The following is a 130329-nucleotide window of genomic DNA, read 5'->3' as shown; positions in this document are numbered from 1 at the left end:
TAATAACTAACTGCACTATTATTCCTCTATACAGTCTGGGGGTCCATGAGGTGTAATAACTAACTGCACTATTATTCCGAAATGCGGCAAGGCGGTCAAGTTAGTTGGTGCGGGCAGCAGAGTGTTTATGCAGGAGAGTGGGATGTGAGTTCGAATCCTGCTGAAAGTAATATTTTGCCCTAACCTCTACTCATGACTTCGATTAGACTTACTATTGCAAAGATTAACATACTCTATTAAACTAAGCAAGATATTTGATACAGAATTCTATCAATCTATAGTTATATTGCAGAGAGTACGTGTCACTGTTTGCAGGACAAAAGACTTGTTAAATACACAGAGTTGAAAGTGTTTTGTGAATAATAGTTTTAAGGCACTTTTAGTAGAGACAGCATTTGCATGCAAGAGTGAGGCTTTATATAACCTCTATTCATATGAGAGAAGTACCTCTATTAATATAACTGACTCACACTACATGTAAGTGTGAGTTAGTTAAGTATAGCTAGTGTGTTAAGAATCTTTCATATCAGATTCAAGGTGCAGAGACAGACATTACAGCATAACACCTCACTGAGTAAAACCACAGAATCAATTAAATTGTATGTACATGTATATGTTTAGTTAATACATACATATAATACAGTATAATATATATAATATTGAACACTGAATATAGATAATGTTTAAACATCTTCAGCCAAATGAAGAGAATTTTTGACATAGTGATTGTCCACCAAACAAAAAGTACAGAAGCTCTAGCTATAACAGCTGATCAATGCCAAAGATGCTGTTTCTGTGATGTCATTCAACTCCTATGTATCTCTATACTGAGTCCAAGCTACCTTGTGTAAAGGACTAAAGCCACGGTCAAACTGAAAAACATCTTCTGATTTGATGAAAGGAAATGCCACCTTGTCCTTAGGACTGGAAGAATGCGTATTAGTAAGCGCCATTCGTTCCTGTTTAGTTGGAGTCGTTTTTTCGGAGGGAAAGAGCTCATTGTCAATGTCTTGAAGAGCCTGCTTGATCCGGGTAGCCAAAGTTCCCTGATAATATGGCTTCGTATCTTCTGGATCATCATGTATTTCATGATTTGCTGCCTTCCTGAAGAGAGGCTCAGACATCTCTTTGTTGTTTTCACTCAAAGTTCCTCGGAGAACATCTTCTTGAGAAGTTGTCTCAATACTCTTGGAATGATTTGTAGTAGGTAAACTTTGTAGATCATTGCCACTTCTAGATGATCCAACATGACCTACAGAGTAATCAGGACATCTATAGTTATAACTAATATTGGTCCACCATGTTTTATAAGCTGTTACTGAACATGATGTGTACCTTGTGTGTAAGATGATAACAGGTGTCAGACAGCACCTGCTTGGTGATGTCACTAGATGTATATGTTCATTTCTAGAACATTCTACTCTTGTGGCTATTTTAATGGACATTTGGAGTAATTTAAAAATTAAATGATCTATTATAGTACATCAGCTTTAAAAAACCAGACTTTGTTATAAATTTACTAATGGAGTATCTTACTATTTTCTCTTTTTCCGATTTCGTTATTAGCAGAAGAAAGTTCTGAGGCTATGTCTTCTTCTTTGGGCAGAGATAGAAGAGACAACTCTTGTGTTTCTGTGGTGACTGCAACTGGAGGTGCAGCCTCATTTTCCCATTGAACGCCATTTGAGTTTGACTTGTCAGTGATAAGTTGTAGGAGCTCTAAAACCAATACAACAAACACAATTCGAAAAAGTCTTTTGTATATAATATTATTAGCAGGTTTATCACCAAGAATGAGTCACAACTTATGACTCATGAGTATTTACCACATTAGAGAGACATTAGTTTATATTGATAGCTTATTGGTATATTATTACTAGCTGCCAAGAGAGAGTCACATTGACTACATGAGCTACAGATTTTCTTTTCTAATTTGTTTAAGTTAAGGCTGGTTTTAGACTTCCAACGTCACAAAAAATAACTAGGCATTTCATCACCCTAATACGGACAGTTGCGTGTTTGAGTGGAACAGTACTATCAAAAATTCCTGCTGTCGTGACTCACCTTGACTTTTATTTGCTGCAGTTTCAGCATTTGTGCCTTGATTATTGGTTGCTGAGACAGTAGAACTACTAGATTCTCTTTTCAAGTATTTGTTAGAGCAGCATTCTTCATTTAAGGAATCGTCTCCTCTTCTTTTAATAGACGCAGAGGATGAATCCATATGTTGCATACTGGTAATTTCACAATTTTTCTTGGAATCATTAGGGAGCTGAATTATTTTGTCTTCTGTGTTGCTCAGAGTAAATGCTCTTGTGACCATTGGTGTTGGAGGGCGTGTATCAGTAAGGGCGCGTTTTGTTTTTTTAAATGGAGGCATCTCAACAGAAGGAAAAGTTTCTTCGTCAATGTCTTCTGGAGCCTGATTGGTTTTGATAGCCAATGTTTCCTTATAGGATGATCTTTCAGCTTCTGGATTCTCATTTTTTTTACGTTTCACGACCTTCCTGAAGAGTTGCTGGAAGGGGATATCTTCATTATCAGGGGAACAAACTCTATCAATGGATTTAGGAAGAATCATCTCAACAGTCTGGAGGTGATCTCCTGCTGCATTGATTGAACCCGGTTGATCATTGTCACTTTTAGATGATCCAACATGACCTACAGAGTAATCAGCACATCTATAGCTATAACTAATATCTGTCCACCATATTTTATAAGCTGTTACTGAACATGATGGGTACATTATGTCTAAGATGATAAGAAGTGTCAGACAGCACCCGCTTGGTGATGTCACTAGATGTATATATTCATTTCTAGAACATTCTACTCTTGTTGCTACTGTAATGCTGTTTGATATAACAAAGTTAATCATTATACAATCATCCTCTTATGTTTATTAAAATGTTAGAGTTAATATCATACTTACTAGGGATGTATACTAACAGAACTGACATATACACATACGGTAGCACGAGTCTATCAATATCAGTACTATTATTTTAGATTTAATGTTACTTTTGCTCTTTTAAACCTTTGTGATAAAATGGTGTCAAAAGATGTAGTTTTTAAATGCAAACTTGCATTTTATTCAATGTTATTTTTTCACTCATCTGTAATAAACACTGCTATGTTCACTACCGCTTTTTCGTGAAGGTTTTCATAAAACGTCAACCTTTTCACCCAGTATCAAAGAACTGTTTTAGTGATTTTACTAACGATATTGTTAAATAAATTATCCTTATTATTAATGGCAGTGTTATTAGCCACATTTTTTCCTTAACAGCACATAATTGTATGAAACATTGAACAGTATAATAGTCTGAAAGCCCAACTTTCTTGTTTGTTATCTCACTTTTAGAATAATGACCTTGAGATTGACCTGTTGCTGTTAGCTTGTTGTAAGAAGGTGAAGGTGTGGAGGCTGACAGTCGTATGTCAGATGTACCAGTCGATACAGAAGATGCCTGGACTTCACGAGAAACGCTGGCTGATAACTCTTTTGATTCTGAATCGAGTTCAGCCGTCTGATCTGCTGGTTGATCTGTATTTAAAATCTTGTCTATCTCTGAGATATTTCGATTCTGCTGTATCAGAAAGTCTGCAATAGAATGTAATAGTCTCAACTGTAACAATATTAAACATTAAATATATTAAAACAGTTCCTACAAACTACGGCATGAACACTTGAAGTATTTTAAAACACTAATATTAATGTTACTAATATCAGAAGGTCTGCAATAGAATGTAATAGTCTCAACTGTAACAATATTAAACATTAAATATATTAAAACAATTCCTACAAACTACAACATGAACACTTGAAGTCTTTTAGATTATTAACATTGGCAATAAGGGTTCTACTTTAAACTTAGAACAATAATATTAACTATAAGAATTTTGTTTTGAACCATCATTCTATGAATAATTCTATGAATAATTCTATGAATATCCTACCATTTTCATTTTCTGTTTTTCTATCAGCAGAAGTAGGTTCTGGGGTGAAGTCTTCTTTTTTGAGCAGAGGTAGAGAAGACAACTGCTGTGTTTTCGTGGTGACCTCATCTAAAGGCTCAGTAGAATTAAGTATCCACTCTGTTGTTTCATCATTGGATTCAATTTCACTCGAACTTTGGTCATGGTTCTCTGACCCATCAGTGTAATCTTCTGTTAACTCTAAAAATGATAAAACTGGTTACTACATACTTACTGACAGACTTAATTTTTTTGAAGTTATTTTCTTACAAATCTATAGTATTCTTACCAGAAATTGAGTATGTTGCTGTTTGAGAAAAGACAGCATCAGCTTGGCTATCTGTACCACCTTCAAAAAACCGAGTGTTGAACCACGATGGCCTAAAATATTCTGCGACTCTTTCGGCAACCTAAAATCATAGCCACAAGCACACATTAAACATTTCTTCTCTGAAAGTTGCTAGCCATAGTTACCACTTTCTGTCTTGACTCAACTGCAAATTTTACTAGTTATTGAATACTTCAATCGCTGGGACTCTTCAAGTACAATCGTGAACTAATGGAGGTAAAAGCAAAAGTATGATAAATAGTTACTCCTTTACCTGACTAACAAAATGCTTCCCGCTATCGCTGTCCAGCCAATACTGAAGGAAGCTGTAATCTCCACGAATCATTCTGTATACAAACTCTTCAATTCTTTGAAGAAGGGTTATACATAACAGTAAATACAATTATGAGCATGTGTAATAGTATGATTTGAATACTAGTGTAGCTAGACATTCTACTCAACAATAGGATGTGCACACTCTAACAATAGACTGGTTCTTGCTTCATTCCATAGATAGTTGCAACAATGGTGAGACAACTACTCTCTGTACTCATTGTTTACTGAGTAAGCGCAAGCACCACAAGGTCAGTCGCAGGTCAACTAAGAATCTAATTGTATATCAAGAGTTATTAGCAATCTTAGCTTGTAATGTGAAATTGTATCAAGTTGAATTTAGTGCTTAAAACTCTTTCAAGTGACCAACTTGTCAGCAACCAAAGAACATGGAGTCGTGTCCAATTAGCTGCTTGGTTTACACATGAAATATATTGCTCATTTTGGTCGTCATTTATGCAAAAGAATATGTTGACAATTCCTCTCTCAGAGTAACACACTTTTGTGTAAGATTGTATTTCTTGTTAAACTTATACAAATGTTGCATACTTGATATATAAGTTTAAAGCAAGTCTTATGGTAATGATTCAGTTACAGAGTATTTAGCTGTGTTCAGTTATCTGTGTCTCCAAATGCTTTAGACACGCTGAAAATTGCTAGTCAACTAATTGGAAAATGCCTTTAGTGAACAAAGGTTGCATTCATCATATAAAAAGTATGTATATAAAACCCTAAGTTATAACACATTTGACGACATGTGAGTTATTCTCGAATCAGACAACTTTGTATTTAGATAAAAAAACTGCATGTATAATATTCTTTAGCTGCAATAACAGTCTGCTAATTTATTAATTATGTCTTGTATTGGCTGATGTTCTGACATTCATTGACATCCATAACAAAACCTTAAAGGTTGACTTACAACAAAATTCACATTACAGTTATTTGGTATCAAAAGATTCGCCATGTCTTACTATGTTGTGTAGTAGGTGCCAAATATGTGGGAATGTGATTAAAAACTCTTAAAAGCTCAAAAACGAACAGAAAATCGCAGCCACACGAGACCGCCGTAGTTTGGATTCGTTTTCCAAAACGGCTAAAATGTGACGTATGTGTGCAAAATGGTTTATGTTTACACTTTCATGCATTCTTACTCGTCGAAATATTTTCACAAATATACTTCACGCTTGCAACAAAAACCATGTCTATTATTCTTACGTGTCTATTTTATCGGCATCGTAATTCTGCAACTTTGAGCACTGATATCTCAAAACTTAGCATAAAAATATGTTTAATATTTTAAACTTAGCTTGAACGATTGCATATCACCCTCTGATAAAAATTATGAGCCTTTTGGTCTGCTACGATGGTTGAACAATGCTGTAGAAATTGTTCGCGCCATATGGCGGAAATTGTATGTCACATGATCAGATAATGTTTGTTTCAGTTCAAGATCTATCGCAAATAGCAAACACGCTTTCTCGTATTAAACTTGTTAATTAGAATTCGTCATAATGCCTAATGCGCCACATCGTGTTTGTGCAGCTGGCAAGCTGAGAAGCACTATTTTTCTTGGCCAAGAGCAGAGAAAAGACCAGACCTTCACCGGGCGTGGAGCAACTGGGTGAAGCTGGATGTGACAAACTTTATTTATTCGCCTGCTTACTCTTACCTTTGTTTTAGCCATTTCAAAGACGACATGTTTTTTAACCTGTTTGCATACTCTACATTTCACCAAAGCACGTGAGTAATTTATTTTATGAACTACTTGTATTAGTAGTAGTAACTTGGGTTATATTCTAGTATTCTCCTAATACTACTGTATTAATCTATATTTAATATAACAATATTAATGTCATTTAATTGTAATATAATATTATTAGTATTTTATCTTTTTAATTATGTGTATTATTCTTATTATAATAACAAAATTAATTCATACTGCATATCCATCTGTAAAACGTAATATATTAATCTATTATTGATAAAATAATGTTATAAGTTTCACGATTAATTTCGTCAAATTTCTTAACCCCACTCACTTATAGATATGTTATATAAAATAGTTATTATCATTTTCTGGTATCATCGTTAATAGCATATTAGTATTATTAGATGATTATTATTAGTATTAGATGATGAAGAGTTTGTGCCAACCACTGAAGACTGGGAAGAGTTTGAGCGCTATGTTGGCCAGCGTCACTCTCCAATTACATGTAAGATAGAGCTGAACTTAACCAAACTTGACAAAATATAAAGAATATCCATAGAGTTAATACTCACATTTTTATGTTTACAATATCATGGATTCTGATAAGGTTTTGTAAAATCTGTGTCATGTTTGCATGGCTATATATTTATTCTTTTTCTGATCAAGCAAATATGATATAATAACAGGAAATGATGATGTACAAATCTTATTGCAAGTCAACTATTGTGTTGTGATTTCAGACCCGAATCCTCCTTCAAAGAGGAGAAAATAATAGTAAGTGTGACAGCACTCCAGCAACTATTTCACTGTCACGCCTGCGCCCTCCCCTGCTCATTCATGATGGTGCGAGAAGGTGGATGGGTAGAGTTCAAGGTTACATGTGCCTCCTGTCACCGATCGTACACTTGGGAAACAACTGCCAGGGTGAACAGAGCTCACGTCATCAACCCCTGCTGGCAGCTACATCACTCTATTCTGGCGGATGCCTTACACAGAACCTCCAATTTCTGTCGCTTCTGAACATCGCGATACCAAGCCACAGCGTTTGCCTCTACCAACAAAGAAAATACTTACATGGTGTGAGTGTTAATATTTACCCATAAACTTGGAAAATGTGAGTAAAAGCTTGGCATACTAATTGAATAACGACATTTGGAAACAATTTTTTTCTTGAAATGAAAATATGTCATCCTTCAAGCGAAATATATTATAGTTTAAAATTCTGATTCTTCATCATAATACAACACAAAAAGGGGGAAGAGGATTCTACATTCTTAGACTAATGATAATGATACAAATTAATCTTGTATAATGAAGTTTTACAATATTTTACAGTGTATTGCTGAGCAGTACACCCTGCATAACGAGGGATTGATGGCAGCAATCGATTGGGAGCTTGATTTGGCAGGTGACGGTAGATGCGAGTCTGGGGCATTGCGCACTATATGGGTCCTACACTATGATGGATCAGAGCTGCGGTTTAATAGTCAGCAGCCATCTTGTCAAGGTAAAACTTTGACAGTTTTTACTTCACAGCCTGACAAAAACCCAAATTGTTTAGTAGTTATCAATACATAAACACGAAGTTGCTGATCTAGCTAAATAATTCAATCAAATAATGTGCAAGTGATTGTTGGTCGTAACTTTTTTACTTTGCAGTCAACGGAGACCACCAGCTCTAACGCCATGGAGCTGGAAGGTTTCAAGCGATGCCAGTCCAATCTAGTGTCCCACGGTCTGAGAGTGAGGTCTATTACAACGGATGTTGTTACAAAGGTTGTGTGCATACCACAAGCTTGTGTTTTGGCTTATGCCACAAATTCGTCGCTGAAGAGCGATGGCCTCTACCTGCCTGCTTAGTGTCTAAGATTCGGGCTCTTTTCCCACCAACGGATGATGAAGAAGAGTTTGCAGACTTGCAAACAAGATTTGCAGCATAAACCAAAACACAAGATTGCGGTGTGCACACCACCTTTTCCGAGCATTTGGCGACGGCTCTCCAAATGGGAATAGATTATCTACCAAAACAATTATTGAAAAACAATAATTGCTGATCATCAAAATTATCTCGATCTTTATATAATAAAATCACAAAACTAATACACTCTCTACTGGAGTAAGTGTACAAGCCAAATATAACAGTTCTCCTTGTGTTCCACGAGTTCAGAATATGTGTGTTCAACCGTTGCATTAAATGTGTAACACAAGAATTGTAGATAATGCTTGACACATTAGCATAGCCTTGGTGTTGTTGGCATTAAATGAAAATCCAACTCACTATGATATCGCAGGTAATTATTCCACCCCAACTCAAGGGGTGCAGGCGCCACAAGTTCGTCCACAACAGGACGCATACACAGGCATTCATGCTTCCCGCGGTCATGGAGACGATGCGCAAACTCAGCATCATGGCAAAACACACATTCAGGAAGAGATGGCATGTCTTGACAGCGCTTGCAGACACACCACTCTGTAGCCGGTGGTATTAGCTCCTAAAGAAATGAACAGTTACTGTATGTCTATGCAACCATAGTTAATACATCAGGTCGATGTTATCCAACAGTATATCAGTGCAGCACTAGATGTAAATATTAAAATTGTTAATGTTGTCATTCGAGAAAAATCTGTAATTATTTTTTATTAGTATGAAGCGATAATTATCATCACTAAAATCATATATATAATAATAATATTCGTTCTATCACTCACATGCTAAAACTATTACTACTAGCTAGCTTGGCACATAAGAGCTGGCTAGTGGCGGTGCTTACTTGCTGGGAGGTTTGATTCTGTTGAGGATCTTCTTCAGATAGAGCGTCAGGCTCGAAACGCCAGGGTCTTAACTTTTCAGAATTTGACATTTTTTATGATCGCAACTCAGACATGTTCATATGTTGAATTGTCGGACGGAATGGCAAAGCTGAAACTGTAAAGTAGCGAGCATCTATATTTGATACGGGGTCTTAGGTAAAACCCGAAGTGTTTGTCATAAACTATTGCTACGATAAGTTTCATATGAGCTTTGTATTGGCCTTTCAATTCACGCGAGAACATCACATGGCAAGAAAGTAACCAAACTCCATGGATACGTCATCGAAATCAAGAGATTCCAATCTACGGCGGTTTTTTGTTTTTGAGCTTTCAAAAGCTTTCAATCACATTTCCACATATTTGGCACCTACCACACAACAGAGTAAGACATGGCGAATCTTTTGATACCAAATAACTGTACTGTGAATTTTGTTGCAAATCAACCTTTAATGTAAATATCAGATTATGCCACAAGGAGTAAGTTCATGACAGAGATGAGTAACGTATCGTATGCAACAATATCTGAGCAGAAAATATAAAGTTGTTCAATACTTAGTGTCACTATTCCAAACTAATGCACCTGTAATAAGATTCATATAATAATAGCTCTGAAAATAGTTATGTAATGGTAAGAGGCATAGTTAATGACAGCATGGGGAAGATATAAATTTATGTGGAGAGAGTTGATGGTAGGATTTTAAGCATCCGTAGCTATTAAGTTGCTATTAAACTTTACGGTAAACATATAAAAATAAAAAAATTTTTATTTTTCAATTTCAATAGTGTATGACCCGAGTTGACTAGGGATCATAGGCTAGCTTTGAGTATGAGATTGTCTCCCTCGTCAGGAATGGTAGGAGTTTTATCGGTAAGAGAGTGAAGCTTGTGGATCTACGATTAATCCTACAGTGTTGCGTTTTTGCTAGAAGGCCTTATCCATCTTCTCCACATCAGAAAAACTGTTCGTTTAAGATTAACTTTTCGCTCTTGGTGAGGAGATAACTCCTGATTCTCTGACAAAGCAGTGGAGCTGAGCCAAAAACAAAGCTGAGCCGAAGAGTCTTGTGTGTGGCCACATCTATTCATTATAGATGAATCTATACACTGCATACGCATACCATACTCAAATACCTACTCAAGTTACACATATCAAAACTAGACCTGCACTTCTAGCGATTAGGTTTCACAACAGAGGACTTGAACTCTGAAAAAAACAATATGCGTAGCTTATGGGCACACTTCGACGACCAAGTCTAAATATTATTGAATGTTTTTACAATACTCACATTAATAAAAGTAGAATTCTGAATATTTAATTGTACTACTAAAGATTTCATTGAAATAATATGGGCAGAAAAAGAAAACAATTTGGAAGCTTTATTAAAAACAAGGCCAGCGTAAACTTGCGTGTTTGATAAAATATTCATGTTCTGTTATATGATGTAAAAACAGTTTTAAATATACAACAAATAGTAACAGTTGTGACCATTTATAATAAGGTTTTCTTCTCATTTCTTGCCTTGCAGAGTATTTTTGTGGCAGTTTTATAACCCTCAGGTAAATATATCGCTTTAAGGAGTTATTGTGATCTGTAAACACCTATAGCTTTTTCCGAGTACAGATATTCGTATTTATGCCTTTGTACAACTTTAAATGCAACATGTTCACAACAATATACATGTAATATACATGATTAGGAATATGATAAAAAAAATATTAATCTTTTTAGAGTTGTTTTCTCGCATAGCTTTTATTCTGCAACAAGCGATCCCAATTTTATTGGTTATTAACACGCATAGGCTCTTCGAAAAAGCAGCCGGTTTCTGCGCTACTTCCTACGTTACGCTATTTGCGTAATGCTTAGATAGACGCGGCGTAGCGGTAGCGATATAAAACAAGATTGCTGAGCTTGTTATTATTATGAGCAATCTTTATTATGGTAAGCAATAGTCATATTTGCAATATGTTTTCCACAAGGTGCCACAGCAAGTAAACTAGCTAAAATTGGGGAAAATTCGACGGCGACTTCATGAAGTAGGCCTAACTGTACCAAAGAGAGTAGAACCTCCAAGTCATTTTTAAATATGATATAGAAAGTTAGAATGTTTTTATTCCTTTTCTTTGACCTTTTTATTACCATCGATGCAATTCCTAAGTTGGGTAATTATAGCAATTTTGTGGTGTGGGAATTTTATCGTTATTTATTTGGATTTATTCGTTTATTTACTCTCGTTTTAATCAATTTGTTATGAGTTGAAATGTGCAAGGCTTGCAAAAAATTTTTAAGCCGAGTAAATCATATTTTTTTACTCAATTGTTCAAATCTATTTTTGTAAAAGTTAAATTTTGAGCTTATACCGTTTAAAAATTTTGAATATTGGAGTTACCAAGCTAATTTTTGTGTTTGGTTGACAATTGGAACATTTAAGGTTTATAGTAAACGTGTTACTGTTAATGCTATGAGATCAGAGTCGTTTGCTGTTCTCTCTAGAATCCTGCAGGAATCGGGTCTGGGCTCCTGCTGTTTTTGATTATTGTAAACAAAAGTTGCATCTGCTGGCTTTATACAAATGACATCCTATTAGGCATGGATATTGCAAAGTGTAGAGCTGCTAGTCTTCAAGATACCGTAACAGCACTATATGACTGGTCTGTCCAATGGGGCATGACTTTTAAACCTATTAAATGTGTTCATATAGAGGCTGGGAAAGACTTTCTCAGTTTTTCTTTAAAGCTAGATAAGACTCCTATCTCCCCAAGTTAGCAGTGTAGAATACGTAGGCGTCTTTATAGAAAATAATTTTAAAAAACATGAACACATATCCAAAGTTGCCACAAAAGGTAACAAGACTCTGGGCTTAATAAGAAAAAATCTTAACACTTTCTGTAAGACCAAGCTGATCGCTTATAAAGCAGTTGTGAGGCTAATTCTTGAATATGCCTGTCAGGTGTGGTCGCATATAATAAGTCCTCAGTCAGTATGCTGAAAACTACCCAGAGACATGCCATTTGATGGATATTCAGACTAGGGCAGTCAGAAAGTGTCACCAAGTGTATGAAAGAACTTGCTATAGATACACTTGAAGCTTGTCGACAAGAGTTAAAAAAAATTATTGAAAAGATTGAATCTGGTCAATATGACATTGACATAAATGATTGTCTTTTTTAATAAATCGTATTTTATCCGAAAAGGCACTGTCGCTCCTCATTTTTGCTTTGGCCAATTCAAGTTCTCATTTTATAATAGAATTAGAGTTTTATTAAATAGACAGGCGCAAATTTCATCATAGTGAATTGTAGATAATTCCTTGTTTCATTTTAGTGAGGTAAAAATGGGAAATTTTTTATTTAATTTTTTTTGTTTTAGTAAATATCCATTTAATGCTCATAAGCGTAATGGATCATTCTGTATATATATATATCATAAAATCTTTATTTGAACTCTATGGTGTTTTTTCAACCCTTTCCTTAGAGTGGCGCTTTAATAGTGGTAACGTTAAAATCAAGGGTGGTGTTATATTTTCAAACGCTTCATTAGGATGGTGGAAAGATAAATTTAATCCTTCCACCGGGAATCAAATGTCACCTATATTTTGCACTCTTTCTTTTGCACGCACATTCATTTTGATTGGTTTCATTTTGAGTAGTGAATAGTAAGAAGTGCAGGCTATTTTTCTTCAAGCTTCAATAGAACCAAGCTGCTTTTTATCAGAGTCATTCTAATGACGCATTGTGATTAACTGGGTAATATTGCTTATTCTGGTTACAAATACACAAGTTGAAGGTGTCTACCATACCGTTCACTTACCTATTTAGCGCTGACCATGATACCAAGTTACAACTTCTTTTTGTAGTTTAAATCATTTTTTCATGTTGAAAGTGGGTAAGGTTCATATACCATCACATTCATCATCAATAACCCTTCTCCATGTTTAGATCAGAGATAATGAAACTTGTAGTTGAGAAGAGGTAATTTTAATCAAGGATTGATGGCAAGGAACAAAAACATTTGTCATATTTAGGCGAAAACATGGCCATGTACACATTATGTGTAACTAGAGTTACTGCTTGTAAGGCGTAGATGTTTATGTTGTACATCATAAAAACTTGTATGAACCATTCAACAATTCAAAGTAGCTTTATCGTTCACTATTGGAACACGAAAAAATTTCTTATGTTGTTAACGTTATGTGTGTAATAGGTTTTTTCTCTGACAAATATTTCAAAATCCATTTGTCATTGACAGTTCGAAATGGTCAGCAGTTGCTTGATATTGTCAGCAATTAGCTTTGAACTATACGTGCTCTTTATAAAGTAGAGATTCTTGCACTGTTTTTTGTTCCATCTTTCTACATTAACCAAGAAATCGCAGAGTTCTAACACAACTTCCAGAGTTCATTGAAACCATTCAAATACTCTGAGTGGTCTTCAGTCTTTCCTGATCTAAAGACATTTGAAGCTCAGCTAAAATCAATTTGTTTATGCAGATGTCAAAGCGGTGTAAGATTCATTTTGCCTATCAGTTACGAGTTTTTCAGCTTTCTTGAATGCTCTTTACACCATGTCTAGATGTTCCACTTGCTCCTCAGTACCCTTCTTTGTATTGAAAAGTTGTTTTTAAATTCAGTTGTCTTGTTGGCGCAACAATTTCAACAATTTCCTTCCAAGCCCACCAAATTTTGCTGACAATTTTCTCTCTATTGTAATTTTTACTTTCAATTCATTATTGTCCTATTTTGTTCTTTAGAAAAGCCAGATAACAACAAAGCCAATTAAGTCTTAACTTCGCTTCTATCTGGGCCCTCTAAAAACTTGATGAGCTCCTTCAAAAGTCTTTTCATATCCTCTCCGTTGTTTTGCTCTTGGGACAGCCATCTCTCAAAACAAAAAAAATTATGCATCCAAGTTTTTATCAATATTGATGATGTTCAATAGTCAATTTCTATATATGTGACCATTATAATGTAACGGTCACATGTAGAAACATATATGTTATATATTATATTACATATAGGAAACCCAGTACAAACTCAGAAGGCTTTAACAAAAAGTTTAGGTTTAATTTTTATTTAATTGCGGCATACCACACATTGTTATGCTAGCACATGATATTCTGCATTATTTTCTTTCAAAAAGTTGATAATCTGTCGATGTCTTATTCTGACTGAAATTTTAGATAGTTGATCAGTTTGACAAGCTTGGTCATCAGATCAGAATAATGTTGTAATTTTGAGTGTAGTTCTGACTTCTGCAATATACAATGAAATGGAATAACATTTGATTTTACATCACAAAGATGCTTCAAGGAAGCCATTGTTCTTTCCTACCATAACTGAGTCCCTATCAGATATACACCAATTATCTGGTTGGCAGGAAGTTTTTTCTTCTGGAGGGCATTCTGAATGTTTTCATGAATAATAGTTTTTGCACAACGATCTCTCAAGCTTATGGCTCCTATCAAATCTCCTTAAAAGAAATGAGTAAATACACTCAGTCGGTTGCATCACGGATGCCATGGCTTTTGTTAACTGCAACTACAAAAACTTAAAAATTTTTTTACTTCTTGCTAATGGTGTTTGATAGACAATTGGATGTCTTTTTCTCATCTTGCACATGTGTCAAGAGACTGAAACATTTTTTTCCTGCTCTTGATAGCTCAGCCTTCTCAAGAAACAATGCTTTTATTAGCTGTATTAAGCAGGCTTTTAACAGCCTCCTGCTGCATTGGTATCATTGCCTTTGCCAACATACTGGCTATTTCATAACTTGCAATATTTGTTTGCTCATTTACTAACTGGAGCCATTCACTTCGAAACATATTTCCATGTTTATCAGCTTGGAATTGCAGCTTAGCTAGTTCCTGGCGGCTCTCAGCATGATGAGGGAATCGACTATTGTTGTCTAGGTGAGATGTGTTGTAGCGTTTTTCTATATTGCGTGGTTTGTTCTTTGCCAGTTGTTCGCAGCATATAAGACAAGTTGGTTTCCTATTTCTCGGGAAAGGAATTTATTTTTTAGATTGAAGTTGCATGTTCTCTTTAAAGCCATTTTAAAGGTAGGAGTAGTTCAACTTCTAGTTTGCACTGGATTTTCAATTAAAAAGCCATTCAAATACTCTCCTCGAGAGAATTTACCTTCTCAATCAAAAACAGATGATATATCAAAAATTTTACATAAGTTGAGAGGGGCTTCCTTTTGCTTGTATGTTCGGAAAAATCAACAGGTTACTACATGTGTATGTATGGGGTTTTAGTCATTTACATATAGCTTGAAACATAGAAAAACTTTGTGTGCATACAATTGAAACAAATGATCATCTAGCTAGCAGCACATACAGTCATACATATCACAAAAATCCCGTGTTCATACTTGAAACTAGGATATGGTGAAAGGTCACAAAAATAGTGCAGAAGGACATTGTGTTCCTAGAAAGGCAGATTGGTCATTTCTGGATTATATTATCAGCATTGGCAATCACCTTTTTGTCTGATGCGAGGAAGTGTCTGTCTGTTAATTATTTTTGGTTTTGCCATGTTTCACACTTTTTTTCGATTACTGCTAAATGCTGCACTTCTGACTCATTTTTCAACAACTACAACTTTGCTTTGTTTGAATCCAGCTTTTTTTATCAGCAGTTTACTGTATACAGTTTAGCTGTATCATTAATTCCTTCAAAGACTAAACACTATCATCATAGATGTGAGTAGTGACCTAACTTTAGGGCTCTGCTGTTCCCTCTTTCTATAAAATCATCTCTCTCATTGACTCTCTTTCTATCCTCAAGTACAAGTAGGCTATTTGTGGCTATATTTTTCTTTTTTTCCTAAAGTGCCTTTAGATATCATTTTTAGTTATTCACACTGCATTTGCTCAGCATCTGTATGTACATGCATATCCCGCTTCTCAAAAGATCGATTCTGTTGTTCTACATACCATTTAATAATATAATAGCTTTCCTTTGTTCTGTATCAAATTTAAATCCTGTTCCTTTATCTCTCACTTCGGTTTTCGTTACAACAATTACACTACATTTCAATGATTCCTACTCTGAACCGTTTCCGTCTTATTAATTGGATTAATTTAGTTGTACTCGTGCTTTAGTTGAAATTGGTATTCATCTACCACTACCCTACACACAAATATAACAGAATTGTAACTATCACAAAGCGTTATTGTCACTCAACTCCTGACACAGTATAGTGTATCACACTCTCAAAGCATGGATTCGTTCTCCCTTTTTTGTTACTACTTTTTGGCTCTCACTACTCTCCGATCTCCCACTATCTGCCTAATTCTCAACCTTGACCCCCATAAAATTATGACAGTGCTAGGCTACCTGCCGACCATGACTGAACACAATGAATAAGCGAGTATATTATTACTCATTTCATCACTGACAACCACCTAGCTGGCTATCTTGCAGTACATCCTTTTTAATGAGTAATTTTGCATGAGGAGATTAGACCTGACTCACATATTCTACCACATGCTTAAAAATTTAATTGAATGCTATTTTTTATGCTTTTAGAGAGGCGTATTAAAGAACCTACGTTTCATATCTAAGGCTATATTAATTGTTTACGCACATCTTTGAGCAAAAACATTTCTATACAGATTGCACGGAGGTAACAGGCTACCTAACTGCATACAACGCCTTTTTGTTGCATTACATTCTTTTTTTATTATTCATTATGAAACCATCAAGGTATATTTTGATTGACCGATTGGAATTGGTAACCAGGAGGTTTTATTGTAACTGTTGATTCTGGTCAAAGTAATGCAGTTTATGACTTTCAATGTATGATTTGCTATTTTCTGTGTCTAAACACAGTACTTTATTTTGAGGGCTTATGTATCAATGTTTTGCAAACTTTTTTGATTGCCATTTTCTATAAAAGATTACGTAGTCATGCTTTGTTAATGCTGTCATAGGATTTTTTTAGATGTGTAGTCAAAATTGAGAGCGCTGTATTACCAGGTGTAAGGCCTTATCATTATTTTTCAGTTTTTAAGGAAAGAAGTTTTTTATGCTATGCTAAGAGATACAAGTCAGTTCCATCTATGCTGCTACATATATTGCTGAGTAAAAGTGTATTGTATACAAAACACAGCGACACAGGGTTGTTGAATTGTGACCTAGTTCTTCACCATAAGGTAGCAAAAATCACACAAATCCTGTTGAATAGAGACAACATGTTTACCTGAAGCATATTTTGAGTAATATTTATTCCTGTAACTGTGAGTCAGTTAACTAGACCTATATTAACGTAGGTCACACTAGCTAGTAACTAGTGTTACTTGTTTGTGTCAAGCACCTTCCATATTATATTCAAGGTTCTGGTTCAGACATTAAAATGTGCTTTAAAATTTTAGTGTAGCGACTCACTGTGTAAAACCATAGAAGCAATTGAATTATATAGATTATACAAATTCTACAGATACAAATCATACAGATAGATGTAATATATATATATATATATTTATATAATGCATATGGACAATACTTGTTACTATATATATATATCACATATACCCATGTATAACTCGAGTTTCTGAGGGACAATTGTAAAATATAATTTTTGGGGTAGTTTTGTACATGAATAATGTTAATGGACATGTTACTGCCATGACCAATAGAATGTGAATATGGGAAAAACACATGCTATACATGCAATATACACACTGCTTCGTGAAGCATCAACAAATGCTCACAATAATTGTGCTTCATCGTATTAATGTTAAAGTTACTTAACAAAATTACAGGTATCAAATATCAGTGAACATATCGTATTTATTACCAAACAAGTTTACAATGGCACGCTCAATCATAACGTGGCAGTCACCATTGCTGTGCTGTAGTGCTCTGGCTAATTTCAATTTTAACATGCAATACATTTGGGAAGACATTGAGTGAAGTTTACACGTTGCGAATGAAGTCTAATGCATGTACTTTTGAGTAGACCATGATTTATACATAGCACTTGTCATGCGCTCAATTGTTTTTTCTGTTTACTAGTCAGGCAAAGTACAAGAACAGAGAAGTATCGAGAACAGGCAATGTTTAACTCGTGTTGCAGTGTACAGCCATTGTGCAAATAATACCAAAAGCATGTCATCCCAAACCGCGTTTAAAACATGTTCAAGAACTATTGTTGTATTGAGTAAAAAAATGTTCAATTTTAAAAGTTGTTCTCATTTTCGGAATGGTAAATTCAGTTCAGGATAAGAATATAATTATTCTAGAATATTCTGGAATAGTGCAGTTGACTTATACATGAGTAATACTTATAATAGTGCAACCTTTTGTTTTAAAATACTATTGTCGCTTCTTGACAATACTCCCCTAACAATACAATACTCCCCTATTGGCAATACCAAGTATTGTCCCTCTTTTGTATAACAGAATCGGAAGATGTATCGGTATACTAAAGGCTAAAGGAGACATTCGATTATAAGTAGTCTGGTATATATTCAGATAATGTTTATAAATAATACATGACAATGTTTGTAGATAGTAGATGATGGTACATAATAACACTATTAGTAAATGACATATATAAAAAATGCTGTTCCTAAATAATGGGATGCCTTGAAGATTAGTGCATAAACATGCATGCACAATTTAACTATAGCATATGTGTATTCCTCTTACTTTACCACATCCAAAATATATATATACAGAAAGATCTCGGTTTACTCTTTCACTTGGTATACAAAAACTTGTGTATATGTCTAACTAAAAAAATTGGCATAAAATTAATTAGTACTTTTTCTGAAAAAGGTTCTACATTTTTCGTGTTTGATAACACAATTTAAGTGAATGCAGGAGTTTCAAAAATAATTCTCTTATACCAAAATAATTGACCAATAGTCAGAAAAACTCTTTTATAGGTTGGTGGACCTGAAAAAGGCCGTTTTTGGGAAAAACGGCATGTTTTTGGCAACACTAATACTTAGCTGGTCATCCTGTCCTTTTAATGACTGCCCTACAGCGTTGAGCATACTCTTTACCTATTTCCGTAGATGGTTTTTGTCACCGCTCTGTGGTATGCTTTGATGACAAATTCGATCAACCTGACTTTGGTGGTTGGCTTTTCTTTGGATATTAAGTATCCAATCATGATTGATCAATTGCTTTATATCATGCCTGAATTGCTGACAAAATTTCCCACGACCAAACACGAGCAGAGCGATTGTTTGGGAGATTTATGATAAATGCATATGTGCACACAACTCACGAAAATTATTCATCAACACCGTCGCAAACCCTTGTACCGAAATCTCATCAACAAATTTAACAATTTTTCAATGGAGTCGTTTAAGTATAATAACAATACAAAACACATATAAACCTATTTAAATATGTTACTAAGTCTTTATTATTTGTAGACAATATCCTAAACCTTACCCATCTGATTGGATTATACACAAATAGACAGATTAATTTGGCCTAAAATCCCAATAAAACGCTTTAAAAGCTTTTTTTAATAATAATTAAGACCGGCCAATGATACGCCAATAAAGCCGTGCGACAGATAGTAGAACTATTAAGCAGGGCGCATTTCACGAGAAAAACGTGCTCATTTAGTCAGTCTATGGCATTGTTTAATTGCCGAAGGTTTCTAATATTTTTCCGTCTTTAATATCTTGTAAAAATATTCAATTATAAGAATAATTATTCGAATTTATCCGAAGGTTTCTGTAATAAACGTAGACCGTTTGAGGCGTAGACCGATTTACAGGTATGAAATTGTGGTACACAGTTTATCAGACTATGTTTTTTTTGTCCAATTACCGAAGGTTTCATTAAATTATTTAAAACGTTAGCCAAAATTCTTTACATCTTATGTATAAGCGAGGGCCGAACTACAATGCTCCTTTATGGTGAGAACATTTTTTATTTTGCTCCAGTCTGCAGAAAACTTCCAGACGCGTGAACGCTCATACTTGCTTTCTGTTCAAGATCGCTTATCAAAACCATTCTACATTCAACACAACCAACTTTCAAACTGTGTATATTACACAGCAGCTTGCCATTTTACTACTAATATTGCATTTCAGAGTTGTAACAAACATATTTTGTTATTGCTGTTGTTAAATTACATACATTACAGTAGGTTAGGCCTACAGCTTTAATTAATATTTATTTTATTGTTGTAGAACATAGGTTTGAGATAAAAGAAGATTCGGTGTGATTTTTTTACAACCTTTTGTTTTGCATAAGTGACTTTTAGAATTTAATTTCAAAACAACTTGACAACTACCATGGACATACAACTTCCCAGAACACCGCGTCGTGGCGATGCAGTGGTTGTCCACGTGTCTTTCAATTATTACAGCTCAATAGGAGGATAAATAAAAGGTCCTCACAGCAACCATCAACATCAGATGCTAATGTTCAACAACACGCTACTCAAATTAATAACAACAACTCATTTGATTCAGATAATTCTTTAGTAGATGCTGTAGGCATGTAAATGATATGGACTTGGCAGCCCCTTTGTTTCCAGATGATGATCATGATTTTATGGACATCATTGACCATGAAAATATTGCACAAAACAATATAGCTCCTCCCAATGCTGCCCTCCTTCATCACATTCCTCTTTTTCAATCTTTAGATTGTCCTGATTTTCAAGAACTGCGTAACAACTTTCTAGGCAGACTTGACAACATATCACAGCTCACATTTACTGGATGTAATGAGAAACATTTCATTACATACAATGCTCAAATACAACTATGTCATACATGCAAACAAGTTGGACCTGGCACTGTTAATAAATTCAGTGCAGCCAACAATATGGACCCAGGTCTATCTGTTGAATTTTTATTTTTTCTTACACTTATAGAACAGTTACTCATTGCTCAGGTTAATCCTACAGTGTCAATATTCCATCTTTCGCGTGGTGGCTAATTTGGGTTCAGAGGTCATGTCAGAAAATGTCATGTCAGACAGAGAACATGTTCAGAGGTCATGTCAGGTCGTGCGCTGTATGACAGAATTTCTAGTTTAACTTTGGATCAGAAATTAACATCCTCAATTCATCAAAACATAGTATAGCTAAAAAAGACCATTAAAGAACCTGACAGGAAAGGGTAACACAATGAATGGCAGGTAGGCTGCTTAACAGTATCTCTTCTTCTTCTACCAAATCATTCATTCAAAAAAGATGATACCTTAGAGAAATGATTTTACAGCGGCCCAATTAAGAGTTTTGGGTGTATCAAAGCCAAAAAGCTGTTTTATGATTTCATGAAGAACTTTGTCTCATACAAAGGTAGCTGTTTTATGCTGACTCTGCTACATCAGTGACATTAGTTTGTGGGCTTTCAAGGTCAAGTATGCAGCCTGCTAACATTATTATTACCACATCTCAACATTGTTTACAGAAAAATGGGTTAAATAGATTTTACTGTCGGTTTGTCTTCCGCACAGTTCCTCAGCTTTTTATATTGGTTTTATTTAAAGTGTTCTGTGTATATAGGAAGTTGTATTTCTTTTAATATTTCCAAGAGCACTCTGTTCTAGGCTTGCCCCCACCCACAGGCAGAGTAATAAAAACTCTGATCTGTTTTTTGTACATCATCTTACGCATTTCCACTTTGGCAGTCTCATTTTAGATTATTTTTTCTGTCTGTTTCGGATTATGATAAAATGATATAATAGTTCCCTAGCTATTTTCTATAACATCTATTTTGTTGTTATGTCAGCTTATATAATGCATGAAAATATACATTTAATAACCAGTATAGCTAAAATCTCAAGTTGTTTTTATAAAACGGATAGAGCACAGCATATTGTGCCAATGATAAAAAAAAATGAACTAGAACTCCTTGTTTGATTTGTTTAGAAAAGAATTTAAATTTTCGCCAATTTCCAGGTTTGCCACAAAATATTTGATAGAAGCAGAAATATATTGGCTACGCAAGCTACATGACTGTTCTTTCATGTAAATTGACATAAGATCTTAACGATCAAATTAAGATTACCTAGCTCCTTTTAATTTCTGTTAACTTGTCATTACAGCCTTTTAATTCAACATCCTATCACAACAAAAACATTATAACTGCATGCAAAACACTTAATTATGATCCAATTTTACCTGTAATGTTCGCTGTACTGCTTCCCCAGTCAGCCGTCGCCGTAGTCATCTTAACCCAGGGCTGAATAGCTATGTTATCATGACTAGCAGGATGTTTTTGCATTCACCAATCTAAACGTTTCCTTGGGGTCCCCTCTGCATGTTCTTCAGGACACTTATTGCCAGGAAAAATAAGTGGGCTCTCTTTATGAGGGATCTCTTCTTTAATGACAACTGTCATCCTTTCCTGAATCAAAACTCTTTCACTGAAGGGTTTGGAATCATTATGAGACTTGAAACTGCTTATTATCTGGTTTGCTATACCCTTAGGTTTACAAGTGTTTTTTTATCAGATTCGTCTAATCTAACATGTATATATGTATATATATATAAAATATTACAGGAAAAACATGTGTCCGAGTTCAAATCAATTTATTACTAAATAGTTTCATGCCTCTGCGAGGCAATCATCAGATAAAATGACTTTGCTCAATAAAAGCAGTAAATATACACAGTTTTATCAGTACTGATAAAACTTATGTAGGGCTAGCGGAAAGTCAGTTTAAGACCCGATACAACAATCATACTGCATCTTTTCGAATCGACTCAAGAAAGCTGAGCACTGAACTCAGTAAATATATTTGGCAGCTGAAAAACACTAACACCCATTACTCTATTAAGTGGAAGCTACTGAAACAAGCCAATGCATACAGCAGTGCAACTAATAAATGCAATCTATGTATATGGGAAAAGTTCTTCATATTATACAAGCCTGACATGTCATCTCTAAATAAGCGAAATGAACTTGTCTCTACATGTAGCCACTCTGTCAAATACCTGCTTAAGAACAGTAGCGTAACTTAGCTCTTACCAGCTTTTCTGCCTGATTCAGCTTTAGTTTTAATCTGTATGCTTGTGACTACACCCTGTGTATATTTACTGCTTTTATTGAGCAAAGTCATTTTATCTGATGATTGCCTCACAGAGGCATGAAACTATTTAGTAATAAATTGATTTGAACTCGGACACATGTTTTTCCTAAAATATTTTAGTTTTAGCTCTGCTTTATGCATTGAACACTCTGATTTCAGTTTCACCAGTTTACTGTTTATATATATATATATATATATGTATATATATAGAACATGTATATATATAGAACATGTATATGTATAGAACATGTATATATATAGAACATGTATATATATAGAACATGTATATATATACATAGATTAAATTGTTATAATGGTATTAATCATATTTATGAGTTGTAATAATTAATATAACATGGTAGTATTATATATATAATTATATTGTGGAGTAGCAATGTCAAGAACTAACTCTACAAGAAGTATGTGACCAGGTCGATAAGATGAACGCCGGTCTGTCACCAGAATATAACCAAATTTATTTGTGTCTCAGCAAAACATTAGGGAACCTGATCGAATAATTTTTAAAAGAATGTTGTTCCTTACTGCAGAGTACTGCATGCTTATATACAAAAACAAAAATTCTATAAATGTCCGTATGGACATGTGCATTCCACCTGAATTATGCAATCTTGAAAAATGAAGGATAAGTCATGCTGTGGTCGTGTACAGGGCATATTCAAACAAGCTGTCCAGTAGTCTCAGCAAACCATGTTGTATATCCCCAAACAACAAAACGCTGAGGTGAGCAATAATAAAACTGCATGTGTATCTACATGTTATGGAGTGCCATTTGTAAAATTTTGTGATATTCACACTATAAAAACATTTTCAGTATATCAGTTTACATGTTTAATATGTGAAGATTCAAGTTTAGTATGCTAACTTACATATTTAGTATGCCAATTTACATGTTTAGTATTTGAAGATTCGTGTTTAGTATGTCAGTTCACATGTTTTATATGGCAAGGTTCATGTTTAGTATGCTAATTTACATGTTTAGTATGTGAAGATTGTTGTTTAGTATGTCAAAATTCATGTTTGGTATGCTAACTTTAATGTTTTGTATTGCGAAACGCGCATGTTCGCTATTCCGTTGCGATCCTGTTTGATATGCCAATACACATGTTTGTTATTCAACTTTTATTTTATATGCGATCTCCTTTTTATTACATTTCGATGAAATGCTCCTAAGTCAATCGCGCCCTTTTTACACGTAACCCGCGGCCCATCGCTAAATAGTTGGCAAACTTGGAGAATTTCGATCGATGACCCTGGAGAGCGAAGACACTAGCGAGATTTCCTCACCGCGTGCATCCGAAGCTAGCTTTGCCACATTCGTTCGTTTAATAGAAAATTCTTTTAAATTCAAGTTACTTGGACTTTGAAAAAAAGGTAAGGCAAGATTCTATTAAGACTCAACTTTCTATATCTGATTTTCTTTACCTCAGCAAGTGAGTATTGTAGGTTGCTGTTCTGTTTTGTAGTAACAACGACGTGGATTTCTTCATCGGCCTTTTTATTTCTAATATATTGAGGAAGTTATCCGTCGACTTACTGAGTTACGACTACTGACTACTTACGCTAAATAGTTTGCCAACTATTTAGCGATGGGCCGCGGGCTACGTGTAAAAAGGGCGCGATTGACTTAGGAGCATTTCTTCGAAATGTAATAAAAAGGAGATCGCATATAAAATAAAAGTTGAATAACAAACATGTGTATTAGCATATCAAACAGGATCGCAACGGAATAGCGAACATGCGCGTTTCGCAATACAAAACATTAAAGTTAGCATACCAAACATGAATTTTGACATACTAAACAACAATTTTCACATACTAAACATGTAAATTAGCAAACTAAACATGAACCTTGCCATATAAAACATGTGAACTGACATACTAAACACGAATCTTCAAATACTAAACATGTAAGTTGGCATACTAAATATGTAAGTTAGCATACTAAACATGAATCTTCACATATTAAACATGTAAACTGATATACTAAAAATGTTTTTATAGTGTGAATATCACAAAATTTTACAAATGGCACTCCATAACATGTACATGTACTAGACATGAATAGCTAAGCCTATAATTTTTGACATTGTAATACAACCTCTTAGGAGAACAATTTTTTGTATACAATATTTTAGCAGGTTTATCGCTGATGTTGAGTAATGAGTATCTACCATAGTAGATTTATGTTAGTTTTCAACTGATGTAGATGTGAGTGTGTAGATGGTAGTACTTGTGGTATGCTGTTCTAAACACCCTAAAACTTTTCAGTTGAGCTCAACAAGCTAAAGGTAGGCAATTTCAGATTTCGGTGTGGCTGCGACATCATAGTATCTGTTGATTAGCATATAAAAGCTTGTAGCTCATAACATGCAACTAAGGTAACAAAAATAAGTTTGGTCTCATGATTAATTTGGTTGACACTAATACATGCATTTGATTTGCAAGAAATAATTAAAAGTTTTACTCATCTAGGGCTCTAATATTGAAAGTAAGAAAAAGGCAGTCGCATCGATTCCATAAGCTACTGAGCATTTACTCCTTTTTATTTGACTTCGATTTAGCTGCCATATTCCCACCAACCTAAGAATAACTGATGAAAGGCTATGTGGTACACAGACAGTTCGATGTTTAAGCAGAACATGACTATCAATATTCCTGCCGAAATGATCCACCTTGATTTTTCAGTGCTGCAGTTTCTGCATTTGCTCCTTGATTGTTGCTATCTGCTTAAACAGAGAAACTACTAGGTTCTAAAGTGTTTTTTGTCACAATTTTTTTCATGCAAGAAATCGTCTCCTCTTCTTATGATAGCTTCAAAGAACATATTCATATGCTGAGTTTCGGTCACCTCACAATAGTTTCTGGAATCAATATAGGCCTAAATTTGTCTAACTAATGGTTTACTGAAGGTAAATTCTCTTATGGCTTCCGGTATAAAAAGTATGTATCAGTGAAGGCGGTTGTTTGCTTTTTTTAAACATAGGCGTCTCATCCAAAGAAAAGAGCTCATCAATATTATATAGAGCCTGATTGATTCGCATAGCCAATGTTCTCTGATATGGTGCTATTTTAATATCTTGGTCTCAAGAGAGGCTGAACAGCAATTGCTTTCACACTGAGTAACTCAAATGATTAGTGTTTTGACAAATAGCTTAAGAAGACCATGTGATTTGCTGCTTTACTGTAATGTGTTTGCATCGCCTGCACATGTTAGTCATTTTTGTTTTTAGATGAGACAATGGGATCTATAAAACAGTCCACATATCTTTCACACACTGTTAATAAGCATGATGGTCACTCAACATGTGAGACAATGAGTACTTTCAGAAACCACATGCTTCGTAATGTCAGTAAAGATATATTATGCATGGTTAACCATCATGGTTTTCCCTGTGGTTACTGTTATTGTTATTTGTTCATATGCAACAAAGTTAATCTAAGTCTACATGTAATATGGATAAATGTGGATGCCATTGACAGAGACATCAGTGTATTTTCAACCATGAATCTGTAATTAAAACAGTGCTCTGAAATGCGGTAAGATAAGAGGTATGATGTAATATTTTTATGATTGTTTAAATAAGACAGCGAAAGTCTACCTCTGTAATCTGTTCTAAACAAACCACATACGAAACGGACTGTTCCTGATGGTATTAACTTGGTAGAGTAGTTTAACGTTAGTAGTAATGTAACATACAATGTATTCGGTTGGATAATAAACATGAAAAACCTGCTCCTTCGTGGAGTTGCAACTGCGCATTGAAATTTAGGTGTGCAGTTGGTGTGCTACTGCTCACTGGTGGGTGAGACTTATGAGGTTTGCCTATGACATTTACATATAGCAGTACAGATGGCAATTCTGACTGGCATTATGTGGTGTATACGGTGGACATTCCATAACTCACTGAATACACCACCTCTCCTCTTTTTCTTCTGAAGTCTTTTCTGCGGCATAACCATCTCTTGATAACTCACTAAATCCTGTCTCATTTTTTCTCTTTTATTGTTTTTTTCTTAGAATAAACTGTACTTACATACAATATTTACATTGTACAATAACTGAATACATGTTTATATAACTTTGCTTAAATATTTTAGTTTTTTCTCATTGATATGTTTTTTAACTTCCTTCACTAACTCCTGTTCCGGTTTCTATAGAAACTGACATCTCTGTGTTTTATCAGTTTTATAGAAACTGACATCTCTGTGTGTTATGCCTCTTTGGTGTTGGTTGCTCCTGTTTCCTTCTTGGCTCTTTTCTTATTGTTCTCTTGCTCATCTTTCTGCAGGAAATTCCTCTCTAACCCGTTGAGTATCTCGATCCTTCGACTGCTCTTCTCTAACCTGTTGAACATTTCTCCAATACTGGACGTCATTGGTCTTTGGCATTGGTCATTTGCTTTGCAATAGATTTTTATATTTCTTTCTAACGGCCAATCTTTTTTTCTGTTTTGGCATTTTCTTTTATTATAAGTCCTTTTTTGTTTACTTCCTGCCGAAGTTCTTCTATTGATATCCTTTTCTTATCTTCTTTCACTAATTGGCCTTCTCTCACATATTTTTCCTTAGCCTTCCTCAACTGTTTTTCGCTTGGACTACAACCTTTTCGCTTCTGTCTCTTCTCTGTTGTTCTTGAATCTCCACATTCTGTTTATCATATCTTCTTGGTTTTTGCATCAGCTAGTTAACAATTCCTTAACTCCCATTTTTGCTTTCTGATGCAAATAAAATGGTTGAAAATTCTAGAAAGGTTTCTTGTTTAACCCTGCTTGGGTACACTTCATTCTCTAGTCTGCTTTCCAAAGTATATTTTTGCAAATCCATCATTAGCTCTCCCAAGTAAACCTTGGATTATAGATGAGCTACCTTTCTGCTTTCTACTGTTGAGCTGGCAAATCTTGTTGTTCATACTGTTGACTATACCCCACTGATCTAATTTTAGGCTCTTAGGTGGATAAAAAGGGCATAGATTTACTCCCGGTGTATCACAAGCTTTTTCTATAAATGTATCTACTTTTTTTCTTTGGTTTGAATAATAGTGAACACTCGGTGTCTCATTGCTGCTGTTTTCCCTTGCATTAGAAAGTTCCTCTAATCTGTTCCTCTACTACTACTGTACTGCATCTGGCTCACTGCTACATCCCATGACTCAAATATGTTAGTGCTCAATTCTCCCATTCTCTCTAAAAGCAAATCAGCTTTCTTTTTCTCCAATTCGAATTTCTTGAGACCATTTACAGACTTCTTACTTCTCGATGGTGCTCCTTCAGTCTTGACATAGTCAAGCCAGGCACTTATAATAGCTATTTAGAATCTGTTTATATATTCTTTTCAATTTTGCCCCATTCTCCACTAGGAGCTTGTTTCAAGGTAGGAGTTTTGATGGTTTTCCTTCCAAAGTTTGCCATATTTGTTTAGTTGTCAATTAATGTGTACTTACCTTACTAAAGCTCTTGCTAAACCCTGGCTAACAAATCGAGAAGAATGAAAAGGAGACCTTTTTATAAAAATGTTTTACTGACGTAAGTCAACTTCCCTTCATTGAATTCTTCCTTCTAAATTTTTCCTTCTTTCTCAATCCCACTCTTAATAATATGTAGCACTGTTTTATTATTACTTAGCCTATTACTCACGTAATAGCATATCAAGAGATCTAAACTGTACATTTCTTTCTCTAGTTATCTCTAGTTTACAAGTGAAGTCTTTCCTGTCCAACAGCTCACATTCCTAAGTCCACTGAATACACCATTAAATCAACAATAACAAATGCTTGAGTTATCAAATAACAACAACTTGGTCGTGACAAAGTCTTAATTTCATTTATTTCAGTCTTGTAAAACTTGCCTGATGTAGCATAGTGTCTGACGCTGGATAAACCTAAAAACACTTGACATGTGATGCTCTTATTAGAAAATTGAAAAAGATGTTCACCCATTGAAAATGGCTTAGCAAGTTTAATTAATTTGGACTTCAGTTGAACCTAGAATAACTCGAGGGCTTGAAATTACTCATTAAAGGTAATTTAAAACACAGCTCTACTAAACTCCAAGTTCTACTCTAGAGTGACTAGACCTGTCACCTAATCACTCCAAATCTAGTCTCAGTCTGATTAATTGGTATATGTCATATCATTTATGATTTATACTGTACTTTACAATCAAATCAAATAGATTCATTCTAACCTGATTTTGAACTATCAGTTTTCAGCTGAAGATATTTGCTTTAAGCACCTTCCACTTCACTCTCCATTGAACACCCGTTTTATCCTGCCAACAGCAGCTTTCAGAATTGTTCTTTCTCCCTGCCATATGTTGCTCCAGCATTTGAAAATGTTGATATTAGATCGGCATGCGTCGTCCATCTTTCTAAATGAATTGGTCTCAATTACTAGATCTAAAAAAGTAATTATTGAGTTATCCTCTTATGAGCAATACATCTTTATTTTACTCCTAGCAACTTTGTAGTCATGTGAGACTGATCGATTGGAGACTTGAAAGCTGTTTGTGACAGAATAGCTGTTACACACAGCAGAGCTGTCTGATGTAGACTAGCTCCCAGAGACACTGCTTAAGGCACTGCTTAAGTTTGCGTGAGGCTAGGTGACTGTTGCAGCTGAGTATTTTTTAATGTTTCGTGCTGTCTTTACAGGAAAGCCATTGTGCAAAAGGTTTTCTCAAAAAATAACAGGGTTTGTCGACTTAAAGGCTGGTCTGATTTGTCTTTTGATTGCAATGTTGACTTGTGATTTAGTGACAGGATGGCTACTAGGTAGCTTAGTTCATCGAGAATGAGTTTCCATTTTGATCTCTCATTGGCTGAGTGAATGTGATTTAGAAGGCAGATTTTTAATGTAGGAGCTCTAAAGCCACTTTATTAACATTGCTTTGTCACTCGTTGTGTTCTGTTGGCTTTGTTGAACATCAGCTTTGAGGTTCACTACACTACACTTTAAAATACTGTTGATGAAAATTTTTTTAATTGTTGCACAGCATTTTTCCGACCCGACATGATTCAACACAGAAGCAATTGTGGTTGGATGCCTTTTTTAATACTACCAATGGTCTTTATGTGACTCGAACCACTCACCTAATGATCATAAGGCAGCACCATAACCACTGAACCACAACTCCTCCTTTCAACCTGAACTATGGCAACTTTTTTTGACCTCCCTGTAATTCCTTTTTATCTATGTCATAAAACTGCTAACCTCTAAATGGGGTTACAGTCCAGCTTTTATAGACTTCTTGAGATCTTAATTTTTAAATGTCAGTATATTTTATTTCTATTGGACTGCAATATCTTAGTAGTATATAATTTTTAGGCCATGGTAATTGTACAGGGTTAATCGCAACAACAGCAAAGCTTCTACGAGGCTATGAAGGAGAATATTACATTTCATGAATTTTTAAATAATTCTAAAATATATCAACTACAAACTGTGATATAACTTAGTGTTGTGCAGCTCCTCTAAAGGTATTTCAATAGCTGACTAACTTTAGCAAGTGTTATTCCTTTCATTAGCTATATTTTGCACAAACAATGGCTTCCACCTATCAAAAATAAGTTGTAGTCTTTTACAGAAGGTTCTATAAGCATTATATTTTTATCTGTTGCTCGCAAAGTATGTCTCCAAATTATTTTTTCTGTTTGGTGTTGAAATAATGTGACATGTTATTAGCATTGATATAATGAATTCTACAAGGATAATAAAATAGAAACAAGCTTTCAAGTGTGGAGGGAAAGGAATGAATGTATTTGTTGGAGAAACAAACTGAGAAATGAAGAAAACGAAATGAAAAGGTGGCAGGGTCCAGTCCGTAAAAGTCGATCTGTCTGTAGTTTTCTTGTCGGTCATCATCTCTTTGACAGTCATAGTAGCCTGTCTGCATGAATTTATTTGTCGTTCTTGTCATTGTTTGAGTCGTCTCGTTCCACAAGTCCAGTTGTCGAGGTCGCGTGTTCGTCGAAGAGTAAAGTTGAATTGGTCGTCTTGCTTCGAATATGTATGCATTGAAATTATTGTCATTAGCATAGTCACGGTATACTTTTATTGGACTGGGCTTTGCCACTGATGGTGGAGTAGATAAAAACGATGATGACAATGATAAAAAAGTTGAATTTGTTGTCATGTCGAGAAGATGTATGCAGCGAAATTATGGTTATTGGCGTAGTCACGATATACTTTCATTGAACTGAGCCCTGCTGCTGATGGTGGATTAAATGAAGATGATGATGACAAAGAAGGTGAAGTAGAAGCGATTGGAAGTTAATCATAACCGGTTGAGGGTTGGTTGTTATCATGAATTGTCAGTTTTTTAAGGTAACCTATCAAGAAAATTATAAAGTGTGTTGGTGCCGCTCTATGCTTTACTAGATGATTATTATTTAGCAGAACTCATGGAAACTAATACCTTAAATTTTGTTACTTTCATTTCATTTAGCTATTTTAATAGATGCATAGATTTTGTCATTGCCACATCTCTTTCTAAAATATCTATATTCTAACAGCAATATTGTAAAAGTCGGTCTGTCTGTAGTTTCATTGTTGGTCATCATCTCTTTGACAGTCATAGTAGTCTCAGTCTGCATAAATTTATTTGTCATTCTAGTAATGTTTGCCTGTGTTGTCTCATTCACAAGTCTAGTCTTCGAGGTCGAGCGTTGGTCGAGCAGTTGAGTTGAATTGGTCGTCTTGCTTCGAATATGTATGCATTGAAATTATTGTCATTGGCGTAGTCACGGTATACTTTTATTGGACTGGGCTTTGCCGCTGGTGTTGGAGTAGATAAAAACGATGATGATATTGGTAAAAAAGTTAAATTGGTTGTCATGTCGAGAAGATGTATGCAGCGAAATTATGGTTATTAGCGTAGTCATGATAAATTTTCATTGAACTGGGCCCTGCTGCTGGCGGCGGATTAGATAAAGATGACGATGACAAAGAAGGTAAAGTAGAAGTGGTTGGAAATTAATCATGACTGGTTGAAGGTTGGCGGTCATCACCTATTTTCAGTTCGTCGAGGGTTGTTGAGTTTGGTAATAACTGCTGAAGGTTGGTGGCAGTCGTTGAGTCTCATATCTTCGAGTGGACCTATCAAGAGAAGATGCATTGATGCATAGATTTTGTCATTGCCACATATCTTTTTAGCATATCTATATTCGAACAACCTTTCTAACAATCTATAAATAGATAAGGAAAAGCTCACATTAATCATCCTGGCTGCCTAATTTTATTGAAATCTAAATAAATGCCCTAATGAAAGGCTAAGTTGATTAATTACCCAATAGCAAAATTAGCAAATTGGCTAATTTGAGTAACTTAAGCTAGTAACTTGAGCTTGCTAATATTGCTAAACATGCTATAAATAAGATTCGTGAAGCCAGCTCGCGTAACTTAACTTGTCACACAATGTCATTATGCGCACTTTAAGGATGTAATAAGTATGTGTACAATTATTCAATTGTAAAAGTCGGTCTGTCTGTAGTTTCATTGTTGGTCATCTCTTTGACAGTCATGTAGTCTCAGTCTGCGTAGATTTATCTGTCATTCTAGTAATGTTTGTCTGTGTTGTCTCATTCACAAGTCTTCGAGGTCGAGTGTTAGTAGAACAGTCGAATTGAATTGGTCATCTTGCTTCGAATATGTATGCATTGAAATTGTTGTCATTAGCGTAGTCACGGTATACTTTCATTGAACTGGGCCCTGTCGCTGGTGGTGGAATAAATAAAGATGACGATGACAAAGAAGGTAAAGTAGAAGCGATTGGAAGTTAATCATAACTGGTTGAGGGTTGTTATCACTGATTCTCAGGTTTGCGAGGGACCTATCAAGATAATTTAATAGTGTGTTAGTGTTGCTCTATACTTTGCTAGGTGATTATTATTTATTGGAACTCATAGAAACTACTATAATACATGCACTTTAAATTTTGTTATAATTTTTATTTTTCTGTATACTGTGAATTGTAATTATAAAAGTATTACATGATAATTGGTAGTGATGTTAATAACAGAAAGTTTTTTGCCATGGCAGATTGGCCATGGCCAATGGCCATGCATGGTATCACGATACCACTTGCATGGTATCGTTAATGCCATGGCCATGGCATTCCAGATTAAATTAAAGTAGCATTAAAATTACTTGTGTGTTTTTATTGCTGAAGAAAAGACGGGTCAGAATACCAAGTTCACTGCATCAAAAGGAAGCATATCAGGATCCAACATTATCAGGAATTATTCCTATCGACCTTATACGAATACTACTTGAAAAATATTGTATCTTATATAAAAATAGTTGAAACTAAGCATACAAGGACTTTGTATATGTATATGTCAGCAGTACCTCACAGTAGCCAATAGTGTTTTGTTTTAAATCTAATGTGAGTTAAGACTACAACACAGTATTTTACAATAAAATAAGCTTTGCTTATTGACACTGTTAAAGCTTTGTTTTACTCTTGTTAAAGATGTGGTTGCGTCAAAAAGGTCGATTTAATGATATTAAGACAAATAAAAGTCTAAAACATCAGCTACAATTTGATGTCATTTTTGTCTTTGTAGATTAACCCTGTCCAAAGCTATATGCAATTGAATGAGGCTATCTTTTAAAAAGCTCAGATTCCAGCGGGTATACTTCATTCATGACGTAACGAGTGATACATCTGAAAAGAGTCTACGAGTGATAAATATAAGATTGCTTTATTAGCTAATCATCAGCACAAAATTTTTATATTGGTCATAATAAATGTTATCGTTCGTAAAACGCGTTGTCTGTGATCTCAAATTTACTGATTTTGCTCTATTATTAGATCACATTGATATTTACTAAATTAATTGCCATCGTTACTTTAATGAATTACTCGATCGACACATTTTATTGACGAACAACAGAATTGTAACAATGCTTTCAGTTCCTGCGAAGGTGACTGAGTTTTCTGAGCATCAAGTTGTCAACGTTTGTGGCAGACAGCTTGTACTGAGAGCTGACAGGCGTCATCAGCGTTATGCTACATAGGAAGATAGAATGGAGGTAAATTTACCTTTTTCTTTGAGTCTCCTATAGATGTAATGTTTCGTTTACATTCAGATTATATTTCTCTATTTGAGGCTACAATGTAATTTCCTGTGCAAGACTGTGCACAGTGCGTTCTTAATGTCTTCTTTTTAATCTATAGCATCTAGCAATACAATGGCTTAGATTGATGAATATATTAAAGGTAATAAATTCAGTACTCATGAATACATTCACAAATTAATAGAATTATAACTTTTTGCTATCACCAATCATCGCTTTATAGTTTTTTATCGTTTCACCTAACTTTATTTGCTTCAAATTTTCTCTGGCAGTTTTATCTAGTAAATTAGATTTATGATTAGGCTTTAGATGTTCACTTATCACTTGTAGAAAGTGTGGAAAATCGATTGATCGATGCAATTCTTTAACTTCCAGAACCAAAGCTTTGAGTCATTGGCTTGGTGTACTTATGCTTTTGTTAAACATTTATTCATTTTTAAAATTACACTGGCAATTTATCCAACTCCCAATTTGAAAGCTTTCAGTAGATACGCGTTAGAATGACATATCTATGAATGACATATATTTATCGCATTTGTTCTATTGATTACAGGATTTTAATGTGGTCACACCAGCGAAGCAGCTTTGTCAGTGGGGAAACTGCCATAAATGGGAAAGAGAGACTTGAATGTATGCTGCATAAACCATCATGTTTGTGCTGTTAGGTTTTGTGCTGTTTGGTTTTGTGTTGTCATTGCACTCCGTAGCTTACTAGTGACATAGTTTGCACGACTGTAAGATAGTTTACATTTTCATTGTAATTTAAAAACCATATTATTTTAACTTACATGAAAACCATCAAAAACTTGACGAAGCTGTATTCTTTTTACTCCTTGTCAGTATCGCTATTAACAAAGTTAAAAGTTTGTTATCCAAGACATTTCAAACAGTTTATATAGAAGAGCAACTTATCACGGATTAGAGTGTCCCGGGCTTGCAACCTCAGTTGATAAATCGAGTTGCAAGCCCAGTATTACAACCCGAGTTCACAAACTCGAGTTTGTAAATATAAGGACCAATATACTGGTATTACGGTAGCATAACCGTAGATCTGGTTGTATTAACAATGGTACACCGACAGGCATACGTTATCTAATAGAAATTAAACTATGTCTGTATGTACTGTAAAACTAGAGCTTATTTCTTTTACCAGGAACTCGAGTTTACAACACACTAGTTAGACACCAATTTTGAAGAACTCGGCTTCTGCAAACCACGGAAAATCTGCTCAAAAGCATGTTGAAAAACCTGAATTACTGTTTCCAAGTTGGCAATGATCCAACTCGCTCTAAACAACTTAATTGTTCTCATCATCTCTTTTTTAATGATTTTCTATAGCTATATTTATTATATGGATTTTTTTGAGTGCATCATTAAACGTCCTTGACATAATTTTTATGTTTGTTCGTTTCCGGTGTTCATTCAGTTTCTTGTCATGTTCTAGAGAGAGAGAGGTCTTTTTTCATTTAAAAATGAAGTGACCCGGCCCCGACATAGATTGTTTTTTTAGTTTGCTTTTTACATTCTACAATTGTTTTTTGCCTCTAAAGCCTAGAGCTAGCCCTGGCTAAGGAAGGTTCATATCACCAAATAACATAGCACCTCAATTAGGGCATAGACTGTTGATAGAATCTAGGGGGTCAAGATCTAGGGGTGTCAATAATTGAACAAGAATTTATAGTTTCATATAAGTATTCATATATATAATACTTTTAATTGTGCTGATCAGTATTAATGTGCTAATCAGTATCATTAGTGCGAAATTTTCCATATAGTATTTAATTAACACACTAGCTATTCTTACTAATACCTCAAAGATTTTAGAACACTCATGAACATGCCATGAGGCACGAATGTCGAGCGCCTCATTTGTTATTTGTATGCTAGTGGGTGATCGACTGGTAGTTACAAGCTTATTTTGAACCATTCTTGTGAATGGGAGTGATGATAGCAGTTTTCCAGGCTGTGGGCGATTTCTTTGGTTTTAATGAGACTCGATATATGTTTGAGACAACGAGCTAATAGTTCACATTTCCTAATTTTATCAGGTCTTTGGGAACTTGTTGTTTTTCAAGTCATAGATCAGTTTGGTCACACCGTCTTCATTAATAACTTTGGGTTCTGCGATTAGTAAATTGGTTACGGGTTAATCCGACGCGCCTGCTGGTGATGACATAAAGCGGATAGATATTTCACATTATTCAAACAGTTATCTCAAAATTAACATTATGCTGTCAATGATATAGAATATCGATGCAGATAATAAAACAATTATAACATTACTACTGTTAAATAAAACAATTATAACATACATGTACTACTGGTAAAAAAAGCAGCAACAACTGTATTTTTACCAGTTCATAACCTAAAAACTATTTACATTATATAGAGTTTATGTAACAAATCAAAAACTAGACATGAACACTAATAATACAACTGATGTAAGTTTTGTTAGATCATATATTTGTTCATCAGGGCAGAATTATTTATTAAAATATGTGTTAAAAATATCTGTGCACTTGTGGTCTTCAGTTGTAGTTGATCCACAAAGCGTCTTTTTTCTTACTACATACATATCTACATACATACATATGTAGATATATGTAGAATAGTTTGCTATTACCTTTCGACAGAGGTTTGCATATTTTATCATTGATGAATGTCTTTTTTAACATGCGGAATGTCTTTTTGTTGTTTCGTCTTCCTTGCTTATATTTGTTTAGGAAAAATGGATCACTCGTCTTTTTGTATTTTGTTAGGGTCTTATGCTGATTATCAATAGGTTTCTTAGCTCTTTGATTGAACCATGGAGGTTGGTTTGGTGCTGGTAAGGTAGTAGACTTTACTGGTACAGATGCATCAATTGCTTTTTGAAAAAACATTCAAATTTGAGCCACATATCTTCAACATCGTTCATATTAGACAGTTCTTTCTCTGCATTTGCCATATGTCTATCAAATTCTTTTATGTCTGCTTCTCTGTGGACTTCCATTTTTTTATTCATTTTGTTAGGTTTACTTTGAATGGGATGGTTTAGAGTTGGTACCGCTATTGCAGCTGTAACCACAGAGTGGTCTCTCAAACCTGGCGTTATAACTTTAGTAGACTTGATCAGTGATCGATCGTTAACACAGATCAGATTCAAGGTATTGCCATGAATTTGTGTTGGCTCAAAAATCATTTGTGTCAAGTTGTTTTCTGCTAAAATATGGAGAAACTATGGTGATTGTGTTTATATGCGGCCTGATTCAAAACTTGAAGACTTTTTCAATTGATACCAGGAAGGTTTAGCCAGGGCTGGCTCTAGGCTTTAATGGGTGAGAATGAGCCAGGGTCAATAAGACAAATCAGCAGGGAGAAGTGTTACACTTTGTACTGCTGCATTTTTGGTAAGGTCTAATATCTATTCTATCAGCAATGCACGAGGTCATTACATACAAGGAAACTGACAAGGAAACGAAGGAATAGCATAGTACTTACAATTTCACTGTGCGTTGGGTGAAATCTAATTTCCTTGTATGTAATGACCTTGTACATCTACTCAAGGATGTTCAACTAACATTCAACTTTACATTCTTGATCTACTCTACTTGTTTGATGACAGAAAATGATGAATATTTTATGGTTTCTCTTTTATTGATATATCACAGTAGAAGAGGCTTAGTGTATGCCACCTCTTCAAAGCAGTACAAAACAAACAAACACTAAATGTTATGTTGGTGTGTCTAAGTTTTAATTGTAATGTGTAAGTCTTACACATTACTATTAAAACTTCAACACACCAATATGTTCACAAGACTAGGTTTTAAAGCATTACGCCTTTTACTGACGATATTTCCTGCCAAAGAGAACAACGTTTCACTTGTGACACTGGTAGCACATGAAGAAAGCACATAGCGAGCCAGGCTGCTGAGTAATGGTAGCTCCTTCATGTGCCCTTCCACCACTGCAGCAGATCTATTTTTAGGTAGGCGGTGAGCTGTAGATAGAACTCAAGTTCCCGTCTAAGCATCTGTGCAAGTGTTCAAGTCTGAGGTTCAGAGTTGGCTGTATAGTTGGCCATGGTACTAGGCAAAAGAAAAGATGCGAGGCTTTTCCTCTTAGGCTTTTCGGCTTGATATTCTTGATCTTGATTCTCTTTTTCAGTTTCCTAATCCCGTGCCGCCCAGAGTTCCAAGCCTAATCTTATGATTTCTTCCTTACATCGTCAAGCTCAGGCCATGACAGCCAGTTGTCTGCAACTTCATCAGTGGCTGTTGACACGCCAAGGTACCTTGGGTCCAAAACCTCTGCAACGCGCAGAAACAGCAGTATATTGGCTTTCTCTGGTTTCTTTAGGCGCTCTCTTTTTGCTGTTTGTTCAACTGTCTCTACTACTTTCTTCACCTTCTCCGTTATGTAGGACTTAATGGTGGCTTTGATTTCCATAGCAATCACCTCCTCATCATCATCATACCTGCAAAGGGGGTGAACATGTCTTAGCAGTGGTATCGCACTTAAAACAGTAACTTCTTTGTCAACACTGAGAAAGTCTGTCAATAGTTCAAAGCCCTCAAGCGCTTTAAGTATTTGATCCAGTGTTACTGAGTCTTCGACATCAATGTGCAGGTGACGATTCTTCTTGTAATTAATGAAAATTCTATGGATGGCATTGAGCTGTTCTCTTATCCTCTTTACCATCTTGTACTTAGAACCCCGAGTTGACACATCATTGATAAGCTGTTGTTGGGGAGGAGAAGCTCCTTTTGGTGCCTGAGAAGTTCAGCTCTATAAAGGTGGCTTTTATGAAAAAGAGCAATGATTTGCCTGCATCTAACCAACATTCTCTCAACTTCTTTACTGGTGAGTGACGTTAGGACAGCGTTATGAATCAAGTGTCCAATACATGGGATCTTTCTCAACCCTAAAAAACAAATATAGGAGGTTAACAACACATATTTCAAGACATCAATGGTTTGTTGTGATATATTCTCCATCTGACACAGATTTTTAGACACCCATCGCTCCGAGCCCCAACCAGCAGAATAAAAAAAGCTGATTGCTGAATCAGATGGAAAATATCTCATATAAACTAACATGACTCAGAATTCTTCATCATTGCGCTAAAATACAGTTCAAGCTTTAACTAACCCCATTTTACGCAAAACATGACAACTGATCCAGCAACTATCAACAAACTTACTTTCAAGCTATCATATCTAATGTTTCCAATTTCAAATTACGGGAGGACAACACCTACCTGCAATTGAGGCTGTCTCTATCATGTTTGCAGCGGAGTCCGTGGTTAAACTAACAGCAGACCCAGATTTCATTCTAACCTCTGCCAGGCCATCTAAAATGAACTCTCATATTTTCAGCTGTGTGTCGCCCAGGATAGTATGCAGTCTTTAAACACCGCGTCTGTAGGTTCCATTCATCATCAATGAAATAGTCAGGTAACGATAGATACGGATCTTCTGTAATAGAGGACCATCCATCAGTGGTAATGCTCAACCTGGAAATAAAATATCATAATCCTATTAAATTCACACAAAAAAGGGGTCACTATGACCATCACTTATCACCACAGTCTATTTTGATAGATTATATCCTGATTAGGTAAGCAGTGGTCAGATCAAAAATAAAATGCTGATGGTTTAAGCTGTTCTAGTGGTTTGTTTAATTTATCATAATTTACCATCTGGCTCTCTGTAGTTCTGAGCAAGTCTTATCCTTCAAACTGGTGAACATGGCCGAAATCATTTTGCTTGTAAAGAAGTTTCGGGAAGGCATCTTATATCTCTGATCGAGAGCAGTCACCCTTGACCTGAATGAGGGTTTGTCAACTGTCCATAGAGTCACATTTCCTAAAATTACAATGTTGACGTGAAATTAAGATCAATCACAATGATCAGTGCGGATCGACTAAAGATTATTAGTAAGACGACTGTTTTGTTGAAAGAATTCCTGCACCACTGATAATTAAACAAAGATGGTCAGGTCAATTCGGTTCTAAATTTTATGGATTACAAATGATTAAAGACTTGTTATAATATAATGAGGATAACAAAGTGTTAGGAACAAATGGTAACATGACTACTTACAATACAAGAAATGTGACTACAGCCTGTTTCAACGATGAGGGTCTATCACTATTTTTATTGTAAGGTGTCTTGCTTTCTCAAGTTTGGCTTAGTGTAGGTTGTGAAGATGGTTTTGGTCTCTCTTTCTTTATTTGCTTTGGTCTGAAATTTGGTGATATCTCTGCAAACTGTGCTGCATGGTTTATTCTTAGGTGTATTAGTAGGTTACTAGTACCGCCGTTTTTTGTTTTAACCACTGCCGTGCAGAGGTCGCAGGACACTCATTCTCTCTTCTGGAAATAGAATCAAGCATTGCTAGAATCAATCATGCATTGCTAGGAATATAGCAGCTATACCTGCATTACTACAAAATTACTGCATAACAATTTACTCCAATGCAAGTAAAGGCTGGTGAGATGGTGCGACCACTTGCCGTGGTTGATGTTTGATTCCCACTGGCAGAGTTCACAACCACAAACTAAATTAATGGTTGAAATGCAATACTTTGTACTTACTGATACATCTTTAATTGAGAAGAAAGCCCAACAAACTGTTCTTTTTCTTGTCACAGTAAGTTCTGAGGAACTACTTGTACTTGAACCACTAGCTGCTTGGGTATCTGTCTGCACTTCAACTATGTCGTCATCATCGTCATCTAATAGATTTGACATGATTTTTAACTATAAATAGAAACATGAGAGTCAGGGAGAGTGAGACAAGAGATCTGATCTGACCCATACAATGTAAGACAATGTAAGATAAATAAGGATGAATAACATTTATTGCACTCATTTCAATCAACCACCATTTAATTAAGTTCTTCTTTTATACTCACCTTACTCTTCTTTTGATTTAAATTGTTTGATTTATTGGCAAGCTCTTGTCTGTGTTATATCTAATCTTACCATCATTTAATTAGCAAATATCAGGGGCGGACCTACTGTGATGCATATGGTGCAAATGCACCACCCTAAATATGTCAACAAAAAAAAGATTTAAAGTCCATCAAGAATTGAGTGAATTACTTTTCTTTTCACTGAGAACTTGCTTTGGGAGGAAATGAACAATAACGATCTAGCAGGGCTTGTTATAACAATCAAGTTTTAATAACCTTGACCAGAGTTTGTTTAGCTTATAAACAAACGAGGGTGGTCCCAATAGACATCCCCAATTGAGCCACAACTTTTTGCGAAAAAAGTACCACAAGCAATTTTAAAAGCAAAATGTCTCAGAAGACAGGCCAAAAACGAACTTGGGATCATTTCTTTCAACAACAAAACAACAATTCCAAAAAGTATGCCCTACTATGTCTGTTTTATAAGAGCATTGTTGTGTAGCTAACACTACAAAACATTTTTCATGGTTGTTTGCAGAGATGTTGGCTTATTTCTGCAAAGCCAAACCAAATGGCTGTTGAGGTTTTGTGATTGATTTTGTGTTGATTTTATTTTATTGCACAAATGTTTGTTAACTTCTTTTTTAGATGTAATCTCTATATACATAATATAATAAACATTATAAAACACCAATTTAATTAATCTTATCTAATGTCAGTTTTACCTCTAAACTTGTTGTTTGCTGCAAACAAATGAATACACTTTTTTGGACTCAAACACACCTCTCCTTCATTCTAAGATGCCGAAATCTCAAATGGCTCTGCTGGCGCAGTGCCTGGCAAGGGGGTGGCCCACGCACCCCCTCTCACCCTAGATATATTACACAAGTTTTGCACCACACACTTTTTTCCTAGATCCGCCCCTGAATATTATATTTTATTAAATGAATACTTATTATAGTACAAATATATAGTATAAACTTTCAATTTATTTATCAAATAGTAATGAATTAATATTAAATTATGTAATTTTTCTACTCAATTATTCTTCTTTCCTCAATTTGTGACCTCCCCCTGGCCCCCCATTCACCGTCGTCGGTGAGCTTCATCATTTATTTCTTATAAATAAACATCAATCATTAATTAATTAATAATATTCAATTTTAATTTGCTACAAATAATACATATTTTACAACTCGCGCGTTATGAAGAAAGGAACAAATCGAGTTTAGATATAAATAAAACGATTTGATATAAATGTCAATAAATAAATAATATAATTTTATTTAATATAAAAAAATTTTTTTTTATTAATTATATTATTTTATTTATTCAAAATGAGAAAAAAAGTCGATAAAGTTGATTTATCCGCAAATTTGGTCAGATTGACTATGATAAATCAATATAGAAGGATGTAAAATGGCAATACTAATAATGGAGCTAGCAAAGTACGAAGATTCATCATAAATATCTAATCGTGGCCTTAGATTAGAATTCCAAGCTCAGTCGAAAAAAGCACAATTTGTAAGAGGCAGCGTTGGGGTTCGTGAGCATGCTTTCAAAGGGTTCGTTTTGGTAGTGCTGCACTGATATGGCGATATAAAATCGGGTGAATAAATGAATATAACGATAAAATATCGGCTTCGATATTCATATCGATTTGAAAACTAACCATATATAAAATCATCCACTGAAATATATCGTCACACCGAATGATATCGTTTATCGTGCAGCACTATACTAGACAAACCAGAAAAGGGGATAATTGCTGATGGACGCGCCGTTGATGCTATTGGTAATGTACACACCACAGGGCGAGTTCATAAGCGTGTGACCAGAAAAGCCGTCTTCTATGACGTACTTCATGTACCTGATCTGAAGTAAAATTTATTCTCGGTCAAGTCTACAACAGATAAAGGTATGATCATTCAATTTGGCCATAGCAAAGTCTGGGTGAAGAATAAGACTGGTCAAACACACGCTATGGGCACACATTTTGGTAAACTATACTACCCTACAGGATGAATTTTTTCGCGGAGTTATATTTCGCGAAAATTGTCTTTTCATGCATATTTGCGGATGAATTTATTCGCGGCTGAAAACTGCCGCTCTCTAGGAAAAGTTAACTCTATTGCGGCTAGTGATAGTTATTACTACGCATGCGCACACCGCGTGTTCCGGTTTATATTTAGCTTACAACTGCCAGGCGATCGTGCTATTCTACGGTAAACAATTTTTGCTGCGTCCAGAGGTTTTCACGAATATTCATCGCTTTGGAGGCCTTTGATAAGCCAACAACTTGTGGTAAGTAATGAGTTTTTACATTTACTAAATCAGTTGAATTTTACTTTGGTTTTTCGGTAAAACGCAACACTACCGTATTTTTTCCATCCCTACTGCTTCATTATTTGTTTTAGTGTGAGAGAGAGATTTTTCATCATACACCGAAGAACAATGATTGCAAGGGTGATAGATGTCATTCTTAGAAGATCACCAATCATTCAGGGAGGTCTGGAAGTTGAGGCTGATGTGATCGCAGCTACTTACGAGAAGAGTATATCTGTTTTTAAAAAAGGAACAAAAACGCCTTTACGAGCACAAATCTTTGGCCAACCGGCAGAACTTTGCAATAGTAAGCCACGAGGAGAGTTTTGATGATAACTTCCTTACCAGCCATGTAGTAGCGAGAGAATTGCCTTCAACACCTACCCAAGACAGTGACAGCGACAGATCTGCTATTAGTAAAATAACATTTACTCCATTCATCGTTTGTAAAATTTTATTTGTATTTGAAATATTTTATTTGTACACTCAAGTTTGTAATAAATTATAATATATCTATACATGAAATAAAATATATAATTTAATCATGTTTGCTACAGCGATATCAAGAGTTGTTGTCGATGAAGGGGTCTAGGTTGACTGGTTGCCTCTCTGCCAATATTCCTGTCTTGATGAATATTACTACTTGTCTCTAGTTTTCGTAATCGGAGTAGGTTGTTTCATTCTCAATCTGCAGTAAACACAAAAAAAATATTAACGAGTGTTGAGGAAGTACAAAAACAATAGCTGAAGTGTTTGATGAAAGCGATCAGTTTTTAAACAAAAGAATTAACTAATGCAGTTGATTATGGAAAAACGTATCTGCACTGCAAATCAAATACATACCATAATGTCCAGATCAGAATCATGATCGTCCTTGACTTCGGTATTAGGGATTGATGAAGTTGATTCTAATGTAGAAAGACTAGGAGAGCTTTTTTGCTATGCTGACGCCATGCCGAATAAAAACTTTGAATAACTTTGTAAAGTTTGACGCAATAAAGTTCGAAGCCTGGCGATGATTTTAAAGATGTTTTGGAACTTGGCTACGTTTAGTACTTCTGCCTCGAGGCTATTTTCGCGATGACGCCATTCTGCATATCTTGTGACAACCTCGAATAATTTTGTAAATAAATGTTATGCATTGCCAATGGTATTAGCTCAAAGCTCAGGCAATGATTTTAAAAATGTTTTGGAACTCAATTACGTTTAGTATTTGCATTACAAACTAGGCTAGTGACTAGTTTTCAATTTGGTGCAGTAGTTATTCTCTCTTGTGATTAAAAATAGAACTAATTATTCACTGAATTTAATAATTCGCGGGATTGATTGTTCGCGAAATCGCGAATTTTTATGACCAACGAATATTTTCATCCTGTAGGGTATATAGATCTTGAATCATCCAATCATCGTGCGAGTCTGGCATCATGTAACACTCTATGGCATCAACGCCTAGCTCATTAAATCAGTCAACTATCCATCAGATGAACGGAGAATCATTAGTAACTGGTGCCGATCTATCCAATGTATCAGTAGATCAATGCGAGCCATGTATCAAGGGTAAAATGGCGCATGAACCGTTCAAGTCTACCGGTGATATCAAATCTAAGAGGGTATTAGAGCTTGTACATAGTGATGTTTGCAGCCCTATGCAAAATCAGTCTATTGGTAGCAGTAAATATTTTTGTCACCTTTATTGATGATTACAGTAGGTTTGTACATGTGTATTTCATTCGAGATAAATCTGATGTTTTCAGTTTCCCAGGATTATAGAGCCTTAGTTACAAATCAAACCGGCCAAACAATCAGAACGTTACGTACTGAGGGAGGTGGGAGTATATATCCAAACAGCTTGAACAACATCTTCATTCTCATGGTGTTCAGCATCAGCTGACAACTCGTTACTCACCCCAACAAAATATATATATATTTCTCAAAGTCTATCTGTCATTCCGGCTATAGCTATTATTAAAACAGCGGAGCTGGACGATGCTGACGTAACGTCATGGAGTGCCGTCATTAGAAGCCTAGCTTTATTAACTAGCTTAGTGGAATTTTCCATTGGCAATATGCCAGGCTAATGGCTTGAAAGGTACAGTTGTTTGACAAAGTTTTAAAACCTTTACAGTTGTTTTAATTTTTTCAGTTAATTTATTTCAACTACACTATTATTACACTTCTCTCATGATATGTAGTTTGAATGTAAGAATGGGAAACGTTGTTATATGTTAAATACAAATCAATTTTCTGTACAAAGACTTTTTTATTACCCGGGCAACGCCGGGTGGTACAGCTAGTATATATATATAGTATAATGAAACAATGATAATGAATAAATAAAAAACACTGGAGTAAAATACTATGATATGTATCATTTTTCAAGTAATTTATAACTATACTGGCATTGATTTTCAAAACATACTTTATACCACATAAGCAGTTATAAAATAATTCATCTGCCCATGTCCTATCAGCAATTATTAACATGCCCATATGATATCCAGTTTTCTTGAAATTACGAGTTATGCTCTGTATGTGCTACTTAAAAAGTTGTTCAAAAAGTTGATGTTGTAATACACGTGTTATTGTTATGGTATGCTTTTTCATTGGTTGGGTGTTTGTTGGTTGGTTTTCTTGGATGAGTTTCTGTGTGTTTTAGAGTTTTGTTGTTTGGCCGGGGAACTCTCTCACATGGAATTTGTAATAGGTTTGGTCACAAATACACCAAAATAAAGTAAAAAAAATAAATATTTTGTTGGAAATATCTTCTCAGGTATATGCTGACTAACTGATTTATTTGCAATTCTACCAGAATATATATACACATAGGATGTAAAAACAATAGTTTGACAATAACAGATTAACCTGGGTTCAAGTAAGGTCAAGAAACCACATTGATGACTTGTGGCTTATGTAAACATTGACCTCATCTATGAGTCAGTTAATGTCCATTGAATTACTTCCTGTCCAACACTCCCACTTAATTCATATGGTCATAAAGATAAAACAAGCACAGATTTTAATACAATATTCAGTACATAATCATCACACAAAAAAGAAAAGGATTTCCATGAGTAATACAAGTATATAATGATACATAAACAGAAATTTGACCTAAGTACATGCTTTCCCTACTTCTAGCATGATTTTCCTCCTCACACCTTTTATTACATTAAATCGGTTGTCGAAGTATCAAGTGTTTATGCATACAAAAAGTAATTACTCTTTTATTAATTCCAAACTCGTGGCATCCTACACGGCTGATGTACCGCACACGATACCAAGCTTAGAGCGCAGAGCCTCAAATCGTTGGCGTGGCATTGGCTTTGTTAGTAGGTCAGCCAACATAACCTCTGTTGGGCAATAGGCTGTTGCAACAGCTTTCTTTGCTACCATCTCTCGAACGTAATGGTACTTAATTTCCATGTGCTTGATGTTTTTACTGCTTTTACCGTTTTTCGCGATTGCTGCTGCCGCAACATTATCAATATTGATTGTAGTGGGATTTGATTGCTTTACACCAAAATCAGAAAACAGTTGTCTAAGCCACACAGCTTCTTTTGTTGCTGAAAACAACGCAATATATTCTGATTCCGCAGTTGATAGCGCAACAGTCGACTGACGCTTGCTTAGCCAAACTATGGGGCTATCCGCGCAGGTAAACACAACTCCACTGGTTGAATGTCTATCTTCATTGTCCCCCCAACTAGCATCACAATATCCTACTACCTCAGGCCTCAGTCTGGAATACCTAAGCATGTAGTTGCTTGTACCCTTCAAATAGCGAAATACACGTTTAGTAGCTGTGAGGTGTGTTTCTGTTGGGCAGCTATTGTACTTTGAAAATGCTCCCACTGAATATGATATGTCAGGCCGGGATGCGACAGCTAAGTACAACAAACTGCCTATCATGGATTGATATAGAGTTTGATCCACTGGCTTGCTCCCATCATCCTTAACTAGCCTAACATCTACTGCTGCTGGTGTAGCTACTGGTTTACAAGCTTCCAGCCCAAATCTCTTCAAGATTTGCTCAATGTATGTTACTTGATTCAGGCATACAGCATTTTTATTTTGCACAACATTGATACCTAGTACATACTGCAGACTTCCCATGTCTTTCATTTTAAATCTAGCAGCTAGGGACTCTTTGACTGCACACATTTCGGATTCAGAACTGCTTGCAATAACCAAGTCATCGACATACACTGCAATTATAGTTTTCTCAACATCATGCGCTCTGATGTATACACACTGATCTCCACCTGACTGACAAAAACCTTGCTGTTTTAAAAACTCATCTAAAACTGCATTCCAGCACCTAGGTGCTTGTTTCAATCCGTATATGCTTTTCCGTAACTTACATACCAATTTTTCAGAGCCCTTTTGACTAAACCCTTCCGGTTGCTTCATGTATATTTCTTCCTCAAGTCTGCCATTAAGGAAAGCGGTAACAACATCCATTTGGTGTATGAGCATGTTGTGGGAGGCAGCATGTGAAATCAGTGCTCGTAGAGAAGGAAAATTGACCACCGGGGCAAAAGTTTCCTCATAGTCGATGCCATACTTTTGCTCAAAACCCTTAGCCACTACTCTACCCTTAAACCTGTCTACCCTGCCTTCACTATCATATTTTATCTTAAAAACCCATTTACAGTCTATCACTTTACGCCCTTTTGGTAGCTCCACCAAATCCCAGGTTTCATTTTGACTTAATGACTTATACTCAGCATCAGCAGCTGCCTGCCATTCCTTTGACTGAGAACCTGAGATAGCTTCGGAATAACTGCGGGGTTCAATTATGTCACATGCTTTCAGAGCTACATAATCAGCACAAGCACTTGTGTACTCATCAATACCAAATCTCACAGGTGGCTTGTGAACACGAGTAGAACGACGCGGATTGCTCGTTGGATTTTCAGTGCCATTTTCAATTGGGTCTGGGCTTGCATCGACATCACATGACTGTGGTTGATCAGATAGATCAGTTTGACTGGGTAACCCTAACTTTGACTCATCAAACACAATGTCACGACGCACTACTACTGTGTCAGTTGTGGGGTTGTACAGCCTATACCCCTTGCTTCTGACACTATATCCAATACAGATCATGCGCTCGGCTTTGACATCAAGTTTGCTTCTTAGCTGATTTGGAATATGGGCAAACGCGGCACATCCAAACACCCTAAGATGACTAATGTCAGGCCTGCGCTTGCACCACAGCTCATAAGGAGTTTTTCTAGTAGCCTTAGTGGGTAATCTATTTTTAATATAAGCAGCATTAGCGATGGCCTCTGCCCAGAAACGCTTTGGCAGCCTCGCTTGCGCTACCATAGCCCTAGCAGATTCGCACACGGTTCGATTATAGCGCTCCGCTACCCCATTTTGCTCAGCCGAGTACCGCACAGTAAGCTGATGTAGAATGCCACAAGACGAGAGATAGTTTTCAAAATCTTTTCCAATATATTCACCACCATTATCACTACGTAAAATCTTGATACTCTGGCCAGCCTGATTGCTAGCAAAAGCCTGAAATTCCTTGAACTTAGAAAGTACCTCAGATTTTTCACGCATGAAATAGAGGAAAGCATGTCTAGTATAATCGTCAATAAAAGAAACAAAATACTGGCTACCACCGATGGATTTTGTTTTCATCGGGCCCCACACTTCAGTATGTACTATTTCTAGTCACCTACTAGACTTAACAACACCATCTTTAGGAAAAGGTTTCCTAGACATTTTTCCCAAAATACAGGGTTCACACACATCTATTTTGACAGTAGACAAATCAGCTCCTGTCACTAAGTCCCTAGCATTTGCCATGACAGATGCACTTGCATGCCCTAAGCGTTGATGCCATAACTCTGAAACTACAGAAGCATGTTCTTCATTTAAACATGTGTCTAGATAATAGAGTTTGTCAATCAAAGTTCCGGTGGCTCTGACCTTGCCACTCTTGTTCTTCAGCCAACAGCGAGAGTGGCCGAATTGCACGATAACACCATGAGATGCTGCTGAATGCACGGAGAACAGGCTCACCTTCATTGCAGGGACGAGGAGTACATCATGCATAGTATTTGGTTTAGACTTAGTACGACTTACCGCGGTGTAGACCTCCACCTTACCAATGCCGACTGCATCCAGCTGATGGCCATCTCCAAGGCTTACCTTCCGAGGCTTTCCGAACTCGGTAAACTCTTTGAATATACTCCTGTTAAATGTCATGTGACTCGTGGCTCCAGAGTCGATGAGCCACTTGCATGTCTTATTGTCAGTAGCGTTAGTGTTTTGTATGGTGAATGCTGAGTCAGAGCTGCTCTCAGCTCGATCATCTGCAGCGTGCTTTGCAACGTGTTTTTGTCGATGAGCGTAACCACCAACGTTCAATTTCAGTTCTGGGCAGTCCGATCTCAGATGATATAGACTCCCACATCTGTAGCACTTCCTGTCGTGGTTCTGCCGTTTGTTTTTGAGTTGCCTTCCCTTGTTGGCAAGATTGGCAGAGTCTGGTAATGACAACCTTGAGTTTCCAAATGATTTTTCGTCCTGACGTTGCGCTTCATTTAGTATTGCCTGTTGTACATAACCCATTGAAAGGCCAGTATCCACTCTAGCCTCCAGTGCTGTCACTAGTGTGGAAAAGTTTTCTGGAAGACTTCCCAGTAGAGTCACGATCTGATCTTCTTCAGATATTACAGCATTTACTGCTGCAAGCTTATCAGTTAATTCTTTCATAAACTTTAAATGCTGCTCCACAGAGGAGCGCTCTTTCATTAACGCTCGAAAGTATTGTTTTTTGAGGAATAGCTTGTTTGCTAAAGTATCCCGCACAAAATGTTTTTGTAGGATGTCCCACACTTCTTTTGGCTTATCACAGGTAGTGATTAAGTATAGCAGATCATCGCTTACCGAGAGCACCATCAGCGACATAGCCTGATTAGTCTTTTTCACAAAGGTTGCTTTGGCTGTTGCTTCTGTCGGTTCTTCAGCAGACCCATCCACTAATTCCCATAGCTCCTTAGCTATTAGCAGGTGTCTTAGTTTAAACTTCCATGTGCTGTAATTGTTCCTTGTCAGCTTGTCCAAACTTAACTTTTCTTCACCAGTCGCCATGCTTGATGCAGTTCAGTAATAAATAGTAAAGTAGTAAATTTAATAAGCCACTATGACTGGGCCCATAACCTGTTGGAAATATCTTCTCAGGTATATGCTGACTAACTGATTTATTTGCAATTCTACCAGAATATATATACACATAGGATGTAAAAACAATAGTTTGAGAATAACAGATTAACCTGGGTTCAAGTAAGGTCAAGAAACCACATTGATGACTTGTGGCTTATGTAAACATTGACCTCATCTATGAGTCAGTTAATGTCCATTGAATTACTTCCTGTCCAACATATTTGACGATATAACAGTAAATAATTTTTGTAAACTGACAATGTTTGCTAGCGAATTTTTGCAAAAGCCAAATAAAAGTTTCTGTTTTATATTGAAATTAAAATAATGATTAATCGAAGATTAATTTGACGGTACAAGATTAATATTGAAATAAATATTTTTAATCGTTCAACAGCACTAATATATATATTTATAGTAACTAAAAGCAGGTGCAAAAGCGTATAGAAAGAAAACTCTACACTAAAAACCTAAAAGATAATTAGTGGAATACGAAATATTTGAAAAAGGAATATTAAGAAGTTAACTTTAGTAATTGCGCTACAAATTTGTTTCGCGCGATGCACTAATCAGACGCAGTTGGACTAAAATGAAAAGCTGTACCGAATGTTAGAAATGGGCTCGTTGTATTAATCATGTGGTTTAATGCTAAGTGTAACCGAGAAGATAACTTTTCCCATGTCTGCAATTACATGTAGAAGTTAATTCATTTCTTTTATTCAATGTGCTCAAGCGTGGTTTGCATATTATGTAGTATTTTTCTAGTGAACATAGTTTGCATCGTTTTGTTTGTATATGGTTGTGCTTAAGCTAATATTTTCCATGTTATGTTGTATGTTGAGTTGATGTCTTTCAGCTTCCAAATGTGCTTGTTAAGTTCTGTGTGGTGCTGTTTGTTTTTGTGGTTAAACGAGGCTTTATGATTGTTGTATCTGGTTTTAAATTCTGTTGAGCAAAGTCCTATGTAGGTTGCTATGTGGTTGTTTATATGGTTATTCACTGTTGCTTGGCATACCACATAATACTAAAAACCAACATTGATACTATACTGACCATTGGCAATCTCCAGCTGCCCATGTCTGCCCACAAAGAGCAAACACAAAAATAGCCATTTTTTGTTTATATTTTGATATTATTTTTTTCATAGGTTCACAAAAGTCATCGGCACAAAGTTTTAAAAAAAATAAATTGTCAAACACAGTTGATTCTGAAGGAGCTATTAAAAGCTAGCTTCTATTTTGTCAATTTGTGCAAACCCAGTCCACCAGTCAGGTGTTAGCATAGCGTACTCCACCATGGAAACTAACAGAGGTTGGATAAACCAAAAACCTGTCAAGGATTTGGTTGATACAGATGCTTGTGAATACCCTGTGTGTCCTTGCACACTGCATATGGTTTTTTGATAAAAGACAGGACAATGCTGCTTTGTATCACAGAGGGTCACTAGTGAAACAGCTGATTGAACAACAAAAACTAGTGAAACAGGGTTCAAAAAACTACTGATTGGTCAATTAAAACTCAAAAAAAATAAAGTGTTTTTTGCCTTTTTTTGTTCCATGAAAGAATAGAATGGTTTGCTTGAGCCTGCATTTAGTGGTTCGTAGAGGAATCTTGCATTGTTTAGAGATAGGTTTTCGTGTAACAAAATTAAATTATACTGGTTCGTTGTTGCTGCGTTGCTTAATAATTTTTTAGGAACAAAATGATTTACTGCTATTTTATGCTGTTCTCAATTATCCACACATAATCAATATTCTGTGAGTTATTTATAGCAAGCTCAAGTTGATTTAAAGTCTTTGAGTAAGACCATTCTTGTAGAATCCGTGTCAGCCCGGTCATACAAAAACAAAAATCCTTACCAGCTAGTTGGCATGTTTGCTAGGAAAAGCTATACTATACTAAAATTGGTCACTGAATCCAGGCTCAATCACATTAGCTACTATATGAATGGCAAAAAATCTGTCTAGATTATGGAATATTCACTAGATTTTACATGCATCTAGCTGTAAAACACATTGCAAATTTCCATTGTTCTCCCCAACATTATTGACATGTATGACTCCATAATGTAGAGATTCCAAACTACGGAGTTCTTGTGATGGATGCGACTAATTGTTCGTTTTTGAGCTTGTAATCACATTTCCACATATTTTGCACCTACAAGACAGCAGGGTAAGAAATAGTGAACCTTTTGATACCAAATAACTGTAATGTGAATGTTGTTGCAAGTCGACCTTTAAAATTGCTTACTAGTATGTAATATTGGTAACAGTCATTTTAGAAAGGCTCCGCATGTCATATTATGCATATTTGAATTGAATGAATTGCTAAGTTTGAACTTTCCACACGAGTTCAGAGATAAGAAGAGATCACGTGCAGGCTCCGGTCTCATCAACTTAGTTGATATTTGAGATCCTTACAGGAAGTCCGTGACATTTACTGCTGGCAGGGAAATAGTCTTGACCTAACCATGAGCTTTAACTTTTAGCTGAATCATACAAATAAGGCTATCCAACATGTATATAAAATAAGTAAATTTGCTGCTTAACTAAACAACATGTGAAATAAAAACCACCCTATTTTATATTTATTTGAATTCACCATTTTGTTTGCTTGTGAAAGTATGCAATCACAGCTCTCACTTGGAAGAGTACGTGTAGTGAATCAGTTTAACTAACCATAAGATGCAAAAAATCTATTGCTAGATTTGAGAAGAAAGAAGACACCCAGTTTGGGTTGCTTTGTTTGTTCTATTAATGGCCATTAATTTCACTGCCTCTTTACCATGAGGCTATATAGAAAGAGTCTGTCAAGCGTGAGTAAAGGGATGTAATGGTCTTCAATTTAGCCGAGTCGATGTTTTCAAATCTTTCTTACTGATGAGCTGATATAAGGTTGCTGAGAGATCATGACCACATAATTATGACCAAGATGACCTCAAGCAAAGTTTGAACTCTCAGTCTACAGATCCTGAATAATCTGACAATCAAAATGGAAGGCTAGTGTAGGTTGAGTGAAACCAGTTATCAGACAGACACTCCTCTGCCTTTCATCTAATGAAGGTTATCCTGTATACATGTATGTGTAGGTTATACAGCTGCTAGCCTTCCGAATTAGGAGCTCAGAGTCTGGTAATCTGTATAGACTATAATAGCAATGTGAATAGCCTATTTTACTGCAGTTAACCTCTTCATCTGACAACACACCTAATTATGTGTATGCATGTACAAGAGTATGTACTGCAAAGTACATTGGCAGTCGTCATCACATTTCTCATTTAGCTATTTTTGGAGTAGAAATTTAGAGTTCCAACACCTTTTAAATGCACACTGAATTTGTGCCCAAAATCTTTCAATTGGTAAAAATAATTTTATTTGAAAATTAATTTTCAAATGGTAAAAATATATTTATGACTGCCTATGATATGTATTGTTCTATGCCATCTATAACAAAATAGTTTTATAATAAAATTCTCTAATGTGATTGTACATGAGTGTAAATCTATATATATAAGTTTCAGTGTTTGTGGCTTGTCATCCTATGTCTGTCTAGATATGAAGATAAAGCATTAGGAATGAAAAATTCGCTTTGCCCTGGAATTGAACTCGGAGTCCCCAGTTCTGTAAACAAGCTTACCATTCATTGGAATACGCGCCCAACTAGCCATACTGATGAATAGTTGTGGGCATACTCATTACACCGGTTAAAATAGGCATGCTTGAAGCACTTTCAAATTAGCATTTGAAAGCTGTGATAGCCCTACTGAGGTTTGGAAAATTATAAATAATGAGATATTGAAAAAATCTAACACTGGAGAGCCTAAAAAGATTAAAATTGCAAGCAAACTGCCTGCAGAATCAAGTGATAGTCTTGAAATAGCAAATGAAATAAATATTTATTTCAGTAATATAGGACATCAACTGGCTTCTAAACTCCAAAACTTAAGATCTGACTGTACTGAAAATTACTCACAATCAAATACCACACATTTTAATATATCAACTGTTAACAGTAGTATGGTGGGAAATGTAATAAAGTCCATTAAAGCCAACAAGTCTTCAGGTCTAGATAATATCTCTGGTAAAATTTTACAAGCAGCTAGCCAGTCGTTAGTGATCCCTCTTACTAAGCTAATTAACAATAGCATTACTCAAGGCATGGTTCGTAAACAGATGAAAATTGCTAGAATTAAGCATGTCTTTAATAATATGTCTTCTATGTTCAAATTATCGACCTACATCTATTTTACCTATTTTTAGCAAAATATTAGAGAGGCTAGTAAATGATCAAATAATAAACTATCTTGAACTAAATAGCTTGTTGAATAACTATCAATTTGGTTTTAGAGCAAAACGTGGAACTGCTGACGCTTTGTCAGCTTTTACGAATAGAACTTTTGAGGCTTTTAATAAAGGAAACAGTGTTTTAGGAATTTTTATTGATTTTAGCAAAGCATTTGACACCATTAACCATGATATACTTTTACAAAAACTAACAAAATTAAATTTCATTAGTCAAAGTATTAATTGGATTAAAAGCTATTTACACGACAGATTTCAACAAACAAAAATTAGTGGTGTACTTTCTACTGAAAAGCGCGTAACCTGTGGGGTTCCACAAGGTTCAATTTTGGGCCCTATACTGTTTTTGATTTATATAAACGATTTTTGCAAATCATTAAAATGCTTACAACCTATTCTTTATGCAGATGACATCACTTTTTTTCTAGAATCAAGTAACCTTAACAGCATGTTACCTCAAATAAATGCAGATTTGAAAATCTTCCGATGCTGGTGCATCAGTAACCAACTCGCAATCAGTATTGAGAAAACTAATTATATGCTTATGAAAAATCCGCAGAACAAATTTAATTTAAAAATGCACTCTCTGCAAATAGGAAATAATATATTAAACCAGACTGACCATTTTAAATTCCTAGGTGTTTTGCTTGATAATAATCTGAATTGGTCTACTCATATATCTAACTTACTAAAGGACCTTCGTCCAGTGGTTGGACTTTTCTATAGGTTATCAAAGTACTTCCCATGAGAAATAATGATTACATTATATAACTCCTTAGTGAATTCTAAACTTATTTACTGCTTCGAATCTTGGGGCAACTCACCTGACATATTTTTAAATAAAATTAAGGTCTTTCAGAAAAAGCTAGTGCGAATTATATGTCATAAACCCTTTGACTATCCATCAAAAGAATTGTTTACTCAAACTAATATTTTACCAATAGATAAGTTATATACGTTAAAGCTGCTGCTAAGGGGTCAAACTGTATTTCATTCATCTGGGAATGGGGGACCACCACACTCTTATAGCACTCATCACTCTCTTCTAAATCTTCATATTCCCTTATTTACATCTAGTGCTGGGCAAAAAACTATTCAATATCAAACAACTTTTTATTGAAATAACCTACCTGACAGATTGAAGGAAATTTTAAACAAATTTGACTTTAAAAAACAAGTAAAATACTATCTCCTGTCTCTCTCTGGCTGAGGCCTGCCTGTTATGCTGCTGTTGGCTGTTTTTGGGGCTTGCGCGACATTAGCTGGGCTACAGTGCGCCTATGGCTCCATCACATTATCTTGTGCTCAGGTTGAGTGAATTTTGCTATAGTTTTTTCATTTTCTTACTAATTTGTATTTAACCTGCTATATTTACTAATATGCAGTTTATTTTTCTGTATTGTTTCTGTTGATGAAAATAAACACACACACTTGCGAAAATATGATTGGTTACTACTAGCATGCTTAAAGTCATAATTGACTACGTGAAAGATCATGACACGAAATGAAATGATTACAAGCCAATTTCAAGGATCTTATAGTAAAGGTTTTTTATTTAGTAAAACTCAAGTTACTAGCTTAAATTATTCAAACTCATTTGGTAATTCTTTTATCATCTGTGCAATGATGGGCATTCATCTAGTATGGCTATAAAATTAGGGAATTTATCTAAGTAGCAAACTTTACAATGAAGTTTGAATAATATATTTGGGTAATTTCTACCAGTACCATGTTTTGGCAACATTTTCAAGTTATAAAAATGGACGCAAAAATTTTCTAACATTTGCAAAATTTTGATCAAAAACACCTGTTACACTATACGTATAATTATGTTACAATTGCATGTTTGTAGCACTAAATTATCTAACAGCTGTTCTTTAAAAATTCTATTTCATAAAAGCAGGTTTTTAACAGAGGACCTCTGAGCAAAGCTACTTTTTACAATAAAATTAACGTTAGCCATCACTTAAAAATCAATGCTGGACATATAAATACTGTGCATATTTGTTCGATATTATTTGGATGTATCTCGACTGTGCATTACACTTATCTGCCATGTTGGGTATCCAAAACATGGAGTATGGAGGCTAGATGGGGAAGGTGTATTAGAATGGCAGCCAACAAAAGCTTTGGTCTTGTTTTCACGCATAAAAGTAGGCATTGGCATCATTTGTTATATGTCCAAGTTTGCTGAAATAATTACCTCCGTATGTCACAGCTTGGAACTTGCGTCATGAAGTGTTTTTTTCTCTCTGATACTGGTTTTTTATTTTTGGCAAATCCGAAATCATAGCTGAAAAACAAAATATCATGATTACCGTATGCAGTATTGGTATAGCTAACATTTTAAAATTTCAGCTCTCAGGCAACCTTCAAGTGCAGTGATAAATTATAGCGAATAAAATTGCATTACATGCACATCAATGTACAAAATGTTAAATATGCCTCAGATGTCTGTCTCAGATAGACATGTATATCCTAGAGCTAAATGATGCAGATATAAATAAATATATAGGCCTACATATATTTATCAATGTATATAGAGTGTATATGTATATATACATATTTATATATACATATTTGTATATATAAATATATATAAATATATATATAAATATATATATACATATTTGTTTATATATAAATATATACATAAATAAATATATATATACAGTATATGTTTCATTGATGTAAATATATAAAGAACTATTATAATATTTATCTAAAATATGCTATATATATTAGTTTATTTTATATAATATATAATATATGGTATAAATATACTAATGCACACTGAAAAATATAATGTTTATATAGTGATATATACTGTATACATACGAAGTCGTTGTAAACGTGTTAGCCTTTGAAAAGATTTAGCGGCTGTTTTTCTTTGGGCAAAGGTCTAGAATGCAACTTCTGATTTTTCTGTATCGGTTTCATCTTCCAACTTAGTTGAATTGATTGACCATTCTGTTGTTTTGGCTTCATTTTCACTTCGGTTTTGGCTTTTTGCCCTATCAGTACAGGATTAGGCAAACTTTGAAAGCAATTAACCAATACACTAGTCACTCGCCAACAAGCATGGCAATTTGTTTAAAAACATTGTTTTGCAAATCTTCAGTTTTACTTATCAGATGTGAAGAATGTCTTTGTTTGAGGAGTGGTGGTAGCAGCTTACTTATTTTTGTTATTTTTAGAAAACAGAGCGCTAAACCAAAAAACTAGCCTAAGAAACTTTCTGATTCCTTTGCAACCTAATTTCAGGGCCACAAGTGCCAACTAAACACCTCATCTCCCAAAAGTTTTTAACTCTCTATCGTGACCTCCGCTATTCGCAAATCTCGCTAGTTAGTTGAGTACCTCACTGACTCTTCAAACTTTGCATTGATTATCAGAGGGAAAAGTGGCGGTACAACATTGAAGAGTTGTTACCTTACTTAATTGACCAAACAGCTCACATTATCACTGTCTAATCAATACTGAAGGGAATTGCATTCTCATTGAATCATTTTTTGTTTAATTTTTCAATCTCTTTTTAGCAAAATTTGTGCGTATCAGTTAATAACATTTTGAAGTTGTGTAGTAATATGCATTAAATTATTTCAGCTAGGTATTCTGCTCAACAAAAATATGTAAACACTCTGATAATAGGCTGATTCTTGCTTCATTCCATAGATATTTGTTACAATGGGAAAACAACTACTCTCTGTACTCGTTGTTTACTAAGGAAGCGCTAGCACCACAAGGTCAGTCGCAGGTCAACTAAGAATCTAATTGTATATCAAGAGTTATTAGCAATCTTAGCTTATAATGTGAAATTGTATCAAGTTTAATTTAGGGCCTAAAACTCTTTCAAGTGACCAACATGTCAGCAACCAATAATCATGGAGTTGTGTCTCAACTGGCTAAGAGGTTTACAGACGGAACACTGTTTTCGTATCAGGGGCTGTTCATTCAAGCATATAAATTCAAGCTGTTAACTCATTTGTCAGAATAGTATATATCTACATATAATTTTATCTTTTTTTAAACCTATGCGTGGGTTAAAAGGTTGACATAATGGTGTAGAATATGCGTGATGGTAATGCTAGATAGTAAGACTGGATCTGGGACTACTATCGGTAAACAGAGAATGGGTTAATGTCAATAGTCATGATGAATTCACAGACATCAACCACCGTCTCCAGAAACATAAAACAGTGTTCTGTAAAATAGGTTGCCTACCCGGCAAATACCACATAAAGATAGACCCAAGAGTCACCCTAACACAGTGTCAAACCCGAAAAATAGCCTTATTAATGAGATACGATCCGAAAAAAATTCCTGTTGCTCACTGATGCAGATATGATCGCGAAAGTGCAAAAGCCTACTTCAAGGATCAGCAATGCCCTAGCAAGGAGAAAACCAAATGGTAAGCTAAGGTTTTGCATTGACCCAGCAAACCTAAATAAGGCTATTCGGAAAAACCGTTTTACTATGCCTAGGCTAGAAGATGTTCTTCCAGAACTGGAAAAAGTGCTTTCTCCCTCTGCGATGCCAAAGATGAGTTTCGTCAGATCAAACTTGACAGACCTCTTGTCAAGTTTGATCTGACAAAACCCATCATTGGCAATTGACCTAACAACTTTCTGGACGCCTTTCGAAAAATATAAATGGCTCAGAATGCCTTTTGGACTGTCGTCCAGTCCAGAAGAGTTCCAACGGAGGCTTACGAATGCCCTGGCTAGCCTCAAAGGGGTTATGATTGTAGCTGATGACATTTTGATAAATTTGAAAAGAGACACTACTGAGGATGCCACTACAGATCACAATCAAAATCTAACCCAATTGCTGGAGAGTGCAGAAAAGGTCAACCTCAAGCTGAACAAAGACAAATACCAATTTCATCTCACTGAGCTTTCTTACTTACTGTGCTAACAAAACAAGGACAATCCAGAATATAAAGACTCCCCAGGATAGCGATGTCGTTGGGCGATTTTTAGGACACATAAACTATCTCTCAAAGTTTATACCCAACTGCTCAGCCGAGACTGAACCTTTAAGAAGTCTACTTGGAGCTACTAAGAAAGAGTTTCACTGGTAAGAAGATCAGGAGAGAGCATTCCATACCCTCAAACAACTAACCATTGCAGATACTACACTTCAGCACTTCAAAGTAAATCATCCAATTACCGCTTAATGTGATGCTAGTACTCAAGGACTGGGAGCTGCTATAATTCAATACAACAAACCTGTGGCATTTGCATCTCGCAGCCTGATGGAGAGTGAGAAAAACTAGGCTCCAACAGCTGGAATTGTTAGCAATATTGTTCGCAAGGCAGCGCTTTGATCAGTATGTCTTTGGTAACCCAGATTTTCACATATATACTGATCATGAGCCACTTGTACCTATCTGGAACAAGCATCTGCTCTAAGCTCCTACCAGGTTACAATCTATGTTATTGGCAATGCAAATATATCCTGCAAAGTTAATATAGTGCGGTAATAGCCAGAAAATCACTGTCGACATGTTCTATGGATGTCTCACAGATATCTCGACTGCTAACGATGTGCTTGTTAGACAGATCTTCTAAATATAGACTTTCCTCTGTGACCTAAATATAGCTAATTCTCAACAAGATATACCAGTCAGCATAGAGACCTATAAGCAAATCCAGACAGCAACGCAAACAGATTCCGAGCTCAATGAATTCATGGAACTAATAGTTGGGGAATGGCACAAGCAAGATCAGGTTTCTACAGCCATTAAACTTTGCTTCCAAAAGGCCCCAATTAGTTATCCTGAAATCATACAGGCTCAAAAGTCTACGGAAGCTGCTCGTAAGCCATCAAGGTACAGCGGCAACTCCAAAGAGATCCATCCAGGTCATGCGTATATTGGCCAAACATGGCAATAAACATTAGGTCACACGTAGATCAATGTGTAAGCTGCGCAATGCATGCTTCGGCTCAGGGCAAGGAAACCATGCTATACCGGCAGCTCCATGGGTCAAAGTAGGCATGAACCTGATGATTCATAAAAGGGAAAACTACAACATAGTGGTTGATTGCTTCAGTGATTTCTTTTAGTTTAATTCACTCAAAGAGACCAGGACAAAAGCAGTCATAATTGTGCAATCAGATAATGGACCTCAGTTTACAGCTTTGAAATTTGCCAACTTCAGCAACAGTTGGGGTTTCGAGCATACAATGAGCTCTCCAGAAAACGCCCAATCAAACCGGAAAGCAGAAGCAGTGGTTAAATATTCAACAGGTTCTTGAGTTGAGCAGAAGACCCATTCCTGGCAATAATTGAATACAGGAACACCCTCCACCGCTGGCATGTCCACATCTCCTATATAAAGAATGATGGGTAGATCCACAAGAACAATACTTTCTACTAGTGCCTCAACGCATAGGCAGAACAAAGAGATGGTACTCCAAGAGAAAGCACGGAAAAAGTTAGTGACACAACAACACTATCATGAAACGGTAACTGACCTACCTCAATTTAAGATCATGCCGCCTGTACTGATACGGAGTTTTGGGGGTATTAAGGCTACGTGGAGCGAAAGAAAAGTGTTGGAAACCATGTCTGACAGACCATAGGTAGTGCTCAATGAGGTCAGTGTCAACATTCTCCGACGCAACCAAGTAGACCTTAGAAAAGTCTCCATATGACTCGATAAGCCTCTGAACATTGAACAACATAATAATGATTCTTGAGGCAAGATGCACAAATTCATAGTTGTTGAGTTCTGCAGTTCCTGAGACAGCAGAAGACACTGTAACATCAAGTGCCTCTCATCACAACGACATCCTACCAACCGAAACAACCACATCTGTAGCTGACACAGCCAACAATCCAGGTTGCAAATCTGAACACAATACCCGTACGCCAGCAAAGTATGATGACTATGATATGACTCAGATAACTCGTTGTTGAATACTAGACAACGTTCAACAGTTTAATCGGTTTATTTCAACTTTATTTGAAAGGAGAAGTTCATCACTTGAGTTATTCTACCATCATTCATTTTTACACAAATCATATTTGGGCTCACATCTGGTTTATTGTGAATTATTATTTTGGTAATTGTAGCAAATTTTCATAAAATTTATAAAAAGACTTTGTACCACTGAAGTGAAAGGACAATTCCTTATTAAATGTTGGTGGCATTGAGAAGGGCCGAAGAGAGGATGGGAGCAAAAGCTAAAACTATACTAGTAAGTCAATCAGGGCTTCTTTATCTAACTAAAGAATTCAAATTATGTTGTGTTTCAACGGCTAACGGAGACTGAGATGCTTGCTGGAATAAATACAGGCTAAAATGCTCTCGCTAAAAGAATTATAAGACACCCGCTAACTTGCACTTTTGAGTAAAAAATCCTCTGAAATTCAAGAAAGAATATTCCTTTGTTTTTTGTTTTATTATCAACTCTTTTCCCATATTATTTAATGTATTACAAAAATAAAGCAAAATTTTTATATCATGTACGTATTTACTTGTAAATAGTGAACCTAACTCAAACAGTTAACAATAGAAAAAAACACCAGGCAAAGCAAATCTCTGCAATGAAGCAATCTTGTTCTACTAGTACAAGATGAGTAGTAATTTTCAAATAATCAGTGTCTCAATATGACAGCTTTAAACTTTTGTATTCATGTTTGCACATCATTATACATATTGCACAGTAGGTTGTGTAATATACTTTAGAGTTATTTTCTCACTATAATTTGTATCGATATTATATTTGCAAATTGCATACCTCGTCTGTCCAACACTTTAACTTTGTGTTTTCCTGTCAATGAACAGTTCTCTGTTACCTATTGCATCATGTTTACTAAACTCTTACTTTATCAGAAGCATCCATCCACAATACCACACAATAGTTCTAAATAATACCATCACATCAACATCATGTAGGTGTCGAAGTACTGTGTCAATGACGGAAGCCGTAACAAATATTTTCAGAGTTGTTTTCTCATACTTTTTAATCTAGGTGCGCGATCCCATATAATTTATTTTCTAAATAGTGCCTGTCGTTTCAAAAAAGATAATTTTGTACGGTGCGATATTTTGCTGTTGCAAATGCTTGAGTAGTACATAGCGTGGTTATAATGAAATAAAAAAAATGAGTGTAGAGCCTGCTCGAAAAAAAGCACGACAAGATGATAACAACTCAGTGCATGCACAAAACCGTAGAAGCGCCAAATCAATGTTAAGTCAGGTAGAGAATAATATAGATTTACTGCTACCCCTTACTCCATTATAACATTATGTGCTATTACTGAATTGACAGTGAGAGGCGTTGATATTTTATATTCGGTTTTTGATGTTTCCAAAACATTCAAATAAAAATATTCGTTGTATTTATTTCGAGACACTCAGTCACGAGTAATTTTCTTGTTTGTGGGCTTGCGCATTGCGTTCTGTTGAAGAATTTCCAGTTAAAAACGTGTATTTGCAATTTTCTCATTGTTAAAGCTACAATGTTTGTTTGAATTTTGAGCGAGTATTTTTATTCATAAAAGTTCACTAATCGGTTGATCATTTTTAACGAAGGGGTGCGTTAGAAATAGATAGGCCTAGTCTACAAATAAAAAACTTAAATGAACGATGATAATAATAAAAGTCCATTTTCGTACAAAATCAGTATGACATGTCAATAATTTTCATAGGACATGTAAATCCACAAGTGATTTTTTCTTTGGAAAATTGGAACCTGAATTAGACGTTGAAATAAAATTTAATTGATTTCTTAAATAATAACTAAACACACAAAAGCTTTTAGTGGGTAGGCCTATCTGTTATCACACAATCTCTTAGACATGTTTGCTGTAGTAGTAGCTGTGTTTATAGGTAATTCTCAGCCTTTTTGTAACCAACCATTGGCGTCATAGTCTGTCCACCGTACTGAGATAAGGTTTATAACCATAGGGGAGGGTTTAGCCTGGGCATGGCTCTCTTGGGGGTTGGGGAGAGAGCCTGGGACACATAGCGAAAAAATGTAAGATAATTTCTACAAAACGAGCGACATATGTTACATATGACGCTCAGACTGATACTGAGGGAAGCGTGTCGTTAGATTCAGATCTCTCGATGTATTAGATGTGGAGCGTTTAAAGTCTATCATCAATAAGACCGTCACATGATAATGTAATAACAATAAGCCTGTCACATGATACTCCTTCGGAAATAACGATTGTGATATTAGCGACTGCAGAAGTGGACTTTTGAAGTTGTCTTCCCCAGGTGCTGCTATGTGTCCCAGGCTCTCCCCCACCTCTCAGGAGAGCCATGTCCAGGCTATGAGGGTGGGACACGTTGCAACAAAAATGCATTTTTAGCTACAAAGTTTTACTAAAGTATTAGATTATTACTTAAATAATCACATAGGATATAGAAATATGTTTTACATATGTATGCCAAATGCCAATTCTGCTGGTTGTATACTTAAAAAAATATCGCAAAAGTACTAATTCCGTAATTGGTGTATCAATGCGCCTCGGTAGGGGGTAGTTGAAACAGCCTATAGGAAACGTTGAAATGTCCTTGACTTTCATAGTAAATTTTAGTTTTAGAATGGTGTTTTGTTGAAATTTATTTCAGCCAAACATTTCAAATTGCCACTAATTATCTCAGCAAGACAAATTTGAAAAGCGTTGGCTGTGCACTTCAGAACACTGTGTACAACAATCACACAAAAAAAACTTTCACAGTAAAACAAAACGTATATACATGTTGATCTAAAGATCAAACTTTTCTTTCTTTACGTTAGCATTTGCAGTCATGATATCAATTATCAATATTGTCCAGAAATTTAAGGGTTCATCATGAATATTAACTTTTAGCTAGGTCTTCAAGGCTCGTATCAACCTGCAGTTAAAAAGCTACTCGAGCTGTCCCCCTCTGTAAGAATAGAGGGGCAAGTTTGAGATATGTTGCAACTTGCCCCTCTAATTTTATCATTAAAACATGCTGCAACTTGCCCCATACCCTTTGTGTTTCAACGTGCCCCAAATGACTCTGAGTGACCAAAATGTTCATCCCAACTCAGGATACTGTAACATCATGAAGTTGGTGGGTGCATTGTGAAGAGAACATGTCTATAGCTGTTCCCACTGACCTTTCTTAACATGGGATGATGTAGAAAAAAGATATGCAATTCTCTAAATTTAAATATAAAGATAAAAAAGCAAAATATTACCAATAAATTTTACAAAATCATGGCTCACCTAAATTGCTGTTTTTTATATTTTATGCTTCTAAGTTATCTCATTAGATGACCTAGAAAGTTCTTTAGTTAGTGAGGTAAGAATTCAAAATGATGTAAATAAGCAAGAAATTTGAGATGTGTCCTACTCTCCCCTACTGTTCATTTATTATTTACTACTAGTGATAATAATACTTGCACAATCTATATAAATCCCAATGTATGTCTCTCATCTGTCATTCGTCTGTCTGGTTATATCGATAAAGTTTTAGCAATGAATAATCACATTTGTACAGGATTTGAATTCATGACATTCAAATTGCAAGGTTACTAACAAATCTGCGTAACCATTAGGCTAAGCTGTTCCTATCATAACCATCTCGCTTACCATATACTGTATATCCTTTTCTCGATTGTGCACAAAAAATTATTAGTTAATACAGTACGCCCTCGGGTTTCGATGCCCCTGTTATAAAAATTTTTTGTATTATATGGAACACAATGTTTCTTCGTCCTTGCAACAAGACAACGAAATTTTTTCTCTTTTTTTTCACCATACGATATCAACAAAAAAATGTTCTCGAAATTAACTGTCGGTGTACTGATTACGACAAAATAACAAAAATGTCGATATTTTATTTATCGAAGTCTCTCCCAAAATGCCTGAAAGAGATACGATGCTTGGTTGCTCTTTATCTCAGTTCAGCGTTGTTCATTATAAGTTATAGTAAAAATGAAAGCAAAAATAAATAAGAGATAGAATTTTAGCCTATAACGAAGTTGAAGTTTGGTATAATACATGGCAAAACGTAGCTTCAAGTGTGTGTTTAGTAAGCTAAATTCATTTCAGCTAAATTCAACGTTCAAGGTATCCGTCTATTTCTAAAGTAGGAGCAACCCATGGCACATACTGCATGTAGTACATTGTAATGTTACAGTTTCTTGCAGATCGTAATCAATAGATACACTAAAGTTACTGAGGTAACCATAGTTACTAAGGTTAGCATAGTGTTTTGTTACTACATTGCACTCTCAGGATTCGATTATTACCCTCATTATATAAAAAAAAATTTCACCTTACCAAGTTGAACAGCGTTAATTTTTCACCTCAGCATACGAATCTTTTTTCACCATATGAATTGAACAAAATTTTTTCTCCAGTTCAAATTTGGCAGCTGGTGTGCTTATTACATATGTCAAAATAACAAAGACGAATACAATAACAATACTGTTCGCCGAAAACATTTTCACAACGCTTGAAAGAGACGTGATGACCGATTTCTCTCAGTTTAACGAATCTCATGGGCAAAGCAGTAATATTGTCCCTTTAAAACCAGTAGCAAAGTTAGAGTTGCAATCCCTTCAAACAGAAGGTCAGTGGTCAGACAACCTCTCTTAACCTTCTTACGAAATTTCACTTCAATACGAAAACGGTATTGTTCGGCCTTTTTTGCCGAATTAAGTTAAAAACAGTTTTGATGAAAGCTGCTAAAATTATATTGAAAATTAAGCCAAATATTAATAGGTGATAAAATTTTAGTGATAAAAAGTGGAAATTCGGTAAAATAGTTAAAAATACATACAAAAACTTAGCTTGAAGTGTGCATTTAATAAGCTAAACTTATTTTAAAGGTTGACTTGCAATAAAATTCACATTACAGTTATTTAGTATCAAAAGATTCACCATGTCTTACTCTGTTGTGTTGTAGGTGCCAAATATGTGGAAATGTGATTACAAGCTCTTAAAAGCTCAAAAATGAAAAGCCGCCGTAGATTGAAATCTCTTTATTTCGATGACGTAGCCATGAAATTTGGTTATTGTCTTGTCACGTGATGTTCTCACGTGAATTGAAAGGCCAATAAAAAGCTCAATATAAAACTTATCGTAGCACTAGTTTATGACAAACACTTCGGGTTTTACCGAAGACCCCGTATCAAGTATAGATGCTTGCTACTTTACAGTTTTGTTTCGGTTTGGTCTAATCGGCAAGTCGTAATCTGATCATGTGACCCAATACTTCGCAAATCATTTCTGCAGCACTTTTCGATTATCACATGAGACCAACAGGCTCGTCATGATTATCAGACAATGATATGTACTCCTTCAAGATAAGGCTAAAAAATTAAACAAATTTTTACGGTAAGTTATAGAATATCACTGCTAAAAGTGACAGCATTACGATGACGATAAAACAGACGCGTAAGAACAATAGACATGGTTTTATTGAATGCGTGAAGTATATTTGTGAAAATATTTCGACGAATAAGGTTGCATGAAGGTGTAAACAGAAACCATCCTTCACAATTGCGTCACATTTTAGCCGTTTTAGAAAGAGAATCCAAACTACGGCGGTCTCGTGTGGCTGTGATTTTCTGTTCGTTTTTGAGCTTTTAAGAGCTTGTAATCACCTTTCCACATATTTTGCACCTACAACACAACAGAGTAAGACATGGTGAATCTTTTGATACCAAATAACTGTTATGGGAATTTTGTTGCAAGTCAACCTTTAACATACAATTTTGTTACTATTTTTAATATGTGCACCTCTTGTATATATTTTTTGATGATTTTAATCAGGAGATGTTTGCAAACATATAATTACTATGGTTTCTGTACCCCTCCTTGCGATTTTTTCACCGCACGATGTTAACCCTGGAACAGATTAAAATCGCATCCTGAGAGTGCACTGTTGTTTTAACTCAGCTCCAACTGTTTAATTTGTTACTATGTACTGTACGTATAAAAAACTCTGATGATTTTTGCCAGGAGGTATTCGCATTAGATAATTACTATGAGCTTCTATGATATGACACACTATGACATTGTCGCCTTACGATGCTAACACTAAAACGAATTAAAATTATATAATTGTATACCATATAATGTTTCATTGTAATCGTAGCAAAATGGACTTTATTTAGCCATTACTTGATATTTCACATTTACATTTAAACACTTGTTTAAGTAAAGTTTTAACAGTTGTTTTATTTTTCTGGTAATTTATTTGAACTGCACAAAACACTATTCTCATGATATGAAGTTTAAAAGTTAGAATAGTAACTGTTGTTATATGTTAAATAAATATACATTTTCTATGCAAAGGCTTTTTTATTACTCAGGCAAGCTGGGCATTCACCTAGTGATATATTAGCATAAAATAGGCGATTTTCTTTCCATGTTTCATATCATAAATCATTTATAGGTGGCTGAGTCGGTGAAAGAATTTCTAAAACCATCGTGGTATGGCTCTCTGTTCACGACTAGTCAACAAGATAGACAGCTTATTACAGCTTCTCATGACACACCCAGTTGCTCCAGATCCGGTGAGGGATTTATTCAAACATGCAAATAGAAATAATGTTGTTCCCTATGAATGACTTTTTAACAGAGTACATAGTCTCACAGATGCCCATTATGTTTGTTAGTAAATTCAGTTCTTTGTAACAGATTTATTTGTTAACATTTTCTAGTCACCCACAGTGTTGTCATTATTAAGCTGGGCCAAATTATAGACCTACAGTCACTAGAATGGGCGGAGAAATATTGTTAAAGGAGAATAGTTTTCACAATGTCCCTCTGTTAACAACTTGTCATGATTTATTTTAAACCTCGGCTATGTTGGCTCATCTATTATGGGTATTAGTTACAGACTGATGCTTTCTCATTCATCAAGTCGGGTATCTGGTGCTTAATATGTTTTTGAGTAGTATGAGCTCCTCTGTTTTTGAACACGACGATATCAGCTTGGGAACACCAGTGAAGTTTGGCTATGATACTGCATTTGTGTTTTGTGTATTAACTGTTTTGTTTTAGATGTTAATTTATTGTGCTGAGCCTGTTTATATTATTATATTAAACCAATATTTTATCTTTAGAAGCCTTTAGTCAATCCTCATACGAAAACTGGAATTAATACTGACCAAAGAAAAATTAAAAGAACAATCTAAATGAAAAAAAATCATCAAGCAACAGAAAAATTACGTTCATGTGTCTGCTCTTTGCGTTTTTATATTTGATGTTTATATAGTATTTTTATATTATTAAATGTAGCTTAAAAGCGTAAGCATTGATCCTGTGTTTAAAAACCAGTTAATCTCTTTTGGTCCTAAACAGTTCATATGGTTACCTATTATATTGCTACACTGTAGCTACCCTTGCATCGCTGGTTTTTGTATAGTCATATTTTTAAGGATCGTGATTTTACTGACCATTTTGTTTTAGTTTTCTGAAAGTTGTAAACTCTCAATTCTTCCTTCCTTCGTCCATCTTCTATGGCTTTCAAATTGTTAGAATTCAAAGCTGCCATCTATGTTTTCATTGACGTGCGATTTGCCATTATTCATCCAGACTTGTATGTCGATTTATGTTTACTGACTTACAAATATCTGCCCATCTATGAGATTATCTTTTTGCTTTGTATTATTAATTTTCTATTCTTTACAGCAAGGAAGCTCTAGGTTAGATTTTATCTGTAGAAAAAAATCTTTATTACGTTTGAAATGGGTTCATCATCACCCTGACCAGGTTATTAAGGTAACAATATGGCTGAAAAGAAAGTTTTCATAAAGTAAACATTGAATAACTTTTTTTTAAACTTTGATTATGAACAACTTTTTTCTTACCAGTATTGGAACCACTGTGATGAATATTAACAAAAATACGACTGCAAAGTCATTACATATGAGTTCCATGAAACTGAGAAACTGAGCAAGCAATGTCCTGTGATTTGAAAATAACAAGCTTGGTAATTTTAGTTGTTACATACTGGAGCTCTGAAGCATTTAAACAACTAAGATCAGATGCAATCTTAGTTAAAATAAAGATTACTGAAAATTCACTTATGATTTACAGACAACTCCTCTTTATGCTTTCAGGTTTCATGTCTATTGAAAAAGACAACTCCTGTTTATGCTTTCAGGTTTTATATCTATTGAAAAAGACATCTGTTTATGGTTTCAGATTATATATCTTTTGAATAAGACAACTCCTGTTTATGGTCTCAGGTTATATATCTATTGAAGAAAATGACTCCTGTTTATGGTTTCAGATATATCTATTGAAGAAGACAACTCCTGTTTATGGTTGCAGATTACCGTAAAACCTATAATTGAACGCCACCCTCTATTTGAACGCCATCTCTATTTCAACGCCACTTTGACAATCTTTGATTTTTATGAACCCACAATATCAAGGGATCAGTTAAAAGTGTCCATAAGATCATATTAATAATGTATCGTTTACATTAATGACAATCAATTCTCTCGTTGTCTACCTTTGCAGCTTCTAGCTTGTTTTCATTAAAACTTGGAAAGCAGCACCATAGAAATAATTAATAACTGTCTTAGCCCAATAGTAGTTCATTGTTTAACACGGTCTTCATACTTCGAAGTACATGTATATAAAAACGGTTTACATTTGCAATTGTACAAAGGTTACATTTAGCGAGCGAAACCTTTACGCATTGCGTTTGTGCTAAATGCAACGTGTAAAGGTTTTGCTCTGCCAAAAATTGTTTGGACCCTAATATCGACTAGTTCAGCAGCGCAGAAGAAGCGTTGAGGTCAGAAGACATTGTGGAAGGTATTGGACAACCAGAAGAAAGTTTGTTTTAAAAGTTGTTTGTTCCATCGAAAGCAACAATCAGAATTTTTGTTTTAAAAACATGAACTTTTGTTTCTGCATATAATATAAGTATGGGTCGTTTATGTCACTTGTTCATGAATATATATTTGTAGCATTGGATAGATTATATAACTAATAAATTTGCAGATTTATAGCATATTATTTATTTGAAAGCATCATTGCGGTAATCTGATCTTACGATTGATTGACGCTGGTAACTCCTCTTCTATTGCACATAAAAAGCTAGTTTTGGCTACAAATTGTAGCAAACATATCAATGAGTGCGATGTGCTTTTATACAACATTGTTAAATAATAGATATATAATATAAAAATATGTCTTCAAATTTAGAATGAAATAAAAATTGAAAGCTCGAACAAATTACAAAGCGGTACACAGGTTATAATGTCATTGTAGGTTAATTGCAGGCAATAGATATCAATTGGTAGAGATTTCTCAGTTTCTCAATGCATATTTATTAAGAGATCTTTGACAAGTTGGAGGTAAGTTAGCAGATTTACTGCATCCAAAAGTTTTAATATCGCTCCACCGAAAAAAGAGGGTAAAATATAGGCGACATTCGCTACGCCCAAATATGGGCTAAATTTATCTTTTCGAAATTTTGACAGACCATTTAAAAATACAACGCCAGCCTTTATTTGAACGCCGCCTCCAATTGACCCACTATAGAAAAAGGGTTGAAAAATAGAGCGCCATGACGTTCAATTAGAGGTTCTAAGGTATATACCTATTGAAGAAGTAATGAAGTGTACTACTCTCTGTTCAATTTACAATGCTTGTCTAGATGTCACCATTTTTGATGCTATTCTAGAGTCAATGAGGAAGAGCAGTGGCACTTTGCCATCTTCCAACCAGCTATCATGCGAAAGTATGAAGGTGAGGGAGGCAGCAAGTCGGTATCTAGTTTCGGCTGAGGAGCCGCTGGTCGCAATCGTACCCTGTAGTCAGTCCCCTTTTGGTAGCTCACGGAGACGAGGAGCAGCCTATGATACATCAATCCCTGATGCGGGAACCCCGAGTCATGGTGAGTTGTTCAGCCTGCAGCGCGTAATCGCAGCAATTACCAGTATATAACATGGCACTGTTACAACAAAAGATCGTTTTTGTAATTTATCTACTGTATAATGACAATCAGGTTGTGCCAAGCAAATAAACAGTCTACAGGCTCTATAAAGCTATAGTGAACATTGTTAGCCTAAAAAAGGTCAGAGAAGGTCAGATAAGTCGGAATTGTGTGGCATTTATGCTAGTCACCCGTTGGTTCGGTTTCTAGATTGTTAGATAGTCGTGACAGTTCTGTTTGTGATGTTTACTGGTTTTAGCCAGAAACATTCACTCATATGCTAGTTTTATATTCTGTTTTGATAGCCTAGTTCAATACTTATAGGTCTTGGAGTTGCTCCTCAAAGAGAAAAGCGTCGAGCACAGAGGCGCAATGCATATAAAGTGCATTCAGAGACAGAAGACTCCGACGATGTCGGCTCTTGTGATGGAACTATGGGAAAAAGATCTTTCAGTTTAAGCGAGTTTGCTCAGTCCTTCAATGAAAGTATGATCGAGTCCAGTTTGAATTCCTCGAGTCAGTTAAAGGAATCGTCATTTTATCGTGGTAAAACAGTTTATGGCGGTGCTCTGAACCGACAAAACTATAAGATTCCGTGTTCCAATACGCAAAGAAAAATCATGAAACCAAAGCGAAAAACTAAGTTTTCATCAAGTGTAACACGGGGTAGGCAGTCAGCTGCTCAACTGATACTCAAGTCAATTCAAGATTCGAGCAAAGGCAATATTAAGCTAGCTGCGAGTGATAATCATCCTAAGAGTCTATGTACTGCTTCATCGTATCTCACTTTTAAAGGCTCTCCTAAGAAAGATGCACCCCCAACAGAAAGTTTGGCAAATATTTCTAAGGCTACACTTATGGCCAATGTTCATAAACAGGAAGTTAGACAGCCAACTGTTGGAGTTCCTCATCATGGAGCATTTGGGCTGATGCTGCAGGGTAGGTCCTCTCAAATGGCTGTTCCCGGTGATGCGGAGAATAGAAATGGTAGACACTATTCTAGCAAAGTAAGTATTGCACCCCCAGATTATTCATCAGTGGTGATCACTGATAGGCTTGTTGACCAGACTCGTGAGTCTCAGCCAGTTCAGTCAACAAAGACTAATCTATCGGTCATGGAAAGTGTGTGCAATGTCAGCTCAAATTCGCATACAGTACCAACCATGGAGCCAGCTGTGAAAACTTCAGGCAGCTTCAATACCTTTTCATCGCCATCTGAGGATTGTCCTGTTACCAAATTATTCCCCAAGGACCTTCCAGCTTTCAAAACTCTCAACAAACTGGACACGCTACAAACCTATAAAGTTTTACCTTCTCAAGCTCCTGATCTGATTGCTGGCTCGTCAGAGAATGCTGGGAAGGCTGTAGAGGGTCACTCTGTAGACCTACTTGACAGCAGACTGTCTTCCAAAGGTAATGTAGCTAAACTGCCAAGCGCCTCATCAGCCATTGAGAAGGGTCCAGACATCCTCCGTCAGAAGGCGGTGGGTACATGGAGCTGTCAGTCGTGCTCCGCTCCTAATGAAGAAGGAAGTACGGTCTGTGCTGTGTGTGAAGCTCGTATTTCTGCTGTATCTCAGACTCCTATCCTTTCAACTTCAGTCACTGTCAGCCAGAAGCCATTGACGACGAAGACTCAAACCGAGTTAACAAGTGAGTGCAACGACTTCTGTTACATGTTAGGCTTTCTTTCAATCATATCTAAGCTTAGTACTCATTTTCTGATGTTGCTAGCTGTGCGTAATACCACAATAACCTTTTTGATGTACTATGGCTAGAAAGAATTAAACTTATTAGTACATTGCTAGTCACGTGTGGTGTGAGCGATCATCATGTGTAATAAGCATGTCCATAATTATTCTATAAGGTGGCAAAGGCACTAAGTGGCCCAGTGGTTAGTGCGCTTGTATGCGTAGCAGAATATCTGAGTTCAATTTCCGTGTCAGGCAATTTTTTTCTAACGCTCTTAAGGTGGCTACGGTCAGCTTTTATTATAGTAAAGACTCTTGAATGCCTGGCGGTGCGTGGGTAATAAAAATGTTTTAGCATAGAAAATTTATTTTCAGTTGGTTAAGTTTCTTTACCCAATAAATCTGAGTAACTTAAGCTAGTCTTAATCTAAATACTAAAATAAGAAACATGTCCATCCCTCTGAAGCTAGTGTTAGGAAAAAAAGTTGTTTCATGATCTTTCATGCAATCATGATCTTCAAGTGTGCTAGATGAAGGGTGCTATGTTAGCCAATCGGCATTAAAGATTGCCAGGTGCGTAGGCTTGTGCACAAGTATTCATTAGTATGATTAGTTGGATGTGTAGTCTAATGGATAGAACGCCTGTATGTAGAATAGGAGCGGATTTTTCATTCTTAAAACTTTATCGCTATAACTGGACACACGAATGACAGACAGACAAACGCTGAGGTTTATATACATAGATTAACAATGTGGCAGAAGGTATAGATTTGTGACACATCATTCATATCATAGTGAGCCTCAACAAGTTTTATGAACACTTTTTTTATTTTACATTCAAGTAAACTTTGACTTACCCTCACCTCTGCAAACATGTTTAAGCCACTTGTTGGTTTCATGCCAATACATTCATACCTTGACATACAAACTTAATGTGTTCCAGGACCAAGCTTGTACGTCAATTCTCTTGTATCTCAAATCAATTTTCTTGCATGTTGAACCCATTGCATGTTTGCGCGAATACGTAATGTCTGTAATGAACTAAACCAAAATGCATTCTATTTTGGTTTAGCTCATTACGGAGCTTGAAATAATGATAAATACTTTTTGTAATCATATACATCATTAAAACAAACGCATGATGTAAAACTTTATAATATAACCATGTGTAAAACATACATTATGTTTTACACAGATAAAAATTACACATTAAATAATTATTAATCGGTAAAAATGGTTATTATTGTTGCCTTGGAAACACGTGAATAGAAGTAAAGGATTGGCAATGTGAAAGTTTAACCGTAGAGTGAGTGACAAAGATATGCTATTGGACTTACTCTATTCTACACTAGCTATCACTTTAATTATATATGATTGTATATGTTTTATAATTTTTATGCTTCACTTTCAACTTTATCGGTTTTTCTACTTACAAAATACTAACGCTTCAAGAAGTTCGGATGTTAACTGGTGATGCAATAGCTCATGGGGCCCTTGGAAAAGTTTCCATGTTTTCATCCATATTTTTGTAATTCTCATTAGAAACTGAGCAATATCGACCCTGCTCGCTTTTAATATATTCATTGTTACGATGATAAGAAATGCTTTACTATAGTAGACTAATTTTGTAAACCGCAGAACTTCACTCGTCAGTCAAGCGACCTGCCAGTTAAACAGTAATATAAATTCATTACTCAACCAGCGATAAACAGTCATAGAATACATGGAGTGGCTCACGTGTACTTATTAGAAATTTTTTCCTTCCGTTAACATTTTTGAAGGATACCATAGTCTTCTGCTCACAACAGTGTTGCGGTTTATGTATCCTTTTTCATCGTATTGCCTCTTACAACATGTACTTGACAACTTGATCATGTGAGCTGCATGGATTATTGTTAGATACATGGAACTGTAAGACTTGTCTCAAGTCGAATGATCAGGAAAAGCCTTCCTGTAGCTCATGTGGGCGGCACAACCCAGCTTTGCTCTCTTACAAGCTTGGACATAGCATGAATGAAGATGCAGGTAGGTGCGCTATACATAGCCTGAGTGACGGTGTAGATAAGTAGGTTATGCATAGCCTAAGTGACAACTCGCTAAAGAGCAGCTACAAAGGTTGCTATAAAGAAACTGTAACTTTATTTTGGTTTTTCTCAGCTTAAAGATTCATGTATTTTGTAAATGCAGGAAACTTCAATTAGCTGAGTTCTAAAGAACAAAAGTGGTACAAACTTTTTACATCCTTTATTAACATTTCTCCACCCATATATTTATACCACTCATGTTTTACTCTTACTTTACTAACAGCTTTTGTATATTGTTAACTATACATTCACGACTCTGACAATTATCTGCTGTTTATCATATCTGAATTTCACTCCACTAGTCATTGAGTTTCGTTTGGGTAACAAGATGAAATAACATATTTTCAGCGATTTTACTTGCCAAACACCATTAATTAGTTTATATTGCACTATAACCCTGATCATCTGGTTCGCCCTTGTAGGTTCAGAGGGTCATATGTTAGGAATGAACAATACCTGGAAATGCAACATTTGCCTTGTACCAAATGGACCACGCTTCTCCCTCTGTTCTTCCTGTGGAGCCTGCAGGCCTGGCACTGAGAGCTCATTAGGAGACCTTGATAAGGGCAGGCAACTGCCAATATACACAGCGAAGCGAAAGCGAGATGAAGGTGGGAAGTCAAGAATTATGTTGCCTGTCACCAAAGACCTTAGTGCTGGTAGACAAACAGAAAAGCCTGCCACGGTCACATTTAGCTTTGGCAGCCTTCCTGCTACAGATACTATTGAAGAGTTGTCTGAAGATGTACCTAGAAAAATGAAAAGCACCGAGGTAGAGAAGACTGTTGTTCCATCATCGTTAGTATGTTCTACATCATCCGATCCAGTGGCTTCAACGACAGCGGTTACGCCTTCATTCAGCTTCTCTCAATCGTCTAAAGTTAGCCAAAAGGAGTACTCCGAATCTCAGGTTCAATCAGCCACACCTGGTGTTACTGTTCCAACCTTCTCCTTTGGTGTTAAGGCACCTGTAGATATGTCTAGCTCTACCCGCAATGTGTCCAGCAGTAGTAGTGTCCATGAAGGGCAACACGCCGGTGTAAAAAGGTCTTATTCCTCATCAATGGCACCGGCACCTGTGTTCGGCTTTGGTAAATCGTCTATATCAACTATAGTTCAACCTGAAGAGTCTGCAATCACACCTCAAGTTGAAGTAACTCCATTCTGTCCCGCTCAATCTGATAATAAATTTGCCAAAGGTATTTCTGCAGTTGGTATGGATGGAGCTTCAGTAACTGTCTCGAGAGCTGATGGAGAGTCATCGCAAACTGCCCAAAAACCTACCTTCAATTTTGGTTCCTTTCAAGCGAATGCTGCCGCTACAAGTGCTGATTCTTCACAGTCAACTAGTTCTAACCCCATATTCTCTTTTGGAACCACCCCTGGTGTCAACGCTGCGGCTAAATCTATGTTTTCAGTTGAAGTTCCTGTCAGCAGTGAATCCTCAAAACCAGCTGTTCCCATCCTTTTTGGCGCTGCAGCATCTTCAAACACGTCCAGCAATAAATCCTCATTGGGTTTCACCCCGACAAGCCAGGTTACACAAATGCCTATTAATCTTCCGACCTTTCAGTTTGGAGACTGCAATAAGCCATCAAACGACGGTGCTGTTCATTTGTTTGGAGCCTCTCAGAATCCTTCAAACCTGAATAGAGCGAAGCGATCTGGAGCCTTACCCAATACCTCAGACGAATGTCAGGAACCCCAAAGTAAAATGACAGGTAGTTTATTGCCTGGAGCGGCTAGTGGTATAGGATTTTCGTTTAAAGCATCATCTCTAGCCAACAGTCAGACAACATCTGCCTCTAGCAGTCGTAGTGTCACGCCTAATCCTTTCAACAGCGGCACTTCTGCCTCAGAGATGGCTGGCAGTAGTAACGAGTCAGGCCGTATAATAAAAAAGGCAGTGAGAAGAATAAAAAAATAAACATTTGTTATATTTTATTGTTGATGGCGGGAAGCTAAGGTATACTATTTACTGTTTTTAGTCTTGATGGTTTGATACAGGATGAATGTCTTTATCTTTTTGTTCTTTATTCAGGGAACTGTCAAAACGACAATTTTTATTACTCTATAAAACTCCCTTAACTATTTGCCAATACTATGTGCTAATAACAGCAACTTATTGTAATCGGTATGTACGCCAAAAGTTTCTACTTATGATTCACATTGTTGAAATGGCATGTTAGTCTGTTTAGACTTTTGTAGGTGACTAATTCAAGGGTTGCTTTATTCACTGTTCTTATTCAATGCCACCTAATGTAACCTGAATCAGGATTTTTCCTGTGGTTAGATTATTGGCAGGTGAAATTTGATCAAATTTGTCACCTAAACTGGAATAACTTATCAAATGCTCCATATCCATCAGTATTAGTCTGAAACCTTACAACATTTTCCCTTGCTGGTTCGAGTGATTTAAACAGCATTTAGTCGCTAGAACTATTCATGCGATCTGTGTTCTCTGCTATTTCCCTGATTGGTAAAACATGCAACCACTGAAAATTTTTATGGTCTATAAAAGCTTATATAAACTACACATAGGAACAATTAAGAACAAGAATGTTGGCTTGTATAATTCATGTGTGATATTGGGCAAGATTTAGCACTAGTTCTGTACTAGTACTTTGCAATACACTAACTTCTCAGCAAATGGCTAGTTAACTTTTGGTATTCCTTGCTCTTTGGGAAAAGTTGGATGATTATTTTGTTTCCTATACAAAATATTTGTTAATAGTAGCATCGATATGTCCAGACAGAAAATGTCAGATCCATTCCTAAATAGAGAAAGTTATCCATTCCTACATAGACATGTTTTCTATGGCGGTACTTACATGAAAACTTCACTTGCATTATGCTAGAGTAAAATGTGATTGTACATAATTCACAAACTCTTTGTGCTGTTCTGTAGACCATAACTGCTCTGATCATATTTTTGTGTTTAGACATGCAAATAAAATTTGTGTTGCTCGATCATCTTTCGATCATTAGAATAAAATAAGTAACAAAAATTTGTGACAAAATCCAACATTTGTTTCATAAGCTGTCAATATTTAAACATTCATTTATTCAAAATTGCCCACAACCAGTGTATGGCGTTACTTTTTTTCTGACAATGGAGTTGTCTCAACATGCCATTAGCGTTTGCGCCTACGCTCAGGTGTGCGTTTCCTTAAGAATTGTGGGACGGTTGGCAAGGAAAACTGTCATGGCGAATCATGGGCGGTCTTGGCGCTGAGACGTAAAGGTACAATTTTAAAACCAGACGAGTAATAATTGCTCGTTAATTAAACAAAATATCCTTTGCTTGATAAAAACATATTTATCGACACTACATTTAAACTTCGACGGTAAGTAACTTGCTACTAGTTTCCTCCAGCTTTAACGTCATTGCTATCGCTTGGCAAACCGCATGGTGGCTTAATCACTAAATCGGGTATTTGTTTACACAAGTGACTACGGCTAGTTATCTTTAAGGATATTATTTGTGCGGTAATAAATTTGTTTGAATAGTTGAAAATAAGCTCTTCTACGATAACTTGCCAATAATCTGTCACCAATCGCCATGTATTTAGTTTTTGTTGATCTTCGCAAAGTTTAGTTGGTCTTGTTTTGGATGCATCGTTTACGTGTTGGATGTAAAGCCTAACACAACCATCGTTTTGTATATTGTTTTAAATTTTTTGTGTGTTCATACAAATTGCAAAACAATTCAAAAGGATTTGGTTTTAAGATTTTATATTGATTTTCATACTGTGAGTTCAATCAATTATATGGCAACATTCAAATGTTTTTGCTAGTGTTGAGAACTATGTACTGTCAAGTTTTATTAAATCATCTCCTCACCACTTTTGTGAGCTATGTAATGTTTTAATCTTTTAGCTCGCATTAAGAGAGAATAATGTAGCAGACAGATTTAGAATGAACAAGTATCACGTGCTTGGAATAGTTGGTGAAGGTAAGTAAAATGGTTGATGATTATGAAAGACATACTTTGCCAGCAGCATATCTCAGCATCAAGCCGGCATTTTTTTTATCTGCTAAATTATTGGCACACAAGGCTGCTACATGATTAAATAGAATTATCAGTTCTTACTAGTGTTATGCAGCAATGCCTCTTGTGATTTGCAATGCCACCTATGTTTCCACTCATTACTTTCCTTCTTTAGATTTAAGGTAAGCTACTTTGCGTATGTCTACTTTACACGATTTTTATGGTATAAGCATCAGAATCTACCATAATTCAATCGGGCACTAACGGATATACGTATTGGTCGAAAACTTTCTAGTTTCACAAAAGTAACAAAGGTAAAATTTGCCTATGCCAATTGGCTCACAAACTATAGCTGCTACAAAGTGCTTGTTACTCCAGATTTGCTACCTTTGGGTAGACGGCTTCTCTAGTTGAGGTTTAATAACTAAAATATGAACACAGCCTTCACCACAATTGTATTCGATCCAGTCAGCATGGATGGCATGTTTGTTCACTTTACCATAAAACTTTGTATTCTGTTTGTAATCACGTAAACTTTATTGATGTTTTATGCTGACGCATGCTACTATTATTCCAAGACTTAGTGGGAGTTAATGAGAGAAAGAAAACAATAGGCTAGAGAAGGCGTTGATTGTTTTTAGTAGGGAGTGACAATTATGCAGTTAGACCAATTAATTTGGGGGTGATTAACGCTGCAGGAGTTTAGAGTTTCTCCTTACTCAGTTACTCAGTTACTCATTCAAAGTCTTTCAATGCTGCACAGACAAACAATACAGCTTCATCAGCGTGCCGAGTTGTAAAATGATACACAAATATGGAAACCCGCTACCTTTTATGTTTGTTTACTGCAAGTTTGGCTTGCCTAAGCATATTTAGATAAAGGGTTGTTATTGTTCTTTTATGTGTTCTACAAGTTTAATCCGACGCACATCTCAATTCGATAATTTAGGTGTCTGTTTATGCGTTTTCAAACGTACAGCTCTCAGCTCTCATTAAGTCCATTTTAGTTCCAGTATTGGTACATGATAAATAATAGGCTATTTTCTACCTACGATTGTGGTCAGGTCATGTGGACATTTATAAATATATACAACACCTTTTATTGGTATTGTGTAAACCAATACAACCTGTTTCATGACACTCCCACAGCCATATGGATCAGCTTTTCATAACTTTTAGATCAATTTCTAGGGAAGCCAACGCCAACAAAAATCAGCAAAATGGATGGGTGTACACTTGTAAGGCACATTAACTGCTTGCACTGCTGGCAGTCTCTGCGCAGGCAACTGCAGACATACTGGCTAAACCTTTCTTTCGAAACACGGTTGTGTCTAGGCAATAGAAGCTCTTGACCAGTGTTAGAAGCACCCAAAGAAGCTTCAACAGTCCTGACAGCATCTCATTTTACCATGTTAACAGCCACTGTTAGAAGTGATAAAACACCATAGGTATAAATAAGCATTGATACAAAGTATTGTCACTCGTGACAGACGCATGCCGACACACCTTCGATTGAGTGTTAGTAATTTGAAAGAATCTCATATGTTATCATGCAATCACTTTGCACGCTGTCTGTCGAGTCAGCACCATGATGTATTATGGTATAGTTCATCTAAAATTGCTCAAGGCTACTTACTGCCTCTCTTACTAAATAAGTGATCTCTCAGTTGGGAGATTACTGTCCCACTTCTGTCTCTCCTGGAGCTACACTGTTTATGTCATTTGCTAAACTAAATATGAGTTTGTTGACTCTAGAAAGGATTAGACTGTATAGAAGTCTTTCTGTTGCAGGAGCCTATGGAGTTGTGCTCAAATGCAAGCACAAGGTAATTTCTCTTCTACTGTTTTAACTGGCTTGTGTTTAATAGATTCTATAATCGTTTGATAGATATTTAATATTTAGGTGACAGCTATAAACACGTCTTGTTGAACTCTGTTTGATAGTAACTTTTTATCTGGTGCACCGTAAAACAAACGATCTTAGGCCTGTTATTTAATACAACAATGACTTCAGTTTGTCATTTGTATGTACTTATTGATTACGGAGTAAAAAACATCGAACTAATAAGGCAAAGCGCGCTTCAAGGCTGCTGCACAATGGCTTGTACATGGGAATCAGAGACTGGAAAGATAAGAGAACATGTTCTTTGAATTGTCATGCATGTTTTCATGGACAAACATAGATTACATATCAAAGGGAAATAATTCAGCATTTTAAACTGGATCATTGTATGCATACTTGTTTACCGTTAATGTATTTGTTCAAACTCGACCAGCGCTCTGTACACGTTTTGTGTACTCGCTGAAAGTTATCCAGTCCAATTTGGATTTGGAAAACCAGTATTCGTATTCCTATCAATTTTTTGTTTGCAGGATAGCGGGGAGATAGTAGCAATCAAAAGGTTTAAGGATGGTGAAGGTGAGCTGGTGTTGCAACTTCTGACAGAAACATTATACCTTATGAAACAACATGTAAATTAAAACATCACACGGCAAGCAGTTTTTATGTGCTTTGCTGAGTCTCGAACATGGTCACAGTTGCGAGTAGATGGCCCCTGAAAGTTTATAACGATGGTCGGTAATCCCTGTAACTATGTCGATCGCTCCTTTGACGTGTTACTATCTGAAAGTATAGTAACAGCTATGACTAGTGACTCTATACAAGTAAGTTGAAATAACAGATCTATTAGTGACTATATGCAGTAAACTGGTACTAATCTGGACTTCACACAGTTATTTAGTAGTACAAGTGACTTTGTGTATAAAGAAGGTGCTTCTGGTACCATGATCATGTCATACTAATAACAAATCGATAATTTATAAATTCAGTAAGAATAGCTCTTATGATAAAAGTTCTAGGAGCTTATCATTGGATGGCAAAGTTTGCTGTATAATGAGTGAGCTCAGTGGTGGGCAGCCACTGTTTCCTGGTGAAAGTGAAATAGATCAACTTTATACAATTCAGAAAATCATTGGACCTTTGCCCAAAGAACAGATGACTCTGTTCTACGTAACCCAAGATCACTGTTGGCCAAATCTTTACACTCCCAGCAAGTTTGAAAAACCCTAGTTGCCAACTAGGCGCTTAGATATTGCTTTTCCAATAGTTTAATGACAAATTCAGTCCAGCGGGTTTGTGCATCTTTGTATAGTGTAACTGCCACTATATCAACAGTAGCTACTTTCCATATACGAAGTACGAGCATGCCATGTTATTGTATTGTGATAGCTTGATGTTCAACGTAATATTAAGAGGCTTACACCCTGAAGATAGGAATAAGAAGTGGGAGCATAGCATGCCTTGGTATCGTCATAGCAGAGTCCTAAAGACTAGCCCTCTGAAGACAGTTGGAGTGCAAATCACTGTTACATTTCAATCAATGCTTCTCTCATGAGGTTATCGATTTGGCTTCTTATAAAATAGAGTGAAGCAGTCAGCTTCAATGATTGTTGATTCCATTTCAAGAATTGTATTGCTGACTGTTTAAGTTATATTCATGCCTATTGAAATGCATGATTCTCTGTTGCTAATGCATTATTCAGCTGCGGTCAACCGTTAGTCTTAGATATTCCCAGTCCAGTTTCAATATCGAAATCGTACCTACCATTTCCTTAACACGTGAGATTATAAATAAAAATGACTGTCACTACTTTGCTGACAAACCTGTCTGTCAGCATTATGCAATGTCAGCATTATGCAATGTCAGCATTATGCAATGTCATGTATTAAACTGGCTGGGAGGATGATTTTCCATGCCTCTATCAGACCTTCCTGATTTTTTAATATATAAAACTATTAAAGCCATAACATCTCACTATTATAGCAAGTTTATGTTATAAACCAGTTGTCTGCACTTCGTTTCATTTTTTATGAGCATTCCCTCGGAGATCAAGTATAATGTCTGCTTAGCTTACAGCAAGCAGAGCGTGTGCCTGTTTTTCTGAAGAGCATTATTGTACTAACAATGGCTCTATTATCTTGGCTGGATATGTCTGCGTCCAGTGGTAAGGAAATCTCAACAACTGAAAACATGGCCAGTTACAGAGCAATTTAAGGCTGAATGTCATTCTTGTCACCACCAACCTTTTGTTTGCCGTTCAGCCTTCTAGAACATTAGGGCATGGCTGCTGTGTTTTATATTAACTCGGAGAAGTAAGTATAAGGTCATAATGTTTTTCAAAGTGTACCTGTTGTTTCGTTAACAACATTCAGGTAGAAACAACTACACTATCTCTGTCACTTACATCAACCTACTCTGGGTTGTTAAGAACTTCACCCGAACCCATCCTCTATTTGCAGAGAATGAAGATGTAAAGCGGACAACTCTCAGAGAGCTGCGCATGCTCAAGTCTCTCAAACATGAGAATGTTGTGGAACTCCGAGAGGCCTTTAAACGGAGAGGAAAACTCTACCTGGTGTTTGAGTATGTGGATAAGGTAGGTGGCAATTTGCTTTCTGATTGGCTCCTTGACTTTGAGGACACTCAAGGATACCTTAGCTTTATGATGCTATAGCTGTAGGGTACTATAGCTCTGGAGTATTATAGCTCTGAAGTATTATAGCTTTAGGGTATTATATCTTTAGGGTATTATAGCTCTAGGGTATTATAACTCTAAGGTATTATAGTTATATGGTGTTATAACTACAGAGTATTATAGTTTTAAGGTACTATAGCTTTAGGATACTATAGCTCTGTGGTACTATAGCATTTTGATATTATAGCTTTAGGGTATTATAGCTTTGTGGTACTATAGCTTTGGGATACTACAGTTCTAGAGTAATATAGCTCTAAAGTTCTATAGCATTAAGATTTCATAATTCTAAAACGATACCAGTCCAATTCAAATCATCACCATCATTAACCTGTTCATGCTAGCAGTTTCAACAAATGAGTAGATTTGCGAAACCTACGCTCGCAAACCTGTGATCTATTGACTGTCTTTTAAGCTTAACACGCTTTCTAGAATGTATTAAATATGGCTGAAAAGTTAAGCAGAGTTTTGTTATGATACCTCGAAGTATTGCCGAGTACCTCAAAACGTTTTTCCTTTTCCAGTTCTTTCACTTGAATAAACATGCCATAGTTAGTTTATGAATGTATAATATGATGAGTTCCCAGAAATGATTTTGAGTTCCCGACATGAACTTGTAAAAGAACTACCATCTAAAAGTATATTGATTGTACCCTCTTTACAGAACATGCTGGAGGTTTTGGAGGACCACCCTGAGGGAGTAACTCCAGAAAAAGTCAGAATTTACACATTTCAGTTGGTGAAGGCAATACGTTGGTGCCATGACAACGATGTCATGCACCGTGATATCAAACCTGAAAATTTGCTCATAAGTTGCCATGACACATTGAAACTCTGTGACTTTGGTGAGTTTTCATGTGACTATTCCCTAGCCTCAGGAACCGATTAGGACTATGTAGCCGTCACATACATGAGCATCTACAAATCTGAAATAATTTACGTTTTCTGTACTGTAAGAGATCTTATTTTAGTTTCTATTATCAGCCATTCAAACAATTTAGGATATTTAACTTTCAGCTAAAATAAAGAATTGGGCGGTTTGAGTTTGTAATCTTTCAAGTTTAGATAAGTGAGTTGATTCATGATGTTGCTAGTCGTACTAACTAGTAATAGTAACTAATTATCTGTTCTTTATTAATAAATGCCAATTTGTAATTGTGTGTTTATGTCTGTTATTCTGTGTAAAACGCTATGCGTTTCCACACTACATTTTTCAGCATATTGTTGTTCAAACTTCACACACACCTGCTCCATGCCTAAAATATTTCATTTCAAAACTCCTGGTTTCTGAGAACCAGCTTCTTCAACCCTTTTTAACCTATTTGGTTAAAGTCCTAGACAACGCCGAGCTTACCACTAGTAATAACTAGTTTTCTGTTGAATTTGATAGAATTGAAGCTGAATTCTAATAAATTAAACACAAAATTGGTTTTCAAACCAAAAACCAGTATCCAAGTTTAGGGAGTACATATATGGAACAGCCGTCTCGCGCTTCAGGGAGTAAAAGCCAAATAACAGAATGGCATGAAATTGTGTAACTGTCCTGGTAACAGTCAGTGAAGAAAGATCATTCCAAATCTAAAGATTTGTTGAGATAATTGTGAAATACTGCATATTATCTTCCAACATGTTTTCTAAATTTTATTTATTTTTATATAAACAAGTTCGAATCCCATACGATGCAATATTTTTACCAACCCCTAATAGGGGTTTCAGACAAATGGATATGGCTTTTATCATAGTAAACATTTAGGCATTTGTATACATGTAGTGTCTGTCTGACAATGCTCGACTAAGGATTGTCATCTCTTTCATTAGGGCAATTTGTTCTCATAGAGTTGACGCGTACAAAGATGTCACATTCCACAGCTGGCCCTAATGCACATTTGTCTCTCTGGATAAGAACATAACGAAACATTATAGTGACATTTTTCTTATCTTATCCGTCGAGTTTACTGAATGAGTATACATGCACATACACGAATCGTTCCTGATAATTCAATGACCTCTAACCAGTTGTGAGAACATTAGGTATGCGTGTATGAAAGCTTATTTTGTGAGGCAACTTGTGACAATGTACTTTGAAAAGGTTCAAATAGTGTCTAGTGTGAACCAGGTTTAAAGAGCTTTTTAATTTTAACAACTTTGTTTAATTAAAATTACTCTGCACTGACCTGTTGGTGAAGACTCTCTGGTATGAAATGTCCAACTTTGTTTTGTAGGATTTGCACGTCAAATAGACAATACTCAAGAGCAATACACAGACTATGTAGCCACACGCTGGTATCGCTCGACAGAGCTCCTGCTCGGGTATGTTTAAACTAGACTCTCCGCTTTCCTGGCAGAGATCTTCTCCATTCTATGCGAAGAGTGCTATTGTCATGAAATTTGAAGGCTATTTTTGCTGAAACCCTTATGACTAACCTAACCAAGGATTCTATGTCAGATGCAGCTTGTCTAATTTTCAGTTCTGGCTTGGCTGAAAAGAGGTGTCTTTTTGATAAACAATTTGCCAAAGATTTGTTCCGGAAGGTGCTAAGTTGATGTAATGCACAAGCTTGGTGTTTTCTGTACCAAATGTTGTTTTTTGGGTTTGAAAGTGATCGCTAAGGTGCAAACACATGTATTTGCCATTATAATGCGGCCAAAACAATGCTACCTAGGTCAAGGTCAATGTATTTGAGCTATGATGTTAGCATTGCTTTCTAAAAGTGTGCCGTGACCTTCGGTTATCCATGAGACCGTAAATGGTGCCAAGTTCATGTTTGCTTACGAGTATTCCTATATGTTGATCTTTTCTCGTAAGCAAGTCAGCGAGTGTAAAGGCTGTCATGTACCCCATTTTCTCTAATCAGATGGGACTTCGGAGGAAATTAAATAATAAAACTTCTATAGCAAACAGAACATTTTTAGAGGCATCTCCACAGCACTTCTATAAGAGCAGCGAGTTCATTTGTTTAACTTGTAACATAGCTTAAATGTCTTTTTATGGTTCCTGATTGGTTCATTTTGGAAGTTTAGCATCATTTATCACATTATGACATTTATCCTTGGGTGAAAGTTATATACGACTATGAACTCAGTTATGACTGGTTAGTTGCCTAACATTTTGCTTCCATCACCCTTGCCTTTCCATTAACTTTTATTTGCGAATTTCTCGCTACAAGATGGCTTTGCCTCTCTCGTGTATTCAAGAAATCAATATTGTTGTAGCGGTGATTATGGCAAAGCTGTAGACATATGGGCTATTGGATGTATAATGGGTGAGCTCAGTGATGGGCAGCCACTGTTTCCAGGTGAAAGTGAAATAGATCAACTTTATACAATTCAGAAAATAATTGGACCTTTGCCTAAAGAACAGATGACTTTGTTCTACAAGAATCCAAGATACCAGGGCTTAAAGGTACTCTAGCTGTACTTATTTGAAAATATCAGAGCTTAGACGCACTCTATCTAGATTCATGTAAAGGTATTAGGGTCTGACGGTACTTCATTTGTACTTGAGGGAGTCTATCTGTACATTTTCAGGGTATAAAAGCTCAAAGGTATTATATTTATATATATTCAAGGTATTAGAATTTAAAGGTACTTTATATGTATTATTAGAAAGATGTCACGGTTTAAAGCTGTTTTGCGTTGCTTTCAAGGTGTAAAATGTTGAAAGGAAATTTGAGCCAGCAACTAAGAATGTTGCTTGTATAGCAGCATACAGTATAAAGCATGCAGTGTACCCTATACAGGATACAGTGTACAGCATACAATGTACAGCATACAGTGTACAGCATACAGTGTACAGCATACAGTGTACAGCATACAGTGTACAGAGTAACTTTTACATAAACATGTTTTTTTTACAGCTCCTGCTACTGTTACTCATCATACACTTCTGTTACTCATGGTACACTACTTTTGCTACTTGTTACTACAGTTACTCATGGTGCACTACTGTTACTCATGATACACTTTTGTTACTCATGATACACTTCTGTTGCTCATGATACACTTCTGTTACTCATGATACACTTCTGTTACTCATGATACACTTCTGTTACTCATCATACACTTCTGTTACTCATCATACACTTCTGTTACTCATGATACACTTCTGTTACTCATGATACACTTCTATTACTCATCATACACTTCTGTTACTCATCATACACTTCTGTTACTCATGATACACTTCTGTTACTCATGATACACTTCTGTTACTTATGATATACTTCTTTTACTCATGATACACTTCTGTTACTCATGGTGCACTACTGTTACTCATGATACACTACTGTTACTCATGATACACTTTTGTTACTCATGATACACTTCTGTTACTCATGGTGCACTACTGTTACTCATCATACACTACTGTTACTCATGATACACTTTTGTTACTCATGATACACTTCTGTTGCTCATGATACACTTCTGTTACTCATGATACACTTCTGTTACTCATGATACACTTCTGTTACTCATCATACACTTCTGTTACTCATCATACACTTCTGTTACTCATGATACACTTCTGTTACTCATGATACACTTCTATTACTCATCATACACTTCTGTTACTCATCATACACTTCTGTTACTCATGATACACTTCTGTTACTCATGATACACTTCTGTTACTTATGATATACTTCTTTTACTCATGATACACTTCTGTTACTCATGGTGCACTACTGTTACTCATGATATACTTCTGTTACTCATGATACACTTCTGTTACTCATGATACACTTCTGTTACTCATGGTACACTTCTGTTACTCATCATACACTTCTGTTACTCATGATATACTTCTGTTACTCATGATACACTTCTATTACTCATCATACACTTCTGTTACTCATGATACACTTCTGTTACTCATGATACACTTCTGTTACTTATGATATACTTCTTTTACTCATGATACACTTCTGTTACTCATGGTGCACTACTGTTACTCATGATACACTACTGTTACTCATGATACACTTTTGTTACTCATGATACACTTCTGTTACTCATGGTGCACTACTGTTACTCATCATACACTACTGTTACTCATGATACACTTTTGTTACTCATGATACACTTCTGTTGCTCATGATACACTTCTGTTACTCATGATACACTTCTGTTACTCATGATACACTTCTGTTACTCATCATACACTTCTGTTACTCATCATACACTTCTGTTACTCATGATACACTTCTGTTACTCATGATACACTTCTATTACTCATCATACACTTCTGTTACTCATCATACACTTCTGTTACTCATGATACACTTCTGTTACTCATGATACACTTCTGTTACTTATGATATACTTCTTTTACTCATGATACACTTCTGTTACTCATGGTGCACTACTGTTACTCATGATATACTTCTGTTACTCATGATACACTTCTGTTACTCATGATACACTTCTGTTACTCATGGTACACTTCTGTTACTCATCATACACTTCTGTTACTCATGATATACTTCTGTTACTCATGATACACTTCTATTACTCATCATACACTTCTGTCACTCATCATACACTTCTGTTACTCATGATACATTTCTGTTACTCATGATATACTTCTGTTACTAACGATATATTTCTGTTACTCATGATACACTTCTGTTGCTCATGATACACTTCTGTTACTTCTGATATACTTCTTTTACTCATGATACACTTCTGTTACTCATGGTGCACTACTGTTACTCATGATATACTTCTGTTACTCATGATACATTTCTGTTACTCATGATATACTTCTGTTACTAACGATATATTTCTGTTACTCATGATACACTTCTGTTGCTCATGATACACTTCTGTTACTTCTGATATACTTCTTTTACTCATGATACACTTCTGTTACTCATGGTGCACTACTGTTACTCATGATATACTTCTGTTACTCATGATACACTTCTGTTACTCATGATACACTTCTGTTACTCATGATACACTTCTGTTACTCATGATACACTTCTGTTACTCATGGTGCACTACTGTTACTCATGATATACTTCTGTTACTCATGATACACTTCTGTTACTCATGATACACTTCTGTTACTCATGACATACTTCTGTTACTCATGATACACTTCTGTTACTCATGGTACACTTCTGTTACTCATGGTGCACTACTGTTACTCATGATACACTTCTGTTACTCATGATACACTTCTGTTACTCATGATATACTTCTGTTACTCATGATAAGACTTCTGTTACTCATGGTGCACTACTGTTACTCATGGTGCACTACTGTTACTCATGGTGCACTACTGTTACTACTTGTACTTGTTGTGGCTGACAGTTGTTAGAGGTTGTTTGGTCAGAGTTAAATGTAATGACAAGTCACTCATGTATATTTGTTTATTGTTCTCAGTTTCCCTCCGTGCACCAGCCTTTGACACTGAACGCCAAGTATAAAGGTGTAATCAGCAGTATCGGTATAGACTTCATGCAGGCGTGTCTGCAGCTCTCATCTTCCAGCAGAGCTTCTGCAGAGTCTTGCTACAACCATTCTTATTTCAACACAGACAGACTTGTCAATCGAACTTATGCTGGTAGGTTTGGGTATCTGTTTGTTAGTTTTTAGGTTTTGAGTTTCTGTTGTTAAATGATCTTTGACTCATTCATTTAAATTATATAGACATGACAGTTGCTTACTTTAAGAGCTCTGACCTTGACATGTGTATGGCTCAATCATAGCATGTAGTCATAGAACATATCAGATGTTGATCCTGTAGAGCAAGTCTGAAGTTGCATGGCTTGTATTCTAGCACCAAAAAGACCTCGAGCAAAAAGTACTAGGAACAGTATTAAATCAGACCAGCGGCCAGGAACACCTCTGAAATCTGAAACCAATGACTATCACAACCACAGTGAAAGCGAGAAAATTGCTCGTGACACTCTTACTAAAGAACAAAAGAAATATATGAAGCCGCGAAAAGACGTTGGCAAAGAAAATTGCTGCCAAAAACAGGACTCTTCTACTAGTCAGCAGTCAAAAAACAGCAATCACTTGGAAGGAACACTGTCAGAAAATCAGGAGTTGTCTCCTCGTCAGGAGCCAAAAGTTAACCTCAAACCTCACAAGTTGTCTGATGAAAAGAAGACGAGTAATGCTTGCGAGAGGGAAGCCTCTTCAGACAATACCGTGACACCTAGCCTTTTACAGCAGAGCATATACAGCAAGGCGCAGTTAGCTCCTTCATCTGAACACAGACAGTATCAAAAGACAGAATTTGATTTCAGGTTTGCTTCACAATATTCATTTAGTGTTTAGTTATGGAGGTACAATCAGCAACATGCAACATACAACATAGCTTTTTCATGCTTCTATAGACTTTGTACTCTAGAGCATTTCCCTACGACAATCTCCATCGCTAGTAGGTGAAAGGACAAGTTTTGAACAGACCAAATAAAGCGATGCATCGCTACGGATTACTTCAACTACGGCTCTTTGGTTATTGCAGGGCTAGTGGAGGCTCAACGATCTTTGCGAACAGCCCTTCCACTAAGATGTCCAATGTGAAGCAGAATAGCAGCCTGTCAGATGAGACCATTCCTTCTTCCAACAAAAGAGCTCATGAAACAGAGCATATAAAGGTGCAAGCTGTTCTTTTTTATTACATAATTCGATAATTGTATCATAACACTATTATATCACCACCCTGCTGTATGATTACATTACTATTTCGTCACACCGCTGTACCGCCACGCTATTGTATCATCACATAAATATATCATCACGCTACTACATCACCATCCGACTGAGTCACTACATTACTGTATCACCACACTACTGTATCACCATACTACCGTATCACCACAATACTGCATCACCACACAACTGTATCACCACACTACTGTATCACCATACTACCGTATCACCACAATACTGCATCACCACACAACTGTATCACCGCACTACTGTATCACCATATTACTGTATCATTACACTACTGTATCACCACACTACTGCATCACCACACTACTGTATCACCACACTACTGCATCACCACACTAGCCTACTGTATTACCACACTACTGTATCACCACACTACTGTATCACCATACTTTTGCATCATAGGACTGCACCCACCTTGCTACTATGTAACCACATCGCTATTTGTTGTTACCATTTTATCATGTTACCGTGGTGCCACACTTTTCTTATCTCTCTGCTACTATGTCATCATCATCTAATAAATTACTACTGTTATTGTAATGCCACGCAGTTCCAGGACCAGATTACCAAACCACCCTACCATCACCTTACTATATTGCACAATCCTGGCTGTGTAGCCACATTGTTGTTCTGCTTTGCTACTGTGTTACCTTTAGACAGTATTCCCAAGCTGCTCCTTTACTACTATACTGCCACGCTATTGTTGTCACCACAAGCGTTAACTCCTTCTTACAGGTGCACCTCACTGCTCAAGAAGAGCTACAAAAAATCAGGAATAACTTAACTTTGTCAAGGAAAAAATCCGCCCCCGTAAAGACCTTGCTTGAGCGTCTCACTGACCAGAATAAAAATGAGTCCAACACACTAGAAAGAGGTGCTCACACTCCACTGTCTCCTGCCCCTACAGGCTTCGCTTTGTATGGCAAGGATCGGCGGGCTAAAAGTCATTACTACGGTAATAACAATTTTAACTGTGTTATCAAGATGGATAAGTTACTGAGAGTTGAGATTGAGCTCTCTCTTTCTTAAATCTTTTATCTTACCTGCTGTCGTATGTACCTGTGCTAGTATACATCATTAAAGGTAGGTGGTATGTTATTTTTATCTGACTTCGTATGACCTTGATAATAATAATCAGAAGAAGACAGTGACTTACGTGTAGACGTAAGAGGTCTCAAAGCTAGACTTACTTTAATAATGACGGGAATATTTATAGATAGAAAAAAGACATCTGTTGATGAAACACAAATTGGTAATGACAAAGGTAAAACATACTGCGCTAATCGCAACGATTACGCTTGCTTGTCAGAGAGACTCCTTTCCATAAATAAGCTCTTTCTTGTTGGTTACACATTTCGTTTATCATTTCATCGCTGCCCACCATTATTTTTATGTTTACACAGCTGATTGTGAAAGTTACCTGTTTGGACACCTGTTTCAGCTGATTGTGAAAGTTACCTGTTTGGACACCTGTTTCAGCTGATTGTGCAAATTTTAAGACCTGTTTCGTTTAATTTTTTACCAATCCTAAATTGTATGCTTTGCTTTCAATTATTATTTTCCTTAGCTCGATTATTACCCTTGAACAGGATATAATTTATCGGGGGTCTTGTTTTAGATGGGGGGCAGGAGATATCCTCTCGAACTCTGTCTCAGAGTCCGACCGTCTACCAAAAGACAAATAATAAATACCAAACAGAAACAACAAGTGCCATCTACTCCAAACCTCTCCACAACTTAGCTATGTGGAGAGAAGGAGAAGTTAGTGGTAAAACATCTGGCACCGGCAGAACCAAGAAGGTTAAAAAGCCGACCGGCCTTGTAAGTAGTCAGCTGGTGCTCAGGCTATCAGTTTTATCATTCACTAGTTGTAATAGAAGTGTTTCGTAGCTGGGGCTCAGGCTATCAGTTTGATAACTCACTGGTTATGCAAAGCATGGCATATCAAACAGCAAGTTGCTAAACAATACCATTTAGTTAGAAATGCCAAAATGAAATAAATCTTTTTATGTGCAGCCAACTCTTTCTCATACAGATTCACTTTCCATCAAGCACACTGCATGGAGAGTCTGATGAGAAGAATCCAGAACATTCTGCCAAGCACTCTTTAAATGCAGCCCAAGAGAATTCTTACACATTTTCTGGAGTTACCAACTCCTGGAATACTTCTGCTAATAATCCTACAAAACCAAACCAAAACCTGCCATTTTTAAGGTCCAAAACTCCTCTCGATAAGGTATGACTTATAAGTGATCCACTATCGTTCAATTTTGAGAAATATTAAGTTTGTGGGTATACAGAGTTGCTGGCACAGGATTAGCAGTCAATAGCGTAAAATGAAGATAACAACAGATACGGTATCTCAACAGATCTTACATGTCCCATAAATATTATAGTTAACCATATTTAATACTCTTAAATTGCGGTTGTAAGGTTTTTATTGTAACTTGCTAATGTTTTATAGTGATTTCTATGAACTAAGGCTATTGATACAGTAGTTCTGATTTAATGATGGTGTTTGTATTCATTGTAGAGCCACAAGCTTCACCCTCTTCCAGGTAAAACTCCTACCCCTTCTGACGAGGGAGACAACCTCATACTCAACGCTAGCCCAAGATCCCTAGTCGACCATGATCACGGACTACTAAAATATAGAAAATATTGATTTTTTTAATTTTATTATTCTGTATGTTTACTGCAAAGTTTAGCTAGCAACCTCGCTGCTGCGGATGTTCAAAATCCTACTATCAACTCTCTCCACATAAAATTATATCTTCCCCATGCTGTCACTATTATTACCTTGCTATTACCTGACCATATTTAGAGCTATTATTATATGAATCTAATTACAGGTGTATTAGTTGGGAATAGTGATGCTAAGTATTGGACAAGTTCATAGTTTCTGCTCAGATATTGTTGCATGCAGTATGTTACTCATTTCTGGCATGAACTTACTCCTTGTGGCATAATCTGATATTTACATTAAGGTTTTGTTATGGATGTCAATGCATGTCAGAACATCAGCCAATACAAGACATAATTATTAAATTAGTAGAATATTATTGCTGCTAAAGAATGTTATAATTGTTTATATCGATGTAAAAAATCTAATGCAAGAATAACTAACATGTCATCAAATCTCATGTCACAGTTCAGTGTTATATCACGATCCTGTTAGATGCTAAGTGAAGTCTCATTAAATGCACTCAACCTGTTAACTGTCACCATAAGATAGATAATTTATCTAAAGATTGTTGTGTGTGACCAGTGCATTTTATAAAAAAATCTTCAAAGTATAGCTATAAATAGCGTTATTAAAGTTTTTATGAAAATGTTCGGGCACTTGAGATATGATAGGTGCACCAGGAGTGACTCTAATCTAGATGTATGCTTTTAGCTTTAGCAACATTGGGTAATGCTTGGATTCATGAAGAGCTAAAAGTGGAGATGAACAAGTATTTGACTCTATAATTGAAGGACTTCTAATACTAGGGTTGTTCACAGACCAATAGCAAAGATGACGGCCTTTTTCTGCTCCGCTCATGTTAACATCTTTTAGCTTGCCCTTGCTAATATTAGCTTTTAGACAGTGATTTAGGTGGCTGTTAAAGTGAAGTACACATACAAGTATTTACTCATCAAAAGCATTACTAAGGTTAGTACTACACTGTGTAGCATTTATAAAACAAAACTTTTAAAAGGGTTTTCCTAAACTAACAGATGTTAGTCAAGTGATTACAGCTTTCACAGACATCTTCTAACCCAGCATCTTTTATCACGAGTTTCACGTTTCGATGCTTAGTGTTCCTGTTTGCTTGGCAAGAAATACAATCTTACATAAAAGCGTGTTACTCTGAGAGAGAAATTGTCAACACATTCTTTTGCATAAATGACGACCAATATAAGCAGTATATTTCATGTGTAAACCAAGCAGCTAATTGGACACGACTCCATGTTCATTGGTTGCTAACAAGTTAGTCACTTGAAAGAGTTTTAAGCACTAAATTCAACTTGATACAATTTCACATCACAAGCTAAGATTGCTAATAACTCTTAATATACAATAAGTTTCTTAGTTGACCTGCGACTGACCTTGTGGTGCTTGCGCTTACTCAGTAAACAATGAGTACAGAGAGTAGTTGTCTCACCATTGTTGCAACTATCTATGGAATGAAGCAAGAACCAGTCTATTATTAGAGTGTGCACATCCTATTGTTGAGTAGAATGTCTAGCTACACTAGTATTTAAATCATACTATTACACATGCTCATAATTGTATTTACTGTTATGTATAACCCTTCTTCAAAAGATTGAAGAGTTTGTATACAGAATGATTCGTGGAGATTACAGCTTCCTTCAGTATTGGCTGGACAGCGACAGCGGAAAGCATTTTGTTAGTCAGGTAAAAGAGTAACTAGTTATCGTACTTCTCCTTTTTACCTCCATTAGTTCACAATCGTACTTGAAAAGTCCCAGCGATTGAGGTATTCGATAACTAATAAAATTTGCAGTTGAGTCAAGGCAGAAAGTGATAACTATGGTTAGTAACTTTCAGAGAAGAAATGTTTAATGTGTGCTTGTGACTATGATTTTAGGTGGCCGAAAGAGTCGCAGAATATTTTAGGCCATCGTGGTTCAACACTCGGTTTTTTGAAAGTGGTACAGATAGCCAAGCTGATGCCGTCTTTTCTCAAACAACAAGATACTCAATTTCTGGTAAGAATACTATTGATTTGTAAGAAAATATTTTCAAAAAAATTAAGTCTGTCAGTAAGTATGTAGTAACAAGCTTTATCATTTTTAGAGTTAACAGAAGATTACACTGACGGAACAGAGAACCATGACCAAAGTTCGAGTGAAAGTGAAACCGATGATGAAACAACAGAGTGGATACTTAATTCTACTGAGCCTTTAGGTGAGGTCACCACGAAAACGCAACAGTTGTCTTCTCTACCTCTGCTCAAAAAAGAAGAGTTCACCTCAGAACCTACTTCTGCTGATAGAAAAACAGAAAATGAATGTGGTAGGATATTCATAGAATTATTCATAGAATGATGGTTCAAAAACAAAACTTCTATAGTTAATATTATTGTTCGAAGTTTAAAGTAGAACCCTTATTGCTAATATTAATAATCTAAAATACTTTAAGTGGTCATGTTGTAGTTTGTAGGAATTGTTTTAATATATTCAATGTTTAAAATTGTTACAGTTGAAGCTATTACATTCTATTGCAGACCTTCTGATACAGCAGAATCGAAATATCTCAGAGATAGACAAGATTTTAAATACAGATCAACCAGCAGATCGGACAGCTGAACTCAATTCAGAATCAAAAGAGTTATCAGCCAGCGTTTCTCATGAAGTCCAGGCATCTTCTGTATCGACTGGTGCATCGGATACACGACTGTCAGCCTCCATACCTTCACTTTCTTACAACAAGCTAACAGCAACAGGTCAATCTCAAGGTCATTATTCTAAAAGTGAGATAACAAACAAGAAAGTTGGGCTTTCAGACTATTATACTGTTCAATGTTTTCATACAATTATGTGCTGCTAAGGAAAAATGTGGCTAATAACACTGATATTGATAATAAGGATAATTTATTTAACAATATTATTGGTCAAATTACTGAAATAATTCTTTGATAATAGTTGAAAAAGGCGATGTTTTATGAAAACCTTTACGAAAAAGCGGTAATGAACATAGCAGTGTTTATTACAGATAATGAGTGAAAAAATAATATTTTATAAAATGCAAATTTGTATTTAACAACTACATCTTTTGACACAGTTTTTCACAAAGGTTTAAAAGAACAAAAATAATATTAAATCTAAAATAATAGTACTGATATTGATAGACTCGTGCTACCGTATGTGTATATGTCAGTTCTGTTAGTATACAGCCCTAGTAAGTATGATATCAATTCTAACATCTTAATAAACATAAGAAGATGATTGTATAATAATTAACTTTGTTATATCAAACAGCATTACGGTAGCAACAAACATAGAATGTTGTAGAAATGAGTATGTACATCTAGTGACATCCCCAAGCAGGTGTTGTCTGACACCTGTTATCATCTTATACACAAGGTGCTCATCATGTTCAGTAACAGCTTATAAAATATGGTGGAAAGATATTAGTTATAGCTATAGATGTGCTGATTACACTGCAGGTTATTTTGGCTCATCTAAAAGTGACAATGATCAACCGGTTTCAATAAATGCAGCAGGAGATCCCCTCCAGACTGTTGAGATGATTCTTCCTAAATCCATTCATAGAGTTCGTTCCCTTGATAATGAAGATATCCCCTTCCAGCATCTCTTCAGGAAAGCCGTGAAACGTAAAAGAAATGAGAATCTAAAAGCTAAAAGATCACCCTATAAGGACACTTTGGCTATCAAAACTAATCAGGCTCCAGAAGACATTGATGACAAAACTTTTCCTTCTGTTGAGATGCCTCAATTTAAAAAAACAAAACGCGCCCTTACTGATACACGCCCTCCTACACCAATGGTCACAAAAGCATTTACTTTGAGCAACACAGAAGACAAGATAATTCAGCTCCCTAATGATTCCAAGAAAAATTGTGAAATTACCAGGATGCAACATATGGATTCATCCTCTGCGTCTATTAAAAGACGAGGAGACGATTCCTTAACTGAAGAATGCTGCTCTACCAAATACTTGAAAAGAGAATCTAGTAGTTCTACTGTCTCAGCAACAAATAATCAAGACACAAATGCTGAAACTGCAGCAAATAAAAGTCAAGGTGAGTCACAACAGCAGGAATTTTTGATAGTCCTGTTCCACTCAAACACGCAACTGTCCGTATTAGGGTGATGAAATGCCTAGTTATTTTTTGTGTCGTTGGAAGTCTAAAACCAGCCTCAACTTAAACAAATTAGTACAGAAAATCTGTAGCTCATGTAGTCAATGTGACTCTCTCTTGTCAGCTAATAATAATATACCAATAAGCTATCAATATAAACTAATGTCTCTCTAATGTGGTAAATACTCATGAGTCATAAGTTGTGACTCATTCTTGGTGATAAACCTGCTAATAATGTTATATACATAAGACTTTTTTGAGTTGTGTTTGTTGTATTGGTTTTAGAGCTCCTACAACTTATCACTGACAAGTCAAACTCAAGTGGCATTCAATGGGAAAACGAGGCTGCACCTCCAGTTGCAGTCACCACAGAAACACAGGAGTTGTCTCTTCTATCTCTGCCCAAAGAAGAAGACGTAGCCTCAGAACTTTCTTCTGCTAATAACGAAATCGGAAAAAAAGAAAATGGTAAGATACTTCATTAGTAATTTTATAACAAAGGTCTGGTTGTTTAAAGCAGGTGTTGTCTGACACGTGTTATCATCTTATACACAAAGGACCCATCATGTTCAGTAACAGCTTATGAAACATGGTGGACAGATATTAGTTATAGCTGTAGATGTGCAATTACTCTGTAGGTCATGTTGGCTCATCTAAAAGTGACACTGATCAACAAAGTTCACTTACTGCAAATCATTCCAAGAGTTTTGAGACAGCATCTCAAGAAGCGGTTCTTCGAAGTACTTTGAGTGAAAATAATGAAAAGTTGTCTGAGCCTCTTTTCAGGAAGGCAGCAAAGCATGAAATACATGATGATCCAGAAAATACGAAGCCATATTATCAGGGAACTTTGGCTACCAGGATCAAGCAGGCCCTTCAAGACATTGACAATGAGCTCTTTCCCCCAGAAAAGACGACTCCGACTAAAAAGGAGCAAATGGCGCTCACTAATACACATTCTTCCGGTCCTAAGGACAAGGTGGCGTTTCCTTTCATCAAATCAGAAGATGTTTTTCAGCTTGACCGTGGCTTTAGTCCTTTACACAAGGTAGCTTGGACTCAGTATAGAGATACATAGGAGTTGAGTGACATCACAGAAACAGCATCTTCGGCATTGATCAGCTGTCATAGCTAAAAATTCTGTATGTTTTGTCTGGTGGACAATCAATACGTCAAAAATTCTCTTTATTTGGCTGAATATTTTTAAACAATTATCTATATTTAGTGTTCAATATTATATATATTATACTGTATTATATGTATGCATTAACTAAACATATACATGTACATACAATTTAATCGATTCTGTGGTTTTACTCAGTGAGGTGTTATGCTGTAATGTCTGTCTCTGCACCTTGAATCTGATATGAAAGATTACTCACACTTATATGTAGTGTGAGTCAGTTATATTAATAGAGGTACCTCTCTTATATTAATAGAGGTACCTCTCTTATATTAATAGAGGTACCTCTCTTATATGAATAGAGGTACCCCTCTTATATGATTAGAGGTACCTCTCTTATATGAATAGAGGTACCCCTCTTATATTAATAGAGGTACCTCTCTTATATTAATAGAGGTACCTTTCTTATATTAATAAAGGTACCTCTCTTATATGAATAGAGGCACCTCTCTTACGTATATGAATAGAGATACCTCTCTTATATGAATCGAAGTTACGTAAAGCCTGACTCTTACACACAAATACTGTCACTACCAAAAGTACTTTAAAACTATTATTCACAAAACACTTTCTCTGTATGTTAAGCAAGTCTTTTGTCCTGCAAAAAGTGACACGTACTCTCTGCAATATAACTATAGATTGATGGAATTCAATATCTAATATTTTACTTAGTTTAATAAAAAGTGTGTTGATCTTTGCATTAGTAAGTCTTATTGAAACCATGAGTAGAGGTTAGGACAAAATACTGCTTTCAGCAGGACTCGAACTCACACCCCACTCTCTTGCATAAACACTCTGCTGTCTGCACCAATTAACTTGACCACCTTGCTGCATTTCGGGATAGTAGTGCAGTTAGTTATTACACCTCGTGGAGCCCCAAACTGCATGGAGGAATAATTGTGCAGTTAGTTATTACACCTCATGGAGCCCCAGACTGTATGGAGGAATAATAGTGCAGTTAGTTATTACACCTCATGGAGCCCCAGACTGTATGGAGGAATAATTGTACAGTTAGTTATTACACCTAATGGAGCCCCAGACTGCATGGAGGAATAATAGTGCAGTTAGTTATTAGACCTCATGGAGCCCCAGACTGTATGGTTGAATAATAGTGCAGTTAGTTATTAGACCTCATGGAGCCCCAGACTGTATGGAGGAATAATTGTGCAGTTAGTTATTACACCTCATGGAGCCCCAGACTGTATGGATGAATAATAGTGCAGTTAGTTATTAGACCTCACGGAGCACCAAACTGCATGGAGGAATAATAGTGCAGTTAGTTATTAGACCTCATGGAGCCCCAGACTGTATGGATGAATAATAGTGCAGTTAGTTATTAGACCTCATGGAGCCCCAGACTGTATGGATGAATAATAGTGCAGTTAGTTATTAGACCTCATGGAGCCCCAGACTGTATGGATGAATAATAGTGCAGTTAGTTATTAGACCTCATGGAGCCCCAGACTGTATGGATGAATAATAGTGCAGTTAGTTATTAGACCTCACAGAGCACCAAACTGCATGGAGGAATAATAGTGCAGTTAGTTATTAGACCTCATGGAGCCCCAGACTGTATGGATGAATAATAGTGCAGTTAGTTATTAGACCTCATGGAGCCCCAGACTGTATGGAGGAATAATTGTGCAGTTAGTTATTACACCTCATGGAGCCCCAGACTGTATGGAGGAATAATAGTGCAGTTAGTTATTACACCTCATGGAGCCCCAGACTGTATGGAGGAATAATTGTGCAGTTAGTTATTACACCTCATGGAGCCCCAGACTGTATGGAGGAATAATAGTGCAGTTGGTTATTACAACTCATGGAGCCCCAGATTGTATGGAGAAATAATAGTACAGTTGGTTATTACAACTCATAGAGCCCTAGACTGTATAGAGGAATAATAGTGCAGTTAGTTATTACACCTCATGGAGCCCCAGACTGTATGGAGGAATAATAGTGCAGTTGGTTATTACAACTCATAGAGCCCTAGACTGTATAGAGGAATAATAGTGCAGTTAGTTATTACACCTCATGGAGCCCCAGATTGTATGGAGGAATAATAGTGCAGTTAGTTATTACAACTCATGGAGCCCCAGACTGCATGGAGGAATAATTGTGCAGTTGGTTATTAGACCTCATGGAGCCCCAGACTGTATGGAGGAATAATAGTGCAGTTAGTTATTACACCTCATGGAGCCCCAGACTGCCGGAGTAACAGTCTTTACTATAATAAGATCCATATATATACAGCTGTCTGAAGTTACACTTAAAGAGTTGGAAAAAAGATTGTTCTCTTCAGGATTTGCAATCATGACTTTCAGGTTGGCGGAACACTACCTCATCTACACCAACCAACCACCTTTGCAGACCCATTGCAGAATAATTGTGCAGTTAGTTATTGTGATGGTACTTGTGTTCGTAACAACATTAAAATATTTCTTACTTATTTTTATCAAGAGTGTGTCAATGTTCATAACGAAAGAGATTGATTTGTTCGAATCCGTTGAGCAATTTCAAAGCATGCGCACCACATTGTGTATGTATTTGAACGTTCTGCTATTTTATGAGCTATTAAAGATCTTTAGGAGAAGTGTACTCTGATTATCATCAGGAGTTATGCGATATCTAGCTAACTCAATATTCAGAAACAACATGTCACTGTATTTTAGGAGTTTTAAATATTAAATTCAACTTGATACATTTTCGCATCACAAGCTAAGTTTGCTGATAACTTTTGATATACAACAAGATTCTTATATGACCTAAAACTGACCTTGTATTGTTCAATTGGTACAGAGGGTAGTTGTCATCCTATTGTTACAAATATCTGCAGACTGAAGCAAAAATCACTCTATTATCAGAGTGCACACATCCTATTGTTGAGCAGAACATTCAGCTGCACTAGTATTAAATGCATGCTACTACACATGTTCCGTATTGTGTTAGCTGATGTGTATTAACTTTCCTAAAACGATTGATGAGCTCGAATTGAAAATGATTCGTGGAGAATACAACTCCCTTCGGTATTGGCTAAACAGTGATGATGGAAGCCAGCGCGTAAGTCAGGTAAGATTTCAGTACTTGCATTTGAGAGGTACCGGCTTGTGAAAAATTGTCAACTATATAATTTCTGATAAATATTGTACTTTTATTACTATTTCCCATAGTATTGGTTGCGATAGTGGAGCAGTTGACAGACTGTGTTAGTTCTTATCAGTTGAGACCCAACATTGGCCGTTTGAGTAGTATGTCTTCACCAAGGGTCGAGTCTTTAGGTAATAGATTTATTCAAACCAGGAAGCGCCAAAGTAATCAATAAATTGGCAGGTGTCTTTAATAACTCTTTTTGCTGACTTGTTTAGACAATCAACAAGATTGCAGTTAGTTCGGTGTCTATTAGCTCTCAAGACAGGAGGCATTTCGTTGACATTTGTAACTGTGGTTTCAGGTTGCCAAAAGAGTCGCAGAGTTTCTTAGGCCCTCCTGGTTGAGCACTCTGGTTTCTAAAAGTAGTAAAGATAGCCTAGGTGCTAGTACCACTCCTCAAACAATGGGACGCCCCAAATCTGGTAAGAATACTGAAGATGTAAGAGAAAAAAGGCTTTCAAACAAACTATCATTCATGTCGCTAGGAGTCTACTTGGTTGCTTTACTGTTTTAGCCATCACAAGGAATTGCACTGATGGGCCAGGGAGCCATGACCAAACTGTGTGGGAACGTGAACCCAAAGCAGAAACAGGAGGAGAAATTAATTCTACTGAGTCTCAGGTTTCAACAGTCTTGAAAACGCAACAAGTTTCTTCTCCAGCTCTGTACAAAGAAACAGAACAAATAGGAGTGAAAGAACATGGTAAGGTCAAGCACCGAAAAGCAAGATTCTCAAAAATAATTTTAGCATTCTCAGAGCAGTTGACGCGCTCATGGTGTTGTTGTCAACTCATCACTAGGAGATGCATGAGTATCTGAAGATGGTTATATTTTACTATCAAGATTGCAACATTCTATTGCAGGCTTTTTGCAGCAGAACAGTAGAAATATTCCAGAAATGGACAAACGGTCCCATAAAAGTCAATCAAAAGATCGGTCAGCGGAATTCAAATCAGAATCCGAGAAAATACCCCCTACAGTTTTCTCTGAAGTACAGTCGTCTTCGGCATCATCTGGGACACAGCCGTCAGCCTCGCTGCCTTCTATCAGTTGCAACAGCTTGGGGTCAGCGACTCGATATGATGACAGTTATTATAAAGGTACAATCAGCTAAACTCATACTCATACTGAAGACCCTGAGGTCAAGATCAATGTTTAAATATTTATATAATTACTAACTAATAAATATTTATAGCAGTACTATTTCTGGTTCCGTAAATTATTAAATAATAATAATAGAAATAATAAATATTCCTAGTAGTGATAACTTATTCAAAAATATTGTTAGTAAAACCAGTAAAATAATATCATAGATATATATATATATATATATGCTATACTATGTAACGATAGATGATGATAAGAACAAGCTGTAGTAACCGTCGTACTGTATATTGCAGTTTCAACCTAAAATATTAATATGTAAATGAATATACATTTATATTATAGACATACACATACATATATATACATATATGGTAAAATTGGCAATATATATTAATATATATATTACTAATTTGTTTTTAGTATAACAAATTAGTAATATATATTTATATTTTTATATATTTATAATTCATTTTTATTACAACTTATAACAAATAATGCTCAACTAAGATAGCAAGCAATGTATATTTCTACTAAGATAGCAAGCAATGTATATTTCTTTCAGGCGTTGTGGGAAGGATTTTGGCAAACAGCATGCTAACATTTTTGTTATTTTGTCGAAATCAGTGCAACAATCTTCAAATTTTAATTTTGGGAAAAATCTTTGTCGATATCTCATGATGGAAAACAAATTCGCCCTAATATGGCAAAAATGAAAAACATTGTGTTCCATATCGTAAGGCCACAAAATTTTATAACAGAGCATATTAACCCATAGGCACACTATTGATTAATAATTTGCCGTTTGCAATCACAAAAAGGGCATACATTATATGGTAATAATGGCGTAGCCTCGTGGTTAGGGGTGCTTGTTTACAAACTAGTGGTTGCAATCTTTATGAGTTCAAATCCAGTATGAAGCACATTTTTATTCCTAGATTTTAATTGCTAGAACTGACCAGACACCAAATGACAGATGATAAATTTTAAGATTTATATATATAAATACATAAAATAGATAATAAAAGAGCAGTGTAAAATTTGATAAAAACTGTATAACTTAGAATTTCATGCTAAGAAGATGTTAAAATATTTATCACTCATCAGACACTAGATCATCAGAACACCACATTTTAATCTGACACGAATATGCAAAGGTAAAGTAGTAAATCAGTTACATTCGATATAAAATATTAAACATTTTATAAAATGGTATTTTTTCATTTTTATATAAATACATAAATATGAAAAAATACCATTTAATAAAATGTTTAATATTTTATATCGGAATGTAACTGATTTACCACCTTACCTTTGCATATTCGTGTCAGATTAGAATATGGTGCTATGATGACTTAGTATAAAGTATGCTAACCTAGTAAGGATAACATTAATAGCCAGCCTGTCAATTTACTATAAAATGGTTAACTTTGTTGTACGCTTTTTAATAAGAGTAGAAATAACAAGAAATAACAACAAAAATGGATGTTTTAATAATAAATATATGCATCTAGTGACATCACCAAGCGGCTGTTGTCTGACACCTTTTATCATCTTACGCACAAGGAATCCTCATGTTCAGACAGTTCAGTAGCAGCACATTAAACTTTGTTAAGAAATATTAGTTGTAAATATATGCGTTCTGGTCACTTTATAGGTCATGCTGGTTCATTAAAAAGTGACAATGACCAACCAGGTTCAGCCAATATGAGCCAACATAAAACCTCTGAAGATATCTGCCATAAAACAATTTATAATGGTACACCGTCTGACTATGATGAAGAAATACCTATTAAGCCTCTCGTCAAGACGACAATAAAACGCAAAAGAAAGGCTGAGCCAAAAAATACTAGGTTGCTATATCAGGGAACGTTGGCCATGCGGATCAAAAAGGCTCTACAGGACATTGATGAAGCCCTTTTTTCCTCAGATGAGATGCCTCCATCTAAGAAAGTGAGAGCAACCCTTACTGACACCCCCAGTTCTAAGTCTAAGGCAAAAGACAAGCAACAAATTCAATCTCGTGATGAACCTCAACTGTCTAGTAACCTAGCTGGAATTCAGCCTATGGATACATCCCCTGTTTCCTTTAAGAGAAGAGGAGAAAAATCTTCTTATGAAGAGAGTTGTGCCCAAAAATATTTCAAAGAAGGACCCAGTCGTTCCTCAGTTCGAGTTATAAACAAAAGTTTAGAAACAAAAGCAAAGGGTGCAACAAAAGAAAAGAAAGGTGGGTGATTTCAGTAAATATCCTGATAGCCTGTGTTCTATAGCTTTTCAATAATAGACTCTACTGAGAACATTACAAGAAGCACCAAAGTAAAACTAGATTGCGATTGAGTTATAAACTTTATGCAGTTATAATTATATTTTTGTTGCTGTACAAAGTTGAATTGAATGATTGTTGTTTGATTATTGTCAGATGAGTGGAAATGTAGAACCTGTTTCAAGTCGAACAACCTGAAAGAACAGGCCTGTAGCACATGTAGACGTCGCAATCCAGCTTTTATCAACTATCAAGTTGTAGACCTGGAAATTGGTAAGAATTTTAATTAGGTATTTTAAATTGGGTAAACTTGTCAATCATGAAAGGAGTTGCCTACTCTTAGACCTAACGCACATTTTGTTGTTCATGTTATGCACTCGAAGTTGCTGGTTGTTTTAGAGCATTTTAATGATTTAAACTAAACTTGCCAATTTATTCTAATTGACTGGCACTATTTTCTCTTAGCCAACATAACTATGTGTCTATCAACTATCAAACAACAATTTAATAAAGATCTCAATTCTTAAAATATAAACACACTAGGCGATTTTATCGCGAGCGTCATGAGGAAGGCGGAGATATCGCTGGCGTGTGCATAAACACACTTAAGGGTGAAACTGTAAAAACAGTCACTGTCTCAGCACACCATTTTATTTTTTTTGTCACTCTAAGCTGCTAGTTTTTTTATCTAGTTCATATTATTCAAAATATGCTGATCAATTCATTTTATAGGTTGCAGCTGTACATAAACTAAAATTGCTAAACCTAGCCTTAGACTTTTTTTGATTAATCAAGGTGTAGGTGGGATGCATTAGGCAATTCTGACATGTTGAGTTTTGCTCAAAGTGCTCAAGGTCATGACACAAAAATTCTAACAATTGACATGATAGCCAACCAAGTATTCCTACTGGCTAGTATAAAGTACTAAACTAATCGTAACAACTAAGAACAAAAAAAGAGAAAAAGCTGGTTTCTTTTTTAAACTATCTTATTATGGCCTCAATATTATTGCGGTAATAATAATTATAAAGCACATATTAAACGCAACAGAAGTGACTTGTTCGTTGTTACAATAATTAATATCACTTGAAATCTTTTCAGCCAAAATTGAACAATATGGTTGAAGCAGTTCACCTTTTTAAATCAACAAAATATTAAACAGTACGTAATTGGAAGGCATAGTAAGTTACTAGTAACATACCTTAGTTTTAGCTGTTTCTGTGGTGCTTTTAGAATATTAGTTACTAGCACGATCTGTGAAAGTTTAATGTCTGTGTATTCTGTAATAGTTGCATTATTTCTCCTGCAAATTTCTCTGTGTGATATTTCTATTTCTCTTGTCTTCGAGGCTCTTCCGTCGCTCTTCTTCTGCCATATTTTTTCTTCCAACTCACATCCGTTCTCGTGCTTAAGTATTATGTAATTCTCTTTCTTTTTCATTCATTGCACCTCTTCATGCTTTCATCCCTTCTTCTGCTAGAATTTTATAATAGTGTCGTTCTTCTCCATTCATTCCATTCATTTGATTTTCTCATGCCTGTCATAGGTCTCTACTGCAATCATTATATCTAACTCTATCCTTGTTGCTCATTAGATTCCTCATTTTCCGCATGCGTTCCTGTTTCTATTACGTTGAGCTTGTTTTTCATCCTCTCCAAGCTGTTCCCGCCACCTTCTTTGTCGTTCTCTGTCTGCCTCTCTTCGCTGCCTTGTTTATTCATTCATATACATTTGTATGCTAAACAATAAAGGATACGTTTTTGATTTTAAATCCAGAATTGTTAGGAAGATTTTTTCGGTGTTTTTGAACAGCAAAAAGGTTCGTTGTTTGCAAAAATCATTTAAATTTGGGCAAAATAGTATTTAGCTTATTTGTGGTACCACAAGGTTTCTTATTTAAATACTAAAGAGCGTGGTACACGGCGAGCTAACATACGCACTTAGTACCCTGGCCGTCTAGTGAGCCGGTAGTAGATAATCTGGCGTGCCAATACAACATAGTGAAAAGCTACATAGACACAGCTACATGTATTCCAAACACCGGAAAGCATAAAATGGATGCCTGTATTAAAATGTCAACTTACCAAGTTGAATGTTGTCAGTTCCAATCTCGACCATAGCAACATTTTAAGTCCACTTCTAATCGTGACCGAAAGTGTGACATACAGCGAACACACACATCCGCTATCATATTAGAAAAATTGCAATCAACAGAAATATGTCATTGACTTGTAGTGAAAATACTAGCCTTTGGGTAGTATTTTCGCTGCGGGTAGTATTTGCTCTACCTATAAGATTTAAATAGGTAACTACCGTAAAACCTCTTATTGAACGACGCCTCCAATTGACTTCCACTATAGAAAAAAGATTGAAAAATAGAGCGCCATGGCTTTTAATTAGAGGTTTTATGGTATATGTAGCTTCCTAGTCATAGCTCCTCAACAGACAACTCTCTCATGTTGTAAAAAAAGACTGGAAAGTAATGGAAAGACTGGCACTAACAGCTTGAGCTAACTTATTTACATTAGATTTGACATCATGGTCAGGAGATTCAGTGTCATTAGATCACTGATCATGTGACTCACTTGTTTTATAGAAAGACAAAGAGAAGTAGCCAGAAAAAAGTTTTGGAAAGAACTACCAAAGTGGAAGTGTGTTATGTGCCGCTTTCCCAACAGATTAGATAGGTCCGTGTGTTACGCCTGTGGCTGGTACAAGCCTGGAATGGAAAGCTCCCTCGGAGATCTTGAGAAAGGAAGAAGACTACCGGTATACACAGAAAAGTGTAAAAAGGGAGTTATGAAAGGATGAGGTACTGTCCAATATAAAAAAATTGGGGAAACAACTTTTTTTTTAATTCTCGTCTCGCTTTCTGGCTGACAAAACCTTATCTTCCTTATATTGATGCATAATGCATACATTTTATCCTATTGGCTACTCAGTCAATATTCAAAATAACCATTGGCTACGTTTTTTTAAGTCGGCAGTGGGCATTTAGGGACAGTTATATAGTATATATACCATTCCATGTTCTCTATATATATTGCCATCTTATCTATATATATTATTTAAATATACATGTATAGCGTGTTACATGCAATTGACTTCATTTTGTGTAATCATCCCTAACTCATTGAAAAATTGTTCTGAGTTTTAAAGCACTATGTTATATCTGCCCCTGCACCTTCCTCTGATACTGCGAAACGCTTTTCACACAAGCTGACAATTCTGTTGAATTTTGAGTGCTGGCAGCGATGTAGAGTATGCATCTATAAGGAAACTATGACAAACTTTTGAAAAACAAGTACAGCTCAAGTACAGCCCGGGTATGTAGCAGGCATAGCACAGGTACGGCATAAGGACTCTGCAGAGATATCTGACAATCTTTATGAACGTGTGTCGTATAAAGTACAATATTAGTCTATCAGCAAATTGTCATAACTAGTATCATAACAAGTAACATAGTTAGTATAACTAGTATCATAAATAGTATCATAACTAGTAACATAACTAGTAACATAACTAGTATCATAACTAGTATCATAACTAGTACCATAACTAGTATCATAACTAATATCATAACTAGTAACATAACTAGTATCATAAGTAGTAACATAACTAGTATCATAACTAGTATCATAGCTAGTATCATAACTAGTATCATAACTAGTATCCTAACTAGTATCATAACTAGTATCCTAACTAGTATCATAACTAGTATCATAACTAGTGACATAACTAGTATCATAACTAGTATCATAACTAGTAACATAACTAGTAACATAACTAGTATTATAACTAGTATCATAACTAGTATATTAACTAGTATCATAACTAGTATCATAACTAGTGACATAACTAGTATCCTAACTAGTATCATAACTAGTATCTTAACTAGTATCATAACTGGTATCATAACTAGTATCATAACTAGTGACATAACTAGTATCCTAACTAGTATCATAACTAGTGACATAACTAGTATCATAACTGGTATCATAACTAGTGACATAACTAGTAACATAACTAGTATCATAACTAGTAACATAACTAGTAACATAACTAGTAACATAACTAGTAACATAACTAGTAGCATTATTACCTTATTAACCTAGTTACTGTACCTATTAATTAAGTCTAACTATGGTACGTGTATCTTGAGTCTATATCTACCTATGGTACGTGTATCCTGATTGTAGATCTAACTGTGGTTCACCTCAACGCAGCAATTATACTAAGGGTATCAATATGTAAGGATGATGAGCTAAAGACAACTCACTTGCAGCCTTTAGTGTAAGAATGAATCCAGAAACTGGATCAATAAAGTTCAAGAGCAGTTGTACCAAGGTGTATATAAGTTGTGGGCGTGTTGTAAGAATTTTGTTGGCATGTTGCGAACTTGTTGCAAACATATTGTGAGTATTTTTCAAAGGTTTTGTGAGCATCTTCTAAGCGTGCTGTGACTGTGTTGTGAGTGTACTGTGAGCGTGCAATGAGCACATTGTAACCATGTCATAAATGCGGTGGAAGCTATTTGTGAGGATGTTGTGGGTGTGTGAGCATATTGTAAGTATGATGCAAATGTGGTGCAATCCTGTTGTGAGCTGGTGTTATGCATTTTGAACATGTGTTTCAAGCCTTTGGTGAGCAAGTTGTACTGTGCAACCATACTTAGCCTGTTTTGACAAACTGTTGTTTTTGCTCTTAGACTTGTCTCAATACGCACTGCACCTGATGCATCAGCTGCATTGAAAGAGAGTTATTCTCTTACGTCTATGCGGCTTGACTGCGATGTTATGTCGATCACTCCATTGGTAATCATAAGGGTTTAGCCCAAAAACTTATGTAGAAAAAAATAAGATAACAATGTTTAACCAGAGACCAGTCTTTGCGATAATCGTTACTAGAACTTAAGAACTTAGGCAACAAAAGCGACTAAATATGTCGTTATTTGTGCGCTCAGTCAGTTTTATTTATATTTTTGTATCAGTCAGTTTTATTTGTTCTTATTGATTTTATTTTTAAATAATTTTAAAGTTTAAGTTTACAATTAAAGTTTACCGCAGAGACTGGTCTTTGGTTAAACGTTTGTATTTTTTTTGTACATAGATTTTTGGGCTAAATCCGTTATGATTAGCAATGGAGCGACCGACATAACATCGCAGCCAAGCCGCATAGACGGAAGAGAACAACTCCCTTTCAATGCAGCTGATGCATCAGGTGCAGTGCGGATTGTGACAAGATGTTGTTTTGTTCACTTCGCTCGACGGGGGACAACTCCGCAAAAACAACAGTTTTTCAAGACAGGCTAAACCATACTGTAAAATAGTAAAGTGTGTAGAATGGCAACTATTGAACAAACAAACAAATATAAGTAACATTCAAAATCAGAATTTCAATGCTTTCTAGAAGAACGTCCAGTGGCTGAATTGATAATTTGTAAGAGACGACAGCCCTGTTCAACTGCCCTTCCTTCAAACTATTATGAATCATGCTGACCAATTGACCTAGTTACAAATAATGATGATATTAGCAAACAGGAACTATGTTATCGCTACTGAATTCAAGTTTGCAAATGTTTTTTATGCATAAATTACTGTGTATGTCTCTTCAGATATCTAAAAATACTTTCTAGCTCACTGCTTGACACTCGCTAAGCATTTGTTTGTTGAAATACAGTACCTTGTAGCTGGCATTGAAAACACATTTGACAAATAATGCTAACTTTTTTAAATGTAGTCCATTTGCATATATCTTTATATTCATCAGATATATTATTACTAAGATATAGGGAAACTTTTTCTCTTAACACCTCAAAATCTCACTATATCTTAATAAATCCACCATTGAATTTCTCTCTGAGAATTTCTGTATTCGACAGTATCCTAATAAGACAATCTACTTCTAAATTACTTGGCTTTATCATCAATGACTCTTTATCATGGCTGAACCACATCTCATTCATTTCAAATAAAATATCATCTAACCTACGTTTATTTATAACAAATGTCATCTTATGAACTTTGATACTGCCAGACTATATTACTATAACTTTTCCATTCCTATCTTATATATGGCTTTCACGTGTTCTACCCTACAACACCTCTAAAATGTACCAACACATTATTTATGTTACAAAAAAAGCTTTGCGACTTATATGCAAAGACCTAAACATACCCCATAAAAACCATCACTTACCACCTACCAACTTAATAACAAGCACTACTGGTGTTCTTCCCTTACCTAAGATATCACAGTACTTTACCTGCCTCACTGCTCATTCAATACTCCACAATAAGTGCCCTAAATATCTCAGCTATAGCTTCCAAACTGTAAACCATGATTACAAAACCAGGACCAGATTTAAATTACCTAGTGCCATAAACCACAACAGACTCAACAGTAACCTGCTAAATTCATTTAATAACCTCTGCACTCATTTAAGAACTCTTCCTCTGCAATCTTTTAAAACAAGACTTAAACTATACCTACTATCCTCTGACCAATAATATCATTCACCATCTACCCTTACCTATTTTAAAATTTTATAGTATACGGTTGCTTTTATAACTAGAAAATTATTGCCATAGATATGCATAACTATTTTCACAAAGCTTTTATTTGTCCACTTTTTGTTTAAACATTCATATCAATCCTCAAGCTTGCTTTTTACATATTTTATGTGTTCAGTTCCTACATTATTATACTAGTTAAACTATTCATTAGTTTTTTATTTTGTGTTTGTTCTTTGTATTGTGCACCGCTTTTTAGTTAATTTATTTTTTGTGGTAACTTGTGGAAAACATGTTGTAAAATATGACTATTGATTACCACAATATATATCAGACCATATCACATGCCGGTTTGTTTCCTGATCGCTTGTGGAGCCATATAGCTTCACAGAGTCCCGCGACAAAAACTGGAAACAAAAACGCTTGTTTCCAAACAAACCCAGTCGACATACTGATCTCTAATGGAATATTCTTACCTCACTCTCGATATCTCACTTTTTTGCATTTATTTTACATTTTTACAAAAAATCATTTGTAGTTTCTTGTAGAGAATTTTGTCTTCTCTCAAATGGTGTATAATGCAACAATCAATTTCAGAGCGGCTGCCAATAGGAGTAACTTTTGTTGGTTAATGTTGCGGCTTTCTATTATAACATATATAAAAATAGAGGGCGTGGCTTGTTTGTTCGGAAACGAGCGAGTTACCATATACGCTTCCGCTTCCGTTGGTGGCAGGACTCTGTGAAGCTATACGGCTCTGATCGCTTACACAGAGCCATAAAAGTGATGCAATGAGGAAATGTGTGTTGTCTATCACTAACAAATAACCATGACGCACTGCCATAGCTGGTGGTCTGTCTATAGCCTTAGTCCTTAGAGTTGTGCAACTACAGATGAAGTATTGATCTATGGCAGCAAATTCTCAAAAACCACTCCAACCTGCTTTGCAAAACCCATTTGTATTTGCAAATATTCAAAATTATATTGTTCTATATTTAATATCTCGGAAACGTTTTAGGTTCAGTAAATGAATCTTCAAGAATAAAGATACTGAGGCAAAATGAACATAGTTTAATTATGCTTCCAACCTTTTTGACCAATGAATGACATGTTAGAACAGGGGTAGGAAACCTATGGCTCTCGAATCAAATGTGGCTCTTCTGATGACTGCATCTGGCTCTTTGATAAATTAATGAATAAAGCAATCCATAACTTTGCAGTTAGTTTAATTAACATAATAATAGAAATAAATCTAAAATTACAGTAACAATAAACAAAATAAAAAATAATGTCCATTTAATAAAAATACTTTTTCATTTGCAACTTTCTGATGTGGCGCGTGCAGCAAAGAGTTTTTAGTGCTTTCTGTACTCCACTCTTTGCAGGCCGCACAGAGACCGCACGAGTAGTTTTTAGCTCAAAAGGTAAACCCTTCAAACCAAAAGATGGCTGAAAGAAAAAAAGATGAGGAATATCGAACATTTCAAAAAAATTTGCCTTTGTAAAGAGGGTGGGTTCTACAGTGTGTCGTAAATTCAATGATAAAATTGCGTCAACGAAATGGCCAATTACAAAGCGACACTTCGACTCCTGCCATGCCACGTTTACAGCGAATTATCCAATGGGAGACGGTAGAAAGAAGGACTGCCAAAAAATTCTGTCTAGATTACAAGCTAGCCAGCAGCAGCAGCTTCATGTATAGACCCAACCTAAGTAGCATTAATTCTGCTAGCTATGCAGACTCTTTAGCAATTGTGAGGAGCAGGAAACCATTTTCGGACGGTGAATATACCAAATCATTCACGCTAGATGTGGCTAATGAATTTTTTGACCACTTTAAAGTAGCAAGAACTGTACAATACCGTGCCATTATGATAGGAAATCAGGTGGAGAAACAACAAATGAACAACATAAATGCAGCAAAATATTTTTCCTTTGCTTTCAACAAATCAACAGACATCAGTCATTTATCTCAGTTGAGCATCATCGCGTGGTACGTAGCAGGTGGCATACTGCACGAGGAAAGTTTTGCTGACCGCCTCTAAAGGGAACAACAAAAAGAGAAGAGTTAATCAAGTCTTTCATAGAGTTTGTAAAAGAGAAAAACCTACCAATGGAAAAAACTTGTTTCTGTATGTACTGATGTAGCCTGTCTTGACAAACTGTTGTTTTTGCGGAGTTGTCCCTCGTCAAGCGGGCGAGCAACACAACAGCTTGTCACAAGACGTACTGCACCTGATGCATCAACTGCACTTATAGAGAGTTGTTCTCTTTCGTCTATGTGGCTTGGTTGCGATGTTATGTCAGTCGCTCCATTGGTAATCATAATGGTTTTCGCGCAAAAGTTCATGTAAAAAAAAGATTACAACGTTTAACCAAAGACTGTTGGTTGTTTACAACTCTGTTATAAACTTTACCAGGACTTAAGAATAAAATAAATTGAAAATAAAATCCATAAGAACAAATAAAATTGACTGATACAAGAATAGAAATTAAACTGACTGAGCGTACAAATAACGATATGTTTAGTCGGTGTTGTTGCCTAACTTCTCAAGTTCTACTAAAGTTTACCGCAGAGACTGGTCGTTGGTTGAACGTTGTAATCTTATTTTTTTCTACATAATTTTTGCGCAAAATCTGTTATGATTACCGATGGAGCGACCGACATAACATCGCAACTAAGCCGCATAGACGGAAGAAAACAACTCCTTATAAGTGCAGCTGATGCATCAGGTGCAGTACGTCTTGTGACAAGCTGTTGTGTTGCTCGCCCGCTTGACGGGGGACAACTCCGCAAAAACAACAGTTTGTCAAGACAGGCTAGTACCGATGGTGCTCCTTGCATGATGGGAAAACAGGAGATTTTTAGCGCTTCTTTGTGAGCAAGAGAACAGACTCATCCTTGGCTTCCACAGTATTCCGCACCAAGAGGCACTTTTTACACAGATGTGTGACAATCAGCTTGGTGTAGTAATGTCGCTTGTCATTCGGGAGGTCAACTTCATTGTTACCCAAGCTTTAAGTTATCACCAGTTTAAAGTGCTGTTGAATGAAGTTGACGGTAATTATCCAGGTCTGGTAATGCACAGTGATGTTCGTTGGTTTAGCCGTTTTCCCCGTCATGCCTAAGTGAAATCTGAACTTTTCTTAAAATGAAAGAAGTCAAGCATCACAATCTAGGGGACATCGAGTGGCTCCTTAAGTTTTATTATCTTGTAGACATGACGGGACATCTGAACCAACTCAATGTGAAAATGCAAAGCATTGGAAATTCGGTCTTATCTCTTTCAACAAGCCATTTTTGCATTTGAAAACTAGCTAGAAATTTTCCTTGCAGATATTGAGACTGACCGTTTACTGCACTTTCAAAAACTAGAAGAATTTTAAAATGCGTACACGACAAATGCTTCCGTTCAACATTTTGACCTTCAGCAGCTCGCAAACTTCAATCTGATCGCTTGCAGTCATTCAAAGCGCTCATTGGGGACTTCCGTGAGCAAACTAACCTTTTCATTACTCATCTACAGGAGTGCGCAGTAAAATATTGAACCTGAGCTTTTTACCAGGTGTCCCTGTCAGAGATCTCTCTGATAGAAATTGCATACCTCAAGGCCTCAGACATGTGGGTGAATAAGCTCAAGTCACTGAATGAAGAGGAAAGACTTGCACAAAGACAAGCAGAGCTGGCAAGTAGCCTAAACACAAATTGACAGACATGGAAAAACTTCCACGCTCTGACCAGCTGATTATTAAAACATGGAACACGCTAAATGTCATATACAAAACACTGCAGCATGTAAGTTTAGCTCTTTTGACCGTGTTTGGCTATACGTACGCATGCAGTCATTCTCACATAAGAAGAACAATAAGACGAACCTGCGATCACATTTAACAGATGGAAGCCTAAATGTTTGGCTACAAATGCTAAGCTATGAAGCTATCAGCAAAATCATGCAGCATCAGAAGTCCCATTAATAGTAAGAAGTGCTTTTCATAATATCTTTCTTATAACATTGTTGTAAAATAAATTTAGTCTTCTCCTCTAAAATTTCTGAAACATGCTAAAATTGTAGGTCTTCCTTTTCCATTTTATGTTTTCAAGATTCAAAATATACATATGGCTCTCCTAAAATTAAATTTTGAAACATGCGTGTTTTGGCTCTCTCAGTCAAAAATGTTCCTGTGTTAGAAGATATAAAGTTGACAAAAGGAGAAGCCTGAGCTATGGCCATGCTAGTACAAGCTGTTGCATTTCGTGGCATAATTAAGGTCAAGGCTGTAAGGCCTCATCCACACCATATTCGTGTTGTATGATTACACATTATTATATTATATTGATTATATTCGTGTTGTATGATTCTCCTTTACTTGTCGAGTGGGATAATCTGAGCACTCGTGCATGGAGAAGACTATAATTTATGGTGCAGAGTTTGGATCACATGAGGAGATAATATGCTATGAAAATCTCCGAGAGCGATCAAGCGGCTCACATGTTTTCTTCTTGGCAATCTCTGTCTGCTAAATTCAATTGTTCAACTCAGTCATGAGAAGGACATTAGTACATAGCCCCTAGTTATTCACCGTATTTTAGTTTTTAGGCTAAATCAGCTAGTTGTTTGCATATTGCATCACTGGTCATGAAGTATATAATAGACGCTTTCTTTGTCGAGGCATTCATAAAATGGGTAACACCATGGCGGTAGTCAACTCTCTAGTAGCCTTGTCAGCCATCCTGCTGACTGTCAACAGCATGTCTGTTGTAGTCAGTGATAGGAAGTGCGTGCCCATGCAGTGGGAGAGTGTACTCGTAGGTCTTGTGGCCCAGAGTGACAATGGAAAGAGTGCGATATATAGCGTCGTCGGCAGCGTCCACTATGACTACAAGAAAGCGATGGGGGCCCTCCTAGAGAATGTCTATTTAGACGACAAGCTGATTGCAAGCTACAAGATTATAGTCTCTCAGGTATGTGAACAATGTTACAGATCTCTTGTTCAGCATTTAGGTGCAGTGATAAAATTTGAATTAGTCTGTGATTTCATTCTTTGGTATTTGAAGCATTGACAAACTATTATGAAAGGTTTTATATATATATATATAAGAACTTGGTAACACTGTTGCTAACAGCAATAAATGCATATGCCTTGTCAAGAAGATAGTATGATTTTATATTGCTGCAGCCATAATAAAAACCCAACATTTTTATTATGGCTGTTATTATTTGTATTATTTGTTTTCATCTGTCAAAAAGCCTAAATGCAGGCTCTGCAGTGTAATATGTTTATCTTTAATTGACAACACATTGCCTCAACTCATCTTAGAGCAGATCATATGTCACTCAACTGTATACTCTTGAGTCTTTTTTAACACAAACCTGACAAATCTATCTGTAATATACTGGACTGTTGTCAAATGATTGACTTTTTGACAAGCGATGTGTACATACTGTGGGTGTTGTATATCATTTTTACAAAGAAAATATCTAAATGCTAATAGACTCGAGTACTACATGCATTGCGAAAGACGCCGCGCTTTTCACAATGCACGGAACACCCGTGTTCATAGACTAGGTTTGTATAGAATATAAGAGCGGTCAGGCAATTCTTAACAACAGTTGAGCTAGCAACCCGAAGAACTATCAAACTACAAGCACTTAAATACATATCCATGTTGTTATAACAGGAAAGCTATAAAAATGATAGATGACATTAATATGTTAAAGCCCTGTTGCGTAATACTTATGTTTGATAACTGGTAAACATCTTTATCAAATGTACTCTCCAAGGAAGTTGAATGACTGATACAGAATGATGACTTGTTTTTAGGCCGAGTCTTACCTTGCAGATAATCTCCATACACGCTGCACAAAGCTGCAGGGAGCCAAGATAGAGGCTTTCTGCACGGACTCGCGTAAGATACTTTCTGTTGCGTGTAAACTTGGTTGAATGAAGCCTTAACTTCTGATCAACTGCATCCTTGGTTCTTTGAAAGTTGCCTGCTCATAGAAGTTAGTTCATGATTTGTTTCTATTCCATTCTATTTGGGCATAGTAAAACCCGGCCTTATTTTGGATAGTCACTAAGGCTATATTTATAACTAGTTCAACTAGCCTGAAACTTGTGGTCTTACTTTATGTTATTTTTTTGCTTTATTTATTAAAATAGGAAGATAAAATATATATTCATATATTTGTAGCTGGTTGGAATTATCACGGATCATGGAATCTGGGTAACCAAGTTACTGATACATACATCATATCAAATGAGGGTATCTCAAAATCTTACCTTACCATGTTCAGAGATACCTTTTTGCCCGGTACACAGGACGTTCAGCAGTCAGTTGCAGGAAGTGAGTATTAAATATGACTTTAATTTTATCTTAAATTGAAATTTCTATATTGAATGGAGCTTTTTACATGGCTGTATAAAATAAGCCTGATGAATACCGTGATAGGATAAAGACGAGGTTGGCATGTAGGTGAAGGTACACAGCAGTTTTAAATAGTAGTTGCCCAGGCAGTGATGAAAACATGACTGTTTATTAATACTTGTGTGAAGTAAACAGACTTACACATTCCATGACAATTATGAAGAACTGTTGTCTAGTTGATTTGCTTGCTAGTAACAACCATAAATCGTTCCATCTTGATCAGCAAACCTACTGCTGATATGTTGCTATTTAATTTTTTGGGTTGTATGTGTGATACTAATATGAAGATGCATTGAAAAATAAAATATTTGGAAAACCTTTAAAATATGGATAGAAGAATGCTATGATTGCACAGAAAAACAGTGAACTGAGATCTTACATCAATAGTTCTAGACCCTTTTTTGCTAAAAAATAACACACAGTTTATAGAATTTTCATTCTAATAATTTTTAATGTCATTATATTTGTCTTATTCTTGCAGTCACTTTTAGCTTCACACAAATTTTCATATTTTTCATCAAGTCAAAAGTTCCTATTTCATTTACATTCTCTAGCTACCAATTCAATTAGTTCACTTCTCCAGAAGCTCAGGCTATCTGTAATCTCTGCTGTAGTTGATCAGCTGATGACTGTACAGTTCGCCAATGTGACAGCAGGAATCAAGGACCCTGATGTTTTCAATGTGCCTGACTTCTGCAACTCCAGCATGCCAATAACAGAGAACAGCATGGCTTCCAATTTTTTGAAGGGAGGAGCCCTTTTACGCTAATCATGACAAGTGTTCAGCCTATAAGATATGACAGTCGTATAAATGATGTAACGGCAACGATTTGTATATTATGAGTTGTCTTGTTTCGATTGTTTCACAACTTCCGAGCCTGTGTTACTTGACACACTTCACTAAAGGAACCCACTAGCCAAAATTTACAATTTTTTTCAACATTCAAAAATATTCATGCACCAGTGTGTGAATTAGAATGTGTTCTTTCAGAATGTATGCATCTAATTGCCAGAAACAATGCAAACTATAAAATAAACTTTTTTATTGCGACCCTGTAACAAAAATTTCAATAAAGGCTGTTAAGAACTGCATCCAACCAGTCACCAACCTGTATACAGTTAATTTAAATGCTCTCATTACAGTAATAGCAAGTAAGATGTTTTATAAAGACTGTTTTTATAAAGTTCTCTGTTGTGTATTATGAACAAAGACCAGGCTATTCAGATTTAATAGCGCTTAACCAAAGCCTTTCTTTAAAAAAAGGTAACTTAGAATTACAAATTAAAATATCTCCAATACTACTGAAACAATATTAAAAGAATTAAAAAAAACAATTGATTACTTATTACAGCCGGTAAGATATTTAAATCTGCAAAAAATTTCTTAATATTTACTAAAAATGTGTTATAACGTGCAGCCCAGAAATGGTGCAAATATGCATTTTGGCTAGAATGTCTTCAGTCCATAAACATATTAATTTCCAAATATAAACCTTTGGCGTTTTCATGATGGCTGCGATTAACTGTTCGTTTTTGAGCTTTTAAGAACTTGTAATCACATTTCCACATATTGTGCACCTACAACACTGCAGAGTAAGACATGGTGAATCTTTTGATACCAAATAACTGTAATGTGAATTTTGTTGCAAGTCAACCTTTAAAACCGGCTGGTGATATAAGCCTCGCAATAATGCGGAGCAAATACTATGTCACGTTATATTGTAATCAATCTCATCTAGTGGGTAAAAGCTAGTTTCCATCAGAAAAGCTGTGCGCTCAAGGCATGCGGTATATACGGTAAAAAAATCCGTTCCCAGCAGAAACGTCTCGCAACAACCCGCTTTATTCTTTCTCACTCCCATCTTGCATGTAGTTGTTTGAGAAAATGATAAATAACCATGATCTATTTAGAATAGTGCATCATGTTCACTTTACTACTAGCTCAAGCTGAGGGGATTAGTTGCTGAGTGGAGTTTTGTTGTAAATTGATGCAACAACTTGTTTATCAATAACCAGTATATAAACCCCTGTTTGGCTTGTATACAGGCTAGTACATCCCAGAAAAAGAACAAAAAGTTTAGCAACAATCGTTATTGAACTTTGTGTTCTCCTTCCGTGATGGGCTAGTTTTTTCTGGGTGTTCGTGTTTATTAGGCCTATTTACCACAAGAATTATTTTTATTACGAAATATTTGCATTAATATCCCAAACCCCTACCCCTTTATCTCTTTGTTAATATTGTCATTTGTTGTGTGAGAAGTTGAGTGTGATGGAAAACTTGATTGTGACTGCCTAGACTTAGTAAGTCAAGCCAAAAGTAAAGAATAATATTATTCCTAATTAAAAGTGAGTACAGTGTATCATATTTATTCCGTGTACAACATTACCAATTTGCTTGAAACAACTGCAGCTGTACCTTGTGCCTTTTTTCTTGTCAGCATCACCCTTTAGAACAAGATGGCATGGGCCAGTAGATATGCAGTAGGCCTAGATGTTTCTTAGTAGCAGTCGGAACCGATTACCAGTATTACTTCCAAAAATTCTGTTAGACTACTCGTGCTGTTTGTTTACAGCTCTAAGACTGGCTACTCCATTTCGAGGTATACTGTATGCACATTCGGCAATTTAGGTGATCTCCCAACATACATAAAAGAATATGCGCTGATACACGGTGAAATATGTGGTCAAGCAGCAAGGCAAGAGCTTTACTGTTCTACTCAATGCCGGTACGCTCTGAAACTGTGATTACTTACAAGTTGAAATATGTATACACACACATATATAGAATGGTCATCAGGCCTACTGGAGCTAGCATTGAGTCCTGAGTTACAGATCTTATTGCATGTATAGCAATCGCGATTGATCAGCTTTCTGTTTTTATTTAGTGATACTACACTAGGTTTTCCAGTTTAGGCACTAATAGCGTAAGAATCATTGGACCCTTGAAAGCTGACGCAAAGTATATATATACATGTATATATCAACAAACTTGGCTTATTTGACTTTGGCTTGTATATGAATTGCGTAATCTTTTAATGGTTTGATGATTTATACACTATTGGCAGCTAAACTGAAAAACCTAGTGTAATATTGTAAAGGTTTCGTGCCACCCTTACTTGCTCCACCAGTATAAGACTCGATGCATAAGTTTATACATATATTTTCTGCTTCGTTCATAAGAGTACAAGAATAGTCAAGCACATGCAATGAACAGGCCCAGAACAGCTCTGCTCTCTAACACAAGTGTACAGGCTTTTATAGCCTCTTGTTCCACTTGATTAGACTGGACTCGGCTGGGTTTGGCTCTACTCAGCTCAGAGCCGGCTTAACTCTCACCTCGTTATTCTGCCTGACTGAGCACAGCCCGGTTCGGCTTAGCTCAGCCTGAGGCTCAGCTCTCAGTGATCACATTCCACAACGATATCACATAATAAAAACAGAAGGCTAATCAATCACACTTGCTATACACGCAATAAAATCTGTTAGAAAAGACTCAAGGCTAGTCCAGGTAGGCCTGATTGAACACTACATATATGTGTAGACATGTTTTAACTTGTAAGTAACCACAGTTTCAGAATGTACAGTGGAACTTCGGTTCTCGCCCACAATCTGTTCCAGAAGGTTGGTCAAAAACCGAGTTGTTCGAGATCCGAAACAGGTTTTCCCATTAGAATTAAAGATGTGGTTGCATCAAATTTAAGTTGATTTTAAAAGAAAGTATTTTTCTTTTAAAATTTACTTTCCTATTTTACTTTTTCATCTCACAAAGCTTTTATTAAAAATATCCACCCAAGTCGTGGCCACTCACATAGTTACAGCTCATACAATAGGGCAAATTCATCTACTGCAGCAAGCTCAAACAAAACATCATGGTTTATGCAGCACACATTCAAGTCTCTCTTTCCCATTTATGGCAGTTTCTACACTGACAAAGCTGCTTCGGCTGGTGGGACCACATAAACATCCTTTAATCAATAAAAAAAATGCATTAAATATATGTCATTCATAGATATTTCATTCTAACATATATCTACTGAAAGCTTTCAAATTGGGAGTTAGATAGATTGCGAGTGTGATTTTAAAAATGAATAAATGTTTAACAAAAGCATAAGTAAGCCAAGCCAACGGTTCGAAGCTTTGGTTCTGGAAGTTAAAGATGTGCGTTGAGCAATTGATTTTTTTTACTTTCCACAAGTGAGAAGTGAACATCTAAAGTCAAATCATAAATCTAATTTACTAGCTAAAACTACCAAAGAAAACTTGAAGCAAATATAGCTAGGTGAAACGATAAAAAATTATAAAACGATGATTGGTGATTAGAGGTGGAACGAGACAGGTTTTTTAAGCTCGAAACGAGACTCGAGACACTGTCTTGTAAAAATTCGAGACTCGAGACACGAGACAGTAAAATAATGAGCATTTGGTGATGATTTCACTACACAAGTACTAGCTACTTAGTAGATATAAAATTAATAAAACTCTTTTTAAATTGAATTTTCACCTGGTGTAAACGATTTAAATACAACATTTTAATAGTGATATGCATGTAGTTTTTGTAAACAAAAGTGACACAAACAGCTCTAAAATACCGAAGTTATATATTCTAAGAATTTTGAGCTTGATTGATCATAATTATTATAAACATATTGCTTTGTACATGTATATTTTTACCATCTATTGAATAGTTCTTACTTTTTAATGTAATGTGTAATGAAACCGATAGCCGTCACTCTACAAAGAAATACCGCAACTAAAAGAACACACGATAACACTTTCATTCTTATCGTTTCATTAAAGTTTTCTTTGTGTATTAGCTGTAGTATGTGAATTATATTTAAATTGTACTCATGAAATTATATTAATTACTGTATACATGCACATGTATATTCTTACATTGAGCTAACAAAACGTCATTGTTAACCGAGCACGGACTATGGTCGACACGGCCTTTCGTTCGTTTCTCCGTGTCCGGGCAAGTTTTACCCGCGATTGGTAGTATATACGTAAAAGAGGCCCGAATTTTATGAAGGGCAGTTGGTGTTTAGACACGATACGATAAAATACAGACATTTTACCCGCAAGTCTTATTTATTAAATTGGATTATCCGAAGAGTAATTAGATACGACCCGGTATCCGTTTTAACGACACAGAACCGAACTAAAAAATAACAGGGCCGTTGTCCGGACTACATGATTAGACTCAGTGGCCAACATAATCAGTAGCAACAGGTAGTAACGGACCGGGTATAACTTTAAAGGCAGTTGCCCGCAATCCATTACAATATATGGAGTTGTTGCTACCGCAAAAAGCCATGTTTTAACAACCGTGCGCAGGCGCTTTAGTTCTACTTCCTGTCTCGAGTTTGGCAATAGTTAAGTCGAGACGAGACCGATACGAGACGAGACAGGTCGATACTCGAGACGTCTCGTGTCTCGTTCCACCTCTATTGGTGATAGCACAAAGTTATTATTCTATTAATTAGTAAATGTATTCGTGAGTACTAAAAGTATTACCTTTAGTACTCACAAATATACTAAAGTATTACCTTTAGTATATTCATCAATCTAAGCCATTGTATTGCTAGATGCTATGGATTGAAAAAAAGCCTTCAAGAACTCACTGTACTTCCTTATCTCACACCAGCGCACAGAAAATTACATTATAACCTCAAACAGGGAAATATAAGCTGAATGTAAACACAACAGTATATTTATAGGAGACTCAAAGTAAAAGATAAATTTACCTCCATTCTCCTATCTTCCTCTAGCAATTTAACCACCTGATGCTCAGAAAACTCAGACTCACCTTCGCAGTAACTTTACAGTAATTTTTACAATTCTTTTGTTCGTCAATAAAACGTGTCGATCGAGTAATTCATTAAAGTACCGATGTTAATTAATTTAGTAAATATCGATGTCTATGCAATTTAATAATGGAGTAAATCCCTAAATTTGAGATCACAGCGAACGCGTTTTACGAGCGAAAACATTTATTACGGCCTATATAAAAATTTTGTACTGGTGATTGGCTAATGAAGCGATCCTATATTTATCGCCCGTTGACTCTTTTCAGTTGTATTACGAGTTACATCATGAATGAAGCACCCGCTAGAATCTGAGCATTTGAAAAGATGACTTCATTCAAACGCATATATTTCTGGACAGGGTTAGCTACAAAGACAAAATTGACACCAAATTGTAGCTGATGTTTTAGCCTTTTATTGGTCTTAATTTCATTAAATTGACCTTTTTGACGCAACCACATCTGTAATGTATGTAAGTTTTAATCCGTTCCAAGTCGACTTAACAACTTCGGTAAAGCTTTTTTAACATTTTACACCATAAACTGTACTGCCTACTGCATACTGTAAATAAAAATGGTTAGATATAAAGTGTGTTTAACTTTAATAAAAGATTTTCTATGTGTGATGATAAAAAAAGAAAACAAAAAGTAAACATTTCGTATGCTTTGCTCTTAAAACATCAAAAACATTAAAGGTTAAGATACAATACCAAAAATTGCAGAAATTGATAATGAAACAGCAAAAAATTGCAACAGATCAGTTAGGCCCTACATCAGAAATTGTGTGAAAAAAATAGAAACAGCAATGGCACGTTTACTTCACATCTTTGAAGAAGAATCCTCCTCCAAAACAATTTAAGGTAACTTGACTGGAGGAGTTGTGCCCCTAGAAAATCTCTTCGGTAGAGGCGACGTCCTCCCAGATGGCTCCTTTTTGTAAAGAATTAATAACGCGAAATTTCTTCCTTTTTTGAGAACCTTCCGAAAGTGGCTCATAACAGCATCATTAAACATATAAATATGCTGTTTTCGGAGCTGTTCCGAACGTTTAATTCCAATGCGCATGTTCCGGATTGGTTGAGAACCGAATTTATGGTCAAGATTCGAGACGAACAAATCTCAAATTCTTTGGTCGAAAACCAGTTGGTCGAGAACCGAAGCGTTTGAGAACCGAGGTTCCACTGTACTGACATTCAATGGAACAGTAAAGCTCTTGTCTTGCTGCTTGACCCCAAATTTCACCATGTGTCTCAGGTCATACTCTTTTATGTATTCTTGGAGATCACCTAATCTGCCGAATGTATGTACAGTGCACCTTGTGAAGTAGTAGCCATCGTCTTTAAGCTGTAAACAAACAGCGTGAGTACTGTAACAGAGTTTTGGAAAATAATACCGGTAATTGGCTCCAACTACTACTAAGAAACATTTACGCCTATTGCATGTTTACTGACCCATGCCATATGTTCTAAAGGGTGATGCTGACAAGAAAAAAGGTACAGCTGCCGTTGTTTACAGTAAATCGGTAATGTCCAGCAGGGTATAAATATTGCTAAACTGTACTCACTTTTAGCTAAGAATACTATTTTTGTTGCTTCTGGCTAGGCCTGTCCTGGTTATTGATGACTGGAATTTTGGCTAACCTGTGAGCAGTCACAATTGAAAATTTGCCACCACAATCAGCCTGTCACACAATGAATGGTAATATTAACAAGGCAAAAGAGGGATCAATGTTTAGGATAATGACACAAATAATTCGTAATAAAATAATAAATGCAAGCCAAACACGAGGTTTATACTTTATATACAGACTAGTGATGCAGTAGAGGTTGTTGTTTCATCAATTTACAATTTATAAGGCTCCAATAAACAACTACCCATCTCAGGCGGATAGTAAATGAGTATAAAATATACCATTTAACAGTATACCATTCAAGTCCATAATACACCACTTTTAAAATTTAAATAAGCTATTATATACTACTCCAATTCTAGAATAAACCACTCTCAAGTTAACAATATACTACTCCAAGTCAGCAATACACTACTTTCAAGTTAACAATATACTACTCCAATTTCACAATAAACCACTCTCAAGTTAACAATATACTACTCCAATTCCACAATAAACCACTCTCAAGTTAACAATATACTACTCCAATTCCACAATAAACCACTCTCAAGTTAACAATATACTACTCCAATTCCACAATAAACCACTCTCAAGTTAACAATATACTACTCCAAGTCAGCAATACACTACTCTCAAGTTAACAATATACTACTTCAAGTCAGCAATACACTACTTTCAAGTTAACAATATACTACTCCAAGTCAGCAATACACTACTCTCAAGAAGGTGGTTTATTGTTAAGCAACTAAAAAAGAACTTGAAACTATTATCAACAAACACACTTCTGGAACAAAGTAAGATCAAGGAAAAAGATTTGCTATTGCCCATAGCGTAGATAAAGTGGCGGTTTTATATCATTGGTGGCATGTACCTGTACACGCCATCGCTGGGATTTTTCTGATTACGTTTTCCCAAACATTTAACAAAATGTTGAGGCCAATTTTAAAAATACATCTAGCTTGTTCAATTGATTTAAAAAAACTTCTCTTTGTATCAGCATGTTTGTTCAAAACTGTTCGAGAAGTCACGCTCTTGGCTGAATTATCAACAACCTTGTCCTTGATTGTCGAAATGTTAGAGTTATCTCACCTCGAAAAAAAAAAGTTTTATGGTTTCGATCGTCGAAGTTCACAGTAGCCTGTGAGAGAAGTTTGCTCTTTGCGTGAGATGGAAAGACAATCCCCTATTATTGTGATTTCTCATTTACTTATGGCAAGGATGATTTCCTTATCATTGTTTCTTTACAGTTATGATAATCCAATGTCATTAATTATAATGCATATTATATTATAATTATAATTACCCTTAAAGTCACTTAAGATATTTAGCCAAATCACTCTTGTCACAGATTCCGATGGCACACACAACTTGTAGTTTGATACAATGAGGAGTGATCAACACCTTAAAGACCTTTGTGATATATACTCAGTTGCAGGTTAATGCTGTCATGTGCCACATCATATACTATATTTTGCATTTTAACATGCACTATGAATCTTTTTATACGCAACTGTTTCAACAAAGGACATACTTCATAAAACAATGGAAGATATTACATGGACAGCCGTCAGCTTAAACTTTAATGACAGCTTTATTAAAGAGTGGTGGAGGGAATTTCCTGCTAATATTTTTGCGTATGATTGGAAGTGCAAGTGCATTCGAGTACCTGCGAGTCACTGTGTATACTTATACTTGTGTAATTTAAATTATCTCTTCATGTAAGTTTTAGAATTAGTAGAAAGTAATATTCAGTTGCCAATTTGTAACCGTGAACCTGATCTCGTCATTCTAGATAGGAAAGAGAAGCGCCATTGCTAAATGTGTCTACCTACATAGTAGGCCTATCGATCAGAATCAAATCATTGTCTAAAAAAACAAAAATTTATTGCCACAAAGTATTGATATACGTATTTGAAAAAGTTATATATGATAAAGATCAGCTTTACACATTCGAATAAACATACCCAAAAAAACAAATTTATTAAAATATATCAAGCTAAACTCAGATGTATGTAACTATGTATTTATTTTCATACTGTAATTAGAACAAGAGTATACATTAGTTAGACAGTTACTCATGAAGGTCCAAATACATGATAACATGATACATAAGCTATCGATGGTATAATAATTCATCAACCGGGGTATGCCTTAGCGACTGTTGCCTATTCATTTACAAACCATACTGCACGCCTAGAGTGCATAGCTTTTCTGATGTTTGTTGTTAGTTATTTTTTATTTTGCTGATAACAAGATAAAAAAAAGCTTCTATTTGCAGGCATACTATCAAATAAAATGGAAACTAAAAGTAATCCATGAATACAAAATGGTAGTGAACAGTTCATGTTTAGTTTGAGATTATTTGTGTAAAAATTGAAAGAAAATTTACACGAGAAGATGACTTCAAATAGGCTATGTGGGACAACTTATAGAAAAATAAATTGGTTGATATTATATACAAGTGTTCATGTCTGAAGACTAGATTCTTCATCAGTACTGATCGTGGTAAGATCGATTGTTAATTGATAATTGGATGACTACAATATGATCTGTTCTGTATCATCTGTCTGTGTGAGTATCATTGATGTTTACTTCTTTGGTCTATCCGCAGTGAGTTAATTATGTTTTCAACTGAATTGCCGCTTTCATGTATAAATTCTAGCAGATGTTGATAGTTGTAAGGGTTAGGGAATATTTTCTTTCTTAGATATTTTCTTTCTCGCTTTTCTGATGTGAATTAGCTTTTACCCATCTAGTGGTTCAGAGTGCTGCCATGAAAATCCTAGCCTTAAGATAAACTTCCATACTATCTGTGAATTTGTGCGATTTGAAATGGATTTTGCAGATTCTTTAGAAGAGGTAGGCATGCAAACGTGTGTATGCTGTTTGTGCTTATTGTTATTGAATGATTTGAGTGAATATTAGTATTTGTTTGTATCAGATTGGTTGCATGCGTTAACGTATTACGTGAGAAGATAACTTGTAATTAGAGAGGAATTATGTTATACATAATTAATACGAATCCACACATATATTAGTGTTAAAATTGCTTTATCCGCTTAGTCTATTTTGATTATGCTTAATTTGTGCACTTTTGCGTAGCTTGTGTGAACTAATTTGATTCCTACTGGTTCAGGCACTTGTGAAGTAAAATCAGAGCAAACCCCGAACCAGGCCAAGCAGGAACTGATGCTTGGTTATAGTAGCCTAGGCACCTCCAATTTAACTATAATTTCGGCACTATTAGCTTAAAAGTTGTTAATACCTACTCGCTATCGCACAGCCGTTAGCAGACTGTGGAGATACCAATGCAATCCCAGCAAGAGCCGACAACTCCGACTCTATTTATCACAGTCGTTAGCAGACTGTGTGCATAACCAGCACAACTCTAGTAAGAGCCGTTAATATAGGCTCTATATAACAGTCGATAGCAGACTGTATGTATATACTATCGCAACTCCAGTAAGAGCCGATAATGCAGGCTCTATATTTTACAGCCGATAGCAAACAGCGTATATGCCAGCGCAAATCCAGCAAGAGCCGATAAA

The 130329-nt window shown here is 35.9% G+C and overlaps 4 protein-coding genes across 5 annotated transcripts; 3 read left to right on the top strand and 1 right to left on the bottom strand.

Annotated features, from left to right (window-relative positions):
- Nucleotides 1-812: 812 nt before the first annotated feature.
- LOC137407228 (serine-rich adhesin for platelets-like) lies at nucleotides 813-4649 on the bottom strand. The gene is made up of 7 exons (XM_068093834.1): nucleotides 4578-4649; nucleotides 4265-4385; nucleotides 3958-4176; nucleotides 3356-3601; nucleotides 2065-2661; nucleotides 1537-1719; nucleotides 813-1252 (listed from the first exon to the last, which is right to left on the bottom strand). Exons 1-7 carry the CDS (start codon nucleotides 4647-4649, stop codon nucleotides 813-815), a joined length of 1878 nt encoding a protein of 625 aa, XP_067949935.1.
- Nucleotides 4650-63078: 58429 nt separating this feature from the next.
- On the top strand, nucleotides 63079-78026 carry LOC137405956 (nuclear pore complex protein Nup153-like). 2 transcript variants are annotated; one of them, XM_068092439.1, is made up of 6 exons: nucleotides 63079-63183; nucleotides 68373-68493; nucleotides 71625-71837; nucleotides 72201-73529; nucleotides 75467-75592; nucleotides 76074-78026. In XM_068092439.1, exons 1-6 carry the CDS (start codon nucleotides 63088-63090, stop codon nucleotides 77576-77578), a joined length of 3390 nt encoding a protein of 1129 aa, XP_067948540.1. In that variant the 5' UTR covers nucleotides 63079-63087; the 3' UTR covers nucleotides 77579-78026. The 2 variants fall into 2 exon arrangements, with proteins under 2 accessions (XP_067948540.1, XP_067948541.1); XM_068092440.1 differs by having other exon boundaries at nucleotides 63131-63173.
- An 884-nt stretch (nucleotides 78027-78910) lies between these two features.
- Nucleotides 78911-94913, top strand: LOC137406049 (cyclin-dependent kinase-like 2). The gene is made up of 15 exons (XM_068092570.1): nucleotides 78911-78998; nucleotides 79531-79606; nucleotides 81434-81468; nucleotides 82016-82061; nucleotides 83943-84079; nucleotides 84840-85020; nucleotides 86398-86485; nucleotides 87389-87578; nucleotides 90566-90746; nucleotides 90963-91437; nucleotides 91659-91791; nucleotides 92609-92828; nucleotides 93492-93694; nucleotides 93909-94109; nucleotides 94407-94913. Exons 2-15 carry the CDS (start codon nucleotides 79570-79572, stop codon nucleotides 94536-94538), a joined length of 2259 nt encoding a protein of 752 aa, XP_067948671.1. The 5' UTR covers nucleotides 78911-78998; nucleotides 79531-79569; the 3' UTR covers nucleotides 94539-94913.
- A 1290-nt stretch (nucleotides 94914-96203) lies between these two features.
- LOC137407227 (serine-rich adhesin for platelets-like) lies at nucleotides 96204-116631 on the top strand. The gene is made up of 16 exons (XM_068093832.1): nucleotides 96204-96275; nucleotides 96469-96589; nucleotides 96678-96896; nucleotides 97108-97353; nucleotides 98050-98646; nucleotides 98992-99174; nucleotides 99345-99754; nucleotides 102839-102949; nucleotides 103341-103461; nucleotides 103554-103742; nucleotides 103903-104139; nucleotides 105801-106373; nucleotides 106566-106682; nucleotides 109006-109178; nucleotides 115868-115999; nucleotides 116488-116631. The coding sequence occupies exons 1-16, from the start codon at nucleotides 96204-96206 to the stop codon at nucleotides 116629-116631; spliced, it is 3645 nt and encodes a 1214-aa protein (XP_067949933.1).
- The last annotated feature ends 13698 nt before the right edge of the window (nucleotides 116632-130329 follow it).

The sequence above is a fragment of the Watersipora subatra genome, chromosome 10 (assembly GCF_963576615.1).
Source record: "Watersipora subatra chromosome 10, tzWatSuba1.1, whole genome shotgun sequence".
NCBI classification, from domain to species: domain Eukaryota; kingdom Metazoa; phylum Bryozoa; class Gymnolaemata; order Cheilostomatida; family Watersiporidae; genus Watersipora; species Watersipora subatra.
The sequence above is the reverse complement of the archived record's forward strand: the minus strand, read 5'-3'. Positions and strand labels throughout refer to the sequence as shown.

Coding starts and splice junctions, on each gene's coding strand:
- LOC137407228 (XM_068093834.1), bottom strand. CDS start 4,649: ATGATTCGTGGAGATTACAGCTTCCTTCAGTATTGGCTGGACAGCGAT. Junction 3,602..3,957: donor AAAAACAGAAAATGAAAATG/GTAGGATATTCA, acceptor ATTCTATTGCAG/ACTTTCTGATACAGCAGAAT. Junction 1,720..2,064: donor TGCAGCAAATAAAAGTCAAG/GTGAGTCACGAC, acceptor TATTGGTTTTAG/AGCTCCTACAACTTATCACT.
- LOC137405956 (XM_068092439.1), top strand. CDS start 63,088: ATGAGTGTAGAGCCTGCTCGAAAAAAAGCACGACAAGATGATAACAAC. Junction 68,494..71,624: donor ACCCAGTTGCTCCAGATCCG/GTGAGGGATTTA, acceptor ATGCTATTCTAG/AGTCAATGAGGAAGAGCAGT. Junction 71,838..72,200: donor TGCGGGAACCCCGAGTCATG/GTGAGTTGTTCA, acceptor CAATACTTATAG/GTCTTGGAGTTGCTCCTCAA.
- LOC137406049 (XM_068092570.1), top strand. CDS start 79,570: ATGAACAAGTATCACGTGCTTGGAATAGTTGGTGAAG. Junction 82,062..83,942: donor AAGGTTTAAGGATGGTGAAG/GTGAGCTGGTGT, acceptor CTCTATTTGCAG/AGAATGAAGATGTAAAGCGG. Junction 87,579..90,565: donor CAAGATACCAGGGCTTAAAG/GTACTCTAGCTG, acceptor TATTGTTCTCAG/TTTCCCTCCGTGCACCAGCC.
- LOC137407227 (XM_068093832.1), top strand. CDS start 96,204: ATGATTCGTGGAGATTACAGCTTCCTTCAGTATTGGCTGGACAGCGAC. Junction 96,276..96,468: donor GAAAGCATTTTGTTAGTCAG/GTAAAAGAGTAA, acceptor CTATGATTTTAG/GTGGCCGAAAGAGTCGCAGA. Junction 98,647..98,991: donor TGCAGCAAATAAAAGTCAAG/GTGAGTCACAAC, acceptor TATTGGTTTTAG/AGCTCCTACAACTTATCACT.